This window comes from Sparus aurata, chromosome 17 (genome assembly GCF_900880675.1).
Source record: "Sparus aurata chromosome 17, fSpaAur1.1, whole genome shotgun sequence".
NCBI classification, from domain to species: Eukaryota; Metazoa; Chordata; class Actinopteri; order Spariformes; family Sparidae; genus Sparus; species Sparus aurata.
Window position 1 is genome coordinate 19,040,268 of NC_044203.1, and position 144,179 is coordinate 19,184,446.

A 144,179-nucleotide genomic window follows, 5' to 3' on the forward strand; every position below is an offset into this window, starting at 1 on the left:
CTTTGCAAACGTTAACCAGTCTGTGTAATGCAGGTTATTGTCAAGTTCTTCTGCCACTATGAAACAATAAGGGGAAAAGGCAGTGTACAAACCCCATTAGATTGGGAAATACAATCAAACAAAACATGAAAAGGGCCTATAAAGATAGATAGTGTTCAGCACTATACACAAGCCGTGAGTGTCGAGAGAAAAAACGTTTAAAACTGAAAGAAAAACTAAACAAGCACAGTTAGCCAAAACTACTCTCTGCACTTACACAACAGCTGGAATAGATTGTTGCTGGTAAATTGCAGTCAGAGAGCAGATGGCAGTGTTTTCTGATGCAATGAAATCTGATTAATACGAGAGAGTTTAAGCCCATGTCATATCACATGGCAAAAGCCCTTTGAAGTCACATCTGGCGGGAATTGGGGCGCAGCAGACAGATTGAAGACAGGGTAGTGTTTCTGCTGAAAAATGTCATATTTCATTGTTAAAATACATTTTTATTTATTTTTGATTTATTTCAGTTGATGCTGTTGAATTCCCCATTTGATTAAAACTGTCAATTTAATTAAATTGAATATTAACCTTGTCTTTGATACTGGACTCAAATTGAATAATGAATAATAACTCTTTATTGTAGAAGGCAGTCAGATGTGGTTTGGTTATTGAAAATGTGTCTGTTTAGGTCATTGGATACTTTACCAGCAGTTTTCTGGAGGGACTGTATGTGAAAAACTATTGGTACGATAAACACGTCGTCATATCTAAATGACTAAATAGGTCGATTACCAACGTCTCCCAAAATTATACGAATCGGGTTCCCAAAACAACATGATGGTTCCAGCATATCAGTGACACACCTACCAGACCTTTGTTGTACACTTGTTGTCTGGTTAGGCTAGGCACTAAAGCTGCTTGGTTAGGTTTAGGAAAACATTGTGGTTTGAAGCACTGCTTTACGTCCATTCGGCTACAAATCATTATAATTTAACCGCTACCTGACTGATAAGCAACTATAAAGACAATGGAAAGATGTCGGACCATATTTCGAGGTCAAACAACAGGTTTGATTACTGATTAACTTCCATTATAGACGACAGCTAATGTTAGCATTCAACCACATTCTTGCTAAAATGACTGTTTTATACAATACTCTTTTGATATGATACCATTAGGAAAGGCTAAATTAATTCAGAAATATCAACACATCTTGGAGACATTTGTCTAAACCTGCAACCTGTAAAAACACATGCAATCAAACAAGTAATGTTAGAAATTTGTTGAACGCTAACATCAGCTAATGAGTTATCAAGTATGTTGTTTTACCTTGAAATATGGGCGAATATGCCTCTAGATCATATTTGCAGTTGCTGATCAACTGGAAATCTGTAAAATGACAACAATTTTTGGGGATTATTTAACTTTATATGACTTGCAACCTGGAACACAGCAGCATAACATTATCCCAGCATTCAAGTTTCCCATCCTGCTTCTTCTCACTTCCTCCTTTTCGGCTGTAATAATGAGTACAGCCAATAGAGGTGTCTTAAACACTCACAGCTATATGCTTTGGCCTCTTCACCTCATGATGGCCACGAAGGGTCCACGTCTGTACCATCATGCTTGCCAGGCTCACTTGTCCTGGTGCAGAGCTCCTGTGCTAGCTGTCTGAACATCTCCCTATCCGGTCCGGGCAGAGTCAGGAAACTGCATGGCTAACCGAGCTAACTTACTCACAGAAGCTACAGTTAGCAGTAACTTTAGCAACAAGTAAAGATGAGCAGCCAGGGGACATCAGAAAAAAAGGCTACAGAGCAAGAGCAGGTTTTTAAAAAGGTGGATAGGGAATGAAGGAGGCGTCAGTCCTCACATTAATACATTAATTTGAAAACTTGAATTACTTGTTGCTTTGCAGATTTAGATTATGAATAGAAAATATAAATGACAAGAAATTCAGAGTTATTATTAGAGAGTTAAGATACTATTTGAAAGACAGTCGATTGCTGAGTCTCACGCTTTGGGTTGCTATGTCGGGCCGGCCACCAACCCAAATTTGACAAGATTGGAAACCCAAGGTGTTACAAAAATAGAATAAGACTCAACAATGAACTATTTTCCATGTTGGACCTTCAAACTAATCAGCAGTATATAACATAATCAACTTAGCCCCATCTTTTAAAGTAATGAACACATCAATGAGTACTCTTTGAACACTTTTTCATGCTTAAACTTTTGTTTGGTTGTTTTGAGTAAGAGTTTAAATGTAGGACTTTTGTTTTCACACTGTGGTATTGCTACTTTTACAAGGTGAAAGATGTCAGTAGTTTTCCACCACTGTTTGACACCTATATAGTCATAGGACATTAATATAGTGTTAAACACAATGTGGTTTCTCATGTAATTGCTATGATCAAAGGTTGGTCATATTGCTGCATTAGCAGGGAGGCAACAGTGACATTTTTTGCATCAAGTGTTCTTTGGTGGACGTGTCAGTTGCTTTTCCCACCAGCTATACAAACGTCTTCTAATGTACAGCTGACCATCCATGATCTGTGTGTGTGTGGGGGTGTGTACGTGCTGAGTTTGAAGCTGACATTTAGGGCTACTTTGTCTGTGCAAACAGTTATAGTCAAGTATTGCTCACACCACTGGACAGTCTGATGTCATTTGTTCCTCTCAGAGAAATTAACATTATACCAGCACTTAAATGTCATCATATGCTATATGGGAAGGAGACAACCCAAGGTGATGCACAGGGCTTCACCTTCCAGTAATATCAAGACTGTCAGTCCCCCCACAACATACTCCTCACCAACTGCTATCCCCCCGACTGTCAGTTTTGCAAACACCCTCCGACACCCTACCCAGCATCAGTGCTGACTCACTGAGGTGTCTAACTGTGTGGGGTATTTGAGGTGCGTGCTCGTCAAAGCACATTCCGCATTAGCATGACCTTCAGCGCCCACACATCTCGTATGATGTTAACAATGATCTTTTAATTCTTAGGGTAAGCACACACATGTGATGAGACCTTTGATCCACCTACTAGGGAGTTTAATTCCTGCATGCTAAGGGGTTTCATATTGTTGTTTTGTTGAATGAATCAAAGTGTTACCGAACTAAACAAAATGCACACTCAGATTGCGAAGTGATAGAAGTCTGGGTTAATATGAGTCGTCTTACATTACCACAGTGGCGGTACGTGAGCAGTCGACTTCAGAGGAACCGCTAACAAGATGACTGATGCGCGCTGGAGGCATCAATGACAAACTGTCACTGTACAGCCACAGAACCTTTTCACAGTAATCTGGGTTAGGACTACCCGTTAGGGTTGTGGTTTGGAAGTAAACCTGTGCTGGGTGAGGGGTTGGGGCTCGACACTTCTTTGTAATTTGTGGGTGAAGGAAGTGTGAAGCCTGCCCACGCAAATGATTGTGAATTGATGCTTGGGAACTGTGTCAAGATGTTTTTATCAGTTTGTTTTAGAGAGGGTCTGATGAATAATAATTATCAATGCTTATCACAACAGTACAGGATTTGATTAAAGCAGTCATTTGTTTAGTTGTTACAATCATTACTCATCACCCTACATTAAGTTGAAAGGTAAACACTAATCAGTTACGAACAATGTTACAATGATTCAGAGATCATCACGGGTAATTAGAAGTACTGTCCTGTTCGGTGGTTGGTTTTCTCTCTATCAATGCCTAACATACCTAATAGATGCAACTTAAAGCTATTACGATGAACTTCCAATTTTGTTGTTTATGGCGACCCCTTTGGGCAAAAGATGACTAAATTAAACAAAGCAAACTTTCTTCGTGATGTACTGTACCATCAGACTACAGAGCAGCTTCTTACCCTCAGGCTGAGAGACCCCTCAGTTCACCCTCATGTTTGAAAAAAAAAACAGTTCACTGGTCTGGCATCGCACTCCTACAACACCGTTGGACTGCTGAACCAGAGATATCACCTTTTGTGTTCTTCATCTTCAAAGCCTGGTGCCTACATTTCCCACAATGCAACTTATCAACTGAGTTACAATACTGGAGGCAAATTTATCAGATTGAATGCAGCTTCCCCTGGAGCCACTAAAGGCTTTATACTATGTTTTTCGCATATGCAGGAATACTCCCCAAGACCTGTGAACACACTTTGATGTGCAAAATTGGTGGCAGCATCCTGTAATTCATTGAGATATGTATTATGTGTCTTCAGTTTCTTTGAGGTTAATGAGGTGATTTGAATCGCATGTTGCTTTTCCTGACAAAGGAAGTAACCTGCGTATTTTGGCATCACATGCACTGTGGGTGAAGGAGTCACTGAAACTCCATACTGAGAACTGAGAGGAAACCTTATCTGACACTGTATGTAAATGTTGGTTAAGATTTTTATCTTGTAGAAAGTTTTACTATCAACTATGTATTACGTCAATGTTTGACACCAGGATGAGCATTTTTTTTTTTTCGCGACTCGAGTCGGTAAACCTATGTGGCTGCTGACTAAGGAACCCAACTGTCAATTATGTTGTAATCTAGCTAAAAACAACTGTTTTCTAAGTGTGCTTTAGGTTTCTTTTTCCAAAGAAATGCAACTGTGTGAATGCAGGAGAAGGTTAAAACAACTCATTTTCCAGTGTGAGTAAGGCAGATGTTTTTTCCCCTCTGTGGCTTTGACATCATAGGGCTCATTACACAGAATACATCATGGTCAATCTTCAGCCTCCTGCATGTTGCGTCTGCATGTGAGATGACTGAATTATGTTTCCTAGTGATGTCAACACGGTGTCTCAGGGAGAGGAAATCTGCATGTGTAGAAGTGATTCAATAAAGGACAAACACAGTGTTTTATGGGTCATTCATTTTTATTACACTATTAATTAGCTTGACCAGTTTTAATTTCTCAGATTGCTTTGCAAGTACAGTTACACAACGGAGAACATTGTTGCCAAATTGAAATATCTGTCTGCTTATTTGTGGAGCATGTCTTTGGTTAAAGGTCTGAATGAAAATGAAGAACAGCTCTCTCGATGATGCAATCGACATCCCTAGAATCAATGCGGTATAATTGAAATCCGGCAGACAGAATCAGTGTCTCACAAATACACAAATCGAGTCATTTGGTTCTACTTGTGCTTAGTGCCACTCCTTGTCAATTAGGCAGAGAGGCCTCGTGTCTGCCTCTGTTTCACATTTCGGTTATAAACTTGTCAATGTTTGTCTCACACAAGCCTCTAAAATTACATTACAGGTGAAAAGCATGACCCTTGATCCAACTGATTACATATAAATAAAAAATACAGAATAATTACATCCAAAACACAGCATTGTAAAAGGCAATAATGCAGCAATTAAAATCTCAATAACATTGTTTATATTTTTCGTTGGGAAGTAAGGGGGACAGACCAACAAAGAAGTCTAGAATTTGACGGAGGACGTACGTACAAATGTGATTGGAGTAACTACAGTATACACCATTCTAAGTCTGCTAAATGCTGGTAGGAAACCTTCAGTGGTTTGGGAAAACACAGGCAAGCTTATTCTCATCTATGGTTTCAGTAGTATCATTACAAGATCAACTGACTTAAACTGTGAACATACGACGTTTTTCATTCACTAACGTAGCTGTACAAATTATACAAGGGCTATGACTTCTCTTTGCCCGTCATAACTCAACCGCAACCTGCAATTAACCTGCCTAACGAGAGAAACTGAAGATTAATCCTTAAATCGTAATTCAGATAGTCGAACAAAAAGAAAAGAAAAGAAAAAGAAATTATAAATAAGGACCTTTTTTCTCTGAATGGACATTTGCAGGTTTTTAGGGAAAAACTTCCACCAGTAAAGAAATAAATAAAATATGAACTGATTTTGGTATGACTTATCTATACTATAGCATATATGTAAAGACCCATGATTAAAAAGCAACATCCCACTATGTGACCTTCCTCAACCGAGATGGCCTGATAGAATTAAGTAATGGAAATCAACCCTGACAGTTAACAGCCAGAAAAAAAAGGGGCAATCCCTTTTTTTAACTACCTATACAGGGCCATTAGGTTGATCATAAATATGACAAACTACAATGAGTCATTCGGTGACAGGCTTTTATGACAAGAGTACCTTAAATATAGCATCTATAGAGTGCTAACATTCAGTGTTGTTGAGTTCAAATTTGTCAAACTGGCAGATTTAAAGACATAAAGCGTGTTTTTTTTTTACTACTATCATGCCCGAGTGTGGTCTGTTTTAATACACACACACAGATACTTCACGATACTATAGCTGTGGCCTCCTCTGTAAAGTATAATATGCTTTAAGTTTCTCCACTCTGACACACGCCTGCCAACTGTGAAAATGAACAGGCTGCTACAGGAAGTGATGAGAGGGGCATTAGGCGTGTAGTGTGCCTTGTCGGATGTGTCGAACGTCACTACTCGGTCTACTAGGGGAGTGATGGGGTTTCTACTGAAAAGAAGATGGAATCTCAACGTCTACCTTAAATACATTCAGAAAGAAGTTACTGTGTCGTTGTCTTGTGCTGGTTTTTACAACAGTCCGTTTTCAATCAGCCATGTTAGGAAAATGTTTCTCCCTCTCGTAACAGCACAATGTACTATTTTTAAGTATTATTCCGTTTACATCAATGCAAATTAATCATAGAAATGTCTACATCTAGTAGTAGCATGTATTTCTTACGTTATTTACAGTGTCCAGTTTGAACGGTGACATTTCCGACTTTTTCAAAAGCAATGACGAGAACAACACAAAGAAGTACAGCAGCATCATACACCAAGTTGTCATGCTTTCAATAAAAAGGAACGGACTTCTGATTATTCTGTTTTTACAGTTCTTCAGGTAGCAGTTCAAACAGAAATTAACTCATTCACCGACTAAATTAGCTCAATGGAATATTTGGTATGCTTTCTCCAAATAATTTGATCCTCAGAAGTCAAAAACATGATTTTCTTTTCTTTACAGTAGTTCTTTATCGACTAGTGTGGTCTTTTTGGCCTTGCGTGTGTTAAATTAAAGTCTCACACATTCAACGTAAACACCTCCGCATCCTCACTTAATGTCCATGTAATAATATTAGAGGTATTGCCCAATGTTACAGTGGCTCCTGGAGGTAAGTTTAGCTTTTGACAATTAGCTCAATTGTCCTTTCATCACTGAGTGGGTTTTAGAATTGAGAATTGTTACACCATAACTAGGCTGTCACTCGCACTCATCTACACAGATACATTATATCTAACTGTGGTACAATTTTGAACAAAGAGACTACTACTGAAAAATAAATCCTATAAAGCATTATGCACCGTTCAACTTTCTAGCGAGGGGCGGTAGGTCAAGTCATGCCACTGGGACGGTTCTCCTGTCTGACGTGAAGGTTTTTCTCAGGATTATGAGATGCTGTGGCAACGCTAATGGAAAGAACAATGCTCGGACTCTAACCCAGAGGAGGAGTATTAGGTTACAATAGGTGATGTGAGTTCGTAATCATATCTCAATATTCACATTCTGGTAATGATGATGGGTTGTCGTCGGTCATTTACAATGGGTTTGGGACGCACCCCGTACTTATTCAGTTACTTTATGTTTGCAACACATCTTAAATCCGTCATAGGGAGTGTAGCTGGGACACCACTGTTAGGAAGAGTGGGGTGGGGGGAGGGGGGGGGACAAAACAAGTGGTCAGGCATGACTTGTTGGCAGCCCCGGTACCTCAGTTCATCTGTTCAAAGAATTTGTAGGTGGGATTTTCATAGCCGTGATTCTGCATTTTGTTGAGCTGTCGTTCTTCTGGTGTCAGCATGGGGTCGACCTGCTGCGAGACAAAGAGCTTGGATTATTACACACTAAAGACAAAGTTCACGAGCAAGGACAACACTGTCACAGCCATCCATCCAATCATGACTTTGGTGAGGGCATAGGGTTTCCTTAGGAGGAGTTAGAGGCGCAACTACGTAATTTTGACTGTTGGTAGGTCTCTCAGTCCTTTAATCAGGGATAAATAATGCTTGAAACAAGATGGAGGGCAGGAAAACATTTATGGATGTATGTCGGCTTAGAGTTACCAGGGCCCAGCAGACTGTTAGCTTAGCTTAGCATAAAGACTTGAGACATGTGGAAACAGCTGGCATGGTTTGGGCTACAGGTACCAAAATCTGCCTCCCAGCACCATTCAAACTAACTAATCGCTAATCTTATATGTTGTTTGTTTGCTCCTGATGCTGCTAGCTGGATATATGTTTTTAACCTTGGGACAGAACCAGGCTAGCCGTTTTCCCTATATTCCCAGTCTTTATGCTAAACTACCATTAACTAACTGGCTGTTGTTTCATGTCTACATTTGTGAGAATATTAGCCTGCTAATTTTGTATTCTAACTCTTGCACTGAAATTGAAAAAACATACTTCCAAAAATGTCGAACTATTCCTTCAACTTACAGAATCACACCAATATTTTCACTTTCTTTTTTTGTATTTTTTTTTGTATTTTTTTTTACATATTTAGCACATACAAAGTTAACTTATTTTAAAATGTTAAAGCTGATAAAGTAAGTATTCCACAATCTTTAGCCCGATACCCATTATTCTTCACAACCATTGGTTTATTTATTCTATCACAACATGAAATGAAGGGAAGTCAGTGGATAAGCTGAACGTCTGGAATTAATCTGTTTCTGATATGCCCTCGGCAGTGTTACTATAGGCTCTAATACAATATAAACAATCACATTTTTTTCTTCTTTTTACATGTCTCTCTTTTTCTCTTCCATTAAACTGCTGTGGGCTGGGAGGGAGAACCCTTTTTTTAATGTATGTGAGTACATAAATGATAACGATAAACTAAATCTTGCACATATACACAGAACTGTGTTTCCTAGTTAAACTACAAAGGGCAATACCACTGCTGTGGTCCTTTAAGACAAGACTGGCTGAAACAAAAGGCCCGTGTGGGGTCGTACCTCTACGATTCCATGGCTGATAGTGCCGTATGGCTTCCTGCGCACCAGCAGCAGGCTGATTACCATCACCATGGCGATGGCCACAGCCACCACCAGCAGCCCCACCATGGCGCCGCGGTTAAACGTCTCCAATGCATCAGGTTGCTGTGGACAGAATTGTGCAGTGAGACGCTAGACGAGGTGGACACTTAGCGACACAATGAAACAGGCCATCTGAATTTGAAAGAATTTCTTACCAGCTCATCTCTCTCAATCTCAGGAAGCTTGTTGACGACCTGCTTGAGCTCCACGGAGGTGTTGATCTATGAGAATGGACAGAGGGTGTGAGAATCAGGCAACTAGAAGATCACAGGGTCTGAAGTATGACCAGCCTTTTTACACGATCATCATTTTACCTTTTCCTCGTATTCATAAGTTGGGCCTCTCTCAGATGTAGTATAATCATATTCATCGACTGCAGGCACTAAAGATGGAGACAGAGAAATACACATGAAGCTGTGGGCAAAAGTAGGAAAAAAAACCCTCTGAAATCATTGTAAACATGAAAACAGCAGCTCACCTTTCTTATTAGACTGCAGCTCTTTAGGCATAAAAGAGGGAAAAGAGTCATTAACAACAGCAGCCACTTACACAATTAGGACAGGCTTATGGATGTTGAATACATGTATGTATGTGTGTTTGAGTAGGATGTGGATGTATACCAATGTGGGGAGGGTAAGGCCTGTTCTGGAAGGCTCTCTCCTCTTCCTCTTCATCATCCTTTTCCTCCTCACTCTCTGCCGGCAGGAGCTCCTCAGTAGTGCGGGTCTCGGAGAAGGAGGTGGTCATGAGCTCGCTGATGTCTCCCCTCTCTGCCTTGACAAGCTCCTCTGCAGGTGACAAAGAAAAAAAAAAAAAAAAAAACAAACAGAGGTCAGCTTGAGCGGTCTGCGGATTTGACAGCTGATTATATGATGGGTAACAGCAGCTGAGCTTACGGATATCACTGTGCAGCTCTTCGGCCAGGGAAGGGTCCTTGTAAAGCAGTGCGAGACTCTGGTTCATCCTCTCCTCGATTACATGGAGATGTGTGTACACCTGCAAATCACAAACATCCATTTCTAGTCACGCCGGGCTCCAAAAACACAGTAAATAAAACATCTGAAGGCCTTCTTCACTGGAGTCATCTTCAGAAAACATGTCAGCCTTCAAGCTCAAATAGTCTGCCCTAAAAAAACTACCGTTACCCAATTTTTACTCACTCTGTGTACACATGGTTACATATATGCACTGTATCTTTATGTGTACCCAATACTTAAATCCAAATATGAGGCACCTGTACGTTACTTGTGTATTCCTAATTTTTCTTATTTGATAACTTTAGTCACTAGTTTCTTCTTGCATCGGAGCCAAAGTCGCACATTTTGTTGGCATTTGGATGAAAACAACACTCACTCCAATAATCAGAAAAATTCTTATCGTCACATCTGATAATCAGCCTGACCAATGATAGAATACAGTATATACATTCATGCAACGATGCGTTTAATTCACTTGTTCCTGTGCATTCATTTTAACAAAATGACTTTTGATACTCAAATACATTTATTATCAGATAACTTTATATACTTTTACCAACACTATATAATTGTGTTTTCATCTATCTGTTGCCTTACTTCTCGGCATGTTTCTATATTTTGCTCACGCTGCTCATTACTGTTTACATTGCATATATTGTATGTGACAAATATTCTGTTTTTAATGTATGTGTTGTGATATTGGGCTGTGATAAAGTTTGACCAAAGAAAAACCTCAAGAATCCAGGTTATTATTGTCTGATAATTCCAAGATGTAACCCAAGTATAACGGTATCCATAGTGATACTCTCCGATCACGAGAGTCAAAGACCTCATGTTTGGAGAGATCAGGCCATATTTGGGCCTCATACATGACAAAAATAAGATGTATCCGATATCTTCGTATAATAAATGTCCTGTAATGAAAAAAATGTGTATTGAATCCAAATTTGACCTGATATTGGGCATATCAACTAAACAATCCAATCATAATGTCTTGAGTTCTGGTCTTTTTTGCACAGAGTTCGAACAATGTCGAACAGAATGTGTGTTGAAGTGGTCTTGGCCGTGAGAAGAGAAGCAGTGAATTGGTTCCTTAAATGAATGAAAAATGAAAGTCCAGATAGATATTTTTCATGGATTCATGTGTCGAAAGGCAGCTTTTGAAGTCAGCAGAGCCCGGCTTTGATCTCTGTGTAATGAAAAGAAGATTGGGAGCTGCTTCACCTCTGTGAGTTCAGTCCCAGCTCTTCAGCACACAATGTTCCGTACGTTTCTCGGTCAGCAGAAAAAGGAGCTCTCGCGTATCAAAAGCACAGGCGTGCGCGGAAAGCATTTCGAGTAGCAGAAATCTCACACACCTGGAATTTCATCTGCTCAGCCTTCTGCGGGTCGACAGCCACGATGTGCTGGTAATGCCTGAGTGTGTGTCTGCGGTCCTTCTGCTCTGCGGCCATGTATCGCTTCAGAGCCTGCAGCACGCGCTCCGGCTGGAAGAAGAAGTTAAAGAGAGGCCAGAGTGAGATAAAAGATGTTTGAACTTCCTTTTTATGTCGCTTCCCCCTCCTCTCCGTGATGGACTTACCTGAGGGGGATCGGACTGCACTGCAGTCAGGTAGTTCTCCAGGGCCAGGCGGCGGTTGTTGTTGAGAATGGCCTCGACTCTGGCGAGATGAGTCTCCACCAGCCTCTGCCTCTCTCCTGCAACCTGCTCCTCCAGCGTTTGCAGCACGGATTGGAAGTGCTGGACGTGGAGAGACGAGGGACGAGTGAAGATGGTGCAACATTGCCGCGGGAGAATTCAAACTACAGAATTAAAGCCAAGGCTGACAAACATCTGCTTACCTCATTCAGGGCCTGTCGCTCTGACCTTGGCAGATTCTTTGACTGGTTGTCTGCCTCTGCCCACTCCTTCATGATCTAAGGAAATAAAGAGAAATGATTACAGTTTATCCTACACGATATAAAACAGGGTTCACCAGTATAACCTGTATGAACTGCACACGGACAGAGGCATCAACATGATCTGACTGCACAATTTCTTAAAACTACAGAATGTGTGTATATTTGTTTTTGCATATCAACTGGTGCACTGTCATCCAAAATTCCTACATTGTTTGTTTTTTAAAAACTTGGACGTTTAGCTTCAAACGAAAGTTTGACATTTTAGTATATTTCATTTATTTGCTGTTCTGCTGAGAGCTAGATGAAAAAATTGATACGGTCCCACTCAGCTCAGATCGACAGTAGTCTGGCGCTGTCTGAAGGGACCACAATCTGCTCTTCGGCACTTCTAAATCTCATAATCAACAAGCTATATCTGTACAAAATGTGAACAGTAAAAATAGAGAATGCGTGTTGCAACTGTAAAAGCCCTTTAAAGGATAGGCAATGGATATTTGCAGTAGCTGTTAACACTGTGATACGGTGCACTAGATGACTGTTGTGCAATTCAAATAAACATGAAATGAAATGAACTGAAATGCAAAGAACACTTCATGAAGTGAGTCTCTTTTGGTCGCAAGGCCACATTACAGTGACAACAACACAGATATAAATATGCAAGAGAGCAATGACGTGTATCTCGAAACTGTTCCTTAAAAAAAAAATATGGGACAATAGTTGTTGTGACATCTTTCATCACCTCACAGCTATACACATTAGCAGTTATGAATAATGTATGGTGTACAAAGAAAACCCATGACATTGTCTGGCTAGTTTTGAAAGAACATTAAACATATCATGACTGTGAATCTGTAACAACATGGTGACCATCGAAACTGTTGAGCAAGAAGGCTTGATGGCAGTGATGAAAACACAGTAATTGTGGTGTGTGAAACCACAGCCGAAACCCAGAGAAGGGCTGTTTTTTCTTTTACAGAAGCTGTTTTTTTAGATTGTGAACAAAGATACAAACACACAGAGTCAGAGACAGATGTGATGTGTGATTAACTCATGTGTGAAACATGGCCTCCACAACCACTGCAAAGTATACTGCTAGATTATTGAGAATAACTTTAACCCCTAGAAATAAGCACTGTAATGACATTCTATTTGAATTATGACGAGGGTTGATTATATATGGGAATACAAACAATCATACGGACGCCATTTGAGGTTTTTCAGTTCACTTCTTTCAGGGCAAGTGTGAAATTTCTATCTAATCCTGCTTCCCTGAATGCAGGTAAAACATGCAGAGGCCGGTGCCCCTGTCATTCTGAGAATTAGACTCGGGAGCCTCATCCCGCATTAATGAAACAACTGTCCGACCCAACAGCCAAAAAACTATTAGCCTGTTCTGAGCTCTGTGAAAGTCACCTCGTTGATGCGCTTCATTCTGCGCTCCTCCAGGTCCGTTTTGGCACGCAGGAAGTTGGCATGCTCGGTGTCATCCACCGGCTTCTCAAAATAAACATCGACGCCATCTGTGGGCCGAGGCGTAGTCACTGGATGGGAAGAGACAGAAAACAGAGGTTATTACTGTTGCAGGAGCCAGAGAGCAATTAAACCCTAATTAAATGAACAGCCCTGGTCAAAGTGTGTCTCAGGGTGTGCACGGAGGAAATAGGAAGACAGACGGAAGGTCATTTTAACCAGCGACTGGGGGAATGTAAAGAATATTTTAAAAAGCACCATGGACACTACATCTGCTTCGTTCTGGAGAGAATTTAGGTGGAAAGGGATGATAATTCTTGATGGAGTACCAGAGCAAAGAACATCATTTTGTGTAAAACACACATTTAATCATCACTATCGATTCTTGGGCTTTAATCTATATAAATACTTGAAAATAGGTTAAATGGATTATTGAACAAGTGCCGAAACTACTGATCCCATTCTGCCTTGAGTTATTTAATCTGGGTAAGTGATGGTACTGCTTTGTGGTTTAGAAAACATGCGTTCCAATATTATTCAAAATGTGAGTATGAGGGATAGAATAGTTCTTTTGATTATCAGTATCGCTGGTTTTTGTGTCCGATTGCAGAGAATATAAATGCAATTGTCTCTGTCTGTAGTCATCACTCTGTGGTCTCACTCAATGTCCCGCCCACAACACTATCTGATTGGTTAAACATCACAAGTAACAGCCTATAAGCGCTGAGCAATCTGATTCTGCAAAGGAACAAACGTAAAGATGGTGTGTTAAATATTACTTCGGTGTAAGTGAAAGTCACTCATACGAATAATACTTGAGTAAAGTATTATATACTTATATTTTATTATATATTATATTTTAACTGTACACTATTAAAAGTACAAGCAAGTTTACATGTGTATGATTATCAGTATCTAGGTTTGTTCTATCCTAATGCCAATTAAATAAATTAACTTTAAAATGTGCCACTCTGGCTCTGAAGCAGCATGTAATCTGCAAAGTAACTAGTAACTAAAGTTATGAGGTAAATGCAGCCGAGTAACAAGTATGATGTTTGACTAACCCTAACCCCAAAATGTAGTGGAGTGGAAGTACAAAGTATCAGAAAATCAAAAAAAAATACTCAAGTAAAGTACAAATACCTCAAAATTGTAATTAAGCACAGTACTTGAGTATATTTCCTTAGTTACACTCCGTCACTGCTAGTAACTAAATCTATCAAATAAATGTAGAGGAGTGGAAGTAGCAGAATGGATTAACTAAATTTTGACACCAAGATTTTTATTTTTAATGGAAATTTCCATCTGTGAATTGTCCTTGAGCAAGATACTGGACTCCTAATTGCTCCTGATGTGTGGTTGGCACCTTGCATGGCGGCCTCTGCCATCAATGAGGGCCCTGCGATGAGCGGACGACTTGTACAGGGTGTACCCTGCCCTCGCCCTGAGACAGCTGGGATTGGCTCCAGCAAAAACCCCATAAAAGGGATAAAGCGGTTACAGACAATGGATGGATGAATTTCTATCTGTTCCAAATATTGGTTATCACTCTCCTAACCTACTAATGATCCCACAGACAGAGAGCACCATCATGGTTTACCATCATGGTTTTGTTCTTAGTTAAATTAAGTAAAGTGGCAGACTGTTCTATTTTTCTGTGCACACGAGAATAAACTCTGCTGAGGCCGGGAGGTTACTGTGAACACCAGATCTGGCTTTTATCTGGTTAAATAAAGGTTAAATAAAACACCAGATACAGCCCCCACATAGGAATAGGCACTTCTGACGCCATGTCAGACGAATGCATATGCGAGGTGCCTGGGTGGATGCGAACATTGAGTGTGAAGGCACATTACAGAAGGACACTCACAGCTGTCCTTGATCAGAGGTGTAGAGGTGGTGGGCTTGTGGCTTTTCGGGTAGTAGAGGGAGTCCAGGTAGTCTGACGTCTGGTAGGGACCTGAGTCAATCGGGTACTCGTACTCATCTGGATCTTTCACAGCTATGGCCTCCTCTTCCTCCTCTTCTTCCGCCTCCTCCTCATCAACTTCCTCCTCTTCCTCCTCCTCCTCCTCCTCGTCCTCTTCCTCCACCACCTCGTCATCCTCCTCCTCCATGTCGGCCTCGTCCAAGTCGGTGTCAGGGGAGGGGCTTGGCGTGGGGGCTGTCACTTTGGTGCTGTGGAAAAGCGATAAAGGTCATTGCTCTGATTTCTGCGAAGCATGCAACATGTCATCCTCCAACATCTGGCTAAGCTGAATCATCTTACACAGAATTAAGTTTTCCACTGGTCTGCAATGAGAGCGTCTGAGGGCCGGAGGGGACGTCTCTCTCCTCCGTCTCGCCTTTCCCGCTGGAGCCCCCTCGGCCTGGGCAGCACACATACTCAACACCTCGGAAATGGTCTCCACATGGCAACAGCATCCCATAGCTGTGGAGCTCCAGATTTTCCGCAGCACACTCCTGCGAGGGAGGCAATGAGAGCCCCAAAGTTTAAAAACACAGCGTCTAGTGAGGTTGCGATTTAATATTCTTGTGTTAAAATTTGCACAAAATACTGTAAATTCGAAAAATAACTTGAGAGTTTCTACTTGACTTTTTGAATATAGTGAGCGACTGTTGATATGAAGGAGTGATGAACTTTAGCTTGAACTTTGACACCTTTCTCTTATGGAAGTAACACCTCAGGTATTGATAAAGTATGACGTGCGCACACAGCACCAGTGTGCAGACTTGTCCAACCCAGCCTGCTATTTTCTGTTAGGCCTGGCAACAAAAGCGGTTTTAAATTCGCACTGGAAAGTTTATTGGCCGCATGATAAGTTAAACATTTAGAAAATGTATCAGTGGAAAGTCCCATGAAAAAAAAAAAAAGAAAAACGGAAAAAAAAAAATCAACCTTTTGCTTTTCCGTGGCTGTAAGCCTGTATTTCCTTAATCGCTGCGCCTCATTAAACAATATTAAAAGTTCAAAAAATTGTACGAACGCCATGTATCCACCCTTCTTACCTCCTTAGCAATGTTGTGCCAGTACACGTAGCTCTCACAAGCATCCATCTGCTCCTGGTGGAGGAAACGGCATCGGTCGGGCACCAGCAGGGCCTCGCTCACGTATTCGCCTTCTGCAGCGGGACGGAAGAAGAGGTGTCATTTTGAGAGTCAAACTTGAGAACTCAGTGTTGCGTTTGAACCTTGAGATTAAATGTGAATGTGCTTTTGAATTAAAAAGAATACAGGCTGCACCGTACAAAAAACACATGAAACTACAGGGGTTGGATGGGGGTGGGCTGCATATATTAAGACTGACAGAAAGCATAAATGTGTAATGTGTGAGCACTTTGCGCAGACAAACTGCAGATACTGTCAAGGACATGGAAATAAACAATAAACCATACATGAAATGGAAAGGAGGCTTTATAGTACTCAAATAAAACAGTACATGTAGTAATCATTCCAGGCCTGTTCTTCATACAGGGCTGTTATTACACACTGTTCTTTCGCAACTCATACACCCACACAACAGGCAGTACAGTAGAAATCGAACAAGCTCAAGCCAGTTCTTCGGTGCCGTGCAAAATAATAATGCTCCACGACTCAAAAGGTGAGTCACTGCTCATTACTCATTCATTCATTCATTCATTGTTAGCCTATCTGCCCCCCTAGTGGCCTACAGCAGACATGGCCTCTCTGTAACACTGCAGAGGTGCTCATGCTGCCCTGAGCCTGTTAAACTGCACATCCCGCATTTGTATCCAAGCCTGTCTGTAGGTTTAACAGCGACACAAGTAGAAAGTTTTGTACATTAAATCTAGACTAACCATCAGTAAACTTCAAGTATGGTTATCATCAATAAAATGTGCTATTTTGGATCAACTAATTTTGCAATAAGTATGTTATAGCTGTACCTAAAGTAGAAAAGCCCAATTTGAAATGTATTTCTGTGTGCTTTTATGTGCTAAAGTGGAACAGCTTAACGTATACTTTGTATACTTGGTATTAAGTGCTGTATGTTGCTGTGTATGTACTAATATACATGCTTGATTAGTTCACTTATTTGGGTTACAAGGACATGCAAATGTCCTTCAGTTTTACTTTGCTGTACTACTTTGAACATTACATACCTTACGTTTTAGATATAAAAGTATACTTCTCTTAAGTTTTCTATGCCTTAAATATATTGCTTATGCAATAAAATATACCCATTTTTTCACAAGGGTGGGGCGAATATGCAATCAATGTGAAGATCTTGTTAGCTCGTGCTTTTACTAAGAAAGCAAGGACATATTAATGTGTTTTTCTGTTCTAAGACAGAATCATGGTTTAAGTCACTGTTTGTTTTATGCAATGTGCTGTACGTTACGTGACTGCTTAGTTTGGATATTACACATGTAGTGTTTTAAAGAGAGTGTCTAACATGTAATGTGTTGTTGATGACATAAAGCTGACCCTGTTGTTTGCACTGAAGGATTTATATTGGTCTGTAGTGAAAAAGAATAGAAATATGTATTGGCCTTTTAAAAAATAAATGTATATCTATAAATGTAGAGATAATTCAATAATTCGTCTAGGGAAATGTGCTTTATGGCATTTTGCTCAAAGTTAAATAAAAAGATTGAAACCACAAGACCAGGCCATGAGTAAAGTGTTATAATGTGTTTATTTGTCCAAGTACTGAAAGATAAAACGGACTGTTTGACAGTTTTGTTTTTTATTCGTTTTAATCATTGAGTTGCAGAGATGCTGGTAGGTAGATTTTGTCATTGTTTTAGGAAACTTTCTTCCCGTTCTGCAGTTATCAGTCCCCTCTATGTCAACAAATCACACTTCGTCACACTCATCTTAATGAAATATATCACTTCCAGCTGTTTTAATTAGTGAGTTTTAGAGGGGCTGGTAGGTAGACTTTGTTACCTTTAGACAGAACTGGGCTAGCACTTCCCCCCACATTTCCTCTTATTGTGTTAAGACAAGCTAACTGGCTGCTAGTTGTAGCTTCATGTTTAACAGACAGACATGAGACAATATGATCGTATTAATCTTTTCATGTTACTCTCAGCAAGAAAGCAAGTCATTTAGGGTGCACGTCATCCCACTATCTCTCTCCTCACATTCCCCTCATAGATGGAGTATACAGTAAATCTAGAAACAACAACATGAGACCTGTCTTCTTCCTCTGCAGAGGACACCGGAAATATAAACCTATGTATTCTTGGTGGTGTAACTGACCTCATGGTCATGGTGTGCTGTTCTTACCTAGACAGCGGTAGGGCAGGACTATGAAGGGGTGTGTCTGGCAGCGTCCCCAGCCTTTCTTGCACCAGGCGTGGATGGTGACGGGTCTTTTCGACTCCTCTATGTGTGAGATCGGAAGTGCTGGGTACATCTGGACATACGGGTACATGCAGAGACGACAGGGACACAGAAACAGGTAGATGGATGGACAGAACAGAGGGGATTCGAGACGAGAGGAGCGGCAGACAGGGGACGATTGGTTAGAGAGGGGGTTGGAAGATGGTTTGGGATCCGGGAAGAGCACAGTCAGTCGGGAGAAGACTAACAAGGGAAAGAGTCATGCAGCATATCCTCCAGCTACTTACACAGAGCCATGTCAGACATTTGACACGGCGAACTGAAGGTTCATTCTTTCATTTCAATGAACATTCTTGTCTTTTAATGTTTCTACTTTCCCATCTGATTACTGGAATTTAAAATCTTGGCCAGCAGTTTGAAGCACAAACACAAAATATGGAGAGAAATGACGCGTCTGAATTCACACTGAAGGGCTTTCTTCACAAATGTCAAAGCAAAAAAAAGAAGGCTTTTGTATAACAGACACGCTACTGTCAGCTAATCACATTACAGTCTGTTCATGGCTCATGGCTGCTGCTGCTGCTGCTCTCTGTGTCTACTTAGACCTCCAGATGGCGCTTGGTTGCCTTTTACTTCACCTGATTATTCCTGAAGGAGGAGCGTGTGGAGAGTATGTGTACCATTGATTACCTTTCAGTAAATGTTAAAGAGTACACATATCAGGTAACAACGAGGAGGAAAAGTGGATGGAGGCACAAATGAAATATGGAGATATTCCAGCAGGCCTCTATCGCGTCACTATATATGGTTAAATATATAGATGCATAGGACAGGTGTTGGACAAACCAAATCAGAGACAAGAGTATCATACTTCATTAAATTAGATCTGGTCTGCGTTGCCATTAAGCTTAATTCTGATTTGAATAGATCCAGGCTAGTGTTCATCATCTGTCTGTTAGGCTCAGGACCCTACCTCCTGACAGTAGGACAGGATTTCGCTGGGCTCTTTGAAGCAGCCCTGGCGGCCCTGAGGATCCGGCTCCCATTGGCCCGTCTGTAGGTTCATGTGCAGGAGCTGACGGCCGCAGAACATGGCGATCTGAGGCTCTGCCACCTGGGGGCCGGGCCCGTTCACCTCGGTCATGGACAGGGCCTAGGGAGAGAGAGAGAGACAGATGAGCGGTGAGGAGGAGTCGATACAAACACACTGGCACATCATATCGCGTTTGAAGCCGAACCAGGGGCGGGTAGACCAGAGATAATTCCTAAAAGTACTCTCCGACATTAGACCGAGAGTGTAAGGCGGGGTGGTGGGCTGCGAGTGAGAGAAAGATCGAAAAACAGAAGAATGTCGAGGAAAGGAAGAGGAAGCTAATGTACAGGAGCACTGAATGCAAACTGTGAGCCTTTAGAGAATATTGGCGGTCGTCTTCCATAGAGGACTGTTGAAATAACCCTGAGAAGAGCCAATGAAAAGGCTGACTTATCGACCGGTGGCCTATGCTCCCTGCTGGCTGACAGCACTGACAGCTGACAAAAGGAAGGACCGATGGTGGATTAGGAGAAAGGTGTACAGGAAAGATATGCAAGAGTATGTAAAAAAGCCCCCAGCCCCCCTCTTCCCCCACTCCAGCAGCCTTCTAGGATGTTGTTATTGATCCCGGGATATGTTGCCTCTGCCTTGGGGAGGGCCCAGGGGACCCCACAACAGAGGAACAAACAGCAGCTAGGGCTCGGAGTCAGGTGTTAATACAAGCTCATTGACCGATGGGCCACTTCACTACATTAACACACAGCACAGAAGCAGAGAGGAAGAGAGGGAGAGAGAGAGAGAGAGAGAGAGAGAGAGGGAGAGCCTGGGGAGGAATAAAGGAGGGGGGTTAGAAAGCTCTATAAACAGCACAGAGGAGGACTTCATCCACAGATTTCTTCAGACAAACAAAAACAACGTGACAAAGTGCCAAAGTATTCCATGTTCCACTGGATGTCTGAGTCATCCCTGGTGCAACAGCGGCTTGTTTACTCCTGCAGACTCGCTTTGTTCAAGTGAAAAGATGAGCATCTGAGAGCGTCACGCGACAGCAACATTCATGGTACAGAACATGCAGTGATGAGTACTGTCCAACCCCAAAACTCATCAAAAAGGCACCCCCGGAGCCACCTATGCATGGCTCCTATCCTTTCATCTGCGCTGACAGACAGGGAGACGGACCCACTGACGACAGACAAGACGAGTGACGCTGAGCCAATTAGGCGGAAGTTGCCCAAAGGGAAGGAACGGAGGAGAAAAAAAAATCTGAGAGAGTGACGCCTGATCAAAGGGAAGCCCTGCTTCGGCCGACCGGAGCTGGAGTGTTTGAAGTCCCTAATTAAAATTCATACTGAATAAAATAAATATATAAAACCCCTTTGAGTAAACGTACAATAAATATAATAAGCCCCGAGCAGTCTGTGCATTATAATTATGTTAAGAGGAGTTTGTGTTTCTGCGTGTCCTAGCAGATTTCTTACAAATTACACACCTACTTTTCATTACTGCTGACCATTCCCCAAAGCAGAGCCGCGTTTTTAAGATTTATGAATGCACTTTTCTGCCTTTATAGGCAGCAAAGTTTTCCAGATCATATCAATAATGTCTGAATATCAGCTAGCAGAGGCTTAAAACAGCAGCTTTAGAGAGGTGATCCTCGCAGTGAACTCTTGGAGACATGAGCTGCAGTCAAATTTCTCATTTGTATGTTTTCTAATATGTACATATATATATATATATATATATATATATATACATATATATATAAAGTCTCCTTGTAACACAGTTCTTTCTTAAATGTTTCAACATTGATTTTTTTCCCCCCTATCCTTGTGGTGCATATCTTGTTTTGGCGTTTTTCTCTCCTGACAAAGTTGCTCTCCAACACATTGCTGTTTTGCAGCCAGTTCTGAAGTTTCTGCTGTCATCACTTGCTGACATCTCTGCTGTGATGGATAACTCATCTCAGGCAAAGTTTCAAGTCCCTGCAAGTTAATGATCGACCCGGCAGATAAATAGAGGCTATGGCTGCTCAGCAGGTATGAAAACGTATTCAAAAATAGAAAATAATTACAAAAAATAACTCCATTATGCTTTGATTTACCATTTATTTCTAATCTGTGGTAAGTAGGGTTGCACAATCAATCAAAAATATTATGAAAATGCAAAGTGCAGTATCCATATTGCTGAGGCTGCTGGGGGTTCAAATGTGTGATAAAACAGCATCATAATAAAGATACTGTAGTGCTGCAAGGACTGCCGGGACTACAAATGTTCTCCAGATGTTTGTTTTCTTTACAGATTCCAACAAATGTCACATCATCACGATTTTATTAGTGGAAAAATAACCAACAATCTCGAGTCATATCACAATAAGTAAGAAATGTTCCGCTCCTTTACTGAATGTCCACGTTAGTTATTGACCGCTATTGAGCTTTTTATTGGTTAAGTGTGTTGTTGGATAAGCACGAGGAAACCCTGCTGAAGCTGCTGAAACAGTCTGTCTAGTGCGGCTGCTGAGCTAATGTCTAAATAGATATATCTCTTTGACTCGGGGAAGGTCAGTGCCACGAGGAAAAAAAAAAAAAAAAGAAAAAAAACTTCCGGATATTTGAGAAGATAACCTGGCAACTCCCCCTGGTCCGGCTCTCTCTTTCTGCCTGCTCTCCACTACTGCACTTGCAGAAAATCAATGCAGAGCGACTGCAATTGTATCGCCACGTTCCCCCCAATCAATAGTAGTCCATCAGGAGCCTGAGGCCCTGACCTCCAGCACAGCAAGGCCAAGCTGATCTGGGACCAGATTAGATCTCGCCACAGTGATAACCCCTTATAGAGAAATACAGTTTTACGATGTGCAGCCTGGGTGGTTTGTTCCTCCACGGCAGCATGACACCTGCATGTTTTTGACCCAGTTTGGAGTGTGATTCCTCACATGGACTTTATATGAACATTAGTCAGTGGTTGACGTCAGACGGATCCACGCTGCTCTGGTGTGTGGATGCCACTCAGTGTTTGTGTAGGCGTTTCATTGTACGCTCACAGCAATAACAGAAACGATTGCCAGCATGCGTCAGTCCTTTTCATTCTTACCCCAAAATGGTGAGAATCCTTTTTAGGAAGCATCGGTTGATGGACACAAACGTATTCTGTGGTGTTGACGTGTTTATTTACAAAGTGCATCATGTTGATTGGTCAGATTGTCGACCTGTTTTTCATAAAAATACAAACCGACTTGGCAAGTCAGTAGATGCAATACTCAGGAGTCGGGGAAACATCTGGCAAGACCGTGCTTGAACTCAGGCATGACGATAGAAGCTGGATTTCAGTCAAGTGAATGTCGCTGTTGACTGTACTTGTTGCAAGAACGTACTGTCTTCTTTTGCTTTGTTTATTTGATCATGTTCAATCACAACATTAGTAACTGTATTACACTAAAATATATAGCTTTTACGATGAAGAGCCAATTGCATTATGTCTATTATTCTTAGGTCCGAGATCACATGTCAGTGCTATTTCTGTCAAATCAACTTCAACATCCGACTTAAAGCCCAGCCAGGACACGACTGCTGCACAACAAATATTTATGCGCCATGTGCGGCTGTCTGTGCAACAGGACGGTGGAGAGGATCTGCCAAGTTGCTAATCAAATTGGTCGGTTGACCAGGAGCAGAATCTACCTGATAACAGCAGTCAATTAAAGGAAAGAAGGTCTGCAGAGGGCACGAGACAGAGGAAAACAAGGCAGGGAAGATAATGTGTTGCTGGGCTTGGTGTTGTTTACAATAGGAAGACATGTCGGCACACAGCTACTTTATTTTCTTGTCTTTGTGCCATACAGACTAACATTGTCCGTGGTATCAACTATCACTTAGTCCAGCCTCAATTAAACTAATATGGGGTGGATTTCAGGGATGAAGCTTACTGACTTGACTGTGGTCCCCCCTAAACTTTACCTCGACGCCACCATGATGTTGACATTTTTAGCTTTTAGTGAAACATGTCAACAACTACTGGAACGACTGCAAGTAAATCTGGTTGACATTCATGGTTGAAAGACAATGTACCTCAGGCCAAAAGCTTCAGCCTGTCCAATATTCGTGTCTTAGTGGACGCTAATACATCTGGGTTGGGAAAAATTATCGATGCGGCAACATGTGATACAATTACTGATACACTGGTGCCAAATATTTTAGTCATAGTTCCTTCTTCTTAACTCCTGAAAAAGAATTTAGTGCAGTTTTAGGCCGATTTAATATTGGAATGATGGCACACAAGAACATGGACAAGTAACAGTCAGTCTTCTTTACATTGTTTCATCTCATTTCCAGTCAAATTCTGTGAAACTGACACCATAGTGCAGTGAATAAATACATAATTACTGCATTTTGCCCTTTCTCGTGTATCGTAAAATGACTGTCTTGCGATGTGTGGATTATCACAGAATACAGAAACAGCTGTATCGTGATATTATCGCTATCATGAGCAGCGTATTGTAAGGTACTCTACGATTCCCACCCAATATAACACACCCAAATAAAAATGCTGCACACGGTAAACATTTTTACCTGTAAGTATAGAGTTATAATACCATGACAGGTCATGTTTACAAAAAGAAAAAAATCAATAGTAAAACATGCTCTGCTCCCAATGCTCTGAGGTCTTTCATAAACACATGGTTGTATTCACTAGATACAGAACAAATAGACAATAGTCCTCTGTGGGGAAGAATTAGGCTCTCATTGACAGCTAAGAATAGCTTCTGCTACAGTGAATGAGACGCATTCTTATGCCTTGATTAAGCTGTTTTGCCCATGTTTTGTACTTACAATTTAAAGCTGTATCTCTCTCCGGACTAAAAAACATGTGGTCAAAGCTTTTCAGTGTCTCTGTGTTGCGCAGTTTTCCAGTTTGATGCCAATTGGACTTGTTGTCCAGAGTGTTAAAAAAAACTGCTGCGGCATGAGCACGGAAGTTAAAGTCTCTCTGAACATTCCCAGTCCCCATCAGGAGCTGACTGGTCCAGTTGGCTTTACAGTAATGCTTCACAATCTGACAACAATTATGCTTCTTCTCCAGCAAAGGAAAAAGGCCGCAGATCTGCCCTCCACCAAAGAAATGCCGTAGTGTACTGAAGCATCTCTGTACAGTACACTGAGGGGGCAGGGAGGGGGGAGGGGGGGTAAGACGGTGCCGCTCAACCATCCCACATATCATGTCCTAGTGCTGATGAGGCTGAACAGGCAGACAGCCCAGAAGCCTGGCAGCTGCCCACTGCAGAGAGCACTGCATCATTAATAACGACCTGGTGATATTAAGCATCGATTGGCTTTCTGCCTCTTCACCAGGTTCTTTGCCTCCGTTTGCTCCCTTGACATCCCATTTTTCTTTGCACTGCTAAGTTCTCCCTATCTGCCACATGCAGACTGTGCTGCGTCTCTTCGTGATCACACGCGCACCTCCAGAGTCACCATTACAGAGAGCATCACAAGGAAACTAAGTGATCCCACAGAGACAAGAGTACAATGTGCACTGGAGCAGAAGTTGTGGAACAGCTGATGCAGATATAATGATGGTTAATTATATTTTCACAGATATCCGTCTGGTAGAGGAAATTATGCTGCAGAGTGGAGCACTCGAAATAAGTGCCTGCAACAGATATGATCTTGCAGCATAAATACTTCTGTCAGTCGGGCTGAGTTTGGACCGGGGCAGTACATTTACATGTTCCTCCGGCAGCTTCAGCCCTGTCCTAATTAAATTTTTAGCACCTGTTCCACCCTTATGTTGCAGGATGACTTCATCCTCTGTAATGATGCAATCTCCCGGCCCTGGCAGGCAAGCCGGAGCAGGAGAGGCGGAGCCCACCCATCATTTGTTACCTTTTACACGTAGCTGCCAGAGCGTACAGTGGAGAGCCAGGCCATAAAACACATTACAGGCTTCGAGTAGATGCTGCAGGGAGCAACATGTCATTTTATGTATGAACAATCGCACAGAGGCTTTTGATTACATTTTCTATTCCCTCACACATAGTTTTTTTTTTTTCGCATTCCATATTTCTCCATGGAAACTATTCTACAGGTGTATATGTATGTATTTGTATTTGCAGGTATATCTGTGAATATGTTGCGTGAGGCCCTTTGGTACGTTTGTTGTTGCACTCTATAAATAAATGGAAAAACATGTAGGAAATGCCAACCTGTCAAATTCGCACTTAAAACAAGCAGGGGGCAGAATATCAGCAAAGTAACCCTTGATAGCTGCTGAATGTAGCTGTCGTTAGCTAGTTTGCTCAGTAAGCTTTAGCCGTCCAGCTAGCAGACTGGACAGGGAGTTCGGAGCACTGGGGTAGTGTTGCTGTTCACACTGCTAACACAGGCGCTGGATACGCAAGGATAGGCCACGGCTAACTGGTTAGCATGCTAACTTCTGTAGATATCTAGTACACTGTGGTCAATTTTTTGAAACTTTTCAATTGAAATTCTTACATATGGCACCTTTAAGCTGCAAATACACTGCCTACAATGTAAACACAGGCTTTCTGGTCAGAGGTTTATTACATGCAGCTTGCTTGACACCTGATAATCAACTCAAGACAACAGACCTCTGTGGAGCTAATCCCCTCTTAGCAACAGGGATCTGGGATATCCCATCTAACCAAAGTAGACCATGTAGTGAAGATCTAATTGAACAACCATACATCACAAACACAAAACAACAAATTTCACGATTTATCCCCCAAATTTTAAATAACATATGCCAGATAATAGAAATTAGAATTATTCAATTACAGCAGGCACATTTACTTTCTTCTGCGTGGTGTATGGACAAGTATTTTATTTAGCATGTGAAATAAAATAATCAATTCATCACACATATCTTATGTCATCATCTTTAGGATACATCGCTCATGATTCATGTTCAGGCTGTAGAGTAGGCTGTTTGGGCAACGGTACAAATATCTTGCCAAAGTAACTGATGACATGCAAGCAGGCTCGAGGTTCCTGTTGACGCTGTGTACGAGATAGAACATCAGCGTATGTTTATTCACTAAGGCTCAGAGTTGTAATGTTGACGGTATGCTTATGAAAATCTTTTATCCTTGTTTCGTCACATCCGCACATACTCATATTCTCTCTATTCTGGTGGTGCAGATCACTTACCCTCAAAACAGATAAAGACTGCAGGGTACAAGGTGAGGACTTTGAAGAAGGCCAAGTCAGTCTTGGCTGATCTCAGCCACCCACTGTCCAACGGCTTCCATCTGCCACAGATACATTCGGCCAAGATGCAGGACCAATAGACTTAAGAACTCATTTGTCCATGCTGCCATTGGCCTTTTAAATGGCCTTCTTAATATGTTGTGACATGATTTGATGATTATGTTTTCTCTGAATTTATTGTTGTTTTTTCTTTTTGCGTTTCAGTTATTGCTGCGGGATTGTAATGTGATTACTGTTGGCTGTCCAACAAATTTCCCTTTTGGGATAATATAGATACCTTCAACGCTGAGTATGTACATGACCTCGAACATGTTTTTCCATTGTGTGTTTACATGTGTGTTTAACATTTTAACCGGTTGGGCTTTGAATATTAAAAGGTGCAATATGTGATCATTTTGTTTGAAAACATTAAACATTAGCCAACATCTTTGACATAATATGAAGAAATCATGACATCTATGAATCGTGTTGCAGACATATCTATCGAAAATTGGCCTGCTAACCAGCTAGCCCGCGACCCAAAGCTCCTGTGCTAGGACACCAACACATGCCTGATAATTCGTGCTCCCAGCCTGGACTGGTAGAGTAAGCTATCAAGCTAATAATAGCTACAGTTAGCAGTAGCATATTCTGGTTATGCTGCCACCTATTTGTTCAGATATTTCTCACATATTGCTCCTTTAAGAATTCAGTGCTCAGTGACACAATATACTTATGTAGTTAGTTTATCATTATCAGTGGCATTTAATTATCTTAAATTTCTATTTTCTATTCTAGGACAATGCATGGTTGCTATACCACAATACCACAAGGGTTGCAAGAGTTTACCGACATCAAGTCATTAAACACCCAAAGAATTCCTATGAGGTTATGTTGGTGATTCATGCAATAAAGCTATCTGCAGCTAGCTCTATCCTGTGCAAACAACAAGCTTTGTCATGTCTGGTGTGAAAAGCCTGCATGGTTAAGTAAGACCGCTCTAACATTGCGGAGTGGCAAATTTCCATCATTCATGTAGAGAACACACCCACGTACAAATAGGTCTCGTCGATGCACAACTCATGCACGTCTGAAACACGCACACACACACACACAAACAGGCGTTCCTGTCTTTGTGCCTCTCTGCAGCACAGATGGCTGAATAGTGGGAGTCTTTCCTGCTCTCGGGGGCCCCTCCCTCCACCTTCTCTCAAGGCTAAGCTCCATCCACCCCAAGCCAGCCGCCCTATCCTCGATATCCCTCGCGTTGTTGTCTCCCTCTTCCTCTCTAACAGCTTTCACACAATACCCGACACTCTGCTGTTTGGCCTCCCTCCCTAGGCCAGTGCTAAATGGCCAGATAGATTCGGGAGCATTCATCATTGTAATCATGTTGGTTAATTATTCATAGGCTCCATCAGGCCTCTTCCTGGTGTGGCATGTACTTATTAGAGAGTAGCAACATTAGTCTGCCAGGCTCTCGTGATGCAGAGGGGACAAAAGGAGGATAGAGCAGGTTAGCGCTGCACGCTGACACTTATTATTATACATCTCTGACTAACAGTTAATTGAAGCCATTAATTTTCTATTGAGCAGGGACTGATGGGCAGAGCAGAAAATGCTGCATTGTATTTAATGTATTGTTCCATAGCTTCCTACTGTAAACCACATATAGAGTTACTTATTGAATATTAAACTTGATGCCTCTATTCAATACGCGCTCGACACCCATCATGGCAGAGGCTTTTGGCTGTGCATTTGCAAACGTCACGACCTTCTCTAAGTCGGGCTCTCTCATCAGTCCAGATTACAGTGGTCCAGCCTCCAGCTGGGCACACTGGGAGCAGATGGCCCCATAATCACCAGGGTTCATCTAGGTCTGCAACAGCAGCCAAAACCAGCTCCCAATATTTGATTTGATTTCAAGTATAGCTTAAAATACAGAGCATGTCAGATGGCATCACTGCGAGAGACTCCATAGATCTGGAGGCCGACCGTGCCAACCATTTCACGATTGTGGTAATTTCGGAGCGTCAGTCGGAGCTGTGCCAACTGGGGTCTGTGTGTAGAAGACCAGATTGGCATATCCTTTCTTAAGGTTTTAGCCTCTGAGCTGACGGGGAATAGGAAAGAGAGTGATTTCTCTCTTCCTGAAAGGTCACTGTCTCCCCCCGGGATCACATAACATTAGCTGCAAACAGATTTCCCTAATATAGGATAGCACCATGAGACTCAAGCAGAGCTGCCACGCTTAGCAGATTAATCAAGTAGTCATTCGAAAAGAGAAAATGAATCGCCAACTATTTTGAAAACCAATAATCATTTCAGTCATTTTTCAAGCAAAAAACGACAAATATTTGCCTCTTCTAGCTTCTGAAATGTGAGGATGTGTTGCATTTATTTGCCATTTATGATAATAAAAATAAATGAAGAGGCTCTGAGATTTGTACTGAAAGTTGGCTAAAAAGGCAAATTTGAAGATGTGCTTTTTCCTCATTCAGCATTTTATAGGCTTAATCAACCAATTAAGAAACTAATTGGCAGATTAATCGATAATGAAAGCAATAAGTTGCAGCCCTAGACTCAACAGAGGTGACAGGAAAAGAGTCTTCACCTTTCCCATGACTCCTTAATAATATCATGTTCACACATATCCTGCTTCTCTCTTTGTATTACACTCAATAACGCACACACCTGAATTTTTTACTTCCAGTGTGCTGGCAATATTGTTACAGCCATGTTTCCTGTCAGCTTTTCTTTTTTTCTTCTTTCTTTAAACATCCTGCCTTTCAGCAGCATCCGTGGTAAAACCTGTCCAACGCAATCATGAGAACAAAACAGGAAACTCCCACGGACGTAAAACTGATTTCACGTGTAGTGTTCCCAGTTCTATGGAAAGCCTGTATTAAGCAATATACGGAATGAGACGAGTGATTGTGATACTTGAGCTGCACAGAGTAGGCTGAACGTTGCCTCTCTGTTCCACCCACATTTCAACAAATGCTTCATCTGACTCACGCACCATGATGACGTTCTCTGTCAAGAAAAGACAAAAACATAAAGCGCGGTTGGTCATTTTCACAATCTTCTCCGCTCCGCCGCTACCTCCTGCAGACATGTGGGAAACAAACAGCTGCGTAATAATGTTTCACAAAACCAGCCAGAAAAACACACAGTCTGAAAACATCAGGCTGCTGCTTGTTTCAGTTTCCTCTTCTGTGTTCAAACCGAGATGATTTTAGGTCTTCTGGTCGCGCTGTTGATGAATTCATCCTGTTATGCAACACTGCTCAACCTCCTTGACTGTTAAGCAACACAACATGGGAATGCCAACATCTTAATGCCAAACTCTTTGAGCCTGCAGATATGATTTCAGGCTGAAGAGCCACCTCGGGGGATTTAAGGAATCAAAAGCTTAGCGGAGATTTGAGTACCGCAGGTCCATCTGAAACATCCTAATGTCAACACAATTGCCACTGAATCAGGGATTTTCTGCAGGCAGATTGTGACTGACACGACACAAACAAGCTCTCCAAGTCTGTATTTATATGGTAAATACATCCAAAACAGCTGGTGTCATATCTGGCACTCCAAGGTTCAAATTTCTATTAGCGAGCGTGTTTTTGTGCATCGTCACTACCGAGGATCATTTTCTGCAGGCTGTTGTTGCCTTTTCCTCCCACATAGGTCAAAACCTCTTGGGTATAATGAGTTGCACGGCTTATTTCAGCGAAATGAAATGAAAATGCACAATTAAATCATAATCACTCTGCGACCACAATAAGATACGAGCAGTACTCTGTGTGTGTTATGAATAAAGCAATCCTCGTCTGAATGGATCTCTAAAAACTGGCAATTCATCCTGAAAAACCCCGAATTCTGCAGGTTAGGGAGATTAGGAGGTAACAATATTTTTCAATTTCAGACACGCATACAGATGATGGCTTTGTATTACAGTGGGAGGGACGAGCAGAGACGAGACTGAAGGTCTTAAGGCAAAAACATGATGTCCTTGAGCATGTTGTAAATACACAAAGGCAATCTCAAGGCCTAAATGAGAGCATGTATAGGTTAAAAGACTGTAATAATTGATCCACTTAAGGACAGATTGTCTCTCTACGGTCTCCACCAACAAACAGCAGGCAGACGGCGTCAATAAGATCTGACACTTCCTCTCGCTCCCTTCTCATCTCACACCCTGGGTCTCTGCTACCTCTCCAGACCCTCACACTGCCTTTGTCTTCGCCAGTCATTCTGCCCTGAAGTCTTTTTTTCTTTTGGATGCTCGTGTCATCGTTCTCCTCCCCAGCTCTAGTTTTCGCTTTCCTGTCACTTTGTGCACTTTTTGAATATTACAGAGAGTTGGTACGGGGATCCTCAACAGATTCGTCTGCAGTGCTTTTCTTGAAGCGAACAGCATCCTGAATCGCTTGAAACTGAAAACAAAGTAAAATTTTAAAATCATCTGTCAAATTCATATTCTCGACAGGAAATGACGAGCCCTTTGGGGGCACGGATGCACTTCATCCACATGACGTATGATCTCTGGGGCTTTCTGCGCTTTAATAGCACAAATATGTAAATGGGCAACTGATAAACTAATGACATCCTCTGTCTTGTTTCTGCAGTCTTGTTTTTTTTTTTTGTGACTGACACATGTAAAATAAATAAAACCGCACTGAACTGAATATACACGTGCAGCGGCAGAGCGATAAATCAAGTAGTAGAGAGAGATGGGGGTTAAAAGATTCATATATCTCTTTCCTCCTGTCTCTTATTTATGCACATATACAATTCTGATCACATTGTGCCCGCCCTCCTGGGAGCTTGTCTAGCAGATGCATCTTATGGAAATAAGGCTTTGAGGTTATATATGTATATGTTGTGTGAGCCTCACGAGGAGAACGTGAGGCAGGGGCTGAGCGCTGTGCGGTAGTGTATTATTACTACTATTACATTTTTGTTGAGGCGGGGGCGTAACCAGAAAGCCGAAAGCAATAATTGATGTTTTTATTAGTGGTGGATCTGTACCAGCTACATTACACACCACACGAAGTGTAAGGGGAGGTATATAACAGTTAACTTCACAACATGTTTAATTCAGAGCCATGTGGTGTCACCGCAGTGTGAGCAGGCTGCTCTTTAACTCCCAGTGAGAGGTCAGAGTGTACACCACTGCTGATAAAAGAGCCCAGCATGGACAGTTTCAGCCCAACAAGCTGCAAAGACATATTGTGGGGACGACCTCTTCCCAGGTTCCTCACCGTGCCCTGCACAGCATCTTTGGCCTACTGTTCATGTTAATGAGGTGCTGCGTTAATGAACGGTGGGATAAACAGCTAACGCTGGGAGGACCACTGGGACCAGCCTGCCGCTCGTACAAAGCAAACACAAAAACCTGAAGTTTGGCTGCGGACACACTCGAGGAGACGGTGCGACGCGCAGCTGGTGTCGCGCTCTCACATTTAACATCAGCTTCCGCTCGCTCGCCGTCCTCTTCATCCGCCTCACTTCCTCCCATCCAACCCATAAACACACATTTTTTTTTCTTTAAAGGCCCTCTCCTCCACGATCTCCCTCTCAGCATCACTTGGCCACCGAGGGGTGGTTGCCATGGTAACACCACCCACAGGAGCCGGCTACCTTCCCTGTTTCCGTAGCAACTGGTTCCCCACAGAATTTCAAGCATGTCACTCAGTGTCTCTCTCTCTCTTTCTATCTCTCTCTCTCTCTCTCTCATGAAAGCGTCCCCACATGTTTGTTCGACTTTCTGTCCCCGGCAAGTCACTGGTCGCCGGCTTAATGGTTGGTTAGCTTTCCTCTGCACAGCCTGTTGGATGCAAGACACTACAGGTGAAAAGGGCAAGAAAAACCCACTGAAAATAACTGAAATAGAAACTCATCTCCATGAAACTTCTCTGTCGATTGCTCCCATTAAATATGTGCCAATTTGCACACATAAAATCAACACTTAAATGTGTATTTTGGATGTTTTCTTTTCCATAGCCTGACAGAAGACGTGTTATGAAAGATTAATAGCCAAAAAGTTTGTTAAATCACTGATGCTCTAACGGGCCTTGCTGAGTTGGACGAACACTTAAACCTGTCATTAAACCTGACATTTTACAACAAAACAACAATAACATATAATAATTATCTGAATGCAATGGCAACAACAATAACAACAACATCCTGGTGGTGTTTGACCTTCGGCTAGCAGGCGAACACTTGACACTCTAACATTATTATAAACATTACTACATTTAATTGTAGTATTTGTGCAATGATTTTTGTATCACCAATATTACTATAAGTAGTTTAGTACCTACAAAATGGCTGCAAAAAAAAATGCTTATTGTCTTTTTACTATGTTTCTTAAGAATCAAATATTTTTAACTTGCACTGCTGGTCAAGTCATGTCGATTTTATTCATGTAGCCTAAAAGCCTACAATCTTATTGCCCCAGTGGGCTTTACAGTCTGTCTGAAGAGCCTTGATGAAGCCTGAGGAAGAGCCACAGGGAAGAATCCCTCTCCTAGGACGGACAGACATGACCGACAAAAGTATGATTGTACAGATTTAAATGGTTGCACAATTTAAAGTGTTCGGGATCTGAGAAAGTGTGACATGCATTTATCTCTTATAGATTCTTCCACTCGTCAAACAACTACTAAATTAATTGCAAAAAAGCAAAAGAAGATGGTTGTCAGTAACAGCAAACATATATAAAACATAATTAGTATTAACAAAATATAGATATACACAGTTAATATAATCGATTACTACACTGTCAGCGACAGTATTATGTTGTTTCTTTTTAATGATCTGACTCCTGCTCACAAGCCGCCCTTGGTAAATCTCAATGTGGTGAATCAGTGGCTGACTTAACGATTCGTCACATGTCCCACTGAGTCGTCTGCTTCAGGGCCAAACAGCCTGCATGTTACAACACAACTGATTATCTTTCCGTTTTGCTATAAATCTACTTCAACAGTCATTCCAACACTTCCTTCAAGTGCTCTCATACGCACGGTTACAAAAGGGGGATGTGTACAAATCGGAGTAATCTGTTTGTCAGTCGAGGAGTACATGATAGATCACCTCACCTTACGTTAACTGGGGTAACAAGGTGGTGAGGCTGCTGCTAGTCGGTGTTTTTAACAAAAGCGGATCTTAAAGGCACAGCAACGTTTCGTCTAAACAATCTTAAGTTATTTCTTATCTTCCTTTGTATCCAGAAGCCTGTGTGTCTGTATGCGTCAGATTCAACACAATCCCTTTACATTTCCAGCAACACTCGAAAACGCACTTACACTTCCGCCAATCCAGAGAGAGAAAATAATAACTGCGATCGGGTCAGGCTGACATGTCCTGTCTTGCTTTAGCCGCCTCAGTGTTATTCTAGACCAGGCCACTCTGCTGAGATAATGTGTGCTGGCTGTGCAGGCTGCCAGTCTGTGCTGCAGAATCACTCAGTAGATTAAATATTAGCGTTATCTCATTTCCTCAGGCCATAAAGTCACCACAGACTGTCCAACTGAAGGGAAAATAGTTTAATCATTGAGACAATCTGTGCAAAAGACCCCTCACCGGGGCCTGGGACCTCCATTTATGCTTTGTGCTCTTATTACGCTCCTTTTCCAAGCCACTGCTGGACTCAGGCGAAGTACCCCATTTGTCAGTCGAGCTTGGTTGAGTATTGGCTGTTAACCAGCACAGCCTGGCCTTGGTGAGCACAGTGAGGCTAAGATGAGAAAAGAATGGAGAGCTTTTTGTTTCTCCCGATCACCCGCTGAATCTTACTGTTCGTGATTAACAGTGGTCGCAGCAGCAGCCAAGTTAATTTGTTATCTATAGCTGTTCGTTCCACCAACCTGCTTGTTTACAATGGGCACACCAACTGCGTACATTGTATGAAATAGAAGCAGACTCAATAGCATACAGCCTTTGCAGCCTTTATGCTGGGGTTGCTGAACACAGAGCATCAAGTCAGATGCTGTGGGAAAACGATGTCTCAGGGGAAGGGAGGACACAGTATGTTGGAGGCTCCTCTGCTGCAACTGCACATTCAATATACAACATACTATCCGGAAATGCTTGGAAGAAAATGAATTGCCTACAATTTTAATAATCGATTCATCAATTTCAGTATTCTTTTAACAAGAAGCCAACATGCCAGATGATCATTAAATGTTTTGAAAAGAGCACTCGCTGAATATCAGGCACTCAATGTCAAATAACTTTGCTGCGCACACAAACAGCTGAATGCAGCAGGATCACACCATCTGTCTGGGGATTGTCAAAAAGCATTCTGGGAAATGTAGGAAATCACTAAAAGATAATTTGATGGCATCCATTAAGATAAAATGGCTACAAACAACAGACAAATTACACAAAACGAGCCTCATGAGATTGTAAAATGTTTTATAGATGTAGTCTATTTTTTTATTTCTATACATGGTTATTTTTTCTGACTGTGTGACTGTGTATTTGTAATGATGATTAATAATCAAAAAAACAGATTAAGCCCTTATTTCCTATCATCTTTGCTCACGCCATCATCGCAAAACCTCAAGAAGTAGCTTTAAAACCTTGACACACGTGTTTATGTCTGCTACGTTTCACCATTCATTTGCCTCTGCCCTAAGGAACGTACAAGCTGGTCTTATAAAATTGTTACAGGTGATCATAAAGTCAATAACTGTGTTTCAAATGTTTGATTATTGACAACATCTAATAAAAGAGAATAACAATGCATCTGGGAATTTCTTTTTTGCACCGCCTCTTGAGAATATCCTGGTGTTATAAGATGTGTTTGAGTGCATCAGTGGGGTGTACTGAGAAGAGAGAGGCCAGCAGATGCAGATAAACACAGGCAGAGTCTGATGTCTGAAAATATCAGGAATGGAGAAAAAAAAAAACACAAAGTACATAAAAAAATAACACAATGAAGGTTGAGTTTAGAGCATGAATTATTCAGGTACAATTGCATGGAAAGTGAAAAGATGTCACTGGCCACTGAAAGCAGTGGAGGCAGATGGAGGAGTGGCATCTGGGAGAGCGGGCAGGGGAGGGGTAATGAGTGCCTCTGGGATGGGGGGGGGGGGAGACAGAGGAGGCTGGGGCCGAGACAGAGAGGAGGGACGAGGGGGGCCGAGGTGAGGAGGAGACGGGGTGGGGATTTTCTTTTGTGCTCTGAAGAGGGAGGCTGTGGAGTGGATCTGGAGGGGCGGGGAGGGAGGAAGAGCATGGCGTGCGGGGGGGGGGGGGGGGGGGGGGGTAACATAAAAACCAGGTAGCATGAAGAGAGAGAGAACTGGCGGCGGAGCGTTGAGAGGGATGCGTGACAAGTGCCAAAGCCCTGTCGACAAGCGAGAGCCCAGACCTTTCCACAGCATTCAATAATTGATGCAACCTCTGCAGCGTGCCATCTTTATAAAGCAGCAAGTGTGTGCTGTGCACCTGTGTGTGTGTGTGTGTGGACTTCTGAGTTATCCACGAGTGTAAGCATGTGACCTAATTGTGCGTTTGTGAGTGATTTCCATCCGTCCGACCTTAACGCTGCAACTTTAGATTAAAGTGTTAGAGATAGGCTTTTAGTCCTCCTGACAGAGCTGCGAGGTGCCAAAAACAACATCCGTTTCTCTCTATTACAGCTCCCAGTGTTCTTCTGCAGAATGTTAATGCGGGCTTGATCAGTCTCAGCGGACCCGACAACCCTGCACTCTCAAAAAAAAAAAAAACCCCTGCAGCCAAGGCCGTTAAGGAAATTAGATTTTGCAGTCCCGCTTCCATACAAGTCAGCGTTCCGCTCTGGCCACGGGGCTTCTCTTTGCCTCTGCTCGCCCCCTTCCCTCGTCTCATCTCGAGGCCACCTGTGAATACATGTACGCGACAGAGATGGATCTCTGCGCTCTCCCAGCTGCTCGAGCTGAGTGGCAACAGGGCTGGGTCCCTCCATTAGCATGCACTCCACCCTGCAACCCACATAACATCCTACATGCTCTACATCACTTACACTCTCTCTCTCCTCCTCCTTCGCCCTTTCTCAAATTGTCCGCCGTGCCAGGGCAATCCCCACTCTCTCTCTCTCTCTCTCTCTCTCTCTCCACCAGCAATCTGTTTTCTCTCTCTTTCCCCTCCCGAACATGGACGACAAGTGTTATCACCACACTGCAGATGTTTTTTTTTTTTTGTGTTGTCTTTTTTCCAAGAGCGGGGGCTCCTCTGAAACCTCCCACCGGCTGCAGCAGGACCAAACATCATGCTTCAACTTTTCCCTGCAGATATCCAGCCCATTAGGCTTACTGATATCTCTGGCCTGCAAGACTCTGGAGAGGAACCCACAGCTGGATGCGATCAGGACGGCTATTCTGGTACCCCGAGCCCCTCTAGGTGACACCGGACACGCTCGTGACACGTGCAAACACACACTGGAGACACCGGCGCACGTCTCTGCCACACAGTCCTCCCGTACGGGCTTTCTACGGGCAGGTGCAAGCAATCACATTTTGTCTGCAAGCGCTCCATGAATCCACATACATGTTGTGTCTGACATTCAAGCGAGCGCATGAAGAAAGGTGAAGTAACGTTATTCCTTAGCAGCAGCCGCCTGGGAAGTCAAAGAAATTAACTCATCAGATGTAGTGCACTGGGTTATGCATGACAGGCTATAGAGAGGACATGAAGTGATGAGCCTCGCAAGCAAACATTATTAAACTCCGATGTGGGAATTACTCTTCTTTCCAGCTGGGACGCATCATTTAAACTGTTTCAGCAAGGCCAGAAGACAAGATTGAAGCATCCTAAACCAGCGTTTTGATAGAGTGTCCCTGAACCTATGGGGGAGGACTACACCGCCTCCGCCGCGCAAATGTGCAATTAATGTCGATTCATTTTCAGCAGAGGATCTGGACGGACTCCATGCCCGCTGGAGACACAAACACAAATGTATACTTTCTTCATTTCCACTCCAGACACTCGAACAGGACCAGCAGCGGAGAGAGGAAATGAAACCCGACTCAATAACCCCGGCGAATCACACAACGCAGGGCACGCAGGGAGCAGAATGGCCGAAAGGGTGCATTATTATCACTCATTAGCTTGTCACCTCTAGCTCGATCGTTCAGGCACGTTTACAGCACTGCTTTCCTCCGGTACAGCTCTCATTTCACAGTGACTCTGCAGGATTTAATTCACGTCGTGTGTGTTTGTGTGTGTGCTGCATTTGAAAACCTTGGAAAGGAAGAGAGATACAGAGAACGGGGGGGAACATGTGATACAATAAAACGGTGCGCTTTATGCCCACTGGCACACGGATATAGCAGAGAATAGCGAGCACACAGGAATCCATTAGAGGAACCCGATTATCTCTCGGCTCTAAAATTAATTAAGTGAGTGTGGGGCAGTGTGTGTGTACGTGTGTGTGTTTGTGTGTGTGTGTGAGAGAGAGAGATCTGGTTGTCCTTATCTTTTTTTTTTCTTGTTTTCTTTTTTTTTTTTCAAGCAAATCCTCTTGTGTTTTACTGCACCGAAAGGCAGATGGGGGTGGGAGGTGCATGGATCTGTATGGCTGTGTTCCAGCACGAGGCCTGAAATTGCTGTCAGTGGTGGTGGTGGTGGTGGAGGAGGAGGAGGAGGAGGGTGGGGCGGCGGAGGAGGCGGGTGGGGGTTACGCAGCGAGTTTGTGACTCACCATTTTCATTTAATCTTCAGCCGTCCTAAAATGTGCTTTCTACTCTTTTCTCCCTCCCTCACTCTCTCCCTCCCCGGTTCCTCCCCTCATGCTTCGTGCCTGCCCAGACATCCAGCACTTCCTGAAACCTGTGGATAGAGTACGTTGGTTTCTGGGTGTGCCGCTGCTATTCTTCTGCAGCTTATGGGGGGAAACACAGTGCTCAGGTTTTACGCTGCAGTCATTTGTCTTCATAAATACAGACCTGGTTGACTAAAGCTGTGCATACCTGTTGTCCCGAGCCATCCTTTTATCAAATATGGCTGCACACAACCCGCAATAATCATGTGGTTGCTCTCCTTGTATCAGATTTTCCCACGGGTTTTGTTAGGGCAAACACAGAGCTTACGGCTGCAGCCTGGCTCCATGTGAGTCAGTATTCAGATGTCTCTGTGACCTCACAGAGCACGACAATACACCGCAGGGTGATATGAGATTGTGCTGCTCATGAGCTGAAAATAATAAACAACTGTACATCATGATCATGATCATCATCATCATCATGGCTACACAATATAGACCAAAAAAACCTCTATTATTCAATATATATGCTCTTATTACTTGTAACAATCAGTTGGTTGAGCAGTTAATTGATTGAAAGAGAACTCAACGGCCACATTTTGACAACCAAACAGTCACTTAAGTATTTTCACTGGTTGCACTTTCTACAATGTGAATATATGGTAGTTTTCTTACTATTTTTTCTTGTTTATAAACTTGATAACTGAAAGTTAAAGTTGTCAACTTCAGCTTTAGGAAATTCTGCACTTGTTCATAACGTCCTGACATTTCATGAACAACAAATCAAGAAAATAGTGGTCAAATATTAACAAACAAAATGATAGAGAAAATTGACAGCCTTCATCAGAATATCTACTGCAGTGTTAATAAATATCGATGTATTCATATATATATATACATGAACATGTTATACTAAGTACCATTAGTACATGTTTCTCCCTTTATAGCCTGATGCAATGTGAGCATGTTTGATGGATGGATTTCAAGACATGTGACTCAAGAAATGCGTTGTAATTTGTGAATTTACATTACAGCAAAAGGCAATCATTTCCAATTGGAGGCTGAGAAATAAAGGTTTGAGTGAACGTTAACAGGTCTTTCAGAAAACCCTGGTTTGAGGAGGTGTTCTCAAACAATGCTGTTGGTTTTAGAATGTACTTCTAATTGCTGCCCGATGTCTTAATGCGTTCATATAATTAACGCATTAAGACATCGCCCCATGTGGTCGAAAATGTATATTTAAAGGTATTGTATTGATCCTGTTGCGTGACAACACTACTATTGTACAAGTATGTTGTGTAAGGTTGCACATTTAATCACAAAATGGTCTAAATGGCTAAGTGCAACAGCCACATTGGAAGAAGTTGCACATTCTTCTTCTAAAAGGTCAAACCTGTGACAAAACAGCATTATAATGAAATACTGTAGCGCTGCAGAGACACCCTGACCTACAGTACCTTACTCTCCATGATGTAAGAAAACAGATTTGTCCGGCACACTGCTAATTTTAAAAGTTGACTTCACTTCAAAAAAGTCTGGAATTAGAGACTATAAAATGTAAGTTGTACACGCTAAAAAGTTCTAATAACCTGAAGTTATTAGTCTGATTTACTTGGTTATTTTGAGGTAAACGGTTTCCTCAATTTTTTTCAATTATGAAAAAGCAGTTAAGAAATTGTTCATGCATAAACAACCAGTTGGGAATGTCTGTGACTGACCTACAAGGGACAAATATGTTCACTGAATCACTGAGTCGTTCTAAACTGTACGTCAAAATCTCCAACAGCTGACAAATCTCACAGTATATGTATATGAAGAATCATTTTTTAGTCCAGGAGTGTCAGACTTGTTGATGTAAGTGTACCGTGAAGGTGGCTGCTGCTGTCACCTCTCCACGCACGAATCTTTCCTTCAGCGCGTCAATTAGCTAAATGCCTTGTGTGCTGCCACAGGTGAGTGCTGTCACGGCCGAGACACCTGGGAAGCCGTTACTCTGCTTGACACACGTGACAACCTGGCATCAATGTGTCCGTCCAATCGCAGCGACGACACGGGATGATGCTGACTTTGTATTTCCCCAAAAACTAAAAAAAAAAAGGAAAGAGAAACCATCGAGGCCTCCCTAATCCACGAACACTGTCGGGAAATTAAATTTACGACTCCGATTACAGTCTGATGCACTAACAAATTTCAATATTCTGCCACAAAAGGGGAGATCAAAACAAATTTGTCCAATTCGCACACATCTTGGCTGAATGGATGTTGGGTAAATTAAGGGAAGCTGACAGTTTTATTAAGACTAATACCACAGTGTAATCCAGCCAGCCAACCCTCTCACGGCGTAATCTTCAACCTAAACCTTCACGGGCAGGTCTGCTTGTGTGGAGCTAAAAGCCTGTTCCTCAGCACAGCAGTAATCCCGCTAAGGCTCTTAGAGAAGTGAAATTATTTCACAATGAAAGGAGGAGGCTTTATGTGACTGCTCCAGACTCGCTGTGGAAGATGGCTAATAAATAAGCATCTCGCAAATCCCCTTAGGAGCTCCCGGGGGGGGAGACCCTGGAACGCCGGAACCCTACCCAAGTCTCTCACCGCTTTTCCAGGTGGAGACGCGAAAAGGATGTTTGACCTGAGCCACGGCTCCAGCTGGGACATCATGACTCATCCCCCCATCCTCCCCCCTTCCCCCACCTTCTCCTCCTCCTCCTCCTCCTCCTCCTCCTCCTCCACATTCACACGCACCTCCACCTCCACCACCACCCTGCTCCGACCTGCCTCGGTTCTAACCCAGATGATGGATGACTGAAAAGGTATTGAGAACTAAAGGTCGAGTCCATCAAACTGAGAGTCAGCTGCTGGAGGCTGGAAGGTGGGGAGCAGCTGGTGGCCCATTGATCCGTCGCTCTCTGCGAAGGGAGCTCCCGCTGTCTCCTCTCTCACCTATTGACGGGGACGCATGCCAATAAGAGGTGACCTCCGTATCTCTCATTAGTACACTCTGTATATCACGCTCGCTGCACTGCGCGTCCGACGACAGATCCAAAGTCGTGCCCTCTTGGCGTGAACCAGCTTCCTCATAGGGAGCATCTCCAAGGCCTCAACGTTTTCGAAATAGACGTGTATGAAATCTGACAATGACAGTGACTATCTGGTTCTTTTATAACCTGTACAGTGTTCCTTCATGGAGACCAACTGTACCACATAGCAGCGATTGAATATGCATGACTCCCATCCCCGTGCTTAAGAGCTTGCACCACTCCTCTAAAAGAAGAAAAAAAAGAGAGAAAAAAAAAAGAGAAAAACGACGGATGGAAGCTGATTTCTCCCTCTGACAAGGCCAGATGGGATGCAACGGGATGGGGATTTGATGTGAGAGCAGAAGGGGCCTGCAGAACCTTCTATTTTTTCCAGGCCCAGACTTGACGCAGCGAGCCGAGACCACATCTCTACCGGAGCCTCTCTCTCTCTCTCTCTCTCTTGTTTGCATGAGCTTCCATCTGACCATCGCCGCATTTGCATTTTCAAAATCCCCTCTCTCCCCTCATCGCTGCGTTTTAAGTGTGCGGGCGCTGCGTGTCATCACTCTTGTTGACACGGGACGGTGCTCCAGGATGCGTTTTAGCAAATGAAAACCTGGCCCAGATAAAAAAAAGGGGTGCGTGTCAGCAGTTACGGAGATACAGGCGACTGTGTGCGTGGCTGTGTGTATGATAATGTCGTCATGAAGTCAAAACTAGATAAATAAATAAAAAGCCAAATAAAAAACAAAACAAAAAACAAAAAACAAAACAAAACACAGCGTTCTGTCCCAAGATGCACAAGGAAACACAGAGCAGAACAATAAAATAAATCACAATGCGCCATCGCTCCGGATGATCCGGATCGCGTCGCTCTTACCTCGACGTTTTCCCACACGCAGCAGGACAACACAGCCATCAATATAGGTATTGCGGTATGTCCCATTTTCTCGCCTCCTTTTGTCTCCCTCTTCTTTAGAGTGTGTTGTATGTCGAAGTTGCTGTTGTAAAAAAAATGAACTGACTCCCCCAACGATCTCTGTCTGGTTACATCAGCTGAGGTGATGGACACTGCGTCCGTCGGAGCCTTCCTGCGATATCTCCTGCGTCTGCGTCCTGGCTCGCTCTTGGCCGACGGGCTCTCCAATGGCAGCCTGGGATTTTATGGTGGATGAAGTCTGACAGAACCAAGCCCTGTTTCTGCGGGTATTCATCACAGACTTTACTCACGGTGTGTGCTCGCCGTGGCTTGGTGAGGAGAGACCTCTGGTGGCGGCGCGCTGAGAGTGCACGGCGGGGCTCGCATGTCGAGGTTTCTGCGACAGTTTGAAGGGAGGATCCAGAGAAAATAACACATGGTCCCTTTAAACATTTTGACCAACTGAACAAGTGTCTGTCGCGTTTGTCATCTGGGGGGGAAAGAGAACCTGGGGCTGCACCACAGAGAATAAAACTGTTAAAGATGTATAAAATGCTCTGTTTTGATGAATGTTTTTGTTATAGAGCTGTATTCTGGAAAGTACACCTATTCTTTCACTAATGGAACAATCCAGAAGTTATAGGTTTAACTGCTGGCTATCAGATGATCCTGAGAAGTGAATTCTCAGTGCAAGCAGGGCCGCAGATGACCAATGATGGATCACTGCGTTTACAGGTCTGTCTGAATCAGCAGTCAGAGACAGGCAGCTTCAGCTGATCCAGAATGCTGCTGCCTGGGTGATAACCAGGACCAAAAAAAAACCAAAAAAAACCCCCAAAAAACAATTCAGCACATTACTCAAGTTCTCGGATCACTGCATTGGCTACCAGCTTCTCACAGAATCAACGTCAGAATTTGCTTGCTCGTCCATAAATCAGTGAACGGGGCATGTCCAAGAGACTTGTCAGATCTCCTGACTCAGTGCAAACCCTCCGGACCTCTCGGGCCGGCTGGTTCTGGATTACTGGCTGTTCCCAGAGTCCAAACCAAACACGGTGAAGCTGCTGTTAGACAGCTGAGCTGAGGCTGGAGACTATGCTGTCTACTTTACTTTAGATTTACAGTGCTTTTAATTAATTTTCTCCTAAATCACATTCATTTGTTAGTTTTATTGCTTCTTCCCTGCTTTATAGTTTTTGTTCTGTGTCATTTTGGCTGCTTGCTTGCTATCATTGCTGGTGCCATCTACTTTTGGTATTATTGTTTTAATCATTTGTTCTTCATTGTTATTGTTTGTATTGTAAATGTAAAGTGCTTTCAGTTGCCTTGCACTCAAAAGGTGCTATACAAATACATTTGCGTTGCCTACAGGGGGCCAAAAGCAGCCAGTTGGGTGGGGTAGTGGGGTATTGGCTGGATGCATGTCTGCATTTCTTATTTCCATCTTCTTTTCATTCTTTATTTTCTTAATGAATAATAAAAAATAGTACAAAAATAGAACTCATCCCGAGTGCCCTAGTTGTATTTTCTTTAGGGGGGGTGGGCACTCTGTGTACTTGTGTACAAATGGTAAACTCACATGAGAGCAGAGGAGAGAGAAAAGATGATAAAAGTTCAATCAACACTTTTCTAAAAGACTGAAACTACCAAGAAGGTAGGAGTTGTTGCAGGGTTGCTGCAGAGACTTTATTAGTTTTATGTGCATTTACTCTTTTTACTTTTCTCTCCATTTTTGTTCCCTTCCTGTGTTACTTCAGACTTATTTAAAATCTTTCAAATTAAACTGTCACAGAAGGAAAGTTCTAAGATTTGAGTTAAACAGCTCACAACTCAGGTCCACAATAAGAAATCTAAAATCTGCGATGAGGAGTTTCAAGAGGATGGAAGATGGATCTCCCACGCCAACACATTTTGAAAACCACTGGGACAGCAAGTAAACAAATTCAATTATAGTCACTGAAAAATAGCAACACTTGATCTCCTTTTTCAGGAATTTTTAAACACAACAGTGACATTTAACCAAGGTAAACAAATTGAATAAATAACAGGATAACAGATCAATTATGTTTTTCGTTTTGTTTAGATATAGAAGTGCTGACTCATTTTGTGGAGGCCTATTATGCTCTTTCATGCTTTTCCTCTCCTTCACTGGTTTATCATGTTATTATGCATTGAACGGTAATGAAAGTTCAAACTCTGCGCCAACAGAAGCTCCTCTCTCCAACAGAGAGCGCCGCACCTGAAACCTCTCGCCAGTAGTCGTGCATTTAATTCTGTGACTTTGGGATGTCACACTACTTGACCGTGTCAAACATTTGCATAATGTTTGACGAGTGGCTAGTTTGGCACATACAATTTAATTTAGCACAGCTGCTCTGTTGTTTGTAGCGGTGCTAACTCAGGTTTGCGTGAGTTGACCAATCAGAGCAGGCTGGGTATTATCTTAAAGAGACAGGAGCTAAAACAGAGCGTCTCAGACAGAAGGGGGAACACAGCACTGCAGCCCTGGATGGTATGAGTATTTGTTTTGTTTTTTTAATAAGTAAAGCATGTAAACTTATTATAGTGGTAACCCAAAATAAAATAATGAATAATATTACGCCTTTATAAAAGCACTCAGAAACAAGTGAATACAACACAATTAATCAATCAATCAGTGAGATACCATACCTCTGTAAAGCATCTCTGTAAATGTGTTCAAGCATCAGGATATTCACTTCATTACTTTGTGATGTTAAACCCCTTGAGTTGATTAAAATGTGTTGTTCAGAAAGTAATCTACTGAGTAGTTTTTATTTTGGACCTATTTACAAATCAAACATACATTTTTCTACACAAATAAAAAAAAAGGTTTTAACTCAAGCATTTCCCTTAAACACTGCCTAAATGACACCCTCTCAAACACAACACATGACATGAATAGGAAGTGTGTTTTGATTTTTTTTATTGGCAGCAACATCCACAAACCGTCAGCAGGGGGAACACATGGTATAAAAATAAACACAACTTCCCCATAGAGCCCCTCAGCTGACTGAGCTGCGGTAGGTGGCTGAATGAAACGTTCACCCTGAACCTCCTACCTGTCAGGGGGGTAGTTAGTGGTCATGGTATGGCACGTCACTGAAAGACGTATGATGAAGAGGAGAAGCGTGCCTTTGCACACTGAACTCTTCACTGCAGCCTGGGCAGGTATTTGGGGCGTGGCTTAAAGCTAAGGTGTGTGTGAGGAAGAGGTCGTCTCGGGTGTGTTTCGGCGTCTACAGGAAGAGCAACTGACACTTGGACTAAACTTTTAACGACTTCTGAAATACTTTTTTTCATAGATACTGTCTCTGAAAATTCTATCAATTCAGGATTTTTTTATTTTTTTTTAGACTTTGCGACAGGGAGAGTACAAAAGTAACGCGTTACAATCAAGGAGTTGTCCTTTGGACTTCCTTTGGAGCGTTTTGGAGGATGCATTCTGCCAGATATGAATACGACGTAAGTTTGGGCAAATGTCACTTCTGTTCACATTGTGTGTTGTTTTTCTTGCCGCACATTCAAAATGTGTTGGCTTCGGGCCTGGATCAGCTGACAGCCTGTGTTCTTTCCGAGTTTAGTGTGTTTACACGAGCAGGCCTTACACGAACACACATTTCAAACCTTCATACCTTCGACCTCTGACAGGGTTTCTGTATATGATCATCAGTGTGTGTCTGGGCCTCCGTGCCTCATCTCGCCCTGACACTCATATTAACATGTTTGAATCGAGTATCAAACTAGGACCACCTGATTAGTAGTAAAATGAGTTTTCATGCTGACACAGTGTTTGTTTGCACCTACTGCCATCAGAAAGGAAATGGATATTTTAGTCAATGATGGATTTCATACAATGAAACGCGAGGTGTTTGTCTTAAATGGGGCTGATTCAATGTTTCCATGCTGCAAAATGTTTACTTTAACTCTGTACTTCCAAGTTTTACATGCCTCAATCGTCACAAAACAAACTAATTTCTCTCAGTCACAAAGGCAGTCCAGACATCATCAGACTTTGATGCCATTTGCTGACTTCACACTGATGTATACCTTTTTAAAAGGTAATTGTCATTTTCAAGTTGGATTTCTTCATATAGAGAGAAAAAAAAAATCTGAAATCTGTGTGGGCTGTTTCCACAGCCTGCTGCTCATCATCTCAGCCTGTGACCTGGTTAGATACTGATGAGATGATCCTTGTTCTCCGGTGCAGGAGAAGGAAGCACAGAGGCCTTGAAAACCTCATTCAGACGCAGTGTGTCACTAATAATAGTTGGTATTTACATTAGTGGTTGTGTTTACATTTCGCTTTTGAATTTAAAATTAAAATGACATTTACTTTGGTTAATTCCGAAATATTAATTGAAAATTTTCTCAAACCGAGAAACTGTGTACCTTCAGTCGACTGAGTCACACTCAAACTGATTAGTTTCTGAGGATCTACTTGTGTAGCTGCTACAGTGGTGCCTCGTTTAAAGGGCAGCGCCACCAATTTTATACATTCAAGTATGTTTAAAGGTCTTGAAAAGTAGTACTGCATATGTAAAACACAAACAATAGTATAAAGCCCTTTGTGGCTCCAGATTAAGCTGCATGTAATCTAGTAAATTGCCTCCAGTGGCTAAATTGCATTGTGGGTAATGTTGGAGCCAGGTTTTGAAAAAAAAAGAACACAGAATTAAAAGGGGGGTATCTCATGTTCAGAGTCCAACAATGTGACAGGAGTACAATGCAGAACCAGCAACCTGCTTTTCAAAACTTGACTTCTACATTACCCACAATGCAATGAATCCACAGAATAACATCACTGGAGGATATTTATTATATTACCTGCATATTTGGAGCCACAGAAGGCTTTACACTACCTTTTCATGTATGCATTAGTGCTCCTCAAGACCTGTTAACACACTCTGATGAGTAAAATTGGTGGAGTTACCCTTTAAATCCCACTGGCTGGAGTTATTTTGTGTCTCAACAACATCTGCTGGTATATGTTTTTGAAATGCATTGATTTATGATTGACTGAATAACAATTGTTTGTTCTTTAAAGGCTATTAACAAGTCAACATTGTGATTTACATTATTTTAGATGAACCTCGACAGCCTCTTCTCTGCTTTAAAAGCACAATAAAACAGTGCTTTTTGTCCTTTCATATTTAAGCAGACTTGTTTTTTTAAATGATAATAGGATGCAAAAGCTCTCGAAAGCTTATGTTTCCTAACCTATAGGTCAAATTCTTCTGGAGCATGCATACATTATGTTAATACCCATCATACACTTCTTGTTACTACATAATTCTGTCTTGTTTGAGACGAGTGAAATACCAGCAGAGGATGTGGGCAGAAAATAGTGTCAGGCGGCCAAAGGTTGAACTTCACTCTTGCGAAGAGACTCATTAATGGTTACAAGGCTTTCGGTCAGTGCTGCTGAAATCCACCAGCTCTCTTCCACCTTTATTTGACAGCTTCATGAAAACAGTCCTAACCCCCCAGGGGAAATACACACTGCACTGCACTGGAGTGTGTACGTTTGCTAAGAATGTGAGCAAACAGTAACAGGATTCAGGCGAAATGAACTCTTTCTTTCTTAATGTAATGTGACGTCGACACAGACTGTTATCAAAGTGTCAGGGGTGAGGGGATGCTCACAGCTTGAGGTATTTGACAGAATTGAATTGCCTGGCATCGCTCTGACTGGACCCCCAATGCTCCTATAAAGACAATTACGAACGGCACAAACCAGCGAAGCAAGCAGTTTGATATTTGGCAGGGAAATGAAGAGCTGGCGTACTGGCATGAATTAAGATCCAGTGAAAGTGTTGCAGGTGGCAAAGTTATACATGCATGCAGGCACGTGAAAATATTGTCCAGCTTTGTGTTGGTAGAAATGGGCCTTGGCATGTAGTGTGTAGTGCTGTAACTGTGTATTATTTTCATTATCGATTTATCTGCTGATCATTTTTTAGATGAATTGTTTAGTCTGGAAAATGGCCCAAAGAAAAAGCTGTGAAAAATGCTCATTACAGTTTCCCTGAGCCTGAAATTATGTCCTCAAAATTGCTTCTTTTGTCCAGTCAAAGATCCCAAACCGTAAATGACAGTTGAGCAGCAAATCCTTTACGTTTAAGAAGCCGGGACCAGGATTAATTAATCCACTAACGACTATCAAAGCAGCTGTAATAGTATGCCTATATCTCACAAAACTGACACGATAGATATACATTATGAGTGTTTCAGGTTTAAAATATCATATGTACTGTATATCATATCACTAAGATGGACTGAGAGCTGAAAGTATAAAAATCTGGATTTGCAGCTTCACTAAGCCACTTTCTGTTTCTATTTAATATGCAAAAGTTAACTTCCCTTTTTTAGATTTATTTTTTTCTTTCTGTGGTAGATGTGTGATAAAGTACCAGACCTAACAGGATGTGGGCGGATATAATATTATGTTATACTCTGGGGGGAAAAAAAGACGCAAAAAAACCAACAACATTTAAATGTAAGTTAATAACTCTCAAACCACTTACCAAATGCAGCACACTTTAATACAAATCGAGATTAAGCACCAGATTTGTCATGCCACACCTCCGTCCCTTAGGTCCTGAATGTTGGCAGAGATTGTGTCACAGTTGGTAAATGAGCAGTTTCTTCCTTTTGTTAATATTTGATCACACACAGACAATGAGGTCAGTCGTAGATACTGGATGAGATGGGAATACTCTGATTAATATAGTCTTTGTTCCCTGTTTTTGTGGTGACTCAGCCGAGTTAAGTAAATGATTCTTGGTGCAAGGCCGTTCTGCTTTTCTGCTGCATTTCCGAGCCACATTCTGAGGGCAGCCACATTGAAAGTGAGCAGCTGCAGTGAAGTGAATGTGGTGTTGGTGTCACACATCTTGACTTAACTGAATGATGCACTGAAACGAACAGCTGGCAAACCAGTGGACAAGTTCAATCTTTAATAATGTCCAACTATGTTCAGTTGTGTTTGGCTTCACACAGCTTTTGTTTGCCATTTATCAGCGAGGCGGTGGTACGCCACAAGGTTGTAGCGCTGCTTTTCCACACACACACAAACAGCTGCCTGCTGCTGACTAACTGCTAAATGTCTGCTCAGGGCTACTGTCAGGTAAGAGATGTGTGTAGGTGTTTGCTCACTAAAAGTAAATATGAGGGCGCTGAAGCCTAAAATGCTTTGATTGGCTGCGGTGTTTGACTGGCGTGGTTTGTGCCGACAGGACAGGTCAGTGTTGGAAATGTGCGGAGAGAACACGCGAGAGCTTTTTAAAGGGCAACTCCGCAGACTTTCCACATCAAATTCTGTTTACAGGACCTGGGGAGTACTTCTGCATCTGTGAAAAAGTTGCATAAAGCCTTCTGTTGCTCTGGAGGGAGGTGCAGGAAATCTGACAAACCGCCTCAAGTGGTGTCGCTCGAGGCGGCGTCAGTTGACTGCAAGTTTGAAGTCAAACAAAACTGGAAAAGTCGGGTTCGAAAGATGTTGGTGTCCCAGACCTCTGTCTTCATCTCTGCTTGAGGCTAGCGTCGCGAGGCTGCAATAGCTGCTCCTAGCATACTGACTGAGTTGCATTCTGGGTAATGTAGGTGCCAGGCTTTGAGAAAGAAGAAGAAATCTGAAATAAAGGAGATGATTTCTCTGGTCTGTCATGAGTCTGACGGTGTTACAGGGGTGCATTGTTAAATAGGCGGGGCGCCCTCTAAAGCTCCTCCCCCAGACAGCCTCGCGTGTTTACTGCTCTGCTACTGGAAAATGTTCAAAGTATGTCGACGAACTACTTGAGCAGGTGCAGCCCCGAGCAACACACTGTGGAACTAACTGGATAAAAGATAGTATGGCACTCATTCTCCTTGAACATTTGTAATTGTTCGAGCTGGGTTGAATGTCTTAGCAGCGTCCATGACATAAGTCGATGTCTTCTTTAACCGGTACAATATATGTACGGTATAACAGGGATTGGAGAAACAATGGCGGTGTGGCTGCTCAAAATTCTTCAGCCACTTAATCTGCGTGTATCAAAAGTGTATCATTTTGACTTTTGTTCCACTGAGTTATATTCAACCTTAATGTGAAAACCCAATGTACTCCAGAATCAAGGAGGCAGGGAAACTTGAATGAACGTTTGTTTCCTTTACCGACTTGATGCTCTTTTCACACTAAAGGTGTTGTATCTGTTCATATCATACCCATCAAAAACTTGTATCGATTCACACATCCGTGATTTGTCAGCACCTTATTAGCGACATTTAGTTCCAAACCTCTCTGCTAAACTAGAACAATATAACAGTATTCTAACATTTACAGACAGAATAATAGACATAGAAACATAGTGACATAGTCTTAGCATAGTCTGCTGTATAAAGTATACTTTGACGGTCTTATACACTCAAATAATGTTAGAACGTAAAAAAACACATTTGCCAAATAAGGATAAGCACTCAAGGATAACTAACCCAAACAAGGATAACCCAAAAATGAAATTCTCTTCGTTATATAGTCACCCCCATGCTGATGGAAAGACAAAACAAAACAGCGTTGCAGCATTCTCCGTAACAGCTGAAGTAGATGGGGAGTCTCTGCAAGCCCGAAGATCCCAAACAGATTTTGTAAGGCATCATTTTCACCCATGACACTCGTGTGCCCTTAAAGGTCCAGTGAAGCATGGGACATTACAATAATACCTTCATGTTTTGCTTTATGCACTGACAGATCTGAATTGATTAGTGTTAATAGCCTGTTTTTAAAATTACATGGCGGCGGCTCTGCTGGAGGGTAATCTGCTTTTTTTTCGTTAAACCACACCTCACAGCAGTGTCGACTTGTCTCCCACTTGTCAGACCGGTTAGAGTAGTTAGAAATACTGTGTTGCAAGCAGCAGACTGCAGAATTCATCCCTCACTCTTTATGTTCACAAGCCTGATGTGCAACACAGATTGTTTTCTTGACGAACATTTACACCTCTTTTTACTTGGCATGAATCATCATGTTGTGGCATTTTTCAGCTTTGAAAGCCCGACCACACTACCTCCCGTTTAATAATGGCATAGCACACTGAGCTGGTATTTAAAAAAAAAGGCTACACATAGTTCAAAAACGGGATAGTATTTCTTTCTAGGAGTGAAGAATGGGATATGATGAAGAGCGTGTAATGGTTTTATTAGGCTGTGATCAGGGTGACGGAGACCCTGGAGCACTCGCTGACCCCATCTCTAATGATTCCCCTCGTTCTGGCCCATGATTGCTGTTAGAGATTCCAATTAGAAAGCATGTGTGGAAGCCCGAGCTGGGTAAGAATAGGCCTTAATTGCCATGAGTTATCATCTAGACTCATGTAATTGAGCCCCCATCTTAAGGGGCAGCACATCTGACAAATTGATTTAATACCAAAGTGATTCTCCATCCCTAATGGCACTCGGGCTTCTTCACTCACGGGCTACAGGCACTGAATTCATTGTGTGTTGAATACTAACCGGCCTGAAACCTTTTGTCTCAGTCCGCCCACTTGAGAGAGCTCAACAACAGACACACATACAGTATTGACAGACACACACACAGCCTAAAGCACTGTGCCCATAATCTCTATCCCTCACATATTATGCAATTTCTTAATGCATGTATGTGCACATGGAGGTTTGAGTGTGGGAGCTCTGACACATGTACCGAACCGGTTTCGCCAGTTCTGCAGAGATACAGCCGTCGCCTGTTTGAACTTGCCAGCAGTTTGAGGCGTTTCCACATCGCGCTTTTGTATCATGGGACCACAGCTTATTTACTGCTCGGATACTGAGGAGTGGGAAGTTTATAACAGAATCTGTGCCTCGAGTGCAGACTTCCTCGATTACACCGAGCCTGCTGGTGGCAGCGTGTCATGCCATGAAGGTGTTTGCGCGCAAAAATTTCGATAGTGTCTCTACGTTGATTAGATTCTGAGTGATGCATTCATCATTTCTTTTCATGTCAGCAGGATGTTTACCGTGTTGTTTTCTTAAATTGCAGTTATAGAAAATCTCCTATGTACATCTATGGTGACATTTCTTTTGTGTGTGTGAAGCTGCAATGATTAGTCGGTTAATTGATTAATCAAACAAAAGATAATGAATCGTTTCAATCATTCATCCTTAGCTGGTTGCAGCTTCTTGAATGTAAGGATTTGCTTATTTCCTGTGTCATTTATGATACTAAATAAAGCATCTTTGGGTTATGGTTGGACAAAATATCAATTTGAAGATGTCATTTTGTGCTCTGGGGAGCTGTGATGAGCATTTTTACATTTATTTTTTTTTTTTCGACATTTTATATACTAAATTATTTATCGTGAAAATAATAAGCAGACTAATGAAAATAATCGTTAGTCGCAGGTCTTCTAACAACCCTTCATTATCCCCCTCATTCTGCCTGGGCTGAGGAGAAAATGTCACCCGTTCGGTCAGAAACTGTTGTTAATGACCTAATCCTTGCAGGATAATTTGGTAATCTATTTTAAGTTCCAGTATTTCCTTCTGTAATTGGCGTTCATCTTAATGAATACACACTGAAGGAATACACATCTCCCCGTTGTTCGCAGTAAATCAAACTAAATGTTAAATAGCTTTATTCTACAATTCCTATATAACTAATATTCAGATATAGATGTTCCTTTACTGTCCCATGACTCTGAATGTATCTCTTTATTTATATTTGTGTCTTCCTATCCTGCACTGATCAGGCGTAGGTCTCCAGTACAATGACACTTTCTATTCTATTTCCACCCATTTAAACCAGGTTATAACTTGCTGACTATGTTTCGCTCTGTTTCTGCATCAGGGCCGCAACGGCCGCCACGAGCGGATCGACTTCCTAACCAGCAAAGAGAAGACGTCATCAAAGCGGAAGATTGGCGCCGTGATCGGGGTTCTCGTGGCGTTTCTCATCCTTGCAGCCGTTGCAGCGTTCCTCATTTGGCTGTTTGTCTGTGAGTAGAGCTGAAAGCTTTCCTCTACGATATGACGCAGAGAAGAGAAGCCTGCTCTTTAGATGTTTTGGATAAATTAAAGTCGAAGAACATCAGGAGATGCTGGACATGCCCCGGACATTTCTGTACATAAATTAGGCTTCCGCTAGACAGAATTAAATGAAAAATTGTGTGTATTTACATTCCTGATGTCAGTAACTGCCAAGACAGGCAGAACGTCAGAAACTGTAAAGTGGATCATTTCCACTTGCTGTTGAGGCACAACTCTTTGATAGAAGAGTGTAAGAGTGGCTTGTTTGGACTTTGTAATTTCCCATTAGTGTTAGCCTATTTGACAGCTCTGACTTTCTCCTTTTTAATAATGCAAAGGAGAAAAATGTCACGGAGTCCATGGCACAGCTTCCTTGTCATTTACACATGCGTCTGATAAAAATGCCTCTGAAGTCTTGATAAACAGCCTCTTGATTCAACTGGCTGTTTTAATTGCTCTGAGAGCCGAACTGTCTTCTCGTGAAGAGATCACACCGTACAACTTTTTAAAATAGTGCTTCAAGGCCTGTTCAAAACCCTGAGTCTCCTCTTTCATCAAAGGCAGCCATCTTATATCATTTTGTTGATCAAACACTAAACTCTCATCTGCCTCTCTCCTCCTAGTTAAAGATGCTGATTCAAACAGCACCCTCAGTAAGCAGGAAATGCCGTCAACAGTCGTCTTCAGTGGGCATATGAAGTTGGTTGGCGAGCAGTACAACCAGAAGCTGGAGGACACGGAGAGTCCTCAATTCAAGGATCTGGCAACCAAACTGGAGGCAACTGTGAGTTTGACACCCAAAGAAGATGATTTTCTCCTTCTTTTTTTTTTTTTGCTCCTTTTCGCTCATCTACATTGTGAAGTGTGCGCTTTTTTGAGCAGAGTATTACACTCGAGTCCCTTCTTTCACTAAAGATTAGTTATGGATGTTGTTTGGCATCGTTGAAACGCTTCTTATTAAATAAAAAACAAGAAAAAAAAAGCCCCTCCCAATGAACAGAAACTGCTGAAGGCACATTAGCGTGGGCGGAATAAAACGCTGTACAATTCCCTTAGTAATTCCCTCAACAGCACATCTCCTATGATTGGATACAGTGCAGATATGTTTGTAGCACCACTTAACAGCCCGTTGATGGCACAAAAAAGCGCCGTTTAGACCCCATTGAGCGCACACTTTCTCAGTGAAAAGCTACAGGAGTGAGGGCGTTGGTTAGGGGACGAGGGTGGAAGTGGTCGACTGGAATGTTAGACGACTGGATGATTTGGTGGGGTGAGATTCACGATGCACTCTGTCGGCACTTGCATACGACAAAAAGGACCACTTTTGAAGAATAGGGTCTGATCTCGGTTAGTGTTTACCTGACGGGGCTGGAGACAGAGGCGTCTTGGCTAAGTGGTTGCCACTCCAGCACCACCTGTCTGTGGAGTCTAGTCTTTAGTTTTTTTTTTACCCTCCTCCATGTCTGCTAGATGGGTTAAGTAAAATGCCAATGGGTTCATATTTGCTGTTGCCTACGTAGCCATTTGCAAACCGCTCTTTATGTTTTACTTTGGGATAACTGACCACTTTCTTCCGTGAACAGTCATTTCCTTCTCCCACCATGTAATTTTCTGCTATATACATCCTCCACAGCTCCTTCTTTCTCCATTCTTGGTGTTAACCTTTACACAACAACTTTCGCTCTCAAGTTAGGTAACACTGCACATGCATAAAATATGGGCGCTGACCTGCACGAATGACGTCAAGTGTGACAGCAGCCACATCTGACGTAATTCGCAGCCCCCTGTAGCTGAAGGCAAGATGGTTCATTGAGAATCCCGTTGTAGTGTGCTTTTCATGGAAGACCATTCTTGTGTTAACATGCTAATTTGCACTATGTCTCTAGGCAGACAAGCAGAAATCTTGTTCCTGTTCTTTTCGCTTAAAAAATACATTTTCTCTTCACAGCTGGGGGAAAACCTAAAGAGAGATCCCTTCCTGGCAAAGTACTACACTAAGTCAGTGGTCACGGCGTTCAGGTACCGTCGAGAGCTCCTCTAATTTTTTTATGCCACTGAACAGACTGTGAAAACTAAATGTTGCATGAGGGAAGTTTTGTTGCACTGACCTCTGTGGATTCTGAGTTTCAACTGTGTTGCATTTGTTAGAACAAGCAGAATCAAAGTTAGATGTGATCTGTTGACTTTTGACCACTCTGAGTTATGTGTGTGAAGTTCTGTGCTAACAGCAGCAGTAAAACACAACAGTTCACTGCCATTTGTGGAGACGAGCTCGGACAGAACATGGAGCTACTATTTGTAACTTACAGTGGTGGGATGTAACTAAGCACAATTACTCAAGAACTGTACCTAAATAAAAATTTTTGTTGTATCGACATTTTCTTGTACTTCTACATCTCTGAGCCAAATGTTGTACTTTTTATTACTCCTCTACATTTGTTGGAAAGCTTTAGTTACTGGTTACTTTTCAGATCCTGTCCAGTGAAAACTGTGTGACTCTAAATCTAGTGATTTTTTAAAATGTTTTATTTATCTGATGAACTAAGGAACGAAATGCTCCTTTTTTATGAGAATTCTCCAACTTCTTGAGCTAAATAATTTTTTTTAAAAACACGCTTGGCTTAGTTAGAAAATGAATTGTCACAAAGCTGAATAGAGTTTAGAGAGACATGCTCCTCTTTATGATCCATTAGAGTGCGATGCGTTGCTGTGGAATAAACCATTCAACAGCATGAGGTAATTAAATGAGCTCAACCTTAAACATCTACAGCGGTAAAAATCAAACATACTCATCATTGCAGCTGTAATATTAATCCAAAAACACAACAGTGAAAGACAATAGGGAACATTAACTTCAAGTTTGTGTTTCATACTTTAAAGGGGCTCCGTGGAACTTTCTGGGTTGTGCTAGAAGCCAGCCGTTCGTTTATGTTAGCGCTAGTGGACTTAATTTCCTACGCAGCTTATGCTACAGTCTAGAGGAAGCTGCATGTAATCTGATAGAATGCCTCCAAGGATGTCACTCAGTGGCTTGGGTGGCATTGTGGGTGAGAATGGTCTCTTCATCTTTTCCCTCTGATCTGTTGCTCTCTTGTTTCTGTGTGCACCAGTGAGGGCGTGATAGCCTACTACTGGTCCCAGTTTGACGTGCCAGTGGAAGACCTGGAGATCGTGCCGGAATTCTCAGAGGAGCGGGTGCTGGACACGCTAGAGAACGGAATTAAGGCCAAGCGTAGTACGGCAAGCCGCAACGATGTCCAAATCAGTGAAATCACTGCCGCGGGTAGGTACCTCCAGGGTCAGGTTGGGGGTCACACCAGGAGGCAGAGAGATAAGGACAAATAGGGTTTGCTACAGCTGTCTCCAGATTATTACATTTAACAATCAGCAAAGATAAAGCACTATGAATACAGATCTAAAAAAGCTTGTTGTCATCTCCTATCAGCATTGGTATTTTGTATGTTTTCTATTTGTGAAATAGCAGCTTGCTCTGAGTCGTGCTGATAAGATGATAACAGATAAGCCAGACCTCTCTGCTTGTGCTGCATCTGAGATTGCACATTTTATGCTGTTTGGATCCTCTAATGATATTAGCTGGGCCCTGGCCTGGCTTGAGACAGCCATTTTTCTTCCTTCTGTCCTCTCAGCATTCACGTTGCATTTGTCCACATCCTGGCCACTAGCCAAAGCGCTGGCCCTGTGACTCAGTGGTTTTTGGTCCACTTTAAAATTATTTCTGTGGGTATGATTTGATGTTGCTGTCCCAGATAGTTAGACAGAGATGTATGGGCTGCTGCTGTAGGGCAAGGTGAGATGGAGCAGAAAGAGCTACACACCATCACCAGTTCCCCTAACCGCAGGGAAATGGAACAGAAAATGTGCAACCCAAATATTTTAGGCTCATGCATCAAATTCTATCAGGCTCCGAACGTTAGCGGCCCATTCTTACCTTTTCCTCTTGTGTCTCTGCCACTCTCTCTCTCTCTCTCTCTCTTTCTCTCTCTCCTGTCTCTCTGTCTCCAGTCACAGATCCTCGCATGGCCAGGAACCCCACAGCCAGTGAGTACAGCGCGTCCCATTTCAATCACTCGCAGTTGTAATTTTCCAGCTGGCTAGATGCTCACCCCTCCTGCCAGTCTGTAACGAATGGCTGGCCCGGCCACTACTGTACATGTGCTGCTCTAGTCAGAGATTGAGAGCCCTGTATCAGGCCGGAGCGAGTCACTCACTGCACCTGACACTTTCCTTTGACACTCTCTGGTGATTTATAACCTCGGGATGATTAGACTACATTACATGACATTAAATTACCGTAGTAGCTGTGCTATCCTTACATTAATCTGTGCTTATACATCTCTATCGTAAAGGATGGGGGAATATACACGTGTCATTTGTAATGCGAAGTCACTGCTTTGCATGATTTCAAAAATGTTTACCAAGGCAGATAGAATCATCACTGTCAATGTTTTGTTTTTGGAATACGAGCAGAGGATACAGAACATGATGATGATGATGATAATCTGATTTTAATTCACATGCTAAAATACTGTTGCCAGGTTACATTCCCATGCTCACCCTATGATATAACCAATCTTTCTATTCCCAGACGAGTGTTTCTATCGTCTTGAGGCTGAAGGAATGGCAAAGACATTTTCATCACCAGGTTACCCCAGAGGCTACCCTCCCAGGTCTCGGTGTCAGTGGCAAATCCGAGCTGAAGAGAACAATGTTATATCTGTCAAGTTCCTTTTCTTCCACATCGAGGACGACTGCTCAGATGACTTTGTCGCCATCTATGACTCTCTGAGTCCGGATGATTCTCAAGCCATCACCGAGTAAGTCAAAGGGATGTGAATGTCTGGAGGGTTTGGGAAACCTTGTACAAGGTCATATCGATGCTCTTTTAAATTCAAGTCTTTTTGGATGGATATTATTTGCTTTCAGTATTCCCCACACTAATGCTTCCCCCTAGAGAAGTATTTTATTTCAAAGGAAACCTGTAAATTGACTCATTTCTGCTCCTACAGTAGGAATTGTGACACAAATCACATTCTCATTTTGCCTTGAACCTTGGCTCACAGGGTTTGTTTGATAGGGCTCAACCAACATTTGTCTCATTTATTTAGCTTTTACGATCAGAGAGAGGGGAAACACAGCTGTACATGATTCCCAGAGGACAGGCACTAGGAATCACTTTGTATTTGAGTGAAATGTTGCAGAGGGATTTAGGACTAAAAGCTGTTTTTGATGTGGGTGGAAAACATTTTCCACTCCATTCCTTTCACTGGATTTGTGATTACAACTTTTTTTCTTTTTTTTTCTGGCCCTGAAGCCTTTAGCGCTGCATGTCCCATTTTATTGTTAACTTTTGAGACCTCAGTGAGATTGAGTTGGCTCAAAAAGACCTCTCCTTTCAAATCTGTGATGGGTGCCAACCAGAATCCTGCTACACCACTGTGTGTAATTGCACTTTTTCTATGGGGGAGGGCTATGATTCTGAAACTACAGGCTTCTGAATGCAACATCAGTTGTAGCTGCAGGCAATTTCAAACTCAGAAACCATTGCCAAACAAATATGCGTTACCAAGTGATGCATAAAATGTTTTATAAAGCTATTGAGCGATCAGCTTTATCCAAGGTGACATGGGGTTTATGAGAGCCATAATATAATACTCTATAATGACATTATTCTACTGGAGGTAGATGTATTGCTGCTCTTGCAGCGTCATTCACACCTCCATTGCTCTGCCGCCAGCAGTGCTAAAACTTTTTGCTAATGTACCTAATGTTTGACTTTGAAAGTCCGCCTAGGCAATTTCTATCTAACGCTGGCACATCTCTCCTTATTTATCTCTTTCTCTATCTCTCTCTGCTTATCTATTGATTTCTTTTGAAATTATTTTTTTCTTGAAGCATTTTAAACTTGTTTGCTGAATTGATGTTTTAGTGCTTTTGACTAGAAAGAATTACAGCTTTATTTGAGCTCCCCAAGTGTCACACATCCTATAGAAAAAAAGCGAAACTCCATTCAGTTAATCCAGGAGACGTTCATCTTGTGCCTCATGGCTGCAGATGCCTTTTTTTTAATTCTATGATTTGTACATGATTTGCTGACCATCTCTCTCTCACAGGAAGTGTGGTCAGAGGCCACCCTCCAACCCTCTGGAGGTGGTGTCATCTGGTAACATCATGCTGCTTAACCTGATTACTGACACTGATGTCCAGAGGCCTGGATTTGAAGCGGAGTATAAGTCTCTTCCCAAGTCTAAAGGTAATGAAGACATTCACGATACATAACATCATCCATTCTGCATTCTGTACGATACCTACAGCTCACATAGATATGTTTATCTCTGATTGTACTCAAATGATAATGTGTCATGTCCTTTTTTCAGTTAATACCTGTGGTGGCGTCCTCTCGGACAGCAATGGAGCCCTCACCTCCCCTCTCCACCCCAGCTTTTATCCTCCTGCCGTCGACTGCAAGTGGACCATCCAGGTTTGCAACACTGCTTCCCCTCACTGCCCCCCCTCCTCTACCTGAAACCCCTCTGCACACCTCCTCCTCTCCTCCTCTCCTCCTCCATCCTCAGCCTGCCATGAGAGCAATGCTGAGGCAGCACTATAGAAGCCAAGCTGTTCAGTACCTCTTCTATCTTCATCTGTCAGACTGCTGTTGCTGCTGCAGCTCTAGCTGAGCTGCAGTGTTTTGTGTGTTGGTTTTGTTTGCTGGTGTGTGTGTGTGTGTGTGTGTGTGTGTGTGTGTGTGTGTGTGTGTGTGTGTGTGTGTGTGTGTGTGTGTGTGTGTGTGTGTGTGTGTGTGTGTGTGTGTGTGTGTGTGCGTGCGTGCGTGTACAGCCAGTTTAGGCGTGTTGCAGCTTGTCTGCCTGCATTTACATGGGATACAGATGCATGTCTTTGTGTGTAGGTGGAGGAGTGACATGCATGGTAAACAAGGTTGTTATGAACCAATCACCTCTTCCTCTGTGCTGCAGGTCCCTGCTGGGAAGAAGGTGCGGCTGAAGTTCAACATGTTCCGCATGAAGGAGCCCGGGGTGGACATCCGTGTGTGTCACAAAGACTATGTGGAGGTTATGGGCACCAAGTAAGACTTGAATTTAAATGGCACCCCAGGCAACCATCACCAAACATCAACCATTTGACTTTTACGTTAGACTTTGACCCTTTGCACCTGCAAATTTTACAGTTTTCCAGTGCAATTAACATACAATTAATGTTCTCTCAATTTCAGAACCTTTTTTAAATGATTTTACTTCACAGTTAACTTATTTAAAGGTTCTGTGTGTATTTGAGGTTTTTTAGAAGCGTTTAGGGTAGAAATGGATTATAATATTCATAATCATCTTTTCACTAGTGTATAATCACCTGTAAGTTTGTGTTTTGTTACCTTCCAATGAGCCTTTTTTAGCCCACATGGATCGAACAATTAAAATCTGGGTACAACACTGGGGATAGCGACGTGGTCATTCATGTGATGGCTGCTCAGTGGTGCATGAAACTGGAAAAGCTTGACTTCCCGTGTATAAAATGTCCTGGACCCATAGAGCGTGCGCACTAAGGACTTCCACTGACCGAGCTGGCTAACTCCCGGTTTAGCCCCCAGCTAACTTAATTAGAGAGAGTGACTTAATCTCAAGTCTCTTCTAGACTTTCCAAATTGTATTGGACGGAATGGCTCAAATTATGAAAGAGAAACGAGTCATTTTGCAGAGTGTGTGACGGGAAAAAAATAATACATAAATAAATAAATAAATAAATAAATACATAAATAAATTAATTATAGGCTTCTTTCACAATATAAGCTTATGGGAAAAGTATTTTTGGGCCCCAGTGCCTTTCAGACACAGCACATTGTCGTCATTACTCTTTACAGCATATAAAATAAAACCAGCTGAAGTTTGTTATAACTCAGAATTTTCCTTGGGTCCCAGATATTGTGGAGAAATGTCCACCTTGGCCCTGACCAGCACCACCAATACCATGGAGGTGATCTTTCACTCCGATGAGTCCTACACGGACAAAGGCTTCAGTGCAGAGTACAGCGCCTACGATCCTGCAAACCGTGAGTTTAAAGTCACTCTCGCTACCACATTTGCACAACATTTGGTGAGATGGCTGAAATGTGTCGACGTGACAGTGACACTCATAGCCTGCCATTACAGAGCAAGACACTGGGAGTAACTGCAGTCTGAGAGACTACAAGACGGCGGCTGACTGACAGTCAAATAGAGCTGTTTAGTGATAGAGGCTTAGAAACTGTGGCAGTGAAACTCAAGAGCTAGACTAATCACCAGAGAGCTTGTTTATTGGGTCCATTTTATTTGCCACTGTCAGTCAGGAGCACTCCACTTTCAATACTCTCCGCTCTTTATGTTGTCTCCCAGTTTGACCGAAATGGATTTATAATTGCTCTGATCAGCAGGGACAAGCATTGGCAACATGATGGATGTCGCGAACATACACTGTCACTCCCTCTCGCTCAATTCGTCATCGCCATCTATGTCTCCTTTTTTTTTCGTCTTTTTTTTTCTCTGCTCCCTCCCTCTTTCCTCTGGTTTGGTGAGCAGCCTGCCCCGACATGTTTGCCTGTTCCACTGGCATCTGCATCAACAAAGACCTGAAGTGTGATGGCTGGAACGACTGCGGGGACATGAGCGACGAGATGAAGTGCCGTAAGTTCCCCCCGGAGCCCAACTACACCGTTTTTTATCCTGCCTCCTATATGCTCCACTCTAGTTTGACATTTTGGCAAACATTCTTACCTGCCTTCTTGCCAAGAGGTGGATGTGAAGATCGATACCACTCTCATAACTGCCCGTTAAATACACGGCTACAGCCAGAAGCCAGTTAGCTTAGCATTAAGACTAGAAACTGTGGGGGGTAGGAAATCCAGGCTATCCTGACTCGAAGGTAACAAACTATGAAGGGTAAAAAAGAAGAGTTGTGGTTTTTATGGGGAATGATGTATGTGAGTCCTTCCTGGCTGGGAGCAGTCATTTCCTGGAGTCTTATCTTCATTATAAGGTTGCCACGCTCCAGAAAGTTACTGTCTGCCCGCGGCCAAGAAACGGTCTCACACGCAACCCCCCCATAAAGCCACAACTTGACATTTTTACTATTTTTTGTACAAATTGAGTGAAATAGATATTATGTGTTACTTATTAAGTTCTAGAGTTGTTGGAAGACAGATTGTGTTACCTTTTTAGATGAGAGCACAAATTCTACAATAAAAATAAAGTTTAGACAAAAGTAGAGAGAGAGCAGAAAGAATAGACAACCTGATAGACCATATTGACATGGCAGCCATTTGCCTCTGACATCACGCTCAGGGTGGGAAGGTTTAATTCCTATAAACATAGGGAATCTGACAAATTGTTATCATTTTACCATTTCCCGATTGACAGCAGCTGAAGGGATGATGGATAGTGAAAATCTGTGGGGACAACAGGCCATGATTCAAGGTAGAACAATGACTAACGTGAGCATTCAACCCCCTCCTAGCTATCATTACTGTTTGATAGTGTTACGCAATACAATAGGCAATGTATGAATTCATTCTATGAAATGGTCATTTATTTAAGCCAGAAAGGGAAAAGGTGTAAACAAACAGTAATGTAAGATAGGAAGTGGTGGAATCTTAACGTTAGCTGTTGTCTAGCGTTAGCTAGTGGGCAAATTTGTTGTTTTACTTCGAAATCCAGAAATTCACTTTCCATCAGCCTTTCAGGTGAAATGATAATGATTTGTCAGATTTTCTACACTTGCGCAACTCGCAATGCACAACACAGAAGTATAACCCAAGTATAATCCCAGCATTCGAGCTACCCACCCAGGGCATGACGCCAGGCAAGCCAATCGGAACGAGGCTTTGGACCAAAATATGACCAAATATACTTATCAAACAGAGATAATTAGAGTAGCGCAGCAAGCTATTTTTCCAGCATCGGAAATGAAATGGCTCGCTATCAGCAAGGAAAAGGTTGCCTTCATACATTCATCGATAGACACCTGACACAATCTAATTCAGTGTATTAAATTAGTTCTGAGTTTTGGCTAACGTCAAGACATCCTACTCTTCCTTTTAGCTAACGTCAAGGTTAAGGAAAAGTGTGGGTCAGTTTAGAGCGGTCTGAAATTATATTAAAAAATTCTTCCAGGAGTTATTATGGAAAATACAGATGTTAACTTAACAGGTAAGAAGGATAGGCTATAAACATTTGTCAACCTCCCCAATCCCCCTCGTTATTTGAATCCTGCCTCAGACAGAGCAACGCTAGCTGTTTTCAGTTTTAGTGCTAAGCTAAGCTAGCTGGCTGTTTGCTGGAGCTACAAACATGAGAGTGGCATCAATCTACTCATCTAATCCTTTGCTAAAAAGCAAATAAGCAAATTCCCCAAAATGTCTAACTATTTCTTTAAGGCTAGAACTTCTGTCCAAATCACTGAACCTCATTTGAACACCTTCCTCTGTTGCGTTGTTTAATACATGCCATTTGTGTCACCCCAGAGTGCGAGAAGGACCAGTTTGCATGCGGGAATGGTTTGTGCAAGCCGAAACTCTGGGTGTGCGATCGCGTCAATGACTGCGGAGATGGGAGCGACGAGAAAACGTGCAGTAAGTTTTCCTGCCTTATAAAGCGCTCGTTAGGGGACACAGACCCCATCTAATGCTATGCTAATTGTGCTAACATTAAAGACACATCACTGCTAATGCTCCGGTCACCGACTGCTTGGCTGTGTGTAGCCATCATTTAACCAGTAATGGAGTTTGTTTGAAGCCCAGCCCAATTTGCTCAGCATACACTTAATCATGTGTAGTACACGCAAGAAAAAAGGAGACGGATGCTAATGTCCACTGCATCGCCAATGTCCCTCTGAAACTTTTCCTGTCATCTCCTTATCCAAGTTTTCATCATAACTTTGTGATAATTTCCCCATAATCGCCATGTGTCATCGCCTCCAGGTTGTGATGAGAATGAGTGGCGCTGCGGTGACGGGGCTTGTATGCCTCAGGATGTTGTGTGTGACACGAAACAGGACTGCAAAGATGGAAGCGACGAGGCCTCTTGTAAAACCTGTAAGTGGCAGCACTTTATTCTCTTCCCAGCCAGACACGCATTTAAAAAAAGAAGAGAAAAAAAAAAAACCTCACCAGAGTGATTTAGAAGCATGTTGCACAAACCATTAAGCAATTAAGCATCATCCACAGCTGAGGAGCGTTTTAGGGTTTTACATTAGATGCAGCGTTCTTAATGCAAGGTATTTTTCACTGTCCACATTATTTTAGCTCTTTCTCCCATTTCCTCTCTCTGCTTCACTCTTTATCAATTTCCCTTTCACTCAGTCACTTGGTCTCTCTCTCACACACGCACACACATGCACAAATACATGCACACATGCACACACACAGAGGGCACTCTTGCATTTCCTTTTGATTTTCCCTTGTGTGGTTAAAGAGCGATATTAGACCTCAACCCCAATCAATACCCCCAATCAATGCAATCTGCTCCTCAATCACTACGTATTGTGCATTCAAGTCTCACTTTGAAGCCTCGCTGATTGCACAGTATTTTACTGGTTAAACTTAGAACTGCTGTGATTGAAATATGCTATGTGTTTTGATTTTGGGACCTGTCTCCACCCCCACTGTAGCTCCGGGTATCTGCTCCGACTACAGCTTCAAGTGCAAGAACGGCGACTGCGTCAACAAGGTGAACGCCGAATGCGACCGCGTCAACGACTGCTCCGATCAATCGGACGAGGCCGGCTGTGGTGAGAAATGTGCCCCCCCCCCCACCCTTACAAGACTCGGCTTTTCAAATGTTTTGAAACAGCTGAAAGTGGATCTAATCTCTTCAGTGTCATTCAAATAGATTATAGAAGAGCTGGTTGAGCCGCGAGCTGGGCTGTCTGTTAGAAAAGCGCCTCAGGCCCTGACTGCTTTATTTATTTCATTCTTCTTTGAAAGCATCTCTTGTCATCTCTGAAGTTTTAGTTTTTTCCTCCATTTAAGCCTCGGGGTGTGTCTGTGTTTTTGTCTTTCTTTCTCTTTTTTTGATCAGCTAATATGCCACTGTGCCTTATTAGGATTCCAAAGACTCGTGGTTGCATTTCGCAGCCAAGGCCGGTGTCATGATGGCTTCAAGTCAACTTAATCTACTTTTCTGATTCAGTCTCACTTCGTATTTTTGCATTCAACCGTCCAACGCCACTCCCCTTACATTATACTCTTTTGTAAATGTCAGATTGTGGGACCAGGCCCTATAAGCTGAATCGCATCGTGGGAGGACAGAACGCTGAGCTGGGGGAGTGGCCCTGGCAGGTCAGCCTTCACTTCTTGACCTACGGGCACGTTTGTGGTGCCTCGATCATATCTAACAAGTGGCTCCTCTCGGCTTCCCACTGCTTCGTCACGAGCAACCCAGCGTGAGTCACAGCTCAAACATCCGTAGCACTCACACACGTGTACAGGGCAGGACATGAAACACACCCGCTCTCATATTATTTTAGTGTTATTGTGTCCCTTAATTTTTTATTATTCCTCACATTATTTAACATTTTACTGGATCTCATTATGCAATATTCATAATACGCATTCTGCTGGAAAAGAAGTAGAACTGTGCACAACAGAGGGCCATTTATATACAAATTGCAAAAGTCTGAAAATTAGCCCCTGATGATGCAGTTAATTCAGAAAAACCTTGGGGGGGCTAAAAAATTTACATCTCATCCATGAAACAATGGAGCTGTAGTCATCGGAGTGCCCTGTAGGTGGAGCACTAACCATGCTGTTAGACCCCAGCCACCCTCTATTGTTATTGAGCGGGGGAATGTGTTCATTCTCATAGACTCACAGTTGGTGTTGATGTTTGCTGTACACAGCAGCGCTGTTATTTAATTTGTAAGCACTCTCCAGTATACTTAAAAAAGCCACTCCAAATGTTTTCTTTACAGTCATACACCACCATGACTGGTGTGATGATGATGGTATGTTATTTTGCATGTTTTTCTAGGGGGGGCAATAACATCATGAGAATTGAATGCAGACCAATGTAGTCATGTTGTGACAAATACAACCTCTGTAGCTTACAGCAGTCCATTTGTGTCAAGAAGGTCGGAGAGGTGTTCTGAGTAGATGTAGTAACCGTATATATAATATACGTTGCAGGGCTGTGGTGTTGGTTGTATTAGCTTGTCTCCTGATCTGTTCTTGCGGGTACAGAAACATAACCTTTGCTCCGTGATGCTATACACGCTACCACAGGAACCACGTTGCATCCAACTGGCAGACCTACAGTGGCATGCAGGACCAGTACAAGCAGGATGGCGTACAGCGGCGGCCGTTGAAGAGGATCATCTCCCACCCGGATTACAGTCAGATGACCTTTGACTATGACATTGCACTGCTGGAGCTCAGCGAGCCGCTGGAGTTCACCAACACCATCCAACCCATCTGCCTACCCTCTCACTCCCACATCTTCCCTGCGGGCATGTCCTGCTGGGTCACAGGCTGGGGCGCTCTCCGAGAAGGAGGTATTATGCAGGAATTGGTGATTTTGTGTAGAGCTGTGGTCTTTTTTTTTTTTTTTTTTCATTTTTTTAATCTGTTGTTGTTTCTCACTCTCGCTGATTATTATACCCGCTTTGAATAATTTTGCCGTTATTCCTCAATTAACGATGACCCACTCTCCGATTGTGTTGTTCCTTTTTGCATATCCAGCTCACATCAAAATTAAGACATCCCACTCCTCCCCCATCCTTCTCACAATTAGCTATTCATCTCCGTACTTCATCTTCTTTTCCCTGCCCGCTTCCTTCTTCTCCCCTTCATCTCTCTCATTCCATCCTGTCTTCTCCCTTTCCTTTAATGTCCCACCCATTTCTTTATCTCTCCCATCATGACATACTTCTCTTCTGCTCAACCCTCCCTCCCTTTTCTCTCATCTTTTTCTAATCTGCTCTATTCCATTAAGCCTTCTTCCATATCCATATATCAAGGCAGACATCGGCTCTCCTGGGAAGCCTCTTAAACCTTCATTAGCTAACACTAATCCAGCCCATTAACACCTTTTGATGTTAGTGACGAACACGGGGGTCACGTGACGGAGCGCTGACCCCTTTGTCCGGCTCTTGCAGGTCAGAAGGCACAGGTGCTGCAAAAGGCATCGGTGAAAATCATCAACGACACGGTGTGCAACGTGGTGACAGAGGGCCAGGTCACCTCCAGGATGCTCTGCAGTGGATTCCTGGCTGGAGGAGTCGACGCCTGCCAGGTGAGACCGCGCGACATGTTCTCGAGCTGTGTCTCTCACATCTGAGCCTGATCTAATAACCTTTCTCCCCTCGCTGTCCTCGCAAGGGAGACTCCGGAGGTCCCCTGGTGTGTTTCGAGGAGAGTGGGAAGTGGTTCCAGGCCGGCGTCGTGAGCTGGGGTGAGGGCTGTGCTCGTCGGAACAAGCCTGGTGTCTACAGCAGGGTCACCAAGCTGAGAGAGTGGATCAGGAAGGAGACCGGGGTTTGATGACGCTGTGAGGAAAGGGGACGGATGAAGACTCGCGAACAATGCCAACTTGCCGAAAAAATGGCGACGGAACATTTGAGTCCGACTTGGGACAAGTCTCTCAAAGATTTAGTTATTTAGCAGCAGATTGAGGAGACCGCTGCAAGGAACCTGGCTACTCACATGAATGACTTGTAGCACTTTATTTGGTTGCCAACCCCCCACACACCTTTTGCCACTCCTCACACACACACCAAGTCATATTTTGAATACTTTTTTAAGGTGTAAATCAGCTCAGCGTGTGTTGCCCCCGTCAGTGATGTCATGTTTCCCTTGAGTACACACAATGAAATAAGCGTATTCTGTGATCAGTGCATATTTCTGGGGATTGCTTTCCCAACATTTTACAGTTTTACAAGTGTGTTTTCTGTATACAATTGAAAGTAGATAGGTTTTTAAGTCTAAATAAGTGAGATGCCTTCATCCTCTTGGGCTGTAGTGAATGTTGCACTTTGCCAGCGGGCTCATGCTGTAGAAAGCTATAAATCTTAGGTTTTATTAACATAACACTATTTTTAGTACATTTGCTACAAAACACTCATAGATTACTGCTGACCAGCTTCCAAAGGTTCCATGTTCTTAAATTAATTAAAGGATTTTATCAACCTATCTGCCAGGCAGCCATTAGTCTCAGTTCTTATCAGTTGAGTGTAAACGTCAACTTGCAGAGACAATCTGCATTACGATGTGAGGATAACGCAAGTTTAGAAGACCAGAAACAAAAGAGAGAGGGAAAAGACCGCTCATATCTATGCAGGGGCATTTTCATATCCAACTAAAATGAATGAAAAGCAGAAGCTGCCTGGAAGGTAGAAAATGAATTAATCAGTCTCTAAAAGCCCACGGTTTGCTTTGGAAAATGGCCAGCAGTAATGTTAAGTATACCAGATTTGTAGTCGGTGGGCTGAAACGAGCAAAAAAGGGAAAAAAAAGGAAAAAAAAAAAAACATCATGATCCCTGAGGAATGTTGTTGAGAGACTGGAGTGGTGCTCAACTTCTTTTAAGTTGATGTTGATCTGAACGGGGCTCCTAGATCAGTATTTCTCTTACATATTTACAGATGCTTATTGGTCTGGCCTGCTCTGTGGATGATTTGCCAAAGTGTGAAATTCGTAGCAGAGGATGAGGATTATTTCCAGCTGGCTTTTGCACGGGTTTCTAAGTAAAGCTCAAGGCGTTAGGGGTCCTCAGTCACACTCACCTGAGAGCCAAAGTGAGCCAATGGGATTTTTTTTTTCCACAAGTCGCCAGAGCAACGCAATGACTTCTGATCCCCCTAAGAGTTTCCTCTCTTTGGTTACGACCACATCTAAAATTCGACTGGATGGTTTCTTTAACTCCATTTTCCCTTTTTTTTTCTCTCTGTCTTATCCTTGAGATAATGTATCCTGGATAAGTGAGCCAAAGATTTGCTTAAGTATTATTTATTGAAGGGGAAAAATTTAAGAAAACTTTGAGGATGTGCTCAGCTGACCTGAGGTTATTAACGTCTTCGAGGTGAAATAACTGCAAGTGGAGGCCACAACTTTCAATGGTAGATATTTTAATGAGCAGTGAACCCTAACCTCATAACCTTTCTCTGTGTGTGTTTGTATATGTTTTTATACAAGTCGTGACAATAAACATCTGATTCCTCAGTACCTAACTGCGTCACCTGCATTATTCGCCTTTGATGAGGTCTCGTTTTGTGTTATGTCGTGTGTAATAACTGCCTGTCTTGTGAGACCTTGTCCCTTCTCACAGTAGAATAGTAATGAGCATGTATTCTCCTCCCCATCGTGAGCAGCATGCCTACCTGGGGAACAGAGGTGACAAGACGAACTCATTTTGTCAAATAATACCTACCTTTGTCACAGCTCTATCCTATTACCCTACGAGATGGGCATGTCGACTTGGGGAGGTGGATACAAGTACAGTGGGGGTTCTACCATCTCATCTGTCTTCATTAAAAGCAGCGCACCACTGGGGGAATAGGAAAATCAACATAGACAGTGTTGCTAATTTATGTATTCATCATTGTTGGTACATGGAACGCTTTGTTTGTCGCCGTTCCCCCCTCGCCAGGCTGAGAACTCAAGATTCACACCAGCCACTTGTTTATCGGAAATGGTTTTATTTAAATATAAATATGTGTACAAAGGTACAAGCAACGGTAGCTCATTTTTAGCAAATAAAATTCTTAATACATTATTAAAAGAATGAACAAACAAATGGCAATTAGTCGTGTTCCGGAAAAAAAAGCATAGTAACTGCATTCAATGATTGATGAACAAACTCATAGACGAGAAAAATCTGTGGACCCAAATAAATCAACCAAGATAGATACATATGTATATAAAGATACTTTACAATAGAGCAGCTTACACGCTGTACATTAAGGCTTATATAAAATATAAAAATAAAGACAAGCGATGATGTTTGCCTCCTCACTTTGAGTGACTTTTGTTCTCTTGTCAGGCTGCCTGGTAACAGCTTCATAGACAAATGGCAGTACAGGCGTCCATACTGAAACATCCAGGAGTTGGAATGTGACCGGGGCCAAGTGAAGAAACCAATGTCTCGAACATGAAATGGACATGAAGATAAACGCTGAAGATTTCACTAGACACATCATTTGCATGCAACAGAGAGAAAGTATGGGCTCAGCCATTTGTACAGATACTTAGTGTTTCAGGGTAGTACTGTTTCTTGTAAACATATTGAGACAATTTGATTGAGTTGTAAAACTTGAGTGTGTGGTCCGTGTTAGGACTTTCTTTCCCCCACCTGAGCCTGCCGAAAAATTGACGCTTCATTCAAGTTTATTTTTAAGTTCAAGATTGCCACTGTTCCAAATCGCCGCTTTTGATTGTTCTGGTAATAGCCTACTCTTGATTTTACAATCAGAAAACAGTACCAGGGGTAGGACAGAAGTATTCAGCCTCAGCCCCCGTTCCCCACCCCCTCGTAAAATTATCACCATCTTTGGGTTTTCATGGCCTTTACCTTGTCCATCTTGGTACAACACACAGTTAACATAGAGTCCCCCATTACCATGAAGGCTAAAACACACATTCTCATCGTATCTCCTTCTTTTTGTCCACCAGTAAGTCCAACATGTTAGGGTTATTATCAGAAGAAGCTCCAGGAATACAGCTCAGGCCAGAAGTATTCCACCGCTGATTAGACTCTTCATACAGTACAGTGCCTGGAGCACTTGTTGGTCAGTAGAGCTAGCCTGTTGTGCAGAATAGTTTGTCTGTCTCTGTGGATAGCTCAGTCGTTTGTTGATGATAGAGACACAAATGTGCTTAGAATTCCTTTCGCATGCCAACAAAACACCAAATGACAGACAACGATTGTTGTTGGTTGTTCATATCAGTTTTTTTTCCTCCAATATGTCTTAGCTTGTCTTTCGATTATTTTAGAGGTCGTGTTTGACATTTAGCGTTGACACAAAGTAAACTCTGGAAGGCAGGTAAACAGCTACCCCAGTCATTTTGGCCACCCAAATTCAGGAGATGCGTTTGATTTGTTTTCTAGTTGGCTCTTGCACCGACAGAATATCTCCACAGGTTTGGGTGGTCATCATGTAGAGATAACCTGGTGAGGTATCACACTGTAAATCAGAAGTCTGACTTGAACATCACAATCTGCTGAATTCTCCAGCTTCGGGAGCTCCACAGTTCACATCGTTGCAGATCCCTCAAACCATCACAACAAATAAAGGTCGGTTATCCCATAACCTAAATCAAACGACTCCCTCCAAACACTGTCCAGACACGTCCTTGGAGGACCGTCCGGGTAAAGAAAGTCTCTGTTCATGTTAGTCCAGCCACATATGTGGAGCTGACAATGGTTATCTACTCACTGCTCCTATACTCTGCTTTTCCCCAACTTGTTTGTCCAATCAAACGTGCGTCTGCATACGTTGTGAGGGCCGGCCGTAGTCAGACTGCTGGGAAGACACTTGTGAGGAGGCATAAGAGAAACGAGACGAGCTCGACACCTTGCTGGCCTGATCTGATTGGTCATACGCGTCCACCTTCTCGTAGGAAGCAGGCTTGACATAGCTGGTGAAGGCGCGACCGTAGGTAGCAGGTAGGTAAGCAGAGCCACTGTAGATGGGATCAGTGGGATAAATGCTGGCCGACTGGGCGGGCTGCTGCTGGGCAGCTTGCTGCTGTTCGTATGCGGTTCTGCCCGCTGTGGTGGTTGCGTATCGGTGGGAGAAGTCATAGACACGAGGCTGGGTGCCATGCTGACCGTACATGGGGCTGGGGGAGGGCAGCTGTGATGGAGTGTAGACTGGCCGAGTGTTGGGGACGTATTCAGAGAATCCACTGCTGCGGATGTGGCGGTCCTCGTGGCCACGGACGTTGTAGTATCCATTGGTGGGATCCTTTGAGCGGGAGAGAAAAAAAATACATTGTGAGCTTTTTAAAGTTCAGAATAATAGATGAAAATAACTTGTTATTTTGAGCGTGTTTCTGCGAGTATTTTCAGTTTTACCTTGATGTCCGATCTCTCATCCTCCTCCTCTTCCAGGAGGTCGCTATGTTCTGTGCGCGATGTCCCTGGAGACTCGCTGCTGTTCGGAGCCTGAGGGAAGACCAAGCATTTTTGAAGAATTACTAGGACGAACACGACCTCACTTGAATGAGAACAAAACAAAATCGAAGTATCACATTACAGCATTAATGTGAATACTCCATAACCATCAACAGAGATATCTGGCATGCAGAGGTGGCGAACAAAGAAATGTACCATGGGCTCTTTGACATCCTCCTCATCATCGTTGCCACGCGTAGCGTTGTGATCGCTGTGAACGATCTGAACTCTGATGTCGCTCTTGGAAAGACGAGTGCACCTTTTGCCTGTGGGAATTGAGAATAAGAGGAGCTTTACTTTACATTTACCAGACGTAACATTTACATCAAAAGTTCTATTCAAACGCTGGATAAAACGGCATGAAAATCGAACAGAAACTGCTCAGTTTTCTGCTCACAAATGAAAAAAAGATTTGAATCTGTTTGATGTGGAGAATTGGCTGTGACCCTCTCGCCCATACTGACCGTTGAGCTCACCTTTGCCTGTGTGCCTGCAGCACAGGGAGACCAGGGTGATAACACAGATGAGCAGGACACAGCCTCCACCTACTGCTCCGCCGACAATTATCAACATAGGCAGGGCTTCTGGAACAAGAAGAGTAATGGAAGAGAGGCACAGGAGGTGGGGGGGAGAAGGTTGTCAAGGGAAGGAGAGGGATGAAATGAGAGATGGAAGAGCATAAGTGTCAGTGTCGAGAATATTCAGATCAGAGCCAAAGAAAAAAGAGATCCATTCGTTTGTCTTGCTAATCCCACACACGTCAGCGCCTATATAAATTCATCTGCAGTAAGCCCTGGCCTGTTCACAGCCAGCGTATGCTCGTGCGGGCAATCCGGCAAACCCACAGCCTGGCTATTGTCTCTAATCTCTCTGAAAGAAGGGTAACAAGGCCTGACATGCAATGAAGCAACAGACAGTAATCTAATTAGAGATTCCAGGAGATACCGCTGCCCATTTCTCTGGAGACCCCACTCTGCTACGTTGATGTAAATTACTGGAGAGGACCTTATTTTTGGTGTCTGCTGCAACAAAAGCTTCCACTGGCATCAGCACGGTAGTACTACTGCCTAATTCTGAGATCACTTAAAGGGGCTCCAGCCTGGACTTGGCTCCGAGACAGTGATGGAGAATACGAGTCCAACCGCAAACACATGTGACTTCCTCTAATTGACTTTTGTCCCCCAATCAATATCTATGTTATGGGGCAAACATATTCATTAAAGGAACCATCTGCTGATTAAATCATATCGATTAGGGGAGTATAATTAAGATAAGCACAAGACAGGAGCAGCGCTTTCACCTTATCTGGCCCCCTTTCACAGCTAGGATTGAGAGTATCACTGTAACATCTGCAGAGGGGTCTGGTGGGGGATTATCACTCCTGTCAGCGTGTGCTAGGGATCGTACGAATGGCTAATTTTCCTTAAGTTTAGACTGAAGTTTGACATTAGATTAGTCCACAAGTCTAAAAGTAAGAAAACCGCCCATAAAGTCACAAAACTGAGCACAATTTAATCTAAAAATACTGTGTATATTGGATCCTAGATGCAGCAGTTAACCAGTGTTGTTAAAGGTGCAATATGTAATAATTGGCCACCTGTTGAAGTTATACTCCAGACAAACAAGAGGCAGCATATCAGCAGAGTAGGTTTGGCATCACTCAGCGGTCACCCATCACAAAAAACACCCCGATGTTGGTAAAATTTGGGCAGACTGGACACTACAGTGACTCAATATTGCCCTCTGAGGTACAAAGTGGTATTACAAGATAATGTGAGTCTATGCGTGGCTTTTTTGGTTGGTTGGTTTGTCAGCAGGATTACAAAAAACTACTCAACGGATTTCCACAACACTAAAATGGAGTTGCAGTACAATTTGATGCGGGTCCAAAGGGTCAGGGATAGGGTTAAAAATCTGGATCTAACTATGTTTTGATCGATACTGGATTAGACCAGATTTAATCGAAGGGGACTGTTGGTCCTTGGTGGAGGTATGTTTTAATTTTTGAATGTTTTAAATTCTTACATATTACTCCTTTAACATCAAGGCCGCTCTTTTTATTATATAGCAAACCTGCTGACTGGGAATTTTCAGTGCAAATTATGTCAGATGTATTTTTAAGTTTTACTTCTGGTTCCAACTAGTGAAGGTAGCAACGTTTGGTCACTAACCAACTAATTGTTAACATCCTTAGTGTGTACCTTGCTCCTTCAGTGTGACCAGGGCTGTGCCTGTGCCGAAGCGGTTCCAGGCAGTGCAGTTGTAGCGCAGCTGGAAATCCTGTGCCAGAGTCTCGGACAGCACCAGAGAAGAAAGGACCCCGTGGTCACTGGTTACCGTCTGCACGGAGTAACGACCAGAGGTACCAGAGGACAGGCTCATGTCTCCAAAGGTCCACACCTGCGGAGAGGAGCAAGAGAATAGACAACAGGGAGTAAGTCGCTTTTCTATGAAGAATTCCTCACCGGTGAACATAGCAGGGGCCTATGCAGCTGTTTATCCTTAGATCCCTGCCTGCCGCTGCCTGAACACCAGTTTCTCTCTCTGTTCTGCTTTCTCTCCGCCGACCTCTGAGGTGCTCCATGGCTGACACAGCGCACAGGCTCATGTTTAAGCTGCCTCCCACGTCTGCCCTGCAGGTGAAGCCTAAGGAGGGTTAGGTAGCTGCACTATGAAATAAGGCTCCTCTCTGCTGTCTGTAGCACAAGGCCAGCAGGGCACCTGTCTCTCACTCCTCTTCACACCCTAATTATCCTCTCTCAGCCCAGCGTACCTTCTGCAGTTCAACAGGGTCAGCCGAGTGATGCCTCTTGGGCCGCTAATTGAATGCGGTTTGGCTGAAACCTGCAGGAAGCCGGTCTCCCACAGCTCCCCACAACTCCACTTTCTCTCTAGTCAACGTCTGTGCAATTAGAGTTGTGAATATGTGCGTGTGTGTGTGTGCGCGGGTGCGTGTTTGTTAGAGCGCGAGGTGGAGATGTGCAGGTGCAAGGGTGTGAAGGTGAGGTCAGGGATAAAACTACGCTGAGTGATCCATCTCATGTGGGTGTGGCTATAGGAGGAACGCGGAGTATGGAAGCTCTCAAACATAAGTGAATGACACGCAGCACAAATAAGAGGCTCACTTACAATCTTATCAGGCGGGGGGCTGCTTCCCACCCGGCACTCCAGCTTGCCCTTGGAGTGCTTGACAGCATGCTGCGTGGCATCCGCTGTGATGATAGGAGGGCCTGGTGTGAAGAAGAAAGGAGGACAGAGAGAGCAGAGTGGATAATGGAAAAAAAAAGAGGATAGTTTGAGATACTGACCAGTAACAAAGAATCAGGTGTACATTTGTATGCTATTCATTCAACCGATCACTCCAAACAAAACAAGCAACCCCTGTATGGAGAGAAGAAGTCCCTCCTCTTCGGGTTTTATGATCATAAATGGCAAGAGGCCCATCCAAACCTTTCTCCAGCGCTAACACAGCACTGTGGAGATACGTTGTTCTGCCTACGCAAGGCTACGTTTTGTGTGAAACCGCTTAGTGAACTACATCTGTCTTCTCGTGCAAAAAATATGACCAACATCGACACGTCCAACACCTTAGCAAAGGGTTAGGGTTGGGACAAATCTGGCCATGTTGACAGCTGCAGCGATGCAAAAGTGGAGTTAGTTGCTTCTGGAAGCTATCTAGCACGCAGGGCTGGCTCTACATGCTTTCTCTCATGGGTTTTGGTGAGAGTTAAACGAGTTGATGTCACTTTTGCAACCAGAGCTGTCGACAAGTTGGGGGACACCAAGTCAGTTGGCCCACAAGGCCCCTCTAACCCCAAAGATAACATGCTTTGGAGATCATCTCGTCCTGCACACAAGCAAAATTATCGGTGGCCATGTACGCTGTTGGGTATTACTAATTATATATTTTTACAGTCCTATACTTGACAAATGTCACATGTATAATTCAGGGCACAGTAAAAATGTGATAAAAAATAATTGTCTCCTGCCATAAACTACTCTGCATATTTTTTTCTGAAATAAAGTCCCATGGTGGCTCATCGGAAGAGGAGAGACTTCCCCTATCTATATCTATACCCTTGGAGAAAAAGAAAGCCACTCACCATTTATAGTGAGAGTGACATCTCGTTCTGCGACTCCAATCCGGGGCACGATGGCCTTGCAGGTGTATGTTCCAGCATCCTCCTGGGTAACAGCCTTCAGCTGCAAGGTGTTACCATTACTGAGCACCTAGTGAGAAATCCAGAGGGAACAAGTGAGCAGCGTGTCAGAGGGAGAATGAGCAAGAAAGAACGAGCGAGGCGGTGTAGGGAAGAAAAAAGGCAGACAAAGGAGACTGGGACCTTTATCAGTGGCCCGCTCAGTGTGGAGGCAGCACAGAGGTGGGCTGACCATTGTAACAAATGCTGGTGGTTTGAGTTTAATTTCATTGTGAAGAGCTTTAATCACGGCATTAAAGCACTCCAGCCACCGCTGAGTGACCGTGCTGCTGGGGAGATTGTTGTAATTAAACAGTGGGGACAGATCAGAGCGTACTGTGGTGTGAGTGGGCCCTAGCCTTTGGAGCTGCTACACTCACTCAGTCCTTAGCTCATTGATCCTGTCATTCCATCAAGCTGTGATTAATCCATTTACCCCCACTCCGTCCCCACCCCCACCCTCCCCCCCCACCCTCTCACTCTCTCCAATTTTTTTTTTTTTATTTCAACACACTCATGGAGTAACCCAATTAATCCATTACTCCTGGCTGTGTGAGGGACAGTAGCAGTGGGTGGATTAGAAAAATGCCTCCCTCAGAGGGGCTGAAAGCGCTCGCTCTTTGAGATGACAGCATCGCTTACGCCACTCCTGCAGCATTCTTTACCGAGGGTGTTTTCTCCTGCATCGCCTCAGAAATTATATTAGTCGCCAGGAGAGAGGCTCCTAAGGGATGTCCCTGCTGATGGTGTGCGTGCACCGAAAAGATTTTTACCAGGATGATGTAAAGTGAAGGTGGAAATGTCCCATTTGTTCCACCTACGAAATTGACTTTGAGGAAATGGATACTCAAGTGCAGCCGGGCCTTTTTAATGTCTAAGAAGCAGGCGCTGCTCTGAAAGTTGCAGGGCGGGCTTTAATGTTGTTAGTTTCAACCACACCTTTGCTCAGTGGCTGACTGACTGATTGATGGAGCGATTGATTGAGTTAGAATTATGACAGCATGTCATGTACAGTAATGATGCAGCATGAATCTGTCAGCGGACAGACAGTTTTCTGCCAGAGGCTTTGGCCCTCAGGGAGCATGGAGAGAGGAGGTGTTGAAGATTCAGCCTGAAAAAGAATGTGTGTGTGTGTGTGTGTGTAGGGGGGGAGTGAGAGATTCATGCCTAAAGGCCATGTGTGAATACCTCTCTCTGGAGGGGTGGTGTTGAGGGGTGGTGTTGAAGCTTCACGATAGCACCAGGATAAAGCAATGACTAGTATTTGCTTCCTTACCACGCTGGAGCCATGCTTTGTCCAGGCCAGGGTGAGAGGAGGGTTTCCAGTCCACGCGCAAGTAAAGGCTGCATCCATCCCGATATCCACCGTCATTGGCTTGGGCTCCGACAGCAGTCTGGGGCCAACTAGGGTGAAGCAATGCAGACAGCCAGTTACAATCAATGAAAAGGCTGCTTTTAAACCTCAAAATACACAGCTCAGCCACAAAGTTAAACTCACATTGGACATCGACCAGCGTGCTGACATTGGTGCTGCCCACAGAGTTGGACACCTCGCAGGAGACAGGGTCTGTGAAGTAAGAGTAGTCCACCGTCACCTCAAGGCTGTCCCCGTTTGCCTCGGAGATAGGGACTCCTCCTTTCGACCACCTGGGACGGATGAATAATCACATTATACGGTCGCATTAGTTCAGGGAAGGTAGTCGGCCATGCGTATCAAAGTGGCTATTAGCTGATTCACGGCTTGTGCCAATCACAATCAAACGCTGCCAATCAAGCAGCCAATTTAACCCAATGAATCTATGAAACACTCGCATGCTTGTACTGCCTCTTTCACACCATATAATGTCATGAAATAGTTAATGTGATTGCATTGTGTCGTCATCTCAGACTGCTGGGATCAGAGGCAGAAACTGAGATCCAGGGTTCCCACATCTTCTTAAACGTCAAACCCAATATAATATACACTGACATAAAGTGGAGAAAATATGATAAAATAAAGAACATTCATATAACTCAAGGTCTTTTTCCCCCGAATCCAAACACTTTCAAGGATTTCAAACGACTGAAAGTGAAGGATGGATACCTGTATCCGGTGATTTCAGGATTGGCCGAAGCAGAGCAGATGAAGAGAACCTTTGCTCCCTCCGTCACAGTCTGAGGCTGGACTGACAGAGTCACTGAAGGAGGGTCTGTGAAAGGAAAAAACCTTTATGTTACTGACACGAATGTACGACTTAGCTCTTCATCAGATTTACTAATCTTATTGGCACCAGCCACCTTTTAACGGTGCAACACGATTAAATGTCTTTTGACAGATTACTGAGCGTGGCGTGCTTTATTTTGGTGGTCTCTGAAGGGAGGCCGTTGCCGGGACACTCACGCTGGACGTTGATGGTGACCGATGTCTGGCGACCAGCAGGGGCAGCTGGGTTAAGAACCCTGCAGGTGTAGGTGCGCCCGGTGTCGCTGTCCTCTGGGGTGATTGGAAGCATACTGACAGCCACCTCCCTCTTCCCATCCTCCATCGGTGTCTGCACAACAAGGTATAGTGTAGCTGTTAGATTGCTGCTGAAAGTCCTGAGCAGCGGTTTACAAACTTTTTTAACAGAGTCTCCATTACAATTGAGTGGAACTGAACATCAGCTCAATGTTGCACAAGCGAGTCACTTGTTATTTGTGCTCGCACCACTCATAGAATATCTCTATGACACTGCAGGTCTTATTTTTTCATGTGTGAGGCATTAAAATTGCCATCCCGTTCTTTGGCATGGCAGTTAAATCATATATTTTATGATGCAGCAGGGGGATATTGTGCTGTTCCCACATTTCTGAGAGTGTTCCCCGTCAGCGCTCCTTGTTTGTCATCATCTTTTAAATCTATTTACTGCTCACAGAAATCAATACGCCTAAGTGAGGAAAGGTGTAGATTCTCGGGATATGACTCACAGCTCTCTCACTTTCTCCCTCACACACACACACTGACGCACAAGAGGGGGAAAAAAAACTGTGATGGCCAAGGTGCCTGTGTGTCGTTTCTTCTTCTTCTTCTTCTTTTTTTTTTTTTTTGGGTGGTGACAGTGAGGAAGAAGTGTCACACATCTCTGGAAAAAGAGCGAGGACGAGCCAAGCCTTTTCCCTGGGCAGCCAAATCAATGGACGGAGGCTTTCACTTCCTCGGCAAGAGACACAAAAAGCATTTTTATGCTGGATCAAATCACATCACTCCCTGTCACCACCCCTCACTCGGACAAAGCTTTCTCCTCCCCCCGGTCTCACTTCTTAATGTTGGAAAATTCTCTCTGTTTTTCACAAAGCTATCTCACCAGATAACTCTATATTCTTTTCTCCCCCTGTATTCCTTTCCTCTCCTCTCCTCTCCCCTCTCCCCCTCCCTCCTCCAATCCTCTGCCCTCCCCTCTCACTGCAGGCTCTCGCCTCCTTAAATGTGGCGTTTAGCGTCGTTTAGCGTGGTCAGGGAGCATGAAAAATGTGACACTTTCCCAGCCGTGGCTAGCTTACGCTCCGGCGCATCCCCATTGTGTTTCTGCATTGTTGTGGGTGATTTCTTCTCCGCAGAAACTCTACTGTATGAAACACTCATGCCTGTCTGAGCTTTGGCATGCTCCAGTTATGCTGTAGTGTCGCTGCATTAGCGAGCAAAAGGGGGAGTGGAGGGGGTTAGTGAGCGAGGGGTGGGGGGGGTGGGGGTTGGGCAGTGGAAGAGGAGGTGGGGTGGTTGGGAGGGGGGGTCAGGCTTGGGTGAAAATGGGAGGGGGACTGCAGAGAGTGAGCGAGAGAAGGGTGGCAATAGGGAGGAAAAAAAGCTGTGAGACCATGGAAGAAAGATGAGAAAAATAAAGAGACAAACTGAAAGAAAGGAGTGGTATTATACCCTCAGAGAAAATATCTCTGTTTTGAATAGCTCTGCATTTATTTTCTGCCCGCTGTCATGTTTTGTAATATCATATGGGTGTCGGTGATTGAATGATAACGTTCGTCATAGATCTCTTCTTACTGTACCTTGGAATAAACCGCAGACTCCATGACCTCTCCATCTCTGTACCAGGTGATCTCAGCAGCAGGTTTGGCTCCCGAGGCTCTGCAGGTGAGGTTGTGTCGTGTGTGGGCCTTAAGACGCACAACAGGGCCGCCTTCCACCACGGGGTCTGATGGGGGAACTGTAAAGCAGAACAAACATACCACTCAAAACAACACAAAAGGCTCATTACAGCTCCCGGCCAGCACAAAGAAGCGTACTGGTGTCGAGCTTGTTGTTGCTCTTCGCTCAGCATCAATATATCACACAAGCAAAAGAAGCAAACATAAGGAGATACTCCTTATGGCCATGTGTCTGTTTAACAAGATGCAGTTTCAGACAGGAGGAAGGACCAAGAACTGTTGTCATTTAGAAAAAAAATAAAAACAGACTCAACCTTATTTATTTCCTTTCTTGGGACTAGCATTATTACTCTATTTGCTCTTACTGTTGCAGAGTGATGTTTCAACTGAATTGCTTATTTGTTCATTTATTTGCATGGTTTCGCACGCACCACTGGCAAGCCAAGCGTGCCACCCCTGATGAAGGCGTCTATCTCCCCAACCAATAAGAGAAGGCGTAAACATGGGGTTTGTGCTGGCCTTTCTCGCTCCCTCCACCGAACCAATTTCACTGTGTGTATCTGAATTGTCAGAGGTCCTTCCGCTGCCGCGGCACGGACACTAATGGAATCCGAGTGCTAGGTGATTTTAATTTCCATGCCGATTCCCCTGACTGCACTCCCGCCGTTGACTCCTTTGACTGTGCAGGATTGCTTTGGTCTCATCTGGCCACATTGATTTACACACACACACAGACACACAGACACACACACACACACACACACACACACAGACACACACACACACACAGAGCCCCCTCCTCTCTTTCCTCTTCCACTCCTTATGTCCACACATAAGCTGCACGGTCCTAAGCGACGCACCTGATTTCATTTCTATGTTTATGAAATGCACATAATGTTCATGAACCCCCGGCCTGGGTCCTTCAGAGTGCATTTAATGTAGGAAGGCAGTTTCACCAACTTTCTCTGCTGTCTCCACGTGGGCATCTTTATGGCTGTGTGTGGGCATGCGATGACCACGCTGCTTTGTGCTGCCTTGACAAGTGACGTGCAGAAAGGTGGGCTGATGGTCACAGGTGAGCTCTGTGAATCTATTCATTTAGTAGAAATGTTCTTATGCTTGTGATCTCAGTCTGCTTGCCTTTCCATGGCAATATTCTGCTTGCCTCCCTGCCTCAATGAACTCAGGATGCACACCTGAGTGGCGACAGATAGATTCAAGGAGAACAGGCTCTGGAGTGAAAGATTTGTGTTGTGGCAGAAAGCAGCAGCATCATGTTCGTATCATCGTTCCCTCTGAGTTTCTGTATAATACTAGCCGAAAGTGTATGGACAATTGACAGGACTAATTAATGAGTGATTTTCCCTTGCATGCCACCAGATGACAGCAGTGCTTTGCCGATTCCAATTCCCCCAAGACCTGGCCCTCCTCCTCCTCCTCCTCCTCCTCCTCCTCACCCCCTCTCCCCCCTCCACCTCTGAATGTCTGTGTGAAGAAGTAGATCACTCACATCATGTTAATGTGAAAACCGCCTTGCGGTTGACAAATGTTGTGGCTCACTGTAAAATGTGCTAACTGTGCAGACCCTGACTTTCAAGCGGCTACGCAAGTCGTTTGTGACTGCAGCAATCACATTATCCAAGACGTCCACAGTCTTGATTACCGCCACTGAAGCAGAGGGGCTTCCTTTTTTTTTTTTTTTCTCTTTCCCTTGAATGATCTCTTGGCTCAGCCTTGCCTCGTTTGAATGATACTTTTCCTGACATGATCTTTTACCAGCAATTTACAATGAGGTTATCTTTGAGTGGTCTTTGAGAGTTTTGATGTGCTTTTTCTATTTGTGTCTATGATAACTTGAGCAATTATCTTTTGTGTGTTGCACATGTGTTATTTGTCTTCTGTGTTTTGTGATGAAGACACTCCCCCTGATTGTTCCTAAGTGCTGCCAGCCGGCAGGCAGGCCTTGGCACGAGGGCTGGCTGCGAGGATCATGCGTGAGCTGTGTATCTTACCTAGTACAGTGAGCTTGGCACGGTGGGAGCGCAGTGCCGCCTGTGTAGCCTGACACTCATACACCGCGTCATCCGCCAACTCTGCCGAATCGATCAGCAAGCTGTGCTCGCCTGATAGCGGGTCGCCCATTAAGGAATAGCGCGTCCAGCCTGCATGAAGCCAGCACAGAGAATAGAGTTAGAGACAAACAAACCAACCAACAACAAACACATAATGAAGGGACTATGAAATGAACAGACTTGTGCCTTGAACAAAAGGGGAGAGAAACGTGGCAAGGCTCTGTAAGACACAAATGAAAGCAAGCAGCACCTCACTGGGCCAGGAATTGAGCTGTTGCGTTAGCAGAGCAGCGTGAGGGCTGGAAAATGCAACACGCAAGCGGGCTGCTGTGTGAGGAGTCTGTCCTTTAAACACAGACATAATAAAGATGGGGTGGCTAAGGTCAAGAGGAAGCATCTCCACCTTCTCTCTAGTCTGCCACACATTTAAATGTCAATGCGTGACAAAAGCCAATTGATTATCTACCTTCCTACAAGACCCTTAAAATGCTAAGCAACAAATTAAAGTTCGCCATGTGCAGCAGTAGCCGACCTGTCTGCGGCACATTGTTCTCTAAACATTCATTTGCGTAAAACTCCAACGTTTGACAGAGAGAGACTTGGTTTCTAATGAGACCTGGCATTGATCGCAGCAAGACGGACTGAGCCAGAGAGAGCAATAAACACCCAGGAAGCAGCAGAGAAAAGAAGACAGGCAGAAAAGAAGAGGTCAGAGATAATACCTGGAAGGTCTCTCTCTCCACCCAGTGCAAGGCCATCTTTGGTCCATTGTACCATTCCCCGGTAACCCACAATGACGCAGGGTAGAGTCACTGACTGACCAGCTACAACCACCTGGTCCTGAGGCTGCTGGGAGAAGTAGGCTGCTTGGGTGGCGGCTGGAAGACAAGAGAGAAAGCAGGGTATGAATTTAACATCTCTTGGGGTTTTTCATGATGGTAGATGGACACTTCAGACTGAAATTCACAAAATAGCAAAAAAAAAAAAAAAATATATAGGAATGCTGAATACTGCGAGCAGACTGGAATGGCAGTTGGTTTCTGCAGAGCCAGCAGAGATGCAGCACGAGGAAAGCGAAACCTGCACTGTAAGGGGTGTAAAAAGTTAAGTGTGAAAGAGAACAGACTCCCATGAACTGGTCTGCTAACTCTCTTGTTTTCACGGCACTTGCTGAAACAAGGCTGACATGTGTGAAAATATTATTTTTTCCCTTCTATAAATGTGCGTTCTAAGGGGAAGAGTCAGCTGCGCCTCATAACTTATTTAACTCTTTCCCAAGGCCATATGGTTATGTGCTCGCTGACATGAAGCAAACACACTTCTGGGGAGAAAAATCTGCCACTCTTTCAGAGCGCTTTTTTTTTTTTTTTTGTAAAAATGGATGTTAAACAATCAAAACTCCATTAAAGTTCCCGGGGGACCCATCCGTTTGAGCCTGCTGAAAGTCAGCAGAGACACCTGCCGCCGTTCCGCTGCTGTGTTTAAGTACGGCAAACAGTCTCACCGGATTGGCTGGCCTGCCTTCACACGCATGCAGGAGCACAGCGTGAATGTGGATCCGTGGTTCCAACTGTTTGTGCCACTATGCTAAAGATTGAGTATTACAAACCCTACTGGCAGGGGAAGATGGCAACACTCCAGAGGTAACTAATCCGTAGGGGAAGGTAGGAGGCGAGGGAGAGGCAGTTGGTTGGTTATCTAAGTGGGGTGTCTGTGTGAGTCGGGGAAGAGGACTTAAAAAAAAAAAAAAAAAGCCTTCCCTCATTCTTCTTCTCTCTTTCTTTGTTGCTCAGTGGAGAATGGAAGGGAAGGGGGACAGAGGAAGATAAAGAGGGTTCTATTCAGGCAATGCTAAGCCCCCCCCGAACTGCTTCTCTTGGTGGGAGCGCTTAAACAGACAGGGTTGCCCCCCGCCCCCCTTCCAGCGAAGAAAGCTGCTGAAAGGAGGGCAACATACGGCGGCCAGAGACGCGCTATTGTCCCCTTGTCCCTCTCTTTTAATAGGCCTCTTCATTTCCAATCAATCCTGCTAAATGCAAGTTTAATAGCTTTTCAATAGCAGCTTTCCCCCCAGAGGGTAGCTGGGATTTTCTCTCTCCCTCTCTGTCTCACCCCTTTTCTCTTTGCCCGTCTCTTCCCCCTCTTTCTCTCGCTCCATTCTCTGCAGTTTTTCTTTTCTTTTTTGAGAGAGGGAGGCTTCAGAGCTTGTTGGCAGTGTTTATTCCGCACTCAATTATCCACTTCATCTAGGGGTACACCCTGGACTGAACCCTTGCCCCTCGCCTCCCCTCTCTCCCTTTTTTTTTGCGCCCTCCTGCCGCCGTCTCCCAACAGCACAATTAAAGCCGCCAAACAGTGAGTTCATCAAGAACGTGAGCCCTCCACGGCTCAGGCCTTTGCGGGTTTTTCTCAACGGCTCGCCTCGCAAAAAAAAAAAAAAAAAAAGCCATTTTCAAATGCGCCCATTCTCTCTTCATCTGGGCCAAAGTACATAGTTAATAGATAGTTCAACAGAGAAGAAAGATCAGAGAACAATGCATGTTTGCTCAACCAATAATGTCTCCCCGTGCATCATTTTGCCAATGTGTTTGAAAAGCCCATCAAGCTGTGGATGCACACAGGTAGGCTGTATGTGTGTCACGCACTGTGGATCAAAAGAGGCCAATTTAAGAGCGTCAATGAGAAGTGAAACGTCTCCCAGCTCAGGCTATTAGGCGTTTAGCGAAGGCTGGCATTTTCCCATCATACCTTCCAAAAAAGGCAGTTTTTACAGTCTGTCCGCCTGTCCCTAACATTCTGCCTTTATGAGCTGCTGAGCGTTTTCATATGCCTCCCCTTGCAGAGTGAGATGGGGATTTTCCGTCTTTGTACTCGCACACGATACAAACATTTTTAAGTATCTCGCCCAGAGTATCAAAATGTTTACAATGGGGCAACAATTCAGTGCATTGGTTGATTGTTCGGATGGATTACATGCACTGAATTGTTTCTCTTCACCTCACCCACGTACGATTTCTCATGCTCACATATGGCAATTAACGCCACGGCGTACAAATATAGAGTACAAAGTATGTGCTGTGGCGAATGTCTTCACGCCATACGAGTGATTCATTGCTCTCCAGATCCCTTATTGAAAATATTCAACAGAACATCTCGACTGGCTAATGACTCATGCCAGATTCCTTTAATTCCTCCTTGCTGAATTAGACAATTCTTTGACGGTGTATTAGCAGCTTAATTACATGAATACATTTCTGACGGGGAGAGGGGGAGAGAGGGAGGGAGGAACAGAACCAGACAAAGAAACAGTGGAGGAGAGGCAGTCAGAAGAAGTATAGGAGGCCGTGGGTGTGAAGGAGCTTGTTCTTCTCGTGCAGCAGCGGCGTGTACATGTGCTTGCAAGACACCTAAGCAAACCGTAACAGCAGCTTCACTCCAAAAAATGAGGCGCTTGGGTTTTTTTTGGCTGCGATTGAATCAAATTTGGAAAAGAAAGATTGGAATCCCCTTGAAATCCCAACATCTCTGCAGAAGATGTCGGTTTATTCACCATGTAGTGTTGAACGTTACGCAGGTACATATGCACAGATTAGTCGTACCACACGTGGTGCGCTAAATGTTACTTTAAAGGCAGTTAAAATTTAGATTTGCAAGTCTTCGTCACAAAAAAAATGCGACATTTACTCTATTTCTTACCTTTGCTGTGTGTGTAGGAGCGTGTACGTGTGTGCTCGTGCATGTGTGTGTGTGAGCGTTTTGCTTTTCCATCCCCCAGTAACAAGGTCAAAACACATTTGGCCTGATACATTTAAATCCGGATTTCTCAAAATGGAATATCATTTCACGCCGCTGGATGCACATAGGGCTAAGTTTGTGAGTGTGTGTGTGTGTGTGTGTGTGCGTGTTTCTGCCCGCCTGTGTCAGCTCAGTGTGTGTGTGTGTGTGTGTGTGTGTGTGTGTGTGTGTGTGTTGTCTAAAAATATGCCATAGAGGTTTATGTCTGCGTGTGCGTGAGTGGATGTGAGTGTGTGAATGAGTGTGGAGGGTGGGGCAGTGTTAATAGGCAAAGCAACTTGTCAGGCACCGGAGGGCACATTTAGCAGTTACTTCGACACAGTGACTTTGCTGTTTCTGTCACATGGTCGGAGTTAAGTGCAAAACAGCCTCTCTCTCCGACTTGGACACGAGCTATTAAAGGGCTTTTGCGTCGACCCCGCCGCTGCCTGCACTCTCTCTCCTTCATCTGAACTGATGGGGATACACTCACATCAGGAAGGATCAGGAAGAGATGGACAGATGTCAGCAGTGATCCGTCCACCGCTGGACATCTGCCTTGATAGAATTAGATTGAACCAGTCACTGTGTGTGTATGTGTGCGTGTATGTGTGTGTGTACAGCGGATGTGTAAGCGCCAGCCATGATGCTAAAGACTGAGAAGGATAACGGCGCTGCAGATGACCTTTAGATAAAATGTGGATCTAACGCACACTGTGCAGTGCATTTGCTACCAAGTCGCCACAGTCATAATCTGTTATGCCATTTTGGTAATCTGACCAAAAAAAAACAACAAAAAAACAACACTATTCCAGGCTGTAGCTCAATTTTTACCCCCGCATTCAAAAAGTCAGCTCCTTCAGATAAAACGTAAAATAACATCAGACTCTCTTGTTCGCAACAGCTCAGGCGATGCACTCTGTCCATTTCCCCGTGTTTTTACAATGACACTCGAATACATATGTTCATTCACTCTGAGAGGCTCTGAGCCACGTTCACAGAGAGTCCCTATTTTAGTCCTGATTTTATTCCATGTCCTCATTCCCGTCCAGAGCAGAGAGTGCAACATCCAGTCCTGTGAGGTCTATAAATATAAGTGCTCTCAACTTGACTGGACAATTTGCTCTGTGCAGTAATAATTCAGAATGTTAAAAAAAATAGCGCCCGATAGCTACTTGCTACTTGAAATTTTTTATTTATTTTTTTTGCCCCAGTGGCAGAATCCTGTGCCCAGCTGGTGAGAGTTTTCCACAATAAGAGCCAGAGAGGAGAAAATGAGGAGGGGGGAAAAAAAAAACCAAAGAAAATGCTGCACAAAACAAGGCAATTGGCAAAAAGTGTCAAGCTTGGAATAAACAACCCCTCTCCCCAAATGCCATCCATTGTGCCTTGTCTAGATAAGGCTTCTAAATCGGGCTGGAAAATGCAAGCTCCATTTCTCTCTGTATGGAATTATTATCCCTTTGTTTTGAGTCAGGCTCTTTTGTCTTCCCCCTTCCTGTGTGTGCGTGTGTGTGCCCGTGTGTGTGTCTATATACAAAGTAGAGACAGTAGTGCTGAGGTAGCTGAACCAAAGAGTACGTCCCAAAGGGGACGCTGCACCCATCTCATGTTTGATCTGGCTACTAAGCTCATTACCACGACTCCTACAGAACTTCTGAGGACTTGAAGGGGGCGCGAACAACAGACAGATACCACCCACCAACTTGTGGCAGCGTGGCACACCAACACATGCTCTTCGTGTGTGATCACCTCTGTGTTTTTCTTGGACTTGGACCGTGGCAAACGGCTCCAGCTTGCGCCGCTGCAGATGGCCTCCTCTCTTGCTCACCTAAATGCGTCTCGGCCCCTCTCTCTCTTTCTCCCACGTTGCAATTCCGGCTGCACTCCCACCCGCCCGCTCTCGCTATCTTTTCTCCCATTCTGCGTTTTTTTTTTTTGTGCCCAAATTGCAGTCTAACAGCTTTTTAAGAGCTGTTTTGCTGGAGTTTAATCCTCCTAGCCTCCCCTTTCAGCCTTTATTCCATTGTGAAAATCTTGGCTCAGACCGAGACCCTTTTTAGAAAGTGGACCCGCTCATCCACACGCCCCCCCCCGACTGCTGCTCAGCTGATACCCCCGCCACCCAGGGCATTCCCTCTCATTCCTGCATCCCTCTACAATCCATCCTCTCATTCCTCTGTTTATCACTCATACGTCTACAGTCAGTGAGCCATGATCCCTGAAATCAATGCCTAGCAGGCCCCCTCGGAGAGTTATATAAGGTGTTACTAATTGTTGATTTGCTTTTTCCATGGCTCTTTCTGCCATCACTCCACTTTCCCAGACTCCGTGTCAGCTGTCATCTCTTGCCAGCCTCTCTCCCTTGCACTTTCTCTCTCCCATCTCTCCTCTCTCCCATATCCCCCTGTCCCTTTTCTCTCGCTCTCTGCATCCCCGGTGTGAAAATCACAGGGGTTTGTGTCAGCTTGTCAACACAACACTCAAGTAAGCAGGGCACACGGAACAACCGGAGAAAAAGAAAAAAAAAAAAAAAAAAAAGAGCCACTACATGTTAGAACGACCGGAAAAAACTGAGGAAAGGTAAAAATGGAAAAAGTGGGCTCCTGTCAGCTTCCGATTGCAAAGAAGCCGGGCCTGAAAGGGGATTGATGGAATGCTGTAATCAGTCTGTCTCCGAGGCTGTCACCACGAGGTTTTTTTCTCTGCTGGAATAGGGCACTGCACGCATCAGGGCAGCAGCGAGGCTGATCACATGGGAGAGCAGTGGCAGAGTTTCTCCCTGGGTACCTGCTACGCCAGATGCAGCGGATAGAGTAATAAAGTGGTATGCATACGAGGAGGGGGACGAAGGGAGGAAGAACAGGAGGAGGGGGCACCAAGAGTGCTGATGTGACATAGTCGGTGTGTGTGAGAGTGTGTGTGAATGGTGCTGCAGTGCCCGTGCAATGTGCCATAAATACACCCATTCTTATACTGTCTCCTCACACATAGATGCACACTCACTGTCACAGCCCCATATCTTTAGGGTTTCTAGTGGGCAGAAGCATCTCTCTGAGTATAATTCTAGCGCAGCTTTTAAAACAGCTCCCCCACTCTGAAGCCAAGAGCCAAAGAGCTGAGAGCTGACTCCGCGCAGACAGATAGCAAGTGACTGGCTGGCTTGCTGGCTGGCTGGCAGGAGGACAGGAAATAAAAAGCCATATAAAAAAGGGAAAAAAAGGGGAGGGAGCCAGTGGTGGCGGTATGAAATTGTCTGTACCCATCAGCCAGCAGTGTTGACAAGATGTTGATTGAGCTAGTCTTGTCATTTCGTGTCATTCCTGCTTACCCCCTGGTGTTTCCACTGCAAGACAGCTGCTGGCTGGATCTGTGTCACAGTTCCAGCCCTCCTCTGTCCCCCCCCACTTCGCTCTCTATCTTTCTCTGTCGCTTTTTCTGTCTGTATCCCAGTTTACCTCACCGACTCTTACCCCCCCCCCCCCCCCCCTTCACCAGTGTTTGGATGGAAGTGCTTTCAGTATAATTTACTGTGCTTTTAAATCATTAACTTCTTGTGCTGTTTGCAAAAGCCCTGGTTTAGTGTGTGCACAACAGCTGATGCGGTGGTTAAAACAGCGATGGTAAGCAACATGTGACAGAAAAGGTTTCTCAAAGATGGGATGGGAGCCGGGTTCTAAAAAACAAAAAACAAAAAACCTTTTCATTCCCCGCTGCAGTCGTGACAAGTAAACGACACAGATAAATATATAAATAAATAATAGATTCAAAATCCATAAAACAATGAAGAGATCATGTTGAAATTGCCTCCATCTCTTGCTTTTTCTAAAAGGCGGTGGAAATGAAAACAAAGGAATTCTCTACATAGATTCTGTACTGGGACTCTGGGCCTAATGCCCTGGAGTGTCAATTAATTTAGTCTAGGGATTTGCGGCCTACTCTTCCTAATTGAGCCCGGTGGAGACCCCCTTGGCTCTTAACGATAGGAAGTAGTGCGTTTCATAATTAATATTTTTTTTCCCTTTATTATTATTATTTTTTAATGAGGGTGGTAATGTTGTAAATGTATGCATCTCATTAGAGTAAGAGGGCCATCTACACTATTGTTCACTTCTGCAGTGTTTGCTGCTGGTGAGATGAATAAGAGATACAACCTCATTCAGAGGCAGCGATGGCACACTGAAGTCAGAGCTGCGCTTTTGTGTGCGTGTGTGAATATAAAACAGAGCTCGCTCAATGAGAGTCTCATTAGTGTTGCTTAATATGTGTGCTTTTTAAAGCTTAGAGGTTAATGCCCGACTTGCCTCCATTTCACTGGAGCTCTCTTTAATTTGATGCATAATTCTTTTTTGTCAGCAGCTGACAAGAGCCCCTTCAGAGAAAGCAGCTGAGCTGTGTTGTGAACTCTGCATCCAACAGGAACACAAAGGCACACAAACACTCCTAATTAAACCTGTTTAAAAATGTGTCTCTTCACTTTCTTTCTAATGTTCGCTCCACATTACGGACGGTATTTCAGAACTATCCTATCGCCCCATCTCTCTGTCCGGAGAACATAACTCCTGGTGGTTAAACAAATTACCTCCTCTCCCAGGAGAGCCATGGATCCAGTGGAAACAATAAGTGTGTGATTCACAATGCTGCCGCCTCTCTGTTCTTACAAAACGGCCTTCAAATTGCCATTTTATTAATCACTGTCTGTGGTTAGTCTGTGACCGGAATTCCTGCTCCCTTTTCATCTGGAGGTGGAGAAAAAGAGGCAAGTTTTTAATTTAACATCAAATTTTTTATTCCGTTCATCAAGATTGCCTGTAACTTGAATCATTCCTTTAAAATTACTGATGACTAAGAGCTTCCAGAACACAAGAAAAGGGAGGGGGTGGGGGAACGTTACCTGCCGACCTCAATACATCCTGCTTTGTGTTGAGAAAAAGAAGGGAAGGGGAAAACTAATTTCCTGAAACTCCGTTTCTTAAGCGTTGATTAGTAAAGGAGCATAATTAGAGTGAAATGTGAAGTCAGGGGTTTTTTCAGATTGCGCCGCTTCCTCAAGAAAAATCAGGCCATGATTAATGAATAAATGATTAATGAGCGAGCTAATTAATCAATTAATTATTAAGCAAGCACTCTGAACAAGAAAGCGGGCAGGATGACGGTGAACAGTGGATATAAGAGATGGTTAGGTTGTGTGCTGGAGAAAAAAGGATTTAGGATAATCTGCCTGTTTGTTCTGTCAGTTTGTTTTGTCTTCCGTTCCAGGGGAAGACGAGGAAGAGGGCGGATGGGCTGGGACGGCGGGCTCAGCCCTGATCATGAGCTTCCTGAAGCCCCGTGCGAGGGAATTGACCTCAAATTGCCTCGTCTCGGGGTCAGGGCTGCGGGTCACTCGAAAGGCGGAACTCTGGCAGAACATTTGCAAAGTACAGTCGATGATATTTGCATTGGGGCTGCGAAAGGCCAAGCGACCCACAGTCAACACCTCTTGCAAGGGAAAGAGTAACACAGAAGTTCCCTTCTCAACCAGTCATCTCTCCTCCCCCTGTCTTTAACTAGGACAGCCCATCAATCTTTGATAATGTGCAGTGTGGGTCTCTCCTGTGTGACCAGGCTGATGAGACATCACAGCAGGGATTGATGTATGAAATGCAGGCGCCCAATGTAACTGTGATATACTGGACCGTTTCAAGTCAAGTTTGACCTTTTTTTCCCAGATATTAATCGCTGCGGTAAAAGAATATATGTGTGATATATCCCTCCCCCAGGAGCTCCCCCACACTTTTATTCTTTGGCTTCCTTCTATACCTTTAGCTTAGTGCTGGTGGAGGTGGGGGTTTCTTTCTTTCTTCAGTTTTTTTTTCCCCCCCAACTTCGCCAAAAGTCCCCAGAGCTGCTACACAACAGGATATGGGACACAAAATGTTATTTTATAAGCAGATGGGTTTATTGTTTCTATTAAAATGCGGCATTACTCTATAAAGCTGCATTTCCCCCCCCTACCTCCCCTCGACACCCGGAAACGCATCCTCAAAGCGAGGAACATGAGAGACGGATCTTTCATCCCCGCATATCTTTCCTGGCGTTTACTGCTGGCCTTATTAACGGAGTTGTGAGTGACAGAGGCAGAGTGTGCCGGGGGAATCTCAAGGGGCTTTGATGGAGGCAAGCGATGGAGCTGCAGCGAGCTAAGGGCAAGATCATGCTTACGTTTATCCGCTCAAAGTGCTTTGTAAAGTTCTTTGTCTGCATATTCCTTTCCCCAACACTCTTTTTTTTTTTTTTTACGTTTCTGCGTCTTCTGGTCCATTGTTTTTTTTATGCTAACGGCCACTGGCTGGACTAGTGGTGCATTCTCTCCTAATCATAGCGTGGCATTGCAGATTTCCTCAGAGTCAACGGGGTGTGAATGGGTCTTTGTCATGTTGGGTGGGTCGGCTCTTTGACTGTGAGACCCTGGACATATGGTGGCTGTGTGTTGGGATGTATCGTGGCAGAGAATGCCATGGGTTGGGCTCTCGACCCTTGCCTGGCCTTTAACACCTTACCGGCTGCACCGCGTGGCTGCGCGGCATGATGAACTTAAACACCTCATTGTGCGGTCTGTTTTTCGGGGTGTGTTTTCTTTAGGGTTTTTTTTTTTTACACTCCTGATGAAGAATGTGCGGTTCACAGTTGGGGCAGATGTTTGCTATGTGACTGTTTTACCAAACACGGAGCACACGCCTTTTTCACAAGCCGTAGTGTGACACACACACACAAATGCAAATGGACACACACTTGTCTGTAACAAAATGTTTGCACGGTGGGAGTAAACAGCGCGTGTATCTTTGATGGCCAGACTTCTACAGAGGAATCTTTCTTTTGTCCCGGTGCGATAAGACTGTTAATTAAGTGTCTAACGGGGACGTCTCGAGCTTCCACTGTGGTGACATTGCCACCCGAGTAGATCCACATTACACAGGGAAATGAGTTCAGCTTCAGACCTCGTGTCTGGTCAGAGTACAAAGACAACAGGAGCAAACTTCAAACTGGGGCTGGCTGATTTCTGATAGCGTTATATTGTAATATTCAGTGAAAAGTGCTTGCAGTTTACTTGAGTATTTCAGTTTTCTGTTACTTTACACTTCCACCTCCACTACACATCTGGAGGCAAATATTGTACTTTTAACTCCATTTCATTTTTTTGGTAACTTTAGTTACTTTGCAGAGTGCATCAGAGCAAAGTACTACAACTCTAAATTCATTCATTTGATCTGTCGCTGAGAAAGCCAACGTAAAGTCAACGGCAAGTCTACAGTTGATACATACATGTAAATATATGTTGAATTTACTCTTTTACTTGTAATTTTAATACTTAAATACATTTTGTATCAGAAAATGTAAGAACTTTACCCAAGTTCCTTTAGTATGAGTTACATTTACTTTAACTAAAGTAATATATAACAGGATAATTTTACTTTAGCTCAAGTATGACTTTTGGGTACTCTTTACAACACTGTCAGTAAACTGACTAACTTACCGGACTCTTCTACTTGTTTGATTATTTGCCTTTATTCACTTTGTCTCTAAGTCTGGTGATTATTTGTCAGTCATCCTGATAATATTGTTGCAACATTGCGATATTTGGTCAAAAATATTTTGATATTTGATTTCGTCACCCGGTCCCGGCATTTGTAAAATGTTTTGGAGGAGATTTCAAAATACTGACATATAGATATAGGCAATTTTATGTTAAGGCCCCACATCTGTCATGTTTCGTTCATTTGTCTGCAAAACAAGACTTTCTCTGCAGGTCACATCCACAGAGAGGCCTCCAGTCCGGGGCTCTGATAAACAGGTGGAGCGTTACATGCTCTTAAGCCCATCTAGTGAGATGATCGATCATTAGACAGAATGTGGAGATAACTCCCTCAGCTTGCCTGCTGGCTACCGCTGATCCCATATCACCCTCGCAGGATACGGTATGAATCACAGGAAGTTGAGCTCGATCTATATAGATTGTGCCGCTTGATTACAAATGAAAAAAATCCCATTTGGCTTAGCCACTCGAATGCCTCGGAGTCTGGCTGCGCGCTGTGTGAATGTGTGGGAGTGTGCGACGCGATCTGCGTGTGTGAAATAATGGCTTTTTAACTTTCTTCCTTTTACCGATTTCTGATATTTGCTGATCCCCCCTCTTACAATCTGTCCTTACCTCCGTTCATTTGCTTTGCTGAGTCCATCCTGCACTTAAATCTCCTCTTCTTGAGGGAGTCGTCTTTTAAATCTTAATTAAAACAGACTCCAACCCCCCCTCACCCCCCCAGGGGCTGGCTGAAAGCAGCTTAGAACAATCAAGAGGACGGATTAGAAGTGAGAAGAAAAGAAGAGAACAGGAGACGCGAGGGGAGGGGAGAAAAAACAACAACCAGAAAGGAACGCCGGAGAAAAATATTGAGAGGAGAGAGAGAGAGAGAGAGAGATGACCCCTTTCCCTTCATCCCCGTGATCCTTTCTCCTTCCCCCTTTGCTCTGTCTCTCCCTCACTCTCAGGGCTCTGGAGTCTTGGCCTGACCTATTGACATTCAGCTTCTCGGCAGATTAAGCAGCGAATGGAGCCTCTGCAAAGGGTAAACACACTGGAGGAACAATGACCAACAGGCGGCAACCTTATTGGATTCTAATTAACTGCCAGGAGAGATGGCTGGGGGCATGTTAAGTGCTGTGGGACACAAGTTAGAGCCCCAGACCTTAAACACCACACCCCCACCTCGGTCTCCTGCAGATTGTCTCCGTCTTCTTCTTCCGTATTCTCCCTCTCCTCGCTATTCTTCTCTCTTCCAATCTATTTGCTCGCTGCTTCACATATGGCCCACGAGAGCGGCCAGCAGAGCCTTTTAAAGCACTCCTCGGAGAGCCATTTGCCATCCCTCTTTCCCGGGCCACCTCTCCCTTTTCTACTCCCCCCCCCCCCATCCTCCACTCTTTTTTTTTTTTTTTTAAACAAGGTGGAACGAGGCTTGTCCCCCAGAGGTAGCCGTTTGAGCGATAAGGTTAAAATAGGCTGAAAAATTGGGAGAGATTATTTGATATTGAAGAGATTGAATTATCTGGAGTGAGGGGTGGGGTGGAGAGGGATGAAGGAGAGCGGAGATCATTTTTCTGCATTGCCCTCGGGAGTAGCGCGACCAGAGAGAGAGAGAGGTAAACGGGATCTCAAACCTCGCCGGTCACACTTCTGAAAATAAAACTCGCTCTTTCCTCTGTCTTTTTTTTTTTTTTTTTCTTTCGTGCTCCTATGCCAATTAACCCGGAACGCTAATTTGAGTGTGAATCCAAGCAGGTCTGCCTGTATGTGTGAACTTTCTCACTGGTGCAGCGGGGCCCCTCCGTCTTTTGAGTGGGTCCCCTGATTAGGCCGACTCACAATAGCGTTGCGGTCGCTGGGGTCCCCTGTATGGAACCACAAGCACTAATTAGACTGGTCTCATTAATGTGTAAGCGTGAGAGAGGGAGAGAGAGAGAGAGAGAGAGAGAGAGAGGAAGAGGACCCTGACCATCATGCTTCGAGAAAGACACAGAAAAAAAAAGCGATGCCCTGCTAGAGACAGGCCATCGTCACCTCAGCAGGCATATAAAGCAATTCATTAATTGGTGTGAAAACAGCCACACAAAAGTGAAACACACGCGCGTGCTCTCACACCTCAGCGCGGATACACATCGTAATGTTATGGGTATTCCATGAACCCGCTGCTTGTTAACACATTACCTGGGATCAAAGAGGCGAAGGGTGGAAGGAGACAGGGCTGGAGGGGTCATTATTTGTCGAGGAAAATTGCGGCCCAGTGTTATGTTTGTCCTTCGGGGAACCTGGCAGAATGGAGGTCTCATCCGGTTTAACAAAAAAAAAAAAAAAACGGGCCGATCCCTTCCCTCGTCACCATCATGTGAGGCTCTTTGAAATCCTCAGAGTACTTTTTTTTCCTTTTTTTTCTTTAATCAAAGCTGGGAGGAAATGAATCGGAGCTTCAGTTGTGATCCGAGCCCGGAGGTATAGAAGGGATCCACATGACCGCTGCCCATTTCCACACCATTACAGCAACAGTCATGGCTGTAATAGGTTGAATTGGGCCATTGATTTCTCTCATGCACCCCTCTCTTTCACCCCCCCCCCCCCCCCGCAAAAAAAAAAAAAAAATAGTCGGTGCCAGTTCTGAGATACACCCAGTTCTTTTTTAACAAAACATCACATGCTTAAAGACAGCTCGCACAAAAAAAAAACTTCAACCTCAGCCCAGTGAAAGAGTACGCACACACACACACGGACACGGACACACAACCAATACAATATGTCCCAGCTTGAGTTCCTGGGGAGTTAAACAAAGGACTGAGTTTAAATTGGCTTTTAAAGAACTCCCAAGCACAATCAGGGAGTTGACTCGAGCTACTATAGTGTGTCAGAGGACTGTTTAGAGAAAGAAGGCTAGTAAGGCTGAGGTCTATAGTGCGGTGAATGGCTAATCTAAAGTGTGACGGCTCAAGAGCTTCCCCCGGCCAGCTTCAATGGGCCTCCAATCAGGCCTGACTGCCCTTCAATCTTTGGTCAGATGTTTTAACTGGCTCGTGATTGAGTGGCTTCATTAAGGGCCTATTTATCTCCCCCCTGTATCACAGCCCTGAAAGACTGGTGACGCGCTCAACACACCCACGCGCCGCCTCCGCATGAACCTGAGCAGATGCACAACTGCATTAGCGCGCAGGGAACATTCAGCAACAACGGCACGACAAGAGCGAACATTTTTTTCAGCTAGTTGAAAAGATGTAAAAAAACCCTCCTTTTTTTTTGTTCTGAACCGTGCCGATTTTCACAAACTTCCCCTTCTGTCTCTCTCTCTCCTCTCGTCAGCTTTTCCCAGCTGCCTCATCATCGCTTCTCTCTTGTGAAAAAAACGTGTCCCGGGCCCTGTAGGCTGTCATACCCTCCAGGATCTGGCACGCGACTGTGCTGAAGTGTAATATCGGCTGAACAAAAAAGAAGAAAAAGGCAGGCCAGGTCAAACCGTGACCCCACGCAGACACAGACCCTCCCAAACAAGCCACAACAAACAGCTTTCTGTAGCCACTCTCTGCCTTTGATCTTAAGGAGCCGAGATGAGATCTGTCTCCTCTTCCCTCTCTTCTCTTTTGCCCTTTCCTCCTCTTTCTTTTTACGACTTCTCCTCATATCTCCCTTTTCCGCTCCCGCTGAGCAGGTGTATTAAATGAGGTGACTATTCCAGCAGCATTGGGCCGCACCTCAAAGTGCAGTCTGTGAAGAGGGCTTTTCTCCCCTTCCCTCTTATCTTTTATCCCTTCTATCACCCCGTCTCCTCCACTCTCCCTTTTACCTCTCCCTTTATCCCTCTCCATCCCCTTTACTTCTTCTTTTAACGTGTTCCCCCCCTCACGCTCTTGAATGTGAAATAGAGAGGGCCATCCGGTGCCTCTCGTCTATTTGGATTCACTCACACCTCCCTGTCTATCTGCCTCGGAGCATCTCTCTCCCGGCCTATTGTCTATTTAGCTATACGTCTAATTATGCTGTCTCACTTATGTAATTAGCGCAAAAATAAATGGCTGCCGTGGCTTTGTCTCTTCCCTTCACCCCTCCCGTCGCAGGCTCCGAGAAAACAAATTATGGAGAACAATAGGTACAAATGGCTTCTGCACCAAACCACATGATGGATGCAGCCCGGGCTCCCTGCATCTCATCCCTTCCTTTTTTCCCTTCCTCGCTTACTCTCTTTACTCTCCCTCCCTTCTCCATTATCTCCGGCTCTATATGTCTCTGTTTGGAAGCAGGGGAGGACTTGAGCACGCTCTCGCCCAACTACCCTATCATTGTATGGCTGTATCATCTGTCTTCCCTTCTTGGCAATGACACTATATTCACACTGACATCATATTAGGCAAGGTCTTTTTTTTCTATCTTTCTCTCTGCTCTGCTCTACTCTCCCTCTCTCTCTCTCTCTCTCTCTCTCTCTCTCTCTCTCTCTCTCTCTTTTTTTTTTTTCTCCCCCTACTCCTGCTGTTGTCTCCACTGGCACTCTCTCCTCTCCTCTCCATCCCCCAGAGCATTCTATACACCGCGAATGCAAAGCAAACGCCTGGGACTTTCTAAAGCAAACAGCCCGGCATCCTGTGCCTTAGCCCCATCTGTGGATAGTCTGAGCAGGGAACAATCAGTCCCTCTCCTCCTCTGCTTCGTTCTCCCTCCAGCCCCCTGGGATCCACACAGCGCTAGGATGCCTCAGTCAGATGGGTGCAATGTGCTGGAACAATGGTTGGGCTGCTTCCTCCAAGGAGGGGTGTTAGATTCACCTCAGCCAGCTTGGGAAGCACTTAGCCATGTGTTCATGCCCTCCTTGCTGCAGCTTTCGCAGGAATGTGGCAGAGGCAGAAAAGCCTCCCACTATACACCTCCCTTACCTCGACCTCATACATACCCCCTTATCCACAGCTCTACTGCGCATACACACCGACACCTGCACGCATGCACGCACACAACCACCTCCTGTGTGTCCAAGTGTACACCTGAGATCTAATGCTTAGCCCGAGGTGTTGAAATATCAACTTTCTATTAATCCCCCTCAGACTTGCAGTCAGTTACACCTTTGTTGTTTTTTCACCTCTGCTACGCTGGAAGAAAAACAGCAGGTTTGGTTTACACCAATACAAGCATATCCATTACCTGAAATGCAAGGCTCCTGGCAGTAAATCCCTTTGACCCCTCTGCCTTCCTTTTCTCTCTCCCTCTCCCTCCCCCTCCCCCCTCTGTTCTCACGCTGGGCCCGTTGCATCGGCTTTCTCTGCCCGAACAGACGGCAGGAGAGAGACACACCTTGCCCTCCTACCGGTTCGGCCGCCCACCGCCCACCTCAGCCACCCACACCGCTACATTGTTCAACATTAACATGTTTTGCCGCGGAGGGAGCCACAGTTAAAAGCCTGATCGATAAGCTTTGACTGACACCCCTCAGTTGATAGCAAATTGGCCTCCCCTTCACTCGCAGACCCCCCAGGTTGAGTCTCTCAGCCCTGTCCGAAATTGGAGGAATAAATGGAAATAAAAGACTTCGCTACACTTTCTCCGACCCCCTTCACCCGGCCTCCTACGACAACACAGAGCTGGGCTTTCATTGTGCAGAGGAAAGAGAGACCACAGCGAGCCCACTATTTTGGTTAATGGTTGAGTCACTAGCACAGTATTAGCCCTGGTGTTCCAGGCAGTTTGAACTGACAGGAAGAGGAGATGAAAAGAAGAATGAGAGAGGGAGGGGGTTTGGGGGGCTGGACTTCAAGGAACAAGGAGTTGGAGCACTTGCTCCCAAAAGGGTATACACTGTTTCCATTGCTAATAAAGTGAGCAGCAGGCAGGCAATTTCTGGTTTCCTTGAATGTGTTTTTAGCCTGAGTTGGTGAAGGAGATGACATGTCCTGAGAGCCGGAGCATCATTAATTAGACAGTTGGACTTTGACTAATCGCTCCAGAAAGGGCACACAGCCCTGAAGATGCCAAACACTCATCTCGGCTTATCATCCTCTGCCCCAGTGTGTGCCCTTGACCTCTGTGCATGTGTGTGTGTGTGTTTGTGTGTGTGTTAAGGGTGTTGCGTGCGTCTGTGGGCTCCTCGTGAGTCACTTCCGGATGATGCACACGCGCCATAAGCGCCGGCGCACCCAGAGAGATACGTCAGATCTCCTGTTTAGTGAGTCCCACTGACAATTACATTTCATATGAGGAAGAAGTGAAAATAAATCAGCCTCTCGCGTTAAATAAACGATGTCTGCTGGTATTTCCTAACTGAACTTTTCTTTTTCCTGAGCCCCCTCTCAGCTGCCAGAATCCGTCTCCAACAGAGCTATCTTTAATATAAGGTTAAGGAACACGGCTGCTGGAGATAACACAGGAACAGATATTGCTGCAACGCACAAGATAAATTTCAATTTGCTGTTGGTTTCTGTGTCTCGGCTGGAGATATGAAATTCTTGTCTTGCAGGGCAGGAATTTATTGGAAAATAAAAATGAATGTGTGGTCTGGTATGTCTGCGATTCGTTCTCTGTTGCATGTTGGGCTTGGGGTCTTTTGAAAATGGTGATACATCTCTCTAGTCTGAAGTGACACTTACATTTTAGGGGGGAGATAAATGCAATCCAAGTCTTTCTTAAAATAGCTGCTACTGTACAAACGTGAAGGTTTTCCCTTGGGGGGCTGTTTTAATGACATGCAAACACAATCCCGGTTTCTCCCTTTCTCTATTCTTAACGTTAACCATGTTTGTATGGAATTAGAAAAGAGTAAACATGTTTGCGCTGTCCCCGCCAGTCAGCGCGCTGATTATACAGCCTGAAGTGCTCTAAGAAGGGAAGAAGACTCCAGGCGGTGGCAGGAAGCTAACACGGCCTCCTCAATTGTCCCATTCCTTGTCATTTCCTCCCCGGATCCCCCGACTGCCCCAGAGGAAGACAAGGTGAGGATGTGCAGAGACAGACACAAGGAGAAAAAGCCAAGACAAAAGGAGGATGGGCGGTAAAGGGGTAAAAATAATACTAGGAGAAGCCAAGTGCCACGCACGGTTTGCTACCTGTGTCGAGCCGCGCCGGCGTACACATCCAGTTAAGTTGCTAACAGCTGATAACAAAGCCTCGGGACACACTGCCAAGTTCTTTATCTGTGTTTACCCGCATGGCAAAGCTGATTACAGAAAGGCAACATTATGAAGCACCATTGTTTCCTTTCACCTTCCAGTTCCTCCTTCCGTACACGTAGCAAGTGCGTGTGAGGGAGGGGGGGACGGGAGGATATCTGTTTATAAAGAGGGGCAGAAAGACAATGGGATGTTTGCATGACACGTCTTCAGGATGAGGAAAAGAGCAGGACGTGGTTCAGGATCTCGATCACTCATTACCGTCTGTGTGTGCGTGTGTGTGTGTGTGCATGACCTGGAAATCTGTAGGCAAGCTTCCAACAACAACTTTCAAACAATAACTTTAGTTGTTTCAGTGGGGGAATGAAATACACGTCGGATACAAAGAAATAAGATGTAGCTAAACGCGTGGATCTTTACATTTGATTTGCGGCCACTAGAGAATCTGCAAAATCCAGATAGTGTTCAATATAACACCCTGCCAGCAGAACCATTACACGGGGCTCGGGCAAAAAGGAAATCAAAGTGGACCTAAATTCATCTATATCTTTGCCATGACTATGTCTCCTAAATAATGCAAGACGCTTCTGTTCAGGCCTCAGCTGTGTTCGGATTCTGCTGCGTCGGCACTACTGTGCACCGCGTATCCAGCTCTCCTCATCGGCTGGCCGGGGTTCTTGCCGCCAAACTTTCTGCCACTTACCTACTTTACCCTCAATCTCTTTGCATCAGAGGCGTACGAGGAATGAAATAGATAGAAGGGAGAGAAGAGAAATGGGGAAAAAACTAGAGGGAGGGATTTGGGAGCATGAGTATGTTTGTGTGAGCTTGTGTGTGTGTGTGTGTATGTGTGTGTGTGACAGAGAGGGAGACAAGTGTAACAAGATGGAGAAAAGGTTAACGATGCTCAGCGGTCTTCCTCAGTGTTTCCCTGCTACTTGTCAGCTTAATCATCAAGAGACTGGTGACACATGCGAGTCTCGTCCCTGTAACCAGACTCCCCCCTCTCCCTCCCTCCGTCCTTCCCTCCACCCTCCTCATCTTAAACTCTGCTCCCCATCCGGAGTGGCTCCGCAAGAATTCAAAGAGCAGCAGAACGGCGGTTCATAAAATATGCACAGCTCCCCAAAATCAACCTCTTGGGCCACATTGCCACTGCGTCCACAAACACATCTGCACTGCATGAGGAAAAGACAAATCTCTGCCAATGGGAAAGGGAAGGATGGCGGGGCGGGGAGGAGGGGGGCTCGTTCAGGGCTTATCACTTTCTCGGCTTAGTCGTATCCGTGCCTGCCCAGTAGAAATGTGTGTGTGTGTGTGTGTGAGCAGGCTTTCAACCTTTTGGTGAAAGTCTGCCGGCCGCCTCCGGCCCATTAAGTGGTTATGCTCTTGTGTCCTCCTGTCCCACAGTCACACATCCTGCGACCAGGCAAAGGAGTTGTGAGAGGAAGAAGCAAGGTGGAAAATTTCCACGGCGTTACACTATAGTGGGACATGACAGGCAACGCGACTTAAGAGGAAGGGAGAGAAAAACTTGTAATCTCAGCTCACAGCCTTTGAACTTGGCCCGATGAGACGTAAGCGACCCAAAGCAAAAGGTTCCAAAGAAGAGCTCACTGAAGATTACTCAGAATACTGATGCAGTGTGGAATCCAATTCCTCCGGGAGCCCAGGGGACTTTGCGAGAGAGTAAATTATCAGTGTTGTACGAGACTACATACATACAGATGTATGCTATATGCCATACTCACATTTCAAAGTGGAGCCATGTTCTGTGGCCACAATTTCATGCTGTGGAAGACTGGCACAATAAATGAGGTCTAGGGTCTCTTAGGTTCTAATTAGGGCAGCTGTTACCATTTTCATTATTTGTGAGTGTGTGTGTGAGAGAGAAAGAGCGGGAGAGAGAGAGAGAGAGAGAGAGAGAGAGAGAGAGAGAGGTTGTGTGTGCATGTGTGTGTGTGTGTTAGGGTTAGGGTCAGGGAAAATATGCCACTGTCTGACTACTGCCCCTTCTCATCCAGCTGTTGTTAGTCTGTCAGGGAGCAGGGGTCTGCTGGTGTCATGTCCCTCCCCCGAGCTCTGAATAATGACAAAACCATGCGGAACCAGGGGGCCGAAGGTGAAGACGTATACTCTCAACAAATGGCCACCAAGCACACTTTGCCATTTGTGATCTGGAGAGCTGGTGAAACTGCGAGTGATTCAATCTGGAAGCTACAAACGCAGCGTGGAGAAATAAAAGAAGATGAAGCCTAAAAGGATTATTCCATCGTTCGTCCTCCTCCCAGAGAAGATCTGTGTCAGTGCGATACTGTTGTGTATTCTTTTACATTTAAATGTAATTATTTCCCTCAAATTGTTAATGCCATGCAGTAGTTTATCAACTCTGAAAAATGCTGATAAGTCAACAGTTGCTCCGTGTTAATTGCTGAAAGCTTCTCTCTTTTTTTTTTTACAGCACAAAATTAATGAAGTACATTTCACCAGCTGCTCAGAGAGCCGGTCTGTTCATAAAGATTAGATTTATACTAGGGAAAAAATAACAGAGATCTTCTGTCCTCTTTCACATCTCACGCTAATTCGATTACACCGCCATCAGACAGATAGAGGATAGATAAGGTGAAAACGACTCTCATGAGCCTGACGTGCATCAGATTAAACACTAATGGCTTTTCAAATGTGTGACTTCTTTTTGGGGTTTTCTTTTTCCATGAAACACACTCACAATTTGGTTTACATTGATCCTCTGAAGTCTGAGGATTTGATTATTATGTTATTATTTTTCTGGTCATATGGATTCATAAACAAACTCCTGTAGTCGACTCACTTCTGCAAACAAGAAGCAGCGGGCGGGGGGGGGGGGGGGGGGGGGTGTCAGACAGGTGCGTTATTTCTCCGCCTGTCTCCCGCAAAACAAACGCTCCCCCTCTCTGCCTCTCTCTCACTCATTCTCTCTCTCCCTCTCTACTCCTCCCTCCCTCCATCTCTCTCGCCCCATCACAAACGCACATACCCGAGAGACTGTGCTCGACCGTGCACCCTTTTATCTGTTTACGCACCGTTCACAGAGACCACGATCGATTACGGCTCAAAAGAGAAAAACTTCAGACCGGTAGGAGACATAATTTCCACATCGTTCCATCAGGCCAGAGCTCTCGCTTTAGTGTTTTAATGGAAATCAATCTGGGGACCACTGACTAACTTCAGGGGGGAGGAAAAAAAAGGATGCGGAGCTCTGCACGGCTCCGTCTCATTCCTCGGCGCTTTTTAGTTGAAGCATTTCATCCAGGAGGATGTATTGCGAGTGGACGCAGTCCGGAGCGACAAATCCCCACCGGATGGAAAAAAATAAATCAAATCAAATCAAAATCCGATAAGTTAAACTTTGTGTTCACCCACACACTCGTGCCTGTCCACTAAAACAGACAGCGTCTCCCTCACAACATCCGAGATATGAACCAGAACGGAAAACAGAGCCCTCTGATTTACGCAGTGCCACAATCCTCCGGTGCTCCGGGTCGGCTTGCAGACAGTAGAGATCCTCCTGATGTAATCACTCTTACAAAACTAATTAAACATTTACCGGCAATTAACAGCAGTGAACTGTAGCACTGCAGCATCTCAGTTGCCCCTCTGTTAACAGCGCACTGGATGGCTTGACGCAGCGCGCCAGCAACGGAGCGCGGTCCATCCTCTCTCCACCGACACCGACGTGCATGCTGGATGAGGGCAAAACAAGAGAAAGAGGGAAAAAAAAACGTGTCTTACCTGAGACCATAAGGCAAAAGATGAGGTATAACGCCATCATTTTAGAAGCTCTGGCCGCTGATTGTGCTGCGTGGAAAGGATTCGCTCGCCCCGTCTATGCGACTGGAGCTGGTTATGGTCCACCGCGGCACCGGAATATCACCGGACCGACAAGCCAAGCGCACTGGGATTCGTCTAGAATAGCATCCAGTTGAACGGAATGACTCTGAAAGGTCCGCACAGTTTGTAAACTCTCAGTTAACAATGCATCTCCATAGTTGGTAACTTTTCCCACTGCGTTGGCTTCTTTCTTTTTTTTCCAGGGTCCGCTCCCCGTCGCGCCGGCACAGCTTTCCCGTGTCGCCGCGCTCTCTAACAGTCCATCAGTGGATCTGGCGTTTCAGTCGCTGCGATCGTCCACAGTCCACTTTTTAACCTGCTTGGGCATGCTGAGCTCGAGAGCGATCTCTTCTCCTATACAGTGCGCAGTGATAAACCCCAGTGAAGTTGCCTCTCGCCCCCTCCGATGGAGTCTCTCACTCTGTTCTAACACACTCCTTCTCTCTCCCTCCCTCTCTCTCTCTCACACACACACACTCTTCTACCGTCGATCTCCTCTGTTTACTTCTCACTCCCTCTTGCCAATAGGAAATGCGCACTGACAGTCATCTGGTGCTAGTAGGGGGGGTACACCGAATCTGGCAGGAGCTGAGTCGGAGGAGCCCCTCTGCCTCAGAAGCTTGCCAGGGGGGGGCCCCAGCGGCCCCCGCCCCCAGGGGCCCCGCTATTGGCTGATCGCGCGTCATTGGGAGGGTGTTTAAGACATTTATTCTGAGTTAAATGACTGCCTTAACATTTTGGGGTGGAGCAGCCCAAATGGAGTCTTGAATCCTATTAATTCACACTATTCATCCGTAGGAAAATGTACATTCTGTTGTAATCTAGAAAAAACATGTTTAAAATCGAAATCTGTACTGTGACCCCACTTAAGGCAATCTACCTCCATATAAACACTCATTTTCATTCTATCTGAACCTTAACCCGAAACCTCTTCATTTCTCTTTATAACCACAGCTCTGTGATTTAATCACGCTGAGATTCAACAAGAAGTAATATTTTACACATGAATCACTAAACTAAATATAGTGATAGCAGACTTCTCAGTATGCCGTGATACACAGAAACGCTCCCTTCTTCTGAATCAAGTTTCGAGAACCAAACCTTTGATTTTTTTTTTTTTTGTCATTCATGGGTCAATTTTTGATCAAAAAAGCAATTCTGACCATTGAGAATTGGTATCCGATTCAATCGCTTCCCTCCATTAGCCGACAGATTTGGAAACTAATTAAGGCAAATGAATGTGTAAGTAGTCACATTAGAGCCGAATCAGCTCCAGATGTTTTGCCAAATGGTGAAATGATGACTTGATTCTAGGAAACCTCGACACTCGTGAAAGAATAAATCAACAGTTGCAACTTGTTGTCTTCTGTTTACCCAAACAACTTATGTTGTTTAGTCTGAATCAGAAAGAATTCAGTTAGTTTACAAATCACTACGAGGAAGCCTACCTTCGTAGTTTACCCAGAGAAAAGTTCATAAGCTGGTTGAGATTTTTTTTTTTCTAATTATTTTCTTTGAAGTCGACTCAAAACATACTTTTATCAGGTGCGGTTTGATCTAAAATGAGCCTATTGTTCACTGTCATACAGTGGGCGCTGAAATGAACAGAAGAGAACAGAGTCATTATCATATTTCAACAAAAGCGAAGGCTTTTATAAAGAGATGAAAACAGTGCAGTCTATCACTCGCCTGTGGCTGTTTATAGGCTCGCTCTTTGATGTTGCTCATTAGTTATTCAAGGATCTATTGATTAACCAAAATAATAGGCCTTGCAGTCATCCGGTTAATCAGTCTTTCACTTGTATGTGTATTGTAGCAAGTGACGATTTAATTTAATGTTAACACACCCCCTCCCCCTTCACACACACACAAACAGTGAGAGGCACGCACACATGCGCCCTGTTAACTCAACCAGGTGGTTAGCGCTCCATAAGACTGTGAAAAATTAATCAAAGTGTGTAAATCTGGACACTGAGGACTTCAGCGTGTGTGGATTCCAGAAAACATCATCCACCAAAATGAGAGTCTTTTTTTTTGACATTTCGCGCTGCATTCAATTAAAGGCTGAAGCACACAATGATTAGGGCTCACTCCCCATGAGGGCCCCCCCCCCCCCAAACAGTAGTTTTCAAACCCCAGGGCTGGCCTTCCTGTTTATTGCCTCCCTGTAATGCAAACATAAGGGTCCCCTGCCAGTAAACACATGTTGATGGAAGAAACAGCTTGCACAGCTGGGAAGCCAACCCAGGTTAGTGTGAGTGAGCACATGGGCAAATGAGCGTGTCTGAATGTGTGTGTGTTGGCGTGCAGGAATAGACGTTTGTTGTTTCTACATATGTCAGGGTGCGATCTGGGCCACGTGGAGCTCGAATGTGAGAGATAAAGAGTAGTGTGAATTGATTCCGCTTTTTGTTTTTCCCTCTGAGTGTGAGTGTGTGTGTGTGTTTGTCGGCCATAGTGTGTGCACATGTGAAACCATCAATGACTGACTCAAGGCGGGGGTTCTGGTGAGCAGTAAAACAGCGGGGTGCCTCCACCCAGTTGTGCTGTGATAATAAAATCAACAACCATTGTGCAAAGACTGTCACCAGGCGCGAGGCTGTGATTGAAATGCATGATGTCCTATGGCTCACACAGATGGACAGATAGATGAGCGGCCAAACAGATGATCCATGCACCAGCATCGGTTTTGAGCCAATAGTCTTAATTATGCTGGCCTCCGTGGCATCAAATGGAGGGCGCCCATACTCCCCAAGCTTTTGAGTGTGTGAATAATTTATAAATAAAAAGGGGGTTTTTCAGCTGTGGGTTTATTAATAATAAATATGGTTTGATATTTACTAAACTGTTCAGAGGGAGAAAGGGGTGACAGTTAAGACGTCGTTTGCATGGTAATTGTAAGGAGGTAATAAATAAGGCATGAAGTGGAGATATATGGAAATGTGATTGGCGGGGAAATGAGAATAATTTAACAAAATATTATCCCAGTCCCTATTTGACCCGGGGTCAATTAAAAAAGAGATGTCAGTCGTGGCGAAACGGCGTGCGGGGCCCCTTAAAAATTACATTCGCATTCTTTTTTTCCTTTTGTCTGCCTGGAAAGCGGATCCAACATTCCAAGTGGAGAAAACATTTATTCCTACTGACACAAACCATGTGTTTAGTTTGAATGAATATTAAACTGAAAAAAATCAACCGCATTACCCGGCACGGGAAAAAAAGAAGACATTTCTCTCTCAAAAGTAAACGCGGTAGAACTTGAGCTCCGAGTTGAGGAATGTGAGTTTTGTTTTGTCTCAAAACCTTCCCCGTGCTGTGGGAAAACTCTGCACGGTTTGCAATGAAAACACATATCAGCCACACATTGTAAAAAAAACATTTTATATAATCTTATGAAATGATTATGTTTTGTCATTCAAACACACACTAATCATCCCACCTCCAATAATTGAATCTGTATCATAATTAATAAGCTTCATCTTGGGATTTGAAATACAGCCCAGTGGATTGATGAATATTAACATCCTGCTCTCTGTAATGTAGTGAATGGCCGTGTTGCAGTGTTTGGGCTCCTCGAGGGGTCTAAGGTTTATGCTGCTATCCATATGAGAAACATTACACCAGCTTTTACTGTAATTGTGATATTGAATGTTGAGCTGATCTGTGTCAACCATAACTCTGAATGCCGCTACAAGCTCGTAACTCATGAGAACATATACCTTTGCTAGGCAGTGGTATCCATCTGCCCGCCTCACGAGCAATTCAAAACTGTCTCCTCTCCCCCGTTCCAATAATATGACGTCAGTCCACTGCACCGGTTTGAAATTTTTGCAATTAGGCATTTTCTTTATGTGTGATTGACGAGCAGGAGGAGGGCCATTAAAGCTCAACATGGACCCGGGGCTCACTCTGCAGTCTATAGGACTATTTCCAGCCTCGTATCAAATCCATGTCCTCTGCCCTAATATCAGAATATGACTCTGGCCACCCATGGATTTTGTTTTTGTCTGTAATGAAAGTCTCTCTGGGGATGTGGTTGAGAGATTCTTTTCCTCAAGGGTCAAGGAGAGGTTGAGGCTTCTGGTTCAAGCTGCGCTCGGAAAAGGGTGTGGATTACAGGAATGTGACTGTTGAACCCAGTTTCTACAGATATATACAGGAAATATATATTACGGGAGGCGTGACTGTGGGGACTTGAAGGTATAGAGTCACATGGAGATAAAGTCATCACGGCAGAAAGGAGGCGAAGCCGTACACTTTGTAGTAGGGACGATGTATACATATATAGAAGTTGATAATTATCTACGGCCCGACTGATGCTGGATTTTTGGAGTCAGTGTCAATTGTCAAAAATTACATCAGTGCACCAAACTAAATACTCCCCTGGGACTTTAAGAAGTATATGTTCTATTAAAACAATTAAAAATGCATATCAGCACATACTGATCAACACATATGCCATTACGGATATATCTTTAATAGGCCAATGACAGCCAATGTAATCTGCCAACCAATATAGAGGTTGGGCTCTAAGATTACCAGTTTATAGCCGATAAATGGGGCAGTTACTACGAAGTCAATTTATTTTTAATGACTTAACTAGCGCTGCATCTACACACTCAGATACAGTAAGTGGTGGTAGGCACCTTTGAAGCCTGCAAAGCAGATGACCATAGTTTGACTAGCCATGTTGTTGAAACCAAAGCCAGCTATTTTTTTTACGGGAGGACGGATCATTTCCAGCCGTTTCAGTGATTACTAAACCAAAACAGGTGGGCTATTACAAGCCAAACCATCATGCTTCTCTAACCCTAACCAAAGGATTAACCTAAACCTAAGGAGACCATTAGGACAGCGTAATTAACCACATGAATTAGCAACATGAAGAAACGTTCAGTTTTAACGTATCTGTGGTTTTGCAGAAACACACTCAGTCAACATTTATTCTGCCGATGGCTGCACATGTGTAGGGCCACCAGTGTTGACTCGAGATCCAAACATGTCGCTGCCAGTGTGGACATTTTTTTTCTTTCCTAAGAAAGAAGTCCTAAACACAACAGTTCAAATTAGAGTTATGAAATATGAAATTATCCTTCCATCCAATTTCTTTAGAAATTACAAAAATGTCAAATTATTGGTAATCTTTTTAAGTATCGGCCACGAGAGGAAGGTAATTATCGGTATCAGCTGAAAAAAACCCTTATCGTGCATTCCTGTTCTGTAGCTCTGATGCATCTTTAGTTCTATAATCACATTTTAAACTGACAGGGTTTGAGCCCCGATGAAGATGACGTTTTTCATCATCTAATAAATGCACCAGAGCTAAAAAAGCAACTCCTGTGTTTTTGCAAGCCAGCACTTCATCAACCTGGTGGTGCGTTTCACCCGCCTCTTCAATAACGTGATTACAACATCCCCCAAAAATTTAAGCTCAGATTGACTGGGTCCTTGGCCAGCCTAGTCGTGTCTTTGCTGATAAGTACAGCAGTAAGCTGTCTAAAATATTCATGCACTGATGCAGAGTTGTTGTCCCTTGATGGGCCTCACCATGTGCAACATCTGTTCCTGATGTCATGCGCGTTCCTGTGTGCCAGAAATGCCCTGATGGCGTCCGTGGCATCTCTGCTGCACTAAGCCATGTCCAGACACACAGCGCTTCCGCTCAGCTACGATAAATATCTGAGACAACCGTAGCAATCCAGTCGCCTGGACAGAACTATTGAACACTTGTGCTAATCCATACACATAGATTAGCCAGTGCAGTCTCACACTGAGATCAGCAATACTGCCACTCATTGATGAATGTGTCATCTGATTGTTGGCTCTATCATGATTATTTTGTGAGTATAACACTGAATAACTCCTCGGTGCAGCAAACTCTAATGTGTTGTGATACAAAATACTACGTGCCAACCCACTTAACTGCCAACGCACTAATGCAGTCAGCTCAATAACAATTTGATGAATATAATTAGCCCACATTCCAACATTGTACTCTAATTAATGCAGCAGCCAGAGTATCCTCAAACCATTAAAAATGTAAGTTAAAGGTAAGCAGCCATATTGTTTTGACCCATCCACAGTTGACACTGACCTCACATGTCTATGACATGAAAAAGAGACAATGAGGGGGACAGAGACGGAGTCAGCAGATAGTCAAGGTGAATCCTGTACTGGATGCAGTGTCCATACCAGATCACAACTTCAGTCACAGCTTCCTTCAACACTGGGCTTGCCTCGCTGTCTGCTGACAATCACATGAATAGGCCACGACTGGCTGCTTGTTTTGTGCCATGATCCCTTGCTGCTCATGCCGCTGAAAAAAATAAATAACCCAGCTCTGCACTGCTATAAATAATGGATGACTCGTCCACTGTCACTTTTCATAGCATGTCAAGCCACGGCCTGGCCATTATTAGGGTCTGTCCTCTTCCCCTTTCTGCCTCTGACTCCAGTTTTGTTATTGTTCTGGTCGACTTGCCTACACACCTCTTCAGTGGGTTGGCTGTCAGTCTTTCTCTGGGTTAGTGCAGTTGATGGTTGCCACAGAGAAGAAAGAGACGCTTTGGGGGCTTGAAACAAGATGGTTGATACAGCGAGTCGCTGCTGGAATGGCAACAGCGGGAAATCTGCCTTGACCTGGAACAGGTAGCTAAGCACTTTCAGCTAAGATGTCATCCGTCTGCTTGCGTTAGATAACCTGTGCTTAAATTGCTGCCGGGGAAGTGGTTAGGGATTGACCTCATCATCTTGACACAGACTTGCTGTCGCCCTCGGACCCAATGAAAAACGAACAGCGTTGCTTTAAAGTTGAAAACAGGTCTACACCCCCGGCGCAAGAGACAAGACCGCTTACTTAAACAGACACACAATATGCCCCGATCCACCCAACCAGCAGGAAAAATCATGGATTATTTACATATGCAGCTGTGTTGAAGAAAAATGAATGAGGAACATCTGGCTGGAGACGGGATGTGAGAGAGAGATGTGACCGGCCCTTGTTACACAAACACATGGGTGTGCTGAGGAATCAGAGGAGGATGTTGTTTTAGGCGCAGACGCTGAGAGAGTAGGAACTGTTTTCACCCCCTTATCGGTTTCAGCTCTCTGTTCAAAATGTGCCTCGGTGCCACCAGGCCAGGCCCGAGGCGAGTGTTGTCCACCAGCAGCTCTCGGCTCCCGCGGACTGAGCCAGTCTCTCCATCTGCAGAGTAATAGCATCAAATCAAGGCCCGCAGCAAACAAACCCTGACAGATACTCTCATTTGGGATTCACTTTGGGACAGCTGTGGTGCCATCCAAAAGGGGGGACGGAGAGGGGGAAGCCAGCAGTCAGTAATGTATGCAGAGTGTCTGCGCGTCCTGGATGACAGCAACACGAGCGCTTGTCACAGGAGACATCAGTTCTACTTAGTCACAGCGCTGCGGGGCAATCCATATGACTGCAGTGCTGTGCGAACTCTATTAATAGTTATCTACCTTTCAGGAGTTATTATGCTGAGTAGGGGATGACAGAGGAATATAATGGATGAAGTCCCAAATGAGGGAAGCAAACAGGGTCTGTGGAGCATCTTTTGTGCCACTTGCCCCTTTGCAACTCAAGAATCCTCCTCCAATCTTCTCCCTCACCCTACTCATGTTAGCCTGTGTGGCTGGCCAGTCCGGTGCCAGGCCCACGGTTTATGTGAGAGGCATAATAAGGATTAGTTATGGGGCAGGATGGCGGGGGGGTGGAATCAGCAGAGGTGGGCTGCAGAGAGCAGGCAAACGAGATAGATGGCCAAGAGAGGAAAAAGGAGGGTGGGAAAGATAGGTGGGCTGCCGCAGACTTGAAAAATCAAGGTCCTGAGTTGGCCACGGTTAATTTTTCATCATACTCCTAAATTAAAAATGTGAACGGTCATCACTTATTTGTCAAATTGTCTTAGCTCAAAAGGCAGATGTCACATTGGGTTTGCAAAAGGTCAGGGTGGAGCCAACCGGAGGGGAGGAAGAGAGTGGATCAAAGACTGCTGATCCCACTGAAATGCCGTGCAAAACTACCTTGTTTAAGGGGCATTTACTCCAAATGGAGTTCCTGGACTGTTACACTAAGTGGAGATGACATGATTGAAAATGGAACATCTGGAAAGGCTTTGGTACGCTTATCCAACATACCTTCACGACCCGACATGAATATAGCAAATATCTAAACAAAATATACCACAGCGGACTTATATCCCCTACTTAAGGCTAAAAAGCCTGTAAGTTAATACCCATATGCTCTGAATCAATACCACATTCCTTTCAGTGTAAGCATAAATATGTATCTTACTTTTCCTGCGATTATCATAACCACTCACATTCGCTTTAATCATCTCATGGTGCTCCTCCATACGCATGAATATTTAGACATACTGTAATGTAAAGTGAATCCATTAGATTTCTGGAGATTATTTTACTGACTCTCGCTGTCCGTCATCCCTCGACTCCCTGTCTTCTTGTTCTTTTGCCGCTCTTTGGAAAGGAAAACAGCAGCATGTCTGAAGGAAAAAAACCATGCAAATACACAGCTAGAATAATCAACCTCCCCCGGCGATGCTTAGCATGCCTCATTTCCAAGATTTCCAAGATTAGAAAAGAAGGAGAGGGGAAAAAATGATAGACTGGTGTTGTTCCTACCTCTTCAAAATTGCAAATGTGTAGATCTATGGATGAGTGCTTAGCCCACAGCTGCCAGCCAAAGGAGCGGGAGACACAAAGGTCCCTTGTGTTCAGGGCTAAAGACTGGCCAAGAAAGAGAGCTAAAGATCTACTAGTGTACCTCAGCTGTCTCAAGGGTCAATAGATCCTTTCCATCCCGCTAAATGAGCCTACAGCCCCCGCTGTTCAGCCATAGACAGGTCAGAATTGCTAAAATCAATGTTATGAAAGACAACACCATGTCAAAAGAGAATTCAATTACAGTTTCATCTCTTTGAAAACGTCTATCGTAACCTCAAGTGTTCGACAGCACATACCAGCTCATGTTTTGCTGTCTCGAATGAGAAAACAGACCGGGCGAGGAGAGAACCAGATCCTCGCCATTGAAAACCTCGGCCTTTGTTTTGTTTCAACACATCTGGAAAGCTGGTTCCTTTCGCCCCATTCCCTCATCTCTTCTCGGTCAGGCTCAGGATACGCATCTGTTACCTGGGACATCTTGGAAGATCTAGGCAGCCTAACAGATTGAGTTTGACGATGAGGAAAAGGTTGTTTTGATTCAAAAAAGGAGGTGTGATTTCCCACACAGGCTTCCTGTTAGTCTCCTGACTTCACCTAGCGGAGGAGAGAACAAATTTTGATTTTCAGTGAAGAGTGTGTTTAGGAAAACTCGAGAACACCTGTGTGTTTTTGTCTGGCAGAAATGACAAATATTGTTTTTGCAACACCGAAATCATTCAGTTTACGTTCTATCATGTAACACTGAATTAGTTGTTTATTGCATATACTAATCTGGTGGCAGGCTGCTCAAAATCTTTTGGGAAAAAAAAGTAAAATGTAATAATATCTGTCATATTTCATTTGCATCCGCTCATGGGCGCTGCGGATGATGAACTCATTTTCCTTAAAGCAGTTAGTCTGTGTATTGTTTGGGTTACACTGCTCTCTTATCAGCTTTATTATTAGCCAGCCACTCGTTCTCTGCAGTTGCCTTCCTTCCAGTATTTCCTGATTGCATTTTTCATCCCTGTCTCGACTGTGTCCCCGCTTCTTGTGTGCTGTGTACTTTCCCTGGCAGTTCCTGTAAAAGGCCACGTCCTCGCTATGATCAGAACTGTTTTTAGAAAATAGGATCTGAGAGGAAGTATATCATGCCCTTGCCGTGCCGAAGCAACAAGCGTCATACGTCCTTAGAGACACGCCCCAATTACCTCTGAGACTTAATTATATTTCACGCCGGACATTGTAAGCCAAGGTTGTGCCCCGGTGTCTGTCAAAAGCACAGCCAGCAACACATGGCTTACATGACTCGTCGATCTGTGTTCCCAACCCGTTATACCTGTTAGAAAATGAAAGTGGTCGGCAGAATTGAGACTTATGTAAATATTAGTGTTATTATTTCATGGGCTTGGCACAGACTTTCATCCCAAGTGACTCACAAATTCTGGAACCCATTTGCAAAGCTGAGCTTTGCACCAGCGAAACACAGGTAAAGTACATTGCTCAAGGGTACAACCGTTCCACATAATACGTGTTGTATTAAAACAGGTTGTGCTCAAATTAAGTGGACCCATGAATTGAAATTAAAAATGGGCCCCTTTTGAGAGGAAAATAGATCAGTTTTGCTGATAGATGATCACTTGAAAGCTCTGTGATGTGAATAAGTAAATTTTGACCAGTTGCAGTAAAGCTGATTTATATCAGTTAAGATGCTGTCCTGAGGGCCGCTGCAAAGGGGTTGGGGATATGGCAATTTACCCAAGAATACATCAAAGCCTTCTAAAGTGGCTTAATGCTACAGATATGCTTTTTCATTGTTTACATTGTATAACCTCATTTGGTTCGCTGAGAGGAATTCTTAAACAGAGTTTTAGCTTTACATTCCTGAGACCATTAACGTCACGTTGGTCACATAAAATGTTGTATGCTTCTCCCGATGCAAGTCTGGTGCAGCACTGACCTTTTAATAAGAGTATAGTTAACAGAGATCCCTGTGGTACTATTCATTACTGTTGTAACACTAGCTCAAGTACCTTTGCGGAAACTAGAAATTGTGGTTCCCCTCAACCAAAACCTGCTCATTATTGTCCATGTGAACAGCTTGTCTGATTCATTAAGTGTTTCCCGCACTATGTGCTCAGGAGACACACAGAAAGCAAAGAAAGCGGGCGCTGTAGGAGGGAGGGAGGGAGGATGATGGTAGGTTGTGGTTTGGCCGGAGCGTGCTCGAAGTGAAATATGATTGATTAGTGCATTCTTGGGTTGACATGCCCCCACTGCAGCTGAAATCTGTTAACTCAATGTGCACGGACTGGGCCGAATGAAGAGTCAAACCTGTTGTGACTGCCACATGGCAAATATTATGGTTGGCTGGCCAGGCCACAGCTCAAGTAGGATGGTATAAACAAACAGTCTACTGGGGGATTCAGGGCGTGTGTGACACCACATGTCCATGTTTGGCAGAGTATGCATATATGTGTTTGTATTATGGATGCATGCGTGAAACGTTGGGCTGTATTTTTTCCTCGGTTGACGTGGAACATAATAAAACATGACAGAGGATGAGTGTCCTTTAACGTCTGTTTGCATGTTTCAAACAAACATGGCACAGTGCTAAACCCGGACCAGAGGCAGACACAGCTATGTCCCGTGGATTACCGAGGGATGTGAACCAGGGGAACGTAATGGTACGTGGGATGTATCACATTCAGAGCAGCCAGCTAGAGTCATCTTTGTCGGATCAGTTTAACAAATAGGTTCTTTTCTCCCCTCTTCATTAATCCTGGATGGGTTAATGTGGATTTAACACAACTCTGGCAAAGGTCAGATTAAATCAATTCTTGGTAAAGCCAGAGCTTGGTCGTAGCGAGGCTGGGAAAATACAATAAGAAGCAGTGTGATGAGCGGGGTGTGTGCCTGTCTGTCAGCAGCCATTAACGGTCACATCAAAGCCTCAATGAAATCAGAGCCTTGCTGAGAGCTGTCATTATAGGGCTGTTTGAGAGTCTGCGGGGCCAGCTTCCAGATCTCCCTCGGTCCTATGCTGCTCTGTGGGGACCGGTGCCTCTTCGGCAGCAAACCGTTGCCGGCACTAACTCAACTGGGCCCGATTTCACACCGCTTTCTACCGCTAATTAGCGAACAGTAAGGTGAGGAAGGGAGAGGTTTTGAATTCACGATGGTATCAAAGAGGTTATTAAAATCGCTGCTCCACAGGTGCCTTTATCTCTATAATGAAACTGGCATTAGCACGTTTCCTCTCCCCAGCAGGATGCTGTAATGATTTCCCTGCACAAAAAGACAAGTAAAATATACCTTTGCCATAAAGGTGTTAGTCAAACTTTGCTTTTTATATATCGAAGCAGATGATTTCAGGTGGGCCACTGCTATTCACATCCTTCCAAAACCCCGGCTGAAAGGCCTTGAAATGTTAATTCATAAATACAGGCTTGCATAATTCACCACAGGAGAGTCAGGTGTCACACAGCTTTTCATGCTGATTCCAGGAGAGTTCCTGTCTACACTGTACAGCCACACGCGCAGGAGGAAATATAGCCGTGCCCGGGCAGTCTGTCCAAACATCTGTGTCTGCGCCTTTATGGGTGGCCTGTGCAGCGAGGACGATCATTGTAATCTTGACCATAGTAGGGGAAATAGGAGCTCGCCAGGAGTTGTGTGGCTGTCACAGGAGTCCATGCTTGACAGGCTCGCACTTGAGAAAGTCCCCATGCTGTGAGCGACTGTCCTCTCTCTCCTGTTTACCCCTTATCTGCTCCCCTCAGCCCCAGCCACACACACACACACACACACATACACACACTGCATTTCTTCACCCATCACACAATAGTGTGCGGCAACAACTGTCTCCCTCGGCCACCTCTGTTCCCTGCCCACTCAGGGAGGATGACATGTGTTTGATGGCCAAAATCACTGCACTGTCTACCTTCTCTGTCTGCTCAGCGGCAGGCACACCACGGCCCGAGGGTAGCGGTGGTGGTAGGGGAGGAAGGGAGGGAGGTGAGTGAGTGGCATGTTTGTACTGCTCAGCGCCTTCAGAAGAGATTTAATGTCGCTGATATGTTGTTTTGTTTGTTGCTTTGTGTGTCGCTCTTAATTAGCTCTGTGGACAGTAAGAATGTGCCCCATCAAAGCCACTACAGCTAATCAGGAGAGCTGAGGAGCCCGAGATGAAGAGCAGAATGATGCTGACCTCAAAATGTCAGCTGGTGTTGCATTTCTTATTGTTTACTCTCACTATTCCATGCAGTGGTGTGCATGATCACGCTAAAGGCTGCTTTGCGTATCTGAACTCTGCTTTTTGTCCATAGTTATCTCTGATAAGACTAAGTTCGGATTGGGAGGAAACTAAAAGGGCTAAAAACAAAACTAAAAAAAAACTAAAAAACAGCCTTGTGGCTTTTTGTTGAAAGGATTGAAGCTCATTATGGGGAAACAGCCTGAACCTTGGCCGCCCACGCCATTCATTTGGGGAGCCATGAGGCTCATTATCCTTTTGAAGAGAATACAGGTCAGGGCACCGCAACCTGCCCTCTGCAATCGCCACAGCAACAAGACCCGCAGAACTCAGAGGTGACGACTGACAGCACATTATGGTCTTTTGCTGTTATTCTATTTGCTAGTCAGCCAACAAGGAAGAGGAGATGAAGAGGAAGTGATGAGAAGAGGCGACAGCAGCCAGTCACTATGAACTTGGGTGATTGATGGCAGTAATGCAGTCTGTTTAGGGACATCCGCATCGCTGCTTCTGTTGTTCTTAAAGTTATGTCCTTGCAGGTCCTGACAGCTACATGGACAAGGGTAAGGAATTTAATTCACTGAAAGTTTGGGTTGATAAATGACAATCTGCTCAACTTTTACCAGGCGATCAAATTGTAATTAATATTTATACCTCATCCATCTGCCTACATTAATACCCCTTTTTACACTGGACAGACTACACTAACACCCACTGACATCTGGCTTTTGTTAGGGCTGGGTAATATATATGATATATATCGTTAACGTCATATGAGACTATGATATAATACTGGATCCAGATTTTGGATATAACACGAGTGCTGTCTTTTCCTGGTTTTAAAGGCTGCAGTACTGTAAAGTGATGTGTGTGTGTGTGCTTACCAGACTGTTCCACTTGTAATAATACTTGACTTTACCCACTTTGTTTTATATCCACTGATTAATATTTATCATAAATCTACTTATATTAGTTTTTTGTAAAGTTAACAATAGTCACCCAGACAATACTGTTGCGACATTGATATGAAGAAGGGCCTATTTGGTCAAAAATATTGTGATGTTTGATTTTGTCGCCCCGTCACAACAATAATTAAGTGCATTTGCGGAAACTTCAAACTACAGAGGTAAATTTTTTTTTATCCGTCTCCCTCGAGCAGCACTGTCACATTGTTCAGGTGGCGTTGAGCCTGAAAGAAAAGCAGACATAAAGAAACATATTCACTGGCGACCATGTCGCTGTTCACTGTTTTCCGGTGCATGTGTGACATGGAAGACAAACTTGTCTACTGGCAAAGTGAAACGCCTATTTTTTATTTACCCAAGTTTGTAAAACCTGTATATAGGCGCTAATTCAGGTGTGAAAATGCATAAGTAGTGATTATGTGGGCGGGCCTCAACCTGACAGCGGCACACCTGAGCTGATAAAACAACTGGTTCAGGCCGTATTCTGATTGTCTGAAGGAGCACACAAAGGGAACTGCTATCATTGTTTGTTTGGTCGACAGTAGACATTCTTCCTGTTGATTGTGCCTGCGATGTGTTATTTATTTCAAGTCCAGTGGAACAACAACAATGTGAAAGTTAAATCAATGTGAAAGAAAATAAAAAGCCAGGATAGCTCTTTGGTCTTTATATGTTAACTGGTATGCCAATACAGAGATTTCTTAACACCCCCACAAGAAGTGGTGTTAGAAATTCTCCCTATTTACATGATCCTTCCAATCAGACAGCCCATGCACTGGGTATGAATCAAAGAGCCTGAGGAGAGTAGCTTACAAGAGCCACATAAAGGACCCAAACCCAGACTCCTGACTACTTCAGGGTTTTTGCCTCTATGGAGCTCTACTTTGCGAGCATGTTTATGACTGTAATGGGTATGAGATGTCTGCTAATGCTCCTGAGAGTCTCACCCACACACTGAAGAACTTAATATTATGGCCATACAGATGATGAAAAGAAATAATGTAATGGACGGGCTGCACAGTCTTTATAATCTACCTGCTAAAGCACATCCTGAGTCCGGCCCTTGCAATCATCCCGCTCCTCCGCCTCCACGTGAACCTCACATGCACACATGTCAAGATGAGGAAAGCGGCCGCGCTCGCGTGCTCGCTGCTCACCTCACGTCCACCGTCTCCTTAGTGAACTGACAGCCGAATGTTGCCAACTTTGCCAATTACTCATGTTCAGTGCACCCAGCAGCACAAAGCTCTTAAATGGCCTTCTGGTCCTCATGCTTTTACTGATATGCTAATACACAACTCTCATGAACACCACTAGGCAGCAAATTTGCTATATTTTCATTTTGAAATGTTTTTTCTTACATACAATTAACATTGACGCTGCATTATATGTGCTTGAATGGCTTCATTTGCGAGAGTTACCCATCCATGAATCTTACCGTATTCAACAAAACAGAGGAAAACACATGAAAAGATGAAAAATGAGCACCATATTTTCCCGTTACTCTGGCAACACAGCTTTTTTATATTTCACCTGTCTCCTGTCCTTGGGTTAAACAAATCAGTAGCAGAGTTCTGCTACGGGCACCAGCTGTTTTTATCTGCTTGTTGCTATTGGAAATGATGGCACTTAGACTCAAGGGCCCTTTCTTAGCCTTGATAGAGCTAGCTATCTAGTCTGAGCCTCTTGGCTCTTTTCGATACCCCTGCTAACAGTATGGCCACAATCTGCCCTTATCACTAACCCCACCATGGTCCCCTCTCTGAGTCTGGCTCAAGGGAAAAAAGGGGGAGGGAAATGGTGTTTTGGATCATGTTTATGATTCCCGCTCTTGCTGCCCTTTCCTGCTCCCACCCTCCTGCTCCCTGAGTCCCATGGCTGACTGATAATGGAACAAAGCTGCTGTCCACTCATCTGTGTGTGTGTCACATGTCCTGCTCGAAGCCCTTCTCAGTTATGGTGAATCATCTGCGACAGAGTAACTGGAGCACACGGTCACTCTGCCCGCTGGCTCTGCCTTGCCAGTGCCAGTGCTGAATCCATCGCCTGCCCAGGGAGAGTGAGGAGAGGGCAGGCAAGACTTTGCAGAGATCTCCCCTCCCTCTCCCCTCCAGCTCGCAGAGACCAAGCCTGCATGGGTGGCCCTGTCTGAGACGGTTTGCTCTTAATTGAGTTGCTCACTCAGCCACTGGCCCTGGGGGACACCTCTGTGTCACTTCCTATGATTAACCTAAATTTCATCCATCGTCCACGACTGCTGCCAGATCTGGCGAGGCCAAGAAGTATGTGTTGAGACATCCACAGTAAAAGAGCAAGGGGAGGAAGAGGGAAGGGGTGAGCACAGGGCCAAGGTAAGATTTGATGATGGTGGCAGAATAAATCCACCCATTAAAGCGCACATCTATACATAAAACAGAGAAGTGAGGATGAGGATAATTAGGATACCTGGTAAAAGGTCCAACTTCCCTGCCTCAGCAAAAGCTGTACTGCATTGATGTGGCACAGTCTGCATCGAGCTGGTCAAGTGGATTTAAAAATGGCCTCTCTTGTCATACCGAGTTCCATTAAACAGCATTGGTGCCGACCAATTTGGGCTTTTTAGCTCTGGCCTGGCTCCAAGGGATAGGATGGTAATGTATGGGGCTTTCTGTGAGTTTGTCTTAGGCTAGGTTGCTCATTTCCCCCAGTAAGTAGCAGGAGATCAAAGGCAGTGAGTGAAGAGCCATTCTGTCCGGTCCTACGCCGGGCCAATCAGACCTCTCATTTATTGGCACTCTAAGAAGCGGGATAAATCACGTCAACCAGCATCGACCAGAGCCTTAGTCATGAACAGTAGCTCACAACAACGCATGGATTTGCTGCTGTCTTTGATAAATGCAAACTTATCTAACAGCTTTGATGGGCGACCATCGGCGCGTAACCATTGTTTTCCCTTTTCTGGTTTTCACAGCTTTTTTCTTGTGCTCGCCCTCGCTTGTTTTCTTTCTCACTTGCTTCCTTTTTCATGCCCGTTTTGTTTTCCAAACACTTGTGTGCGTCGGCAGCCCTCTCTCTGCCAAGGCACTCATGGAGAAGTGATAGGCATGGGGAGTCTGTGGGCCAGCAACCATGAAATAAATATGGATGGTCATGAGTGAGATGAGCGAGGATCATCTGTTTTGCCATCTGCTTGTGCGAGAGCGTGGATGTAATGACTGTAGTCCTGCCTAGCTCAGTGAGCCCTCCGTTGTGGGGAAGGCGCCTGACAGAAACGCACACTTACTGAGCCCACAACCACACACACACACACACACACACACACACACTCACACCATGCATGTACATGTACACATTCATTCATCCATGCACACACACACAATTGCACAAAGACACACCACTTATACTGTACCCAGTCAGTTGTTCCCCCTAAAGGCTACAGTGCACAGCAGTGCCTGCACACATAGACACAACAGCACAGCAGTGGCTTTCCCGACCAGGCTCCATGTACAAAGCCCGAGCTGCGGTGTGTGTTCGACTGCCCTGCCTATTCTGCGAGCATCTGGCCCACCGTGGCCATTAGAAATGACAGGTTGACAATTGCCAGGCCGGATTGGTGTTGGTGATTGTTCAGCTGGCAGCGCCCTGCCATGTGACAGTCTGTTAGTGTCTCTGTGCGAGGAACAACATGGGAGTTGTGTTCGCAGCACTCTGGGCATCGAGGGGAATAAAAAGCTGCGCCGATCCATCGTCACCAGCAACTCCCCCACCAACCCTGCGCTCTGTCCCCCAAGCAGACAATCCTCTTTTTTTCCTTGGATGGCTTCGTCACTGAGGGCTGGTAATAGTATGAGTGTATGTTTATAGAAAAAAAAAAAAAAAAAAAACAGAAAGGGAAAAAAAAACAGGCTGTTGAATTATACGTATTCCTTATGGAGGGTGACACAGTAGGAGCTCTCAGAATCAATCTTGATGCTTGGATGGAATCATAGAGCGCAGAAAAAATGGCAAACATTGCTGTGGCTCAATGGCCTGATGCTCTCATAAATATGTTTTTATGGCCCTGAATGAGTTGGGGCACAGAGATGTTTGGTGCTCATAAAGGTGCATGCGTGTGTTAGATTGTACAGTATAATGCTTCATACCTCCGGTTATAAAACATCGTAATTCAATTAGCTTATACAATATGAGAATCAATAGCGGGTCAATCGTAGTTTAGCGTGTCACACGTCACAAATCAGGAGTTGGGTGTAAGAAACGGGCTTGATTGCTGACACTATCTTGTTTCTCAGTCTGTCTTGCGGTGGATTGCTGTAGCTTTATACCGTATTGACCATTTGCACAACAAAGTTACAAATGCATCCAATCCAACACAACACTCTCAAATCAAATTCCGTCTCATTTACTGGATCCTCTGTGGAGAAATTGAGCATTCTGCTGCCTCTGATTTTTCATCCATCCTTTGGGTTAAGCGTTGTCTTGGGAACTCGGAGAAACCAGGCGGCTGGGGGTGGAGTGGGGTGAGGGAGACTGTTAAGAGGCTCTTGAACTATAGTCTACTGTCAGTGGAGAGTGCTGAATGAGAAAACTGTCCAAGAGGAGAAAAGAGAAGCAGAAGAAGCAACAGATTCATGGCTAGGATGATTTGTTTTGCTTGTCTACACCCCCTCGAGGCTGCCAGCCTCCACCATCAATGAAATACACTTCAGCAGAACCGAGCATCGCTCCATGCCATGTACAAAGTCATGGGAAGGGAGAGTTAAAGCTGCTTAACCACCAGTCATGTAGCCTTTCTGCTCTCTGTGTTGTTTACAGTGTCTGTTTCCAAGTTCCCAGTTTCTTTTTGTCTGATTAGGAATTTAACAATGTTCTCTTTGGTAGAAAAAAAACAACAAAAAAACTGTGTAGAGAGAAACAACGATGCAGCCATCCCTATTCAGCTGTGATGTTTTTCTCCCTCATTCAGTTTGAAGCTTCACCAACTGGCGCAGTCTACTGCTTTTTTCATGTTGCCCTGGCATTTAAGCTACAGCGAAAGCACTCTTTGAAATCTGTGGCTCAAAAAAAAAAAAAAAAGTTATATCTGTCCTCAATGATGTGTAGCGGCCACAGGACACACCACTATGTTTTGAACCTGTGTAATTTGGTGATTAATGTTGACCCTGTCTGCCCTATTCCTTATTTATCTCTAGTTTTATTGAACCATAGGGAATCGCAACGGCTGCAGAAACTCAGCCAGTGGTGCATGAGTGTGATGCAAAGGGAGTCTCACGCCTCTTCCTCGGTCGTTCTTTTATGCCCTTTAGCTCTCTGATGATTCACCTGCCAATAATCAAAACGTGCCTCACTTTCATGTCTCGCATGCTCCAATAAGGCTTAATAACAAGTCGTGGATTTATATAGCGCAGGCCAAACCCTGGCACCGGCTCTATCTCTCGCTCTACATAGAGCTAGAAATAGCCAAGATCTGGTCCAAAACGTCACAGGGAAATTGGGATTAAGTTCAGCTTGATGTCGCCCGTCTCTCCGCTGCCCAGATTTCCACTCGCACTTTTTCCCAGCAGCAACTCTCACATCTTTGTGGGTCACATCACAGAATTCCTGTCATGAAGGGCGACGGGTTTTAACGTCAGGGACTGTGATATCTCCTCCCTGAACCCTTCCCCTCTCCCTCTTCCCTTCCACCGATAACAGCTAATCCTTGCCTCACATTAAACTGTGACCAAGATCAATTAAAACCCAGCCTCACCCCGATAGCAATCTCCCTCCACAGCAGCCAACGCTGGGAGAAGTTTGTGTGTGAGTACACATGTGAGTGTGTGTGTGTGTGTGCGCGTGTGTTTGTGCAGTAGTAGAGAACTATAACAGAGAGCCATCTCCATCCTCTTCAGCGGGTTGCAGTCGGTTGCCAAGCCGCAGGGAGAGCCTGCCATTGATTTTCATCGCCTCTTAACAGAGATGAAAGACAATAAAAAACAATAACAGTGATGATCACAACACTGCTGCCCATGTATGCATATAATGATTATCCATATCTTAATTAGTATTCTTTCCTTTGTTGTAATTATTTTTATTTGGCGCTGGCCTTATCGTTGTTATGAATTCTGCAATGAAAATGAATAATAGTTTGGTGTGTACCTACGTGTGTTTGTGTGTGCTAATATGAAGCTCCTGAATGTGGGTCCGCACCCTACAGCACATTGTTCCTCCTCCTCTCATTCCTCATTTTTTGGATCAGTCTGATGGAGATCTCTCGCACAAAGAGGATTCTCCCCGCCTATCGTTTTTATTTAGAAAGTTGAGTGTAAGTGGGCAGTATTTTCTGATGCGGATGCTGTGCCAGTTTCATGGAGCGTAGTTGTTTCGAGAGCCATTGGCATCATAGCGAGACTGGTTGGCAGAAATGGAAGGCTTGGTCCTGGGGTGCCAAATGTGCTTTGGCATGTGAGATGGAGGGCTGGGTAGCGGGAAGTTGGGGACGCCATGAAGGTAGAGGATCGGGAGGGGATGGTAGCGCGCACGGCAGGACAGGGCGGGTACAGAGGCGGAGCAGAGTCTCAAGCGTGCAGAGTGGCTGCCAAGCCGACTGTCATGTTAGCCACTGGGATTGGCTGCTGTGGGCCTCAGGTTGTTTTGGTGTGTACATCAAAAGGACAGGCTGTGAACATGAAAACACAACTCATTTTTCCCCTCCATCTATCCCATCTCTCGCCTCTCCTACACCACTTTTTTTCTCTTGCTCTTAGGCTCTCTTTTTCGTCTGCTTCCCACGAGAGGCACATCCAAGGTGCTGCAGAATCTTTGAGCTCAGGAGGAGAGACAGCATGCCTGCAGGGTTGCCACGACAAAGTGCAGGAAAGACCCGAGAGAGGAGAGGAAAGGGATAGAAGTGCAGAGGAGAGGTGGCCGGCAGTCTGAGACACAAGCCTAACTATTGTGTTATCAGAGATGACAGGGGAAATGTGTCCGTCGTATTTTCCACAGAACAGATGACCCAGGAAAAGCTAAACACAAGCTTCTCACTGCATCACAAACCGCAAGAAAAGTACCATCTGCTGCCATTTTCACCCTCCTTGAATTGAGTCTGTGTTTCATCTTTTGCACTGCTGTCAGCACTGTTTCAATTACAACCCACAGCTTATGTCTATAGTCGATTACACCAGCTTGGTGCTCATGTGTAAGGCTTGACTCTGTTTGTAGGCTATGCAGGGCTTTCTTCTTTTATTGTCTCATCCAAAGACAATGGTGTTCTTGGCCTGCAAGCAATTTCCACCCCTGCGCTCCACGGCGTGAGAATTACGTTGTGAATGATCCAAATTCAGAACAAAGAGATCCAATTTTGATTCCTTAATGTTGTTGTTTGTGTTTTCTCCTCTTTTCTGTACCACACTTTTTATTTTTAGTTGGTGGGTTTTTTTTTCCTTCTCCTAGATTGGCTCTGCTTAGTTGTGACCTAGTTTATTAAAAGGGGGGGGAGTTTGGCCAAGCCATGGGAATCAGGGGCAGATTAACTTTCTGTTAGTTCTCGCTTGCACAGCTCCATATGTCAGAGCTGCTGCTGTACAAAAAAAATGTCACTAGAAGAGCAAAATAACTTGTAGGGGTGAGATGCCCACTCTGACTGAGAAGCTGCACCCCTAGCAGGAGCTAAAGGCTGAAATCGTCGTCAGAGCAGAACAGCTATACAGAGCCATTTAGAGTTCGGCATACAATTCTAACTCTTGACAGAGCCACCACAACACCAGATGATGTGTTTATCAGGCAGTGTTGTGCTCCTCTGTCGAGTGAAGCAACCACGTCTGCAGCCCATCACTCACTTATCGACAGAGAGCGACAAATGCAGCGAGGAGAAGCTGGAAATGGCTTTTGCCAGATAACAAAATAGGAATTTGTCTAGCATTACCGCAAAAGAGGAAATTACTTAGCCTTTCTTCAACCTGCTGCATGTCGTCTCGCACCGGAAAACGTGTGCGGGGCTGGGAACACAAAGCATCACCTTGTGAGGGTCAATCGCAATTCTTTCTGTCTGCACACATCCCTGTAGCCCTGATGTGTACTGTAATTGCATTTCTGAGGAGGTGCACACCACATCACGTAGGTAGCCCAACACCTTCGGAGCAGGAAACGTTCAGTCTTAAGCTCAGAAGTGAGTGAATGGCAGAAGGAAGTGGAAATGGGTTGCATTGCTTTATTAAATTTCCCTTGTGGAAGTCTTTCAGGAGTCTGCAGTAATCTCCAGTTTCCAATCGCAGTAACTATCAAAGTGTGCTTGCCAACAAACACAACATCACAAGTGGAAGACATGCAAGTGATTCATTCACCGTTGGGTAGGAAAATATGCAATAGGAGTCTGGAGCTCATCATTGTTTTTGAGTGATGGGCTGAAAACATATTATGCACGTCTTGAGTCATCTGTCATCTGCCCTATATCTCCATTGTTCATCTGTCCTTGTGTTTTTGCCTGATTTAATGTAAACACGTCCATGTTATCCACAGCCTTTCTTGTAATTAAGCATATTCAGGAGTGATAACCTCCTTGAATCCCAAGCGTTTACGGGGTTATCCAACTAAAGACGGCTTACAAAAGAAATCAGGGATCAGGAGTAAATGACAAGAGGATAAAGGGATAGGAGATAGTAGAGCACTGGGGAAGGGCGTTCTGTTTCTTGTCTTTCTTTACTGCAGTCAGTGGGCGGAGGCTAGTGATTACTGAGACAGCAATGAGCTACAAAAGATCTTGATGGTGTTGGTTTGAGTTCTTTCCTTCCTTTTTATCGCTGTGTGCTTTCTATAAGTCTGTAAACGCTGCCTTTCAATGATTGTATCTCATGCTCATATTTATTAGAGAGCAGTACTGCGGCATCTTGATCTGGGCCCGTCTACACGAAGAGGCAAATCCTTACAAACACACAACTGGACCCACAGGCAGATCAGAACCGACCCCCACAAGTGTGACAACTACACTGCAAAAAGTTCTGTGCTTGCCAAGACTTAGAATATCATATATAGTATAATCTTAATCTGATCATTAAACCGTATGCCTCAATCGAGGCAATACAAATATATTATACCACTGACATGATATGAGACTATATACCGTCTTCGATTTTGGATATAGTTAAATCCTGATAAAGTATAAATCATGTTTTTTCCCTGGTTTTAAAGGCTGCATTGCAGAAAAATTATGTCCTTTTCTGAACTTACCAGACTGTTCCACTCGTTCTAATACTTCTTTATCTTCGTCTTTAACCACATTAAATCTATATTACTGATGATTATCTATCAAAACTGTCATTGTGTTAATATTTTGTGAAAGAACCAATTATCACCAATGTTGTCACAACGGAGAGGATACTTCAGTCTCCAAGTTGTTGCATTAATTAAATGCTTTTGAGGAGAAATATTGAGAGATACATATTGTAAATCGAGATATAGTCTAAAACTATTGCATTATCATTTTCGGGCCAGATCATCCAGCGCTAGTTAGGGGTAACATGTAATAAAATAGTGTAAGTAATACTAAATGTAAGTCATTCTTGAGTAAAAGTAACAATATTTTGTCAATATATTATACAGAATTAAGTCAATTAAAACGGTGCTACTGTGGCTCTGATGCAGCCTGCAATCTACAAAGTAATTGAATGTGGGAGAGTAAAAGTACATTTGCCTCCCAAATGCAGTGCGACGTAAGGGTAAAGTAGCAGAAATTAGAAAAACTCAAGTAAAGTTGCCTCATAAAAAAAAAGTGCCTTATAATTGTATTTAAGTACGGTTTTTGAGTAAATGTCATTTGTTACATTTCATCACTGTTGTAATCGCATCACATTTGTTTGTAACGCAGTAATGTTTTTTTAATTAATATTCCTACATTCATTCACATTACAGTTACGGATCAAATGATTATATCGTTACTTGCGTTAAGTTCTTCAATTATCTGCACAATGGGCGGATGGAACAAACTCATCAACATGCCTTTTCATGCATGCTTGCACAACAATTGCCTGCCGCTCTGCTGATATCCATCAACACAGCCGGCGCACATGGAGAGGCCCTTCAGCCGGGGCAGTCTTGTGTTGACTCAGAGGAGGAGCAGGTGATTTGAGAGACTCGTGATCAAGAGGTATGACCACTGCTTTATTTCTAATTAACAAACACATCAAATAAAATGGAATAGTCAGTTGTATCTACTGTAAAGCCATGGTTTGATGAACGAGCAACTCAGATGAGTTTGTTTGAGCGTGTTTGGCCCATAAATGCAGCTCAAGAGCATAAAAGAAAGGTATTGTTTGTTCTCAGTTGGATAAGGCTAATATGTGGCCAAATGTAAGGTTTACATTCTCTTACTAATATTTCTTTCAAGTATGACTGTATCATCTACTAGTATTAAGTAATTTTCCACATTAATTAGTCGCTTTTTTCCTTGTTCCTTGGCCCCTAAGAATGCAAAACTGAATCAATAATTAATAGTTTACATTCTGGAGGTGTATTACTGTGTTGCAGCCCATCCGATCTCAAATAATTTGATCAAAAACCATAATTTTCTATTTATTCAAATCTATGAAAACCGTTGAGGGTTTACTGATCTTTAAACCGAACCAACTCATTTCAAGAATTCTTGTCAAGTAAGATTATTTTGCTGCATGGACAGATAATTACATCACCATCAACACATTTTCTCCTTTCTTGTATTTCTTATTTTGTGTTTCAGCTCCCCTTTATCGCAGTGACATTTGGTTGAGAACTAAACATCTGCACTAACTAGCGTTCGACCCTGGTGTCAACCTTTTCATACAGTTCGCCAATGCGCTCTCAAGGCCACTGGACTGATACCAAAGCGGTAATAGCAGGACGGCATGATGATGTACACAACAATTTATTCTCACACTCCTGCACTAATGCTCATGTCAAACAGCCACAATAACAAGCTCAGGCAGTACAATCAAAGCATTCCATTGGATGAGTAAGAGAACGGACAACTGGACCCAACTTCTACTAATAAGCCGATGGTAGTGTGGCGTTAAATTCAAAGAAGATCCAAATCAGTCTCCTGATTATGCAAACATGTCACATTTGCATGGTGACACAGGATGCATAAGTGGTCAGATCGTGGATGGACAAGACACCCGGGATGGACAAAATGTTCCCGAACCAAGCTGACCAAATACAAACTTTTTTGAGCAAATGCTACGAATGTGATGTTGAGTGAGCGATTTAGTGACAGCTGAAACAAATTGCACACTCACAGTCAGAACCCACAGAAAAGCACACAAGCACTAATCAAGACCAGCGAGTCCTGCAGGCAGATCACTCAACTATATTTCTGCCTCTCTTTACCTGCCCCGCTTCATGCGCGGGCAGTTAGATGGAGCTGCTCACTGCCTCTGCAGAGCATCTCCGCAGGGCCCCCTCATGGTGGTCCCCCCCGTCCCCCCTCCCCACAGCCGAAAATCTACCCATGGCTACTTTTAAACTTGTATCGGATGATTAGACTTGGGTTGCATCCCAGAACACCGCTCAGCCCCAGCAGGGATTCAGCAGGGAGCATCGCAGCCAATGCATAATTTCTCAAGATGGGGGGACTCACACTGAGCCAGTGAGTCCCAATCCTGCAACGGCAGACATGTGAAAAGCTTATTGAAGACCTAAATAAGACAGTACTGAGCAGCTGAGAGAAAAAAAAAAACAAGATTGCACCTCTATGACACAGTCAGATGAAGTGGCCAGTTTAGTAAAAATTCCAAGTTAACGCTCATTATTGGATAAAAAGGAGCTGGATATTTCCTTTTTCCCCCCATGAGATTAAAGCTCACCCTTCTACCTCAGTCTCCTGCTTCACCTGTTTTCAACATCCTCCAGTCTTCTCCTTCATCTCCCTCCTTCTCCATAAAGGGATGCTTGAGAATACGATCTGCAATTCTCTCCTCTCAAACTTATCCACATCTTAATTAAAGGTTTTACGGCTTTCCCAAGTTTCATTTTGTATTCCTCTTCAGTTATCTTATCTAAATGCTATAATGGAAGGCAATTTTCAGAATCTGCCGAGGAAAAAAAGAAAGCATTTTTGGAACAACAACAGCAACGGCATAATGTTATGAAGATATTTGTGGGCCTCTCTATCTGCCAAATGAGGAGATTTCAGTCTCTTTCATCCAGTTCTAATCAACGCTGAGCATGTGGGAAACTAATGGTGTTTTTCTGTTAGCAAAACAGCGCCCGCTTCACCTCTGAGTGGGACAGTATACAGGATTGAGCAGATTATAGACCGTGCTGTACATAACAACGGGTCAAACGTACAAAATGTGCATCTTTTATTTTTAATGGCTTATGAATATTTAACTGCCGGGGTCACTCGGCAAAAAAATTCCACACTGGAAGTCAATAAATTGTTTTTTTAAATGGAAACCTGGGCAAAGCGTTTAGTCTCACCCAAATACTATGAATTACCCTGAGTTTAAACTCTTGAGCACTCTGCCAGGGAGAAATAACTGCAATTCCTGACAGCACTGAGAGAGTTTTTTATGCACGTGTGCATGTGTGCATGGCTGCATGAGCATTCTTGATCTTTTTTGCCTTGAACCCATTCTTGTGCCCACTGTTGACTGTACTTTTTGGGGTGTTTGTGTGTCCAGTGTGGGAGTTGATTCCAGAAGGATTTATGTGTACAGCATGTGTTTCTGCGACTATAAAGGCATCTTTCATTCTGTCATGCTCATAAATTTAATTTCTAAGTCAAGAAACATGAAACAGGAATTAAAAAGCAGACTTTCTACTGTGGCTGGATGCGCGCCAGCGTACTTTCAGCCAATTTTTTATTTTTTTCCTCCTCAGCTTTTTTTCCTTTATCCAACAGTAAAACGTTTTAACTGGGGGTGATTGTGCAGACCTATCTGCCAAGGGTTTTAGGGAGAGCAATGGTGTTACCATGGTGCTCCCACCCCCCCTCGCTGCTGTAAACAGGAGCCAGTGATTCCCCATTGGGATGATTTTGCATGCAGGTTGGAGAGAGAAAGCTGCTGGCCCCCCAAATGCATTCCATCACCATCACCCTCAGGGTCCACTGCTGGAGCCTTATTCCGACACATAGCGGAGAGCAGGGACGGGGAGGTTTGGGGGCATAGTTCGGGATGGGGTTATTAGAAAGGAAGAAAGAAGGTTTTCAGAAGACTGTGCTCAGGTGGATGAGAGGAAGGAATGTAGAGGGAGAGAATGGTGAGGAAGGGAAAATTGAGAGACCTGTCTGTGTGTATGGAAATAGTAAGAGTAAAGAAAAAAAAAAGGTGGGATGGGATTAAATGCTTGGAAGGTATAGCTTTCGGAATTTACATACCAGCTAAATGTTACCCAGGATGATTTCTCTACTGTATCCTTGAGGGGAAAAAACTCTTTTGCACAAGACTTCAAAAAAATCAGCCCAAGACAACTATAAGCAGCACAATCTGACATCAATAGTTTCTCCTGGAAAATGTTATCTGAACCGTCCTTGGAGGTCTTAGCGAGGCCCCATACGGAGCCCTGGGTTAGTGATAGGGGCCATACTGATGAGCAGTTCCGATGCAGTGCGAGTCTGAGGCAAGCCGCCGTAGCTCAGAAGCTGCAGTCTTATCTCCAGCTTGATTTTTTTTATTTACTTTTTGGAGTCCAATCCTTTTATCTGTGATCTAACCTGCAATGACGAGATAAAGCTGTGCTGACTTTTCCATAAATGCACTTATCAGAGCTGTACAAGCTCTCCAATGCCAATGAGATGGGCAGGATGATCACTTAGCATTCAGGATGCACGCCTTCACCTGCGCTACCCACGGACACATAAACGAGCACACGCACACACCTACAGTACATGGGCAAAAAGCACAGAGGCGCACAAACACACTTTCCACTTGTGTTGCGGTGTGTCTACAGGCTATTCACGGTAATAGCTTGGGCTTTCAGCCCTAAGTCTGTTTTTTTTTTTTTCTGTTCCAATCATACAATAGTGCCTGCTGAGCTGGCAAGTAAGAATATCAAACAGCAAATGAAATTCCTGTGAGCCGTCTGCACCTACACCAACTTGTAACATGAATTTTTCATCATTTGGTGTGGTAATATTACCTCATTAGAGTACTCAGGCAGCCATTCAATAAGCGTGGTCATTCTCCCTGCCAAGACAGGATCAGTGCTCGTATCAAAACAGCTCAATTCATTCACACCCCTCACACACACAGATATCCGTGCATGCACGCTGATAGCATCTCGCTGTACATGCACCGACACGTAATGAGTTTGTGTGACACTGGAGATGGACATGGAGGAGTCATATCTTGGGTATACAGCGCTTTGTCTAATGCAATCAAATGTGTACAATGAATACATAATGCCCACGCAAACATACTTTCCCTCTCACACACGGGCTTTCCATCTATTCCTATCTTCTTGCCTGCTTCACCCCGTCTCTAACACTCATCTCTATACTCCTACTGGGATCAAAAGGTATCAGACACAAAGCGAGCTAGGTGAGGGGTGTGCGTGTGTGTGGGGAGGGGGCTGACGAAGAATTACCAGCACAATTGCAATTTCTATACAAATATTCCAGGCAGGTCTTAGAAAGTCACTCAGATCTGGTGCATTCATTACTTCTCTGGCTTCCCAGCCTTCCGCTCACCTGCAGCCGACAGCTGCTAGCTCTTTTGGAGGGGTTGAGCTGGGTCTCCTGGCGGAGTCAGGAGAAAACACCATTTTCACCTGGCTGCTATTTATCTGTGGGATGAAAACATCACAGCATCAAGCAGGAGTTCGACACACGTGGAAAGGAAGGGCTAGTCAGTTATTTATTCATTTCTCCAGCTCGGAAAATATTTACATGTCTTTGCCGCTGTGTTTGCTGCCGGAGTATGTTGATGTTTATGTCTCTCCGGTCATCATTCAGTGTGGGTTTTTTTTTAAAATTATTATTACTATTTTAACTGCAGGATGCCAGAATGTGAATGGAGCAGGCAGAACACATGTTTCAGAAAATATGCTTGATAAGGGGGGGGGAAAAAAAAAATAAAACCACCCTGAAACTTGACTTGGAGGGCTTAATTAAATGATTGAAAACACCCCGGAGTAAGAACGACTGAGGTTAGTGAAAGATAAGAAATGGTCGTCTGACAGTGAGACTCGGTGGGGAATCACGGAGCAGCTGCATCTTTTTTTTAGCACTGAGCTAAAAAGAAGAGGATTTGGTGGCATGTCGGGGAAAAAAAGCTTGCTCTAATGGACACTGGGTGAGACGGGCAGCGGGGATTAAGTGGCATCATAGATGTTTATGTGTGTGTGTGTGTGTGTTGGGGGAGGATGCACATCTTCCATATCCACACGTGAAATACAATTTCCAGACTCTATTGCATAGCCGAGCTCTGTTCCTAACTTCAAACAGGGCTGCAAAATTTACTTGATTAACTGATCATCAAAAAATTCACTGACAAATATTTTGAATCTCAATTTCATTATTCAAGTTGTTTTTCAAGCAAAACTTCTCAAATGTTAGAGATTCCTGCTTGTCCTCGTCATTTCTGATGATAAATGAGTCTGTGTTTTAGACTGTTAGTTGGACAAAAGAAGCAATTTGAAGATGTCACTTTTTCATAATTTTTCATCATTTCTTGACATTTTAATGACTCATCAATTAATCATGAAAATAGTCGGAGGATTTGTCCATAATGAAAATAATCATTAGTTGCAGCCCTTCCTTTAATTGCAGTAAATTAGGGGTGAAAGGATGGATGAATTCCAATGTCACGGTGCTTGTAATTGGTATATAATACATTTTATGGAAAAGTCAATTGAGAAATAGCTAGTGGTTAAAAATAACCAAGCAGGAATGTCTGTTCTGTGCTATTCAAGCAAAGTCAGCAACAAATCAAAGCACCTTATCTCTGTGAGGCACGGGGAATGTCATGTCACGACTATCCTAGACAGAAAAACTGCGATTTATGGCGTAATCCTGATTATCGAATCTTAAATCTTCAAATGTCAACAAAACCTACATAAATCACTTGACCTAACATTTCTACTGGAGGTGTTGAATACATTTCCACATATCTGAGTTAGGTTTTTTTGTGGGGGATACCATGGACAAGCTGTGCCAGCAGCCATGGTGACAGTGTTAGGATTCACGAATGACTGAAAGGATGTGGCAGTTCCGAAATAATCTGGAAACGTCCATAGGACTGTACGTTAGTGAGCTAGACAGCTCTTTCAAGTCATTCACGTGAGATTATTTTGCAATGTGCGATACTATATTTTATTGTCCCATTACTAATGACATTACATATATATAGCATATAAAAAACAATATTACCCCAAAACAATTCTGAATGACTCACTGATATTAAAATGGCAGACTCATACCATCTAACAGTATACTTTACAGTCATTAGGGGAGGGTGAGCTAACCTCCTTCTTTGATTGTGATTGATCTTGAAGGGGGTCCACAATCTAATTTTCCAACAAATCATTGGAGATTTAATGTCCTCTTACTTCTGTTTCCAAAGCTCATATAACCTCATTGACTGCGCTATATGAACAAATCAATAGAGTGATGTGGCCAATGAGACGTCTTCTGCCGGTTGGACAGATTAATTCACGTGGCTCTTCCCTGGGTGAAATCATGTAAATAATGCAGCGTGAGTTAGTGAGAAACAAATGTGGAGCTTGTGCCAAACAAGAAACATTTGAATGCAGCATTGTGTTTTAAAGGTTCAAATGAAGACATTCATAAGCTGTTTCAGGTCTAGCTATAATATACAGGGCATTTCAACATTGAGAGACAGATGGCAATTTAGATTGTGGATCATAATTACAATTAAAAAAGTCATTTTAAAATGTTTTTTTGTTGGGCAAGATAGCCCACCCCTAACGGTCACGTCGCCCATCTGTATCAGTAATGCAATTTTTTTTCTAGGGGAAACAAGTAAGGATTTGGCAAAGAAGTCTGCTCCAATCTGTTCCTGTGATATAACTATATATATATATAGATATATATATATATATATATATATATATATATATATATATATATATATGTATATATAAATATATGTTTCAACAGGTCTTAATCCACATTACACAGATTTAACATGAGATACACAGGGATTTGAGAAGATCAGCGTCTGCTCTGAGACAGAGAAAGAATTTTTTTTTTTCTTTTTGTCATCCCTGCATCCAGTGTGCCTGTGTGTGTCTGTGTGTGTGTGGAGGGCTGAAAGGCTTTTTTTTTTCTTTTTTACTTTCTCATAATCCCTTTTTTGCATGTTCATGTCAAATATATTGTGGTAACAAGTCCCACATCTTCTTGCTCTCATAAGCCCCAAATCCTTTATCACTGTTGTTGTCATGTATGCTTAGCGCGCTGATGCTTTCTTGCTCAGCCCCCCAGCCCACATAATGTTTGCTGCTGTAATCATCTTATTTACAGGTTATGGTCCCATAAAAACTGCCTCTGATGATCTCAGTCACGAGAATTCATCATGATGAGGCGTGACGTTCGTGATGGAATCAGGAATCACTCCCTGACTAACCCGTCTGTGGCAGAGCTCCACCGGCTGCCTCTGCGTCTGGTGGAGCCGGGCTGCATTGTGCCGTCTCCCGGCTTCCCCCGACCTTCATCGCGCCCAGCCCTACAGCACGGCTTCTGTTTTGCCTCGTGCTAAGAACCAAATCTGGCACAAGGCCGCTTAACAACAAGAGGCTTCCGCGCCATATCGCTTTACATCAAGCAAGACAATTAGCCTAGAATCCGAGCATATAGAGATCCTGTAAGACTTGGCCCTTTTTATCTTCACCAAATCCGATTCAAACTGATGAGAGCATCTTCAATTACAATGGCCGTTCAGCTTTCTGAAAAGACATTTTTTTCCCCCTCGCAGCAACCTTCTGAGAGTTCCATTTTGCAGAGATTTTAAGTTTTGAGTCTTGAAATGAAATCAGAGGAGGGAGAGGAAGAAAAACGACTGGCTGTATAATGAAGCCTTCCTGCAAATCCAGCAATGATTAATATCTGACGGAGAATAGCATTTGATATGGCGCTACATGCTTCGCGCCTATGAGGAGTGATAATTTCTTGCTGCCACAACATATGAAACATCACTGTCTCCCCACGGCCGGAGAACAAGATCTACAGTAAGTCACAAAAGGAAATAAGGGGATTTGTTTGAGAAAGGAATTGTGTTCAGCTGCAAACCACGGCTGCCCGCGTCTTGGCCTCCGTCAACCTTATTGCTTTGGTCCTGTTTCCCAGCCCCTCTCCCTGCTCCAATATGATAAGATTTACTGGCATGTCCAAATGGGTAATCTTGTTTATTCACTGTAGCTGTTTGGATCCCAACATCACCGGGAGAATTAAAGCCGCTGAATCTCAGCAGGAGGTCAAGCGGGGAAAAAAAAGAAAAAAAAGAAAAGGGAAATGTAGTTTTTTATCTCTATTCTGCCTCTGTACTGCTGTTCATTAGGGCTCTAACAGCTGATATTATTTTCACAGCAGCTTACTCTTATATTCCCTCCTTTGTTGTTGATCTCACTTTATATAAATATCTTTCTCTTGGCTTAGTTCTCCCTCTTGCGTGCGTGGATGTGCACATATACAAGAAAGAATAAAGAAGTGCTGTACACTGGTTGTTGCTGCTGTTTTTTAAAAAAGGTGCTGGTCCGACGGCCACCTATCAGATGCAACTCTTACCTCATGAATCTATACCGCTGATCCGATAGCTAACTGCCAAATTGGCACTAAATTACCTAATTGATCGGTTGGAGAAGCTGGGCAGTACTCGGGCCAGAGGGGCCAGCAGAGCTGACAGCCTGCAGGTTAAACAGTGAGGTGTAGTCTGTCATATGAGCATTCTCTCTCTCTCTGCAAGAGATCTTCAATTACAAGAGGCTTGTACTGTGTTCGCATCCCTCCCATCAAGCTTTCACCTCTATTCAGATAAGCACAGGCCATTGCCTTATGACAGAGATCTGCAGACACTGAGAGTTGATCTCGTGTTTTTTCTTCTTCTTTTTAAATTTTTTTTTTTTTTTACCACAAATCCTTTTTCCAGATCTTTCTGTATTAAAGTCTGTGTTACTTTATGGACACCGTCCTGCCCTCACCCCGAGACCTTAGAAGGTAAAGATCGACCAACATCTTAGTCCGTCGCTGGCCAGAGTGTTGGGAAATAGGTTGAGCTTAATCTCTGATACAATTTCCCCATCCTTCCATGAGAGCAGCATGAAAACAATCCCGGCTGAGCAGATGTAATCTCCGGATTCAGATAGCAGCAATATGTAGCGACCACAACGCTGGCATGAACACCGCGCCGACATGGCAATGCACACGTCACACCCGCAAACAGAGTGCGGCTTGTGTCCTCTTGGGGGCCGACAATCTCTCCATCAGTGAAGCGGTTGACTCCCCAAATCAATTCAGCAGCGAGGAAGAAACGAACCGCATGGACAAGACATCTTAGGTGACAGAGAGCCTTTATTTGCTCTCTTTCTCACTTTCACTTCCTAATAGATAAGACATCAAGATACCCGCAGGGGATTGTTTGTGGTGGTGTGTGTGTGTGTGTGTCTGTGCATGTGTGTGTGAGAGTGGGTGAATGGGTGGAGATGGAGGGATGGGCTGGGGAGCGGGATGCAGGTTGTATGCGATTGCATCAGCCTTAGTGCTGAATGTGGATTCCTGGATTTCACTCACGTATAGTGGGGCCATTGAAAGGAAACAGGTGGCAGAGTACGTCGGGGGTGAGGGAGGGAGGGAGGAAGGGAGGGGGGGCTATTGTAATTAATGCTGCAGATGCTGCTTTCTGCAGCGCATCTGGGCAGTGCTCTCATTTACAGAAATCTCCTCCAAATTCTCTGCAAATCCCCAACAGGCCTTCAGAATCCCTTTTAAATCTCCCTGCAACTTCTTCTTCAGTTTCCCCTTGTTTCTTGACCATCACCTCCTCCTCGCTCTTGAAACTGCTGCGTCTGATACAGCATTATTACCCCCTCTCCCCTCTCTTTTAGCTTTCTTCCTATATTTTTTTGCAGCCTTCAATTCCTCCCCTCTAACCTCCATTCCCTCCTCCTCCCCCCTGCTCCTCGGCCCCTCCTGCACCCACACACCTTTGCATAGTACCGCGGACCAATGGCATGTGTTTGTGCGGTCACAGTGGTAGGAAGCCCAGTCTCCTCTGATTACAGTGTGCTCAGGATTAGAGGGAATATGCTCTAACATATTCAGTCTGGTATTATGCTGATATCCCCTGACACTGCTTCACAGGAACACCACAGCCGGGCCAGGACGCTGCCTCGCCGCAAACGACATGCAGAGCACCAGGTGGAATCAAAAACGGGTCAAATGGGACGACAGGGGGTTGAGTTCTGATGCAGAGGAAGGAAAAGGAATGCACCAAGTTTGTGTGGATTAAAGTGAAAGTGTTGGAAGCTTTTAAATAAAACATAGGGCAATTTAGAGGGCCAGAGAAATAATGGAAATGATATACTGTATGCAATATCATCTGCTCTTTTCCACTCCACTGTCATTTTGCAAAATTGCAACATGCGATACTTTCAGGGGAAAAAAAAAAAAGTAGACACTTTTTGATTTGCATTCGTTCACACATCAAGGGCACATTAAAATAAGGGCAAAGAATTCAACAATCTTCTGAATTTTCTCCCCTCTTATCTCCCTCAGCTCGGCAAGCGCTGTGCCAACGGAGCACTGTGTAAAAAAAAAAAAAAAAGGCATCTTTGCATAAAATAGCAAGCGAGCAAAATCTAAAACAGTTGGTGAGGAACTCTAAATAATCACGGTGCTTTTGGAGATGAATGCATTAGCATAACTTAGTCCCAGCGAAGTAATCACTCGTCTCAGGGTGAGAAGATCCCCTCCAGGCTCATCTCACTCCTGCTGCTTGTATCCCCCTGAGTTCAGCCTCGGCAGAATGACTGACCCCCTGAGACTGAGGGGTAGATAGGACACGTGGCGGAGAAGCACAAGTTCGAGACCCCCATTGGTTTATGGCAAAGCGCCTTCGGCGAGTGATAAGATCATACACAAAGAAAGATAAATGTGCTACAAAGCATCGTTTGGACTGTCTTTATCCCCACATCACTGTGGGAGTGACCACATGTGCTGAAGACAGAGAGCGCACAAATGAAGCTATGACCAAGTCAGCATGCAATCATCACAGGGAGTCGAAGAGTAGTAGTGAAGAGTAGCATCCAGATAAAACAGGAAGAAAATACTTCATATCTAAATCAAAGGCATATCAGTTTATGATTTTTGCAACTTCTGAAAGATCTTACTTGTGGTATGACTGTGCATTTAACCAGTAGGGGGTTGATATGAATTGTTTTGATGTCCGCTGCTTTGTCTTCCATGTCAGGAAAATACAAGCTTGTAAAAAGTTGTACAAAGTTTTTTCTACAGGTAATTAAAGGGTTGAGACGTAGTGAGACACGACGGTAGGGTTGCAACGGTATGAGATTTTCATACGATTTCCATCTTAGAAAATATCAAAGTGTCACGGTATCAAAATATGTCCTGACATACTTAAAACATATTCATATATACCTGATGAAACTTTTTAAGAATAACACTATTGCAGAATTGCATGCAAGTAGAATTCTATACCTTGATTATGCAAAGGTGCATGGTGTGATAATCATCCGTTTTCTTTCCATAGTATATGGTATGTTGTAACAGGTATATCTCTGCAACTTTAAATGACACATCTTAAGTAACCCATATTGAGGACAAATGTAATATTGCGGAGTAATACAGTATTATGTTTGTGTATATGTAAAGCAAAAATGGTTTCTTTGACATGAAAAGAAAAGCATGCTAATCAGGGATGTGTGTGACTAGTAAATTAAACGTTGCTACCTTCACTGGTCGTCACTAGACATACTGTTTGGTAGAGGTGGGAAAAAAATCGATATTGCAATATATTGTTGTGCTCTCTGTCGCAATAAATAATCGATACACTGACGGCAAATATCGATATTTTATTACAACACACATTATGGATTTACCCCGTTGTCACCGTCAGTACTTAATCTCTCCTGTCCTGTTTGTGGGGGCGCTAATCCTGTAAATGAGGGTAAAGTAGGTGTAAGCAGCAGCCGGTGAAGAAGACGAATAAACAACAGAAGAAGAACAGATGCAAGAATGGCGGAAAATACGAACAATGAAAAACAAATCAAAGACCCACCCGCAAGTTTCCACTCTAAAGTGTGGACCCACTTTGGCTTTTACGAGAAAGATGACGGCAGAACACTGGATAAAGAATATGCAATATGTAAGAACTGTTTTGCGAAGGTAAAAGAGAGAGACGGTCGTTGTCGTCGGGGGATGGACGGACGGACGCTCATCACCATCAGCCGGGGAGCGCTTCTTTAACGAGAAGAACGCGGCAACCCACAAACACCTGCTATAAAGCAGCTAACATTGAAAATGAATATAGCGGCGCAGCGCCGCTGTTCCACCGTCTGGGGAGAACCCTGCCATGTCTTATGTAAACCAGGACAGTGCTTTCTGATACTGAAAAGTCAGTAGCAACTTGTTTTATGTAAACTTGGGCCCGTTTTAGTTTAACAATAGCTAAACAAGATAAGAATAACATAAAAATTAAATGAAATATTGGGCACATTTCAGTAATCAACCAATTATGTGCAGAGTTATGTTCACCCATCCAGTACCTGGGAAGTGGGAACATTAAAGTGCTTTGGGTCAACCTGGACACATCAAGGCATCAAATTAAATTTATAGGAAAAAAAATAAAATAAATGGAATAAATGCATAAGACGTTTTCCTTTTTATGGGTATTTTTTCTTTTTCAGTCACATATCGTGATATATCGTTGATGAAATTTCTTGCAATATATCGAATATTGCAGATATCGTGTATCGTGATATTACGTTACGAGTTACCCGTATCGTCCCACCCCTACTGTTTGGTTAAGGTTATTATCATTATTCTGATGTACACATTTAAAGTTCATTCTGGCATAAATGGCATTGAAATTTCATGTCTTCCGAGTCAAATGTTGCTCTATATAAAATGAGCATCCTTTACCAAAGCTTATAAGCGTTGTTGTCGTTTAAGCTAACATCCCTCCTCTCTACATACAGCACCCCCATGAATGCGGAGAGATAATCACCAGACACAGCAGCAAACAGGAGGCTCCTACTCTCTGCAGGTTCACAAGCAGAAAGCACCGCCTCTTTATGTAGTTCTCGGTTCTGATCGGATAAAGTGGGCAGGGACACCAGAAAATGTCTTTTCACTTTTACCCCATGAGTAGGGGGAGGAACGAAATGAGTTATTGATCAAACACTAAAACAGTGATTACTGTTGTCAGCTTTAACTGTTGATAGATGTGTTATTATATTATTATATGTTCCAGACATTGTTTATCCTTATAGATTAAATAATGTGTAGTGTATGGTCTTACTTAAGACCAGTCGGTTAAAGGGATAGTTCGGTTTTTTGAAGTGGGGTCATATAAAGTACATATCTATAGTCGATCTGTTTCCTACCATAATCACTGATCAGCGCAGCCTCAGTTTGGAGAAGTAGAGAGCTGCTCCAGCCCAGAGGCTCAGCTTTGTACTGCAGTGAACGGGGTCCAGCAAAAAAGCGAAATTAACCACCAAAATCAAGGCTCACCTAAAATTTTTTACATCAGTTCAAGTGTACGTTGTGTAGGTAAAATTCACACCGCTTTACATTGCAGTCAGACCGCGCTTTCTTTTAGCACTACATTTTCTCAACCGCAGAACCCCCGTATCCCTACGCACTAGCGTAACTGGGCAACAGCTGATCTGCGAGCGGCGGAATACAGCACTAGGCCCAGCTGCTGGACGAGAGGTTTACTTTCGATAAAAACAAAACTTAACTCTCCATATCCTTCTGCATTAGCGTTCATGTGTAGGGATACGGGGGTTCTGCGGTTGAGAAAATGTAGTGCCAAAAGAAAGCGCGGCCTGACGGCGATGTAAAGCGCTGTGAATTTTACCTATACAACATACACTTGACCTGATGTAAAATGTTTTAGGTGAGCCTTGTTTTAGGTGGTTAATTTCGCTTTTTTGCTGAACCCCGTTCACTGCAGTACAAAGCTGAGCCTCTGGGCTGGAGCGGCTCTCTACTTACGGTAGGAAACAGATCGACTATAGATATGTACTTTATATGACCCCACTTAAAAAAAAACGAACTATCCCTTTAATCTAAGTTTAAACTTCTATTTATGCTAATAATGATTGACCATCTAATGACACTGCATGGGAATATAACATGCAACACATACTATATTGTAATAACAACTAAAACGGTTGGAGTCAGACTATAAGCAGACAAACATCTTATTTAGGTCAGCACTGTATTATTGGTGTAGTAAGTGATATCCAAGATAGTGATTTAGACTGAGCTGGGCTATGCAACTTGTACCTTTGAAATTGAGAAAATATATGTCTACAATTTTGTAATGCTAAGTTGTAAAAATTGTTGTCATTGGTACTGTAGTTTTTAAGAGCCTGACAGATAGTGGATCAGCTGATGCTGACACCGATATTAGGAAGTAAGAAATTCAAATTTTTTTGCAATGATTCCTCAAATGTGGCTATCAAACAGGATATTTTACAGTTTAACAATAAACTGCATTGTCTATAATGACATCAGTACATTGACACGATACATTTAACAGCAAATGTAATACAATTAACAAAAAAAATCTTACGTTCTTACATAGAGAAATGTACTTTTACCCACTATGTTTGTTTGATTCATGTTCACAACCAAA

At 43.9% G+C, this 144,179-nt stretch overlaps 3 protein-coding genes across 5 annotated transcripts; 1 reads left to right on the top strand and 2 right to left on the bottom strand.

Moving 5' to 3' along the window:
• Positions 1–4,830: 4,830 nt before the first annotated feature.
• On the bottom strand, positions 4,831–42,953 carry aplp1 (amyloid beta (A4) precursor-like protein 1). Of its 2 annotated transcripts, none has more exons than XM_030393333.1 (17): positions 42,583–42,953; positions 19,669–19,848; positions 18,639–18,768; positions 16,395–16,507; positions 15,655–15,848; positions 15,256–15,563; positions 13,329–13,456; positions 11,856–11,930; positions 11,596–11,754; positions 11,372–11,500; positions 9,933–10,032; positions 9,657–9,824; positions 9,515–9,535; positions 9,351–9,418; positions 9,192–9,257; positions 8,956–9,099; positions 4,831–7,809 (listed from the first exon to the last, which is right to left on the bottom strand). In XM_030393333.1, exons 1-17 carry the CDS (start codon positions 42,646–42,648, stop codon positions 7,711–7,713), a joined length of 2,148 nt encoding a protein of 715 aa, XP_030249193.1. In that variant the 5' UTR covers positions 42,649–42,953; the 3' UTR covers positions 4,831–7,710. The 2 variants fall into 2 exon arrangements, with proteins under 2 accessions (XP_030249193.1, XP_030249192.1); XM_030393332.1 differs by having other exon boundaries at positions 4,831–7,812.
• A 2,866-nt stretch (positions 42,954–45,819) lies between these two features.
• On the top strand, positions 45,820–69,862 carry st14 (ST14 transmembrane serine protease matriptase). Its single transcript, XM_030393329.1, has 19 exons — positions 45,820–46,104; positions 53,462–53,609; positions 54,264–54,424; positions 55,589–55,659; positions 56,751–56,923; positions 57,664–57,699; positions 58,247–58,475; positions 59,772–59,911; positions 60,036–60,139; positions 60,636–60,745; positions 61,593–61,723; positions 62,229–62,333; positions 64,169–64,276; positions 64,625–64,738; positions 65,314–65,433; positions 65,907–66,087; positions 66,926–67,194; positions 67,798–67,934; positions 68,021–69,862. The coding sequence occupies exons 1-19, from the start codon at positions 46,078–46,080 to the stop codon at positions 68,180–68,182; spliced, it is 2,526 nt and encodes an 841-aa protein (XP_030249189.1). The 5' UTR covers positions 45,820–46,077; the 3' UTR covers positions 68,183–69,862.
• Positions 69,863–70,315: 453 nt separating this feature from the next.
• kirrel3l (kirre like nephrin family adhesion molecule 3, like) lies at positions 70,316–106,104 on the bottom strand. 2 transcript variants are annotated; one of them, XM_030393331.1, is made up of 15 exons: positions 105,412–106,104; positions 83,925–84,080; positions 83,143–83,292; positions 81,032–81,189; positions 79,392–79,542; positions 79,095–79,200; positions 78,510–78,658; positions 78,288–78,415; positions 76,916–77,042; positions 75,942–76,042; positions 75,014–75,212; positions 73,289–73,396; positions 72,969–73,078; positions 72,714–72,803; positions 70,316–72,603 (listed from the first exon to the last, which is right to left on the bottom strand). In XM_030393331.1, exons 1-15 carry the CDS (start codon positions 105,449–105,451, stop codon positions 72,112–72,114), a joined length of 2,265 nt encoding a protein of 754 aa, XP_030249191.1. In that variant the 5' UTR covers positions 105,452–106,104; the 3' UTR covers positions 70,316–72,111. The 2 variants fall into 2 exon arrangements, with proteins under 2 accessions (XP_030249191.1, XP_030249190.1); XM_030393330.1 differs by having other exon boundaries at positions 73,277–73,396.
• Between the last annotated feature and the right edge of the window lie 38,075 nt (positions 106,105–144,179).

Bases quoted from the DNA above. Each gene is read 5' to 3' on its own strand.
- aplp1 (XM_030393332.1), bottom strand. From the start codon at position 42,648: ATGGGACATACCGCAATACCTATATTGATGGCTGTGTTGTCCTGCTGC. The intron at 19,849-42,582 runs GTAAGAGCGACG...CTCTCTCCCTAG, and splicing joins GCGTGTGGGAAAACGTCGAG to GCCCTGTCCATGACCGAGGT. The intron at 9,419-9,514 runs GTGAGCTGCTGT...CTCCATCTTTAG, and splicing joins GCTGCAGTCTAATAAGAAAG to TGCCTGCAGTCGATGAATAT.
- st14 (XM_030393329.1), top strand. From the start codon at position 46,078: ATGCATTCTGCCAGATATGAATACGAC. The intron at 60,746-61,592 runs GTAAGACTTGAA...CTTGGGTCCCAG, and splicing joins GTGGAGGTTATGGGCACCAA to ATATTGTGGAGAAATGTCCA. The intron at 61,724-62,228 runs GTGAGTTTAAAG...TTTGGTGAGCAG, and splicing joins CGCCTACGATCCTGCAAACC to CCTGCCCCGACATGTTTGCC.
- kirrel3l (XM_030393330.1), bottom strand. From the start codon at position 105,451: ATGATGGCGTTATACCTCATCTTTTGCCTTATGGTCTCAG. The intron at 83,293-83,924 runs GTATTATCTCTG...GGCTTCATGCAG, and splicing joins TGGAGAGAGAGACCTTCCAG to GCTGGACGCGCTATTCCTTA. The intron at 77,043-78,287 runs GTAAGGAAGCAA...ATTTCTCACTAG, and splicing joins CAAAGCATGGCTCCAGCGTG to GTGCTCAGTAATGGTAACAC.